The 142,279-nt window shown below is 48.1% G+C and overlaps 2 protein-coding genes across 5 annotated transcripts; both read right to left on the minus strand.

Annotated features, from left to right (window-relative positions):
* Positions 1-2,023: 2,023 nt before the first annotated feature.
* MYT1 (myelin transcription factor 1) lies at positions 2,024-61,232 on the minus strand. 2 transcript variants are annotated; one of them, XM_058036358.1, is made up of 23 exons: positions 61,157-61,232; positions 43,390-43,490; positions 36,279-36,333; positions 34,395-34,425; positions 31,195-31,257; positions 30,267-30,514; positions 28,635-29,507; positions 27,867-28,001; positions 26,436-26,526; positions 25,830-25,943; positions 24,166-24,380; positions 21,441-21,646; positions 20,245-20,514; positions 19,382-19,536; positions 17,418-17,480; positions 17,089-17,157; positions 12,537-12,599; positions 11,868-11,951; positions 7,555-7,776; positions 6,727-6,818; positions 5,754-5,857; positions 5,511-5,654; positions 2,024-3,903 (listed from the first exon to the last, which is right to left on the minus strand). In XM_058036358.1, exons 3-23 carry the CDS (start codon positions 36,331-36,333, stop codon positions 3,763-3,765), a joined length of 3,438 nt encoding a protein of 1,145 aa, XP_057892341.1. In that variant the 5' UTR covers positions 43,390-43,490; positions 61,157-61,232; the 3' UTR covers positions 2,024-3,762. The 2 variants fall into 2 exon arrangements, with proteins under 2 accessions (XP_057892341.1, XP_057892342.1); XM_058036359.1 differs by lacking the exon at positions 61,157-61,232 and adding an exon at positions 60,553-60,618.
* Positions 61,233-129,198: 67,966 nt separating this feature from the next.
* Positions 129,199-135,245, minus strand: LOC131090701 (uncharacterized). Of its 3 annotated transcripts, XM_058036247.1 has the most exons (8): positions 135,003-135,245; positions 134,689-134,869; positions 132,859-133,046; positions 132,700-132,759; positions 132,166-132,516; positions 131,421-131,496; positions 130,908-130,994; positions 129,199-130,194 (listed from the first exon to the last, which is right to left on the minus strand). In XM_058036247.1, the coding sequence occupies exons 3-8, from the start codon at positions 133,031-133,033 to the stop codon at positions 129,747-129,749; spliced, it is 1,197 nt and encodes a 398-aa protein (XP_057892230.1). In that variant the 5' UTR covers positions 133,034-133,046; positions 134,689-134,869; positions 135,003-135,245; the 3' UTR covers positions 129,199-129,746. The 3 variants fall into 3 exon arrangements, with proteins under 3 accessions (XP_057892230.1, XP_057892229.1, XP_057892228.1); XM_058036246.1 differs by having other exon boundaries at positions 132,166-132,513; positions 132,859-134,869; XM_058036245.1 differs by having other exon boundaries at positions 132,859-134,869.
* Between the last annotated feature and the right edge of the window lie 7,034 nt (positions 135,246-142,279).

The following is a 142,279-nucleotide window of genomic DNA, read 5'->3' on the forward strand; positions in this document are numbered from 1 at the left end:
CAAAACTGAATTTTGGCAACTTTAGAAATTATCCAACACAGAGATCCGCGAAAAATTCTCTTCATTGCCACAGCTTCAAAACATAATCTCTTACCAGAGAAAAGGCTCTGTTCTTCCAAGAGGGCAATCTGTGAACATCACAGTTGAGTTGATGCAACTGAGCAAATCTTGTTGACAAAAATCAGTTTTTGAAGTTTTTTTTGAAGTCCAGGAAGGAAAAGTGTCCATCTCTGTGTTGCATCCCAGGGCTGGCATCTCCTGTACTGCTTCCAATGGCATCCCCTCTGCTCACACACCACCTGTGGAAGCACAGAACCACAAGATCATGGAATCCTAGAATGGTTTGGGTCGGAAGGAACCCCAAGGATCATCTCATTCCAAAGCCCTGCCATGGGCAGGGACATCTTCCACAGATCAGGCTGCTCCAAGCCATATCCAACCTGGCCTTGGACACTTCCAGGGATGGGGCAACCTTAGCTTCTCTGGGCACCCTGTGCCAGGGCCTCAGCACCCTCACAGGGTAAGGAATTCCTTCCCAATATCCCATCTAACCCTGCCCTCTGGCAGTGTGAATCCAATCCCCCTTATCTTGTCCCTCCACACCCTTGCCCCAAGTCCCTCTCTATCTCTCTTAGGCATCCTTCAGACACTGGAAGAGGCTCTTCTCTTCTCCAGGCTGAACACCCCCAGGTCTCTCAGCCTGTCTCCACAGCAGAGGTGCTCCTGCACTCCTGGGGGTGCAGGGGGAAAGCCCTGCCCAGAGGAATTCTGCCTCCAGCCTTCCTGGGGCTTAGAATTCCCATCACAGCACTAGCAGGATTTAAGCACCTGCTTGGTTGGATGGTGGCAGCTCCTTCCTCTCCAAAGCCTTCAGATATACCAAACCTAAATTCCCCTGAAATCTCCCGGCTTAGGAGGTGGGAAAAGCCAGGTGGGAGGTGCACAGTCCTGGCTAGAGCTGCAGGGGAGCAGGGACACACTGACCACCCCCAAACCACGGTGCAGGACAAGGACAAAGCCCAGTAGGGACACAGCTTGAAGAAAGACCATAGGAACTAAAGTCACAAACAGAACTGGGTTTTATTATGAAATAACCCTGCCAGTACATAAGGAAGTTCTGTCTGCAAAATACATTTCCTGAGGAAAGTAGATCACAGTATTCGTTTTCACAGAATAACATGTAGCCTGCTATAACTTTCAATGTGACTCTTTATTATTTAAATATTAACAGTATTCCTTCACATAAACAAGTACTCAGTCATCACATAACCAACACACAAACAACAAAATAAATATACAACAAGAGCACAGTTCATTTTTTTCCCGACTTAAATATTAAATAAATAATAAATACAGAATTTTCATTTCCTGTTATCAGTGCCTGAAACAATATGAATGAAAAAAAAAAGAAAAACTGAAAAAGTCTCTCTTGCCCCCAGTGCCCCTGCCCCCACAAAAAAAACAAACCAAAAAATTATCAAAATGTCTCAGTTATAAAATATCTTTTAAAAAATTCCCATCATTAAAAGAATAAATAACAAAATATATAAAAAATAACTTGGTTGCATCAAAATTACAAGTAGGAGTTGTAGATAGGGTTTTTTTCTTTTTTTTTTCTTTTTTTTGGAATATCATTTTTACGGTCAAAAGTTTTAATTTTTAACTTTTTTTTTTGCTTCTTTTATCTTCATTTCTATGGTGCAGTGTCCAGTTTAAAATAAGTATAAAATTAATAAATAAAAAAGTTAAATAAATAGCAAAAAGTTAACATAAGGTGTTGTAAATATAAATTACATACATCTTGCCAAAATTAAATAATTTACAGCATAATTAAACTAACTACTTTTTTTTCTTCTCTTTCTTCCAGTAAGTGCAATTTCTCTACCTTTAAATACTAACTGAATTGCAGTCACAATCAATTTGGACTCTATTTACATGTTAAGAACGTTGTGTTTTTAACACCTCAAATTTCATACTTTTTCCCTCTTTTTTTTTTTTTTTTTTTTGTATTTTTGCACTTGGAATGGGTTCTAAAATAAGTGAACTCATGGAGTCTGATCCTGCAAACACTTAAGTATGGGAGCAAGCCTACCCAGGCCAACTGCCCTATGGAACTCAACACAGGGAACAACTCCAACCAAGCCACTCATGGGCTTCCAGGCCACATCCAGTGGTCATGGTAGCCACTGGGACTTTCCACTGACTTCCCCAAATCGGGAATTATACCCTAAATATCTGCAGGATTTGGCTCGAAACAACACCACACTCTTGCCTTTTGTTGGGGTCAACACGATCCTCCCCAGCTCCGCCTGTCCCACGGCTGGGAGTGATGCAGGATATGGGATGTGGGATATGGGACGCCCCAGGCTGGGGCCCCTCAGGGGGTTCTGCCCCACTGAAGTGTTTGGAGAAGGAAGTGAGCTCCAGGTGGGAGCGAAGGTGGGGAGCAGCCCCGTGGGGTGACAGCTGGCCCTGGCCATGGAGCAGTGCTGCAGAGCAGTGCCCCAAAGATATTCACAGAGTTGTTCTCTAAGTGCACGGAGGGCTGCGTGTACCCAGCTGCTTACAACTGCTTCTTTGGAAGAATTCCCAATACCTGAATCCTCTTTTACTTTTCCTTTTTTCCCCTTTTTCTTTGTTGCAGAATGGCGCTCTCGCTGTGATTTCGCACAAATCCTAGAACACCAAACCAAACCATCTTCATTGCCCTGTGGGTACGTGTAAGGAATCAACTCCTGGTTCACAGTACATAAGCACTTTTCTGGCCATCAATTAACATCTCTCTTTTTGTTGGTTTTTGCTTCTTTTGGATTGGATTTGTTTTGTTTTGTTCATCACAATCTCAACCGTTCTCTGGCATTGATGTATGATCTCTGGACTGGCAGTACTGCGCCACTGTAGGGATGATCACAATAATGAAAAGAACCAGAACTGTCATCAAACAGATTTCCAAAAAATCATATACACCGGACCATGACACATTAAAGAAATTCTTCTGTTTGAAATATCTGGAATTGGCCTATTCATAATAGCTACTCTTATATTTAAGACAGACAAAGGAATACTGTAGTTGCAAACTCCAAAAGCTTCCCTGAGAACCTTTTTTCCATTGCGCTTTCCACTGGAGATCCAGAACTGCTCTTCAGATTTCTTTCAGAAAATAAAAATAAGCTACTTTATAATACTTCAGAGTTCCCATGCCCAGTGGATATCTGAACACTTCGGGGTTGGGAGGCCCAGCACAGGTTCAGATTTACAGGTAGCTTGCAGCTCCAGCACTTGTAGCAACATAGAACATAACTCATGTGTGAGTAGGTGATCTGGACATACGACCATAGACAACATGAGGGTTTAAGCCAGTCATACACTAGTCTTGGATCAGACAAGACCCTGTTCTTGTAACATTTTAACCCTTGGATCTATTCTGCAAGAACAAGCAACTCATGGAAGATGCCTGCTCTTCACCTGCTACCAAGCCCCACAGCCAACTGGAGAATTTAACCTTCCATCCTGATCTACCTCGTAGTCAAGGTGGAAAAAAATCCCACTTTTCTCAAGAAGGTCCAAAGTTAAGTAAACGAGAACATTGAGTTTGATCAGTTCCATGTCTCAGAAATGGCGTCTTGGTTACATTTTGGTCCTTTTTTTTTTTTTTTCTTTTTTTTCATTCATTAAACAAGTTTTCTAACTTGTAAACCTGAATACTTGGAGGGGAAGTTCCATCTTACAGTCTGTTTACTTGCTGCTCTCCATCCCGCAGCGCTACACCTGGATGCCCTTGACAGCTTGCTTGATGCTCTCCAGCAGGTCCTTGTTCTCCGGGTTCTGGTAGCACTCCTGGTTGGTGTACATGTCTGTCAGTGTGTTCACATAGGCATCAAAGTTCTGCTCACTAATTGGATCCTGCAGCCAAAAAAAAAAAAAATCAAATAAAAGCATTAGTAATGGAGCAGGATGAGGATGAGAGTCTTTGCAAATAAATCACCTGCGTATTTTAGTGCCCAGAGAAGTTGTGGATTCCTAAAAGTGCTCAAGGCCAGGCTTGGAGAAACCTGGTCTAGGGGAAGTTGTCCTTACCCATGGCAGAGGGCATGAAAAGTGTGAGTTTTGAAGTCCCTTCTGACCCAAACCATTCCATGTTTCTCTGTATGTACAGACAGCCAAAGGTCTCCACATCAAAGCCTTTTTGTGTGCAGTGCTGCATCTACAGGAATCTCATCATTGCCCTAATCCCACTGGATCTTAACCAGGTCCTTAATTTTATGCGCTGGCCTTGTGGAGCTATTAACAGCATCAGGTAAAGTGTGTGCAGGCAGCCTGACAGGCTGGAGGCTGAATTAAGGCATGGAAATGAAGGGTTGGAGGACAACAGGACTGCTGAAACATCACGGAGGGAACCAAAGGCAAAGTCAGGTCACCTTGGGCTCACAGCTGCCCAGCCCAGCTCTCTGCTGCAGTACAGCTTCTGCTTTCGAGGGGCATTGCAAGCATCTAACTTGGGCTTAATGGGGGAAAAAAGAGAGGGAGAAGGAGGAAAAAGAACAGGAATAAAATGAGCATAAAAGTCTCATGGGCATCATTTAATTAGAATTGCCTGAAACCTTGAAAAAATATTTGCTGAACAGTTTATTTGACCTTTATGTGTCAAATACTTTACAAAAAAGCTCTCAGTGAGTGGTTTCCTGCCAGTTAGGCAGCTGGGTGAATACTGTCCAAAACTGCTCTGCTGGAGGATGGCTTCTCTCCAACCAGTCTGAATTTAAATACAAACCCCAATGAAAAGGATTCTCAGAAAGAAAAAAAAAAAAAAAAAAAGGATGGAAGAAAAAATAAATCAAAAGCTCATTCCTCTGATCATTGCAATGGTCTTTATGAGTTGTAAGAGGACAGCTTCCTCAACAACACGAGCCCCACCTCCACACACCTGGTTTTGACAACAGTAATTACATTCCTGGGAATAGAGAGAAGGTAATTAATAGCCTTTTGTGGTTTTACTATTTTAATGCAGTCTTTTCATTTCTCAGTAACTCTATGGTAACATGCTGTGGGCTGTTAGACCTTGTTAAATTAAACAAAATACACTCTCTTTAAGAATGCTATTCTTTAGCTGCCAGCTATTCAAAACTGAATTGAAACTACCTGCATTGTAATAGGAGCTCTAAGATCTTTCTGACGTTGAAATCCAATCCCTCCTGATCTCGGCTTGTGCTGTCTTAGCCTAAAAGGCACTGGGTGCCCTTGATAAAGTTTCCCATTTTGTGATAGTGCTCCCAGATGTAATGAGACAGAACAATAGATAAAAAGGGAGATCAGCAGAAAATGACAACAAAAGGGAGATACAATACAAGCTTCAGAGATAAGGGAAAAGTACTGATCTTATAAAGGACACATAGGTGTATGGAAAGAAATTCTCCCACTCTTTAATTGTGAAAAAGCCTTATCATGTATTGGGTTTGGCACAGCTCCCTCGATGATGCTGGATTGGGCTGAGCACTGTCAAAGTTTCTTACCATGTGCGGAAGGCGGATGTTGGCAAGACTTTGGATAAGAGCCTGGCTCAACCCTGAGAGCTCCAGGAACAGGGCTTCGTTTTGCTCCTCTATGATTTTGTTTTCCTCCTCAATGTTCTTCAGGTTCTTCTCCATGGTGGAGATCTGTGGAGCAAGGAGCACGGCAGGGTCACCAACCCTCACCAATGGCACCCACCAACACCCATCGCCCCTGGGCTTGAATGCATGGCCAAGGACACATACCTGGGACTGGAGTTTCACCATGGCTGCTTCCATCTCTGAGTTGGACTCGTTCAGCTCACTGATCTCCTTGTTCAGCTGCTTGATCTCCTCATCATTCTCCAGAACTGCAGGAGGGAAGGTCATGGGCAGTCAACAAATGCTCTTGGGAAAAGCAAAATTGTTGGGCTTTCTGCTGAGCCTATCCTGCTGCACCGTCCTTACCTTGTCTTTTACATCCTTGAAACAGGATGTACCTCTCACCTGCCTTTTTCTTTCTATTTTTTTTATAATTAATATTTTTATTATCACAGGTCAATGATACTTGAACAGGTCAATATGTAAATGCAAAAGCAAAGGACAGCAGAGCAGTTGGAGTCCAACACATCCCCACACCCAGCAAGGTTGATTGTCCTGAACAGTCAGGTCACTCTCTCCGATCCTGAGTTTGGAATGATGCCATTTAAAAAACTAATGCATATCTTGATGAGAAATTACGAGGTCCATAAAATAAAGCAATATTTCTAGAGGAGTGCAGGTATTTATAGGTTCCAAACTATCAAGTTCAATGCTTGAACCTTGTCAAATACCACAGAAAGCTCAGTAATAGCACTGGAAATGCAAAGTGCCATCGCTAACAAAATTCCAGGTCCAGAAATATCTCAGTATTAAAAGCCCTGAATAGGTGGAAATCGCTGAGTGACTGCAAGGGATTTGTAAAAATGCCAGTGAATATATGAAAAAAAGATCTGAATTTCAGCATTACTTCTTTTGCCTTTTTTATTGTTGCTCCCTCAAAATGTGTGACTCAATGAGTGAGACTAGTACCATGCCGGCACAGACACCCAGAATACACGAGGAATGTGTTTTCAGAGTACATGATGTCCTTGAAATCTGTGCCCAGATTTCAGGTTAAACCTCCCCAGTCTAAAAAGAAAAAGATCTGTGGGCCAAACACCCTGACACACCTGCAAGGCAAAGGAGTGAAAAATCTTACCATCGCTGGTCTTGAACTTTGTATTGAGAATTTCATCCCCTGAGAGTTTTCCTTTCTTCCCAGCAAAAGTAGCTCTTGGACACCCTGACAAACTGAAAAACAAGTAAAAATGGGTTTCATAAACTCTCAGTATTTATAGGTGCTTATGTTCCCAACATAAGAACATGTGCCATTTGGTGGAATTCAAGCTGCGAGACAGTTCTCTTAAAAGCTTTTTATGGTACAGAGGAAATTGCTTTATGAATAATGCCACAAAATGCCCCATTTATGAAGCGAGAGCGATTTTCTTTAAGCAAAGATTAAAAACACATTGCTTCCTAAAAGAGGAGGTGTGCTAGGTGAGGAGGGTGAGATGAATCTGGTTGTCTTGGGCACCAAGCTCCTATTTGTGGTGCTCAAATTCTTTTCCAGCATGCAAATAAGGATTTGGATTTGAGGTTAGGAATAAATTCTTCCCTGTGAGGGTGGTGAGGCCAGAGCTGCCTAAGATTGCTGTGGAAGATTGCTGGAAGTATCCAGTGCCAGGTTGGACAGGGCTTGGAGCAATCTGGGATAGTGGAAGGTGTCCCTGCCTGTGGCAGGGGGTAGGAATGAGATGATCTTTAAGGTCCCTTCCAACCCAAACCATTCTGTGATTCTCTGACTATCAAAACAACCACACATTTTCTCCATTCAGTAAACTTCAACCGACTCAACTCAGCATCAAAATCGCCAATTCCTGAGCCTGGCATGAGAAGCCGAACGCCGCTCAAGCAGCATCTTGGGGCAGGTACGTTTCTCCACAGGCAAAACCATCACACTCACACTAACACAAACCCCAGCGTTTACCTTCTGTGAGTGAGGAAGCTCCCGTTGGCGTGGCCAGAACCGTCACAGCCTGGGGTGGGACAGGTGGGACCTTCATTCTTCAAGGACTTCCAGGAGAAGGAGGAGCCGTTGAGCGATCCCTCCTTCTGCCTGCGGGCGGCCAGGGGGCAGCCGGAGGCGCTCCGGTGGGACGCGTACTTGCCACTGATGTGTCCCAGCCCGACACAGCCCGGAACGGGACACCTGGGCACGGGGAATCACCCAAAGTCACGGCAAGGGCAAGGAGCAGAAGGAAGGAATAAAGAAAGGGAGGGAATTATTGGTGAGCAGCAATGAGGAAGCCTGGGAAGAGAGTGTTTGTATTTGGGCCTCGTCTGGAGTTTTATAGGGGAGATGTTTGGTTGATGGAAATAGCAGATGGGATATTAAGAGCTATGAGTGCTCCTTCAAAAGAGCCAAAGGGAATCAAGGACAGTTCTGCAGGAGGGAAGTCTGTGGAGGTCACATCACGTGCAGCAAAAGTAGGTCCCAGTGGTGCCAGAAACCAGGTGTTTGGTGCCTCACTGGGGACAAAAATAGCAGGTTGGGCTGCCAGCAGGGGTTCCTGGTGTACCCCAATACTGACATCACACTGAACCATCCCACACGTACTGCTGGCTCTGCCCTGTGTCACTGCTGATGAGCCCAGGCTCATCTCTTATCACCCTGCCCGCAGAGCAGAGGAGCCCTGTCTGTGCTCTTGGGCACACAGCCCTCCCCAGGAGCCCGTCCCTGAGCCAGGAGCTGTTCAGGCTGTGCACAAAGAGCTGCAGCCCCGTTCCTGCCAGGAGGGCATCCGAGGGGTTACTGAGCCTGCACCCCATCAAACAGGACAAATCACTGAACCACCACTCACCCTGCAGCCACAGCCTGGCCTCACTTGCCTCCTCCTCCTCCTCCTCCTGGTTCACATCCTGCCTCTCTGGGGAGATCAACCCACGCTCTCAAGGGGATAAAGTGGGAATTATCATCAGGGCAGCACAGGAACCCTGCCCTTACCAGACTTCTCCCTCTTTTTGGCCAGTTGAAACACACAGGAACTGTGAGAAGCCTTGTGGAAGCACCAACACAACTTGTGCTACTGCCAAGCACACGAGTGGCTCTCTAAAAGGCTCCTCTTTCCTCCCTCCTCACCTAATGGCATTCTCCCTAAATCCTGCCATCCTACAAGCCCAGTGTATCTATCAGGGTTTCTGCTGTGGTTTGAATTTGTTTTAAAAATGCTTGTCAATTATAAATACAGTTAAAAGTTTATTACTCAAGGGAGGTTACTCAAAAATAGAGGAGGTGGAAGGAGGTAAGAAATGACAAAAATAGTCCCCATGTCCTTAGTTTGGAAGCAATTAGGGACTTTGAGGCTCTCCAGCAAAAGCATTCGCAGAGCTGCTCCTGAAAATCACAAGCTGCGTTTCACCGCAGAAATTATTGCCCTGATTGTTTACATTCCACACAAAAGGGAGATGACAGCAAAAGGGGGGGCCCTACACCCAGCCTTTTCCCAAGATAATTTGAAAAATGCTGATCTCGATTTTAATCAGCTGCAAATGCAGCACAATTCACTTATAATATCCCTGCCAGCAGGATCCTCAGTAAATTCATAACATCATTGCTTTTATATGATCACGAGCAAATTACTGAATCCTCAGGAGGAAAAGGAGAAGGGGGAGAGGGGGGAAGAGCAAGAGAGACAGAGACAAACCCCAGCATTTCGTATGCAGCCATTACAGCCCAACCATTACATATTTTACACCGTTAATTTAACTTTTATTACATTTTCATTGTTAAAAAATAAACCAGAGCCTTATTGTGCAAAACAGCTGTCTTGGACATATTTTAAATTTTTTTTTTAACATTATTATTATTTAATGGGAGCACCAGTAGCGTTTAATCAATTAGACACCTGTGGATGCTTCCACTGTATGGGCTGGGCTGAAGGTTGAGGTGATCTGTTCAATCACATCTGCAGCAAATTACTCGAAGGATGAACAGCACAAACAACAGGGACTAAATGACTTTCTCCTCGGTGATGATGTGCAAAACTCGGCCGGGTTCCAAGTGGAGTTCAGTGCAGACAGAGGAAGGATTTAGAGCCAAAGCTCCTTAAGATAAACCCACACCAGGCACACCTTGCCGTGGGTGGTGGGACAAACACAGCCACGGGCTGGGGGGAGGCACCAGCCAGGGATTGTTGTGCCACGTTGTTTTGCACGTCTCAGAGGAGCTTCTGCTCCTCCTGGCTGTACTGGAAGAGGGGGGGTTGCTGTCTGGGCCATGGGATGTTAGGGAATGCCTCCTTCTCCTGCTGCTGCAGAGACCCTCACATTTCACATTTCACATTTCCTGCACCCATATCCATGGTTCCACCAAGACCTGTCTGGGGGAGGATGGCACCAGCTTTGCAGGAGTCAGAAAATCCAGCCCCATTTGGAGCCTGGAACCTAGAGAATCTATGGATGCCCCACCCCTGGAATTGTCCAAGGCCAGACTGGATGGGATTTTGGGAAATCTGGTCTAGTGGAAGGTGTCCCACCCCATGGCAGAGGACTGGAATGAGGTGAGATTTAAATCCCTTCCAACCCAAACAATTAAATGATTTCTTGCAACTTTATCTTCCCAGTTTGCATCTTTAGGGTGGACTAGGAGAAACCAACCCCCTGGTGAGGATGCTGGTGGGGACCCTCACTCTGCTGTGGGTCACCCCATGTTCCCCACAACAGAACAGCCACATAAAAACTCCTTTTTCCTTGCACTGGGAAGTGATTTCTATGCAGAGAAACCACACTGGGGAAACTGCTCTGTCCTGTCCTGAGTGGGGAAGGCACAAATGAGCAAAACCACAGCTTCCCCAGCCCCACAGGTCATATATTCCTGGAGAAACCATGGAGAGGGGTGACCTCCCACCTGGGGTCTCCAACCACGGTGAGAGCAAAGGTACAGCCAGCAGCTGCACATCGCCAATTTGCTGCCTTTTCATTCTCTGTGTCACTGGTTAATGGCACAGCTTTGCAACACCACCAGCAATTCAGTGTATTTGAGCCAAAAGAGGCTTTTTTTCCTGCAGATTCTCTAGTAGGTTGCTTAATTTTTAATAAACTCTGCAAACTCCTGCTAATTATCACACGGCTCATTTAACTGAGAGGCTTTCCTTCCTGTAGACTGAGGAGGAAGAACAGAGCAGATGGCTCAAATATCATCTTTTTCTGAAAGGTCCTTTCCCCCCAGCAGGCACATCCCAGCTTCCCACAGCCCCTGCAGGGTTCCTCCACCCCTGCTGGGTCCTGCTTTGGCTCAGCCTCTGCTCCAGGCCAAAACCTGGGCGCATGGAGATACCCACCTCTGCTCCTCTGGAGGGCAAGACCTGCCCTGGGAGTGAAATATTTTTTTTTTTAAATCTCCATTTGGAGACAGTCTGCTGAGCCAAAGGGGTTTGGACAGATATGCCAGCACTCATGGGCAACTAGAAACCCTTGGAAGTGGTTGATAATTTTTTCCATGTTTCTTTTTGCCCCCTTCCACCTGCACTTGCTGGGTGAGTGTACAAGGCTTCAGAAAGGATGGAGATGCTCTGAGGTAATAAAAAAAAAAAGTAAAAACAAAAACGATCCTGGAGTCAGTGCTGCCTTTCATGTCCTGTAGCTGTGTAAGGAGATACAGATCCCAGACCCCACATGCTGAGCCTGTGATGTTCAGACTTGCTAAAAGTCAGGACAAATGGATTTCACAGCTCATGAAAACTCCTGAGGTGGACTAAGCAATTTCAAATCTCTATTCCCCACAGGAATAAACCCCCTGGGATGTTTCGAAAACTTCAGCCTGAGGCAGCAGAGAGAGCTTTTTTTCCAGTTCACTTAGAATTTTCTGCCCTGGAAAAGAATATTCAGGGTTGCCAGATCCTGACCCAACTCAGTACTGGGTAGTTTCTACTCCATCAGCCCTTGCCTGCCCATTGCTTCCCAAAACCCTGCAATGTCTGACTTGGCTGTGGGGTTTTACCTTCATTTATAGCACCGCTGTGGTTTTCCAGAAATTACATAAAACACAGCTAGCAGAGAAACTGTTTGTGAACCTACCAATCTACCTTTCACATCTGCAAGAAAAAGACGCCACTACCTCCCCACCACTCAATTTTTCCATCAAATATCAAAACTGCAACACCAAAACACAGCGAAGGATGCTCAAAGCAGCGCGAGCAAGGGCGGATGTGGGGTGGGTGCTGAGTGATCCCCCACATAAATCTGTGTGAGGTGAAGTGGAGGGAGTGACAAGCTCTGCTCAGGAGTTATTCCCAGACTTACTTCATCAGCTCTGGGTCTTCTTTATCATCCTTTGTCGGGGTGATCTTGATCCCACTTTTCTTGGCACGAGGGCAGCCTGACAGACTGTGGTTAAAAAGAGAAGAAAGGCCTGTCTCACTGGCAGAATCTCTGCATTTGCTATTCCCCCACTTCAGTCATCTTTCCCTTGAATTTGGCACAGTGTTTTTGATCTCTCTCGTTTTGCAGCTTCACATCACGAGGAGAAGTCAGAAGGAAAAAAAATAGTAAAAAATTGAGGGAGATGGACAGTAATTAATCGTGTCTAGATAAGAAGATATCTGCTAACAGCCTGCAGTGTTTAATGGAATTGTTGAAACAGAAGGCTCAGATCTGTGCTATTAATGTTCTAAAGTGATAATAGAAGTCATAAATAGGTAGCAATATTAACAGGAACATTGCATCAGCTAAAATCTGACCCTTTGTCTTTTATTCTGTTGAAAGGAGCTTCTAATCAGATTCTGAAAACATCAGAAAAAAAAAAAGAAGTCAGATTAAAGAGATGAAAATAGGCTTCAGTTGTCAGTAACATTAATGTTTTATTCAGAACTTTACAACTCTGCCCACTGCAGGAAAAAAAAAAAAAAAAAAAAGAAAGAGCAAGCAACAGAGAAAGAGAGTAGAGAGAAAATAATTTAAGGGAGATCTTACCTTCTATGTGATGCATAATTTCCTGTTATGTGACCAGAGCCATCACAACCAGGAGTAGGGCACCTGCAGAGGCAAGGGAGGCTCAGATTAGCCTGGGGATGTGAGCAGGGGATCAACACTTTGTGACAGCTCTTCTCAAACAGAAATCTGGGCGCTGTCAGCATGAGCAGGTTTTTCCTTCCTGCCCCTTCCCCCTCTGTAAGGACAAGATTTGGTCTGTAATATCCGTGGTACTGATTTCAATGCACCACTGCATGATGCGACATTGGAGAGGAACATCTCTGGGGTGTTGGGAGCACAGTGAGGAGCTGCTCTCCCATGAGAGGATGCGGGTCCCAGCCTGTGTCCCCACCCTCACGAAGGGGACAGTTCAGAAGCTGATAATAATTAAAATGCCCCTCCAGGACAGTGTTTGTCAAGTTTCGGAAGGCATAAGGAGACATCAAGGGCCATCCAGGGCCAGCAGGATGGACCCAGGATGAGAGCAGAAACCAGAAAAACAGTGGACAGCTCTGGACAGCAGGGCCACCACGGCCACCACCAACAGAAGGCTTTGGCTCAGTTCTGGGTGACTCAGGGAGCATAATCTCAGTGAGGGCAAGTGGGCAGCCCGTGGCAGGAGGGTCTGCGGAGTGCAAAAACACTGGCCAATGCTTCTGATGACAAATGATGGAGAAACAGGAGAAAAAAGGTTAGGTTAGCCCTGGGACCCCTCCTTCCACAACACCGTGGCCAGGGGACAGGGAGTCAGCAGGGGACAGCCTGTGAGGCTCCTTGGGCTGGGGACCCCTGGGTCACCACAGACAGTGCCCCTCAGCTGCTGCCTTACAAAACTGGCACGCCACCAGCTTGCTGCCTGCCCTTTCCTTCTCTGTGTCACTGGCTAATGGCACAGCTTTACAATTCAGTGTATTTGAGCCAAGCCAAAAAGAGGCTTTTTTCCTGCAGATTCTCGAGTAGGTGCATCCGCAGCCGTGAGTTTCCAGGTGAGCATCCAGAGGTCTCCATGGGAGGCTGGAGGTCGCTGCTGTGATCACCCAAAGGTGCACAAACGCTGGAGGTCACTGCTGTGATCACCCAGAGGCTGGAGGTCACTGCTGTGATCACCCAAAGCTGGCAGGGAATGGCCTGAGCTCAGCAGCGCATCATTGATGGTGAGGGATGGAAAGGAGCACAAAGATCTGCTCCCTGTGCTGTAGGTGACATAAAAGTTGTCATGGGGACAAGGGAGAGAGGTGAGCAGTGTTTGCAGAGGATGTGCAGGCCAGCCTGCCAATTAGCCAGGGCTTTTTGAGTCAAGTAATTAAGGCCAGGGGAGGGGGTGTGTCACCATGATATTTTCTGAAAAAGCCCTTCGCCGGGATTTCTTCTCCTGGGAAGCTTCAGCTTCTCCCTGTTTTGCTGCTTTGGAATGTGATTTGGAGATTGTTTATCCAGCATGTGAATTGTTTTAATTTAATAACCAATGGTGGTCCAGCTGTGTGGAGACTCTGAGGAGTCACGGGTTTTTCTTTATCATTCTTGTTAGCCTTCTGATGTATCCTTTCTCTCTTTCTTTTAGTATAGTTTTAGTATACCATTTTTTAATATAATATCATAAAATAATAAATCAGCCTTCTGAGAACGTGGAGTCAAATTCTTGTCTCTCACCTCGTCCTGGGGACCCTCACAAACACCGCAGGGGTGTGCAGAGGAAATGCAGGGTGCTGCTGCATGACCAGGGGCAGATGCTCACTGCTCCTTCTGAGCAAAGCTCAGGGAGCTTTGCAGAGCACCCCTTTCTCCTTGTGGATGGGGTTTTTGGTGTCCCCACTTTCTCCAGCCCTGCTTTTAAACCACCAATGCCTGGTGTGGGTGGCTGGGTGGCGCCTGCAGCAGGGCAGGGTTGGTGTCTCCAGGACACGGCAGGGAAATGATGGTGATGCCCGGGCAGCCCCTGAGCTCAGAGCTCTGTGGAAAGGCAGGATGCTTTCCCTAAAGCTGGACAGGGCTCTGAGCAGCCTGATGTAGCTGAAGATGTCCTTGCTCACTGCAGGGGTTTTGGCCTTTAAGGCCCTTTCCAATCCAAACTATTCTGTGATTCTGCTCTGCTGCTCTGCCCCCCGAGAGCCAGTGGAGCAGTGGTTTCCACAGGTGACTTTCATTTGGCAGCTTGGAAAACAGCTGTTTTTAAAAAGTCTTCCCATTTTGTATAGAAAATACCAAAATTCTCCTCTTTGCAGCAGCTCTGAGGGAGATTTTGGTGTTTGCACATCACTGAATAATCTCATTGGCAAAAAAATATTGGTACCTCACGTTGGGTAAGAGAGCAGGGACATGGCCTGGTCCTAGAGGGGCAACAGGGAGGCTCAGAGCCAGGAAAACATAAGTGCACAGGGTCTGGTGCAGTAAGGGCAGGACACATCCAGCAGGACCTCAATGAGGGTGCAAATTCCTCAACTTGTTTAGAAATTACAGGTTTGGGAGATGACTGGGATATTTCCCAGCTCTACACTGTTACAGTGAAAAGCAAAACAATTTCTCTGTTGTTTTAGCTTCAGGGTGGGAGGAAATTATGAAAACACTAACACCAAACTCTTTCTTCCTTTCAGGATTTTTAAAGAGGAGAGAGAAGTAATTTGATTTTTATTTTTAATTATCTGGAGACAAATCATACCAACAGAGACCTTTTATTGCATGTTCCAGCCTGGAGCTATTTTTTTTATATCAGGGATATTAACCCCTAAAATAGAATTTATAATAGAAACACTGACATGGTCTTATCTGGAGTTCTGAAAAGCTGTGACTGTGCAATCTGTAATATCTCAAAATCCCTTCCTCCCTCCTTTGCTCCCATCCTCACCAGGACATAGGGAAAAAAAAGTGTTATTTGAGGAAATAATATTAACAAGCTTTTTTTGGGGGCCAGAAGTATCCTTTTTTACGCAGTATTTTGATAAAAAGCACTGACATTGATGCTAGAGGGGAACACAGCAAGGCTGGACATGATGCTCAGTCCCAGGGATGAGCCTTTTGCTTTTTGTCTGGCCCTTCCTGGGAATGGCCACTGCTCCTGAGAGCTTTTGATATCTTTAACGCTAATTGTCTGATCACTTGGCTGTTCTTTCAAACTGTTGGAGAAACACCAGATCAGCAGAGCTCTTTGAAGAGCTCCTTTCAGAATGTGTATGGTCTATAGTGTGTGATTAAGTGTACTTAGCACTAATCACAGCCGTCCTTGCCATCCACCAGCAAATTCTATTAATATCAGCTAATCCTGCCACTTTGTCCACCTCTGTGATAAGGAGCAGGTGGTTAACTAACACCTTTCCTGGCACCAGCTCCACACTGGTGGTGGGGCACAGAGAAGTCCAGGAGCCACCACAGAGGGATTTGGGACTTTTCCAATGGCCTTAGAGACCAGTGGGAATAGCACTGGCTCAGCTCCAGAAACCCCTGATGGCACACAGGGCACAGCACTCTTGGGTTTTTTCATGATGACCCTGTGCAATGTAAAGTCTTTCATGAGGTTTTACTCTCAGTGGAGGCTCCTCAGTTAGGTCAGGGTCTAAATGGTCCAAAAACTGAATTCAGCAAGGCTGGGAACTCAGAGGAGACTCAGCCTGCAAGGATAGGGTGGGCCCATGAAAGAGATGATGAAAAAATTCTCAATGGACTTTACACCAGAGATGCAGATTGGGTGGAGAGGGTTGGGGTCTCCCCAGTGTTCCCAACCAAACACAATTTCACCTTCCTTTAGGGAAGGCACCCTAAGAGAGCGTTTGGGAAACCCACCTGGGAAGAATAAGCTCCTACTGAAAAGGAGGAGTTTGGAGAAGACAGCAAAGCTGAATATGGGATTCAGAGGAAGATACCTGAATGAAAATGTCAAAACCAGGTTCCTCCCTTCAGAAACATCAATGGGAATGGGAAGTTTGGGTTTCTGTGAGCCCTTGACCACTGGCTCAGGATCTGACCTCACCAAGCATTTGGTTACTCCTTCTTTCATTCCCTCACAAATCATGGAAATGAAGAGGAACCTCTCTCACTACATCCCAAACAGCCCCTAAAATGTAGCATAAAAATAGCATCCCAGGTTCTCCAAAAGAGTTGGCTTTGATTGTGCTGGCAGTGAGCTCCCAGCCATGTCTATACCCAAAAATAAATCCAGGCTCTGCATTATTTGAGATGGACAAAAATATGAAATGAAATGGGTTCTGGCCCAAACTAGGCAACAAGAGCTTGGGAAAAGATGCCAAGTGAAAAGGAAAATAACATGTCTACAATGCCCAGAGGAAACCTGCCAGGCATCCAGGTTATTTCCAATCATTGCCATGAGCCCCCTCCCCAAAATTATCCTTCCTCCATGCCATTGCCTCTTCAGCGCAGCAGCTGGAAGCTGGACTCCACCAGAGATCCTTGCAGGCAGGTTTTGATCAGCTCTTTGAAAGGAGAAGGGAGGGGATGGAAAAGCAAAAGCAGAGCAAGAGGTGTGGGGGCAGGAAGGGAGAAGAGAGAAAAAAAGGGTGGAAATAAAGAAAAAAAAGGAGTTCCAAGTTGAGCGCAAACATACTTGAGGTCAGCAGAGTGGGCAGCCATGAGGTTTCTGAGGCTCTTGTCAGCAAGAGGACAACCAGAAAGGCTGAAAGAGAAGAGATGGAATATCTGGATAAGCAAAAAAAAAAAAAAAAAAAAAAAAAAAAAAAAAAAAAAAAAAAAAGAAATAAGAAATAAGAAAAAGGAAAAAGAAAAAGGGTTGGAAAGGGTTGGGGCATGGGGAGGGAGAGGGGCAACAGAAGGGGGGAGGAAACAGAACCAAACTATCCATATGGTCACAAACTATACCAAAAGAAAATAAAAGTTGTTTTTAAAGTTCAAACCACGTAGAAAATGTCGACCCACCTGCGGTGAGAGGCATAGTTCCCCGTTATGTGTCCACTGCCATCACAGCCTGGGGTTGGGCAACTGGGCAACAACAACAACAAAGAGCATAAGTGTGGGAAAGGAAGGGATTCCCCAGGATCCACGGGTGGGCAGAGCCAGCAGAGCCCCCTCAGGGTCTGTCTGGGGTGTCTCGGTCCAGCCCTGCTGCCAGACCCTGACACCAGCCCCATCCATCAGATCTTGGTGTGTGTTTCTGTGTTTGCATGGATATAAACCAGCTGTTCCCCTTCCAGCTCCCCTTCCTCCCTTTTTCCTTCTAAAAGATCATAAGGATCCTAAAAACAATTAGGAAAAAAAAAAAAGAGAGAAAAATGTGGCAAAGGCAAAGAAAGTGTTTAAAACCCTTAGTTGATGGGAGAGCTTGGTGGCAGTGGGGGACTGGCACAACCTGATGGGTGGCACAGCCTGACAGATGTGGCCACCCCTGGCTGCTGCTGCCAGGTTGGATCATTCCTGCCACGCTGAAGCTCTGGCTGCAGAAATCATCTTGCTCAGATTTCAGATAAGGTGCTTCAGATTGCTGAAATGATCCCTTTTTTTTCTCCCAACCCTTAAAGCTGCAAAGAAAAGCTTGCAATCACTGTTTGCTGCTGAAAGGGAATGACAGTGAGCTCTGGCTGTGCCTGGGGGTGATGGGCAGATACAGGTGAGGGGCACCTGCCCGGAAATGGCACAAGAGCTGCACCCAGACGCAGAGCATCAGACACAGCAGGCCAGTCTGCTCCTGAGTTAACTACAGCTAATTCATTACAGCCCCTGGGCCAGAGAGGAACAAGGATATTAAATGGAGAGGGAAGGCTCAGGGCTGCCCATGACACCATTTATTTATTCCAGGGCTTTTTCCGTTCAGGAAATTTCTCTATCATCACAATAAAATTAAAGCACAGGAGGACTTCAGGGCTCTAGTTCAGAAACTGCAGTTCACATCACTGGTGGGCTTTAAAAAACCCTTTAGAGCTTTGTGTAGGGCAGCTGATCTGAGCTTTGCTCATTTAGGGAAGGTGCTGCTGCTGCTCTGCCCCCACAGATCTCCTCCCTGCCTGGCTGCAGATAACGAGTGGGTTGGATGAGATCAGCAAAATGGTGCCCACCAACTCCCTGTGAGATGTGTGGGAGGGTCAGATGCACAGGAAAGAGGCCAGGAACAGCTGGGATGCCTGGGAGGGGAAATCTCCCCATCACAACCTCCAGGCTGATCCTGACGCGCTGTTAAACCAGAGCCAGGTCCAAGCTGCCACGTTTGGCTCAAACCCTTAAACATTAACCATTCCTGTGGGTGTTGGCGTGGATGCAGAGCCATGCTCCATCCAATAGGGCAGGTCTGGGTCTGTGCTTCCACCCACACTATGGACGGACAGATGTGAGCTGGGTCAAGGTCTCTCTCCAATGCAAAATGCAACACAACAGCAAACGTGCTGCAGCCTCAGGTCACATTTTGTGTTCCTGCAGTTTCACAGTGCTGGGACCCCTTGCACTAAGCCAACAAATCCCGTCTTCTCAATGAGACATCTTGTGTTCAACACCCTCTTCAAGAAGGTGTTGAGTTCCTTTGGGTGCTCCACAACATCAGCCAGTGTCCCAAAACAGGGGATTAGGACATTGGGTAGGTGCCATCACCATGCCAGAAACACTCTAACAGGAAAATAACAGGAAAACCTGAAAAGATTTTCCCATTTTCCCACAACCTGTCCATGAATCCAGAGCACAAAGCTCTCAGGTTCCCTTCATCACTGCAAAGTAATGTAGGAACATATTTCTCCTCATTGATCAGCAGTTGTAGGAGGATGAGTAAGATCAATCACAGTAGGAAAGGGAGCTACAGTTCTTATTTCTATAATGTATTTTCTAATTTTGTTTCCAACCATCCTGGCTAAGCACATATTAATAGATTTTGGAGGAAGAGACAAGAAGGCAGGACTTACGTGAGCAGCTCTTTCTTGATGTCCTTGGAGAGGAATTTCAGCTTGAAGTTGGTTAAAGTAACTTCACCTGGGTATTTTCTCTCTTCAAAGTTCTCCTCTGACACTTCTTGCTCATCAGCTTCCGAGGAGGCAAAAGAGTGAGCAGCAGGCTCTGACTGCAAGGAAAGGGGCAGAGTTGTGCTGTGGTCATTGCTGCTGAGCTGTGGTGGGAAAGGATCCCAAGTTCATCAAAGCTAAGGGTTAGTGCAGCATTGCCAGCACACCTGAGCCCCCTGCAAGTACCTCACAGCACCCAGCCTAAATCCAAGAGCCTGTAATTTCCTGGGGTTTTAGGAGAGTTGTGTAAACCACGTCTGTAAAGGGATTTACACGTGGTTTTCTCAAGGTCTTGGAGGAATGAAGATCAGTACAGCCCCCTCACACTCTTCCTCAGCAGCCTCCCCGTGGGCAGAGTGGCAGGTGATGCTCTCAGAGCAGAACCCCCACCCCATCTGGGGGTCATGGCTGGATTCCCCACCTGCAGGATTAATGTCAGTGCCATGCAGGGCTGTAGCTGCTAATGGCAGATATAAATCATCCTGAAAAACATCACCAGGAGCAGCACTGCTGCAATGGGCTGACATGATTTACAATGAAGAAAACACTGCAGACCCAGGTTCTTCCTTTGCAAGGGCATCCCAACAGATCCAAAAGCAAGATCCTGCCTGGTTGATATCTGATAGCACTGACAAATTCAGGAATATTTCTTTCCTTGGCTCAACGGACAAACTGGGGCTTCTGGGCAAAACAGGACAACTGTGCAGGCAAACAGGGCATTCAGTGTCCCCTGGGCTGTTATTCAAGCATGAAGAGGCACTGCTCACCTCCTCTGGCTCCTCCTCCCGCTGGCGGTTTGGTTTCGTGTAGTCAATGGGCCCATCCCATTCGTCCTGGCGGGAGGCCTGGCTGGACTGGGGGGAGGTCATGGTGCTGCTCGTGGCACTGGTGCTGTTTTGGCGCTGGGACACATCTGGGGACTTCATGCTGGGACTACTGCTGCAGCTGCTGCTGCTGGGGAAGGTGCTCTCCCGCTTGCGGTGCTTGTTCATACTCAAGTCCAGAGTCCCATTTTCATCCACCTCAATGTCCATGGACTGGAAGGTTGGAAACACAACCAATGTTAGCAGCTGACAGAAGCTGAAGATCCCATGGGGATCTTGCCCCTGTTTGTCTTTTGCAGTGCAGTGGGCAGGTATTCATGTCCCATCCTCTCCAGAGTCAGGTAGGAGAAACTGAATAAATATTTCAGGAACATGTCATGCAAAGGCACCCCTCTACTAGAATGGGTTGGAGAGGACCTTAAAGCTCAATTCATTCCAACCTCCCTGCCATGAACAGGAACAACTTCCACTATCCCAGGTTGCTCCAAGTCCCATCCAACCAACCAAACCTTGGCCTTTTGACTCAGCTGATTGAACACAGGCATCTAGTGGTTGAGAGTGCTTTGTGTGTTTTTCTGTAAAACAGCTGGAGATCAGACTGGACACAACTGGGGAACTTCAAATGGCATCAGATACAGATCAGGGAATGACTGAAACCAGCTCTGAGAATCATGGAATTACAGAATTGTTTGGGTAGGAAAAGCTCTTAGAGACCATCAAGTCCAAACATTCACCCAGCACTGCCAAACCCACCACTAAATCATGTCCCCAAGTGCCACATCCACATGTCCTTTAAATCCCTCCAGGGATGGTGACTCCACCACTGCCCTGGACAGCCAGGGCTCGGCCATCATAAATCATAAATATTTCGTAATATCCAGCCTCAGCCCAAGACCCGGAATTGATGCTCATCTCACATGGGAAATTTCAACCACGGGGCACCTCCACATAACTCAAAAAGCCAAGATTCCCTTCTCCAAATGCAAAGTGAGGAGCCAAAAGTGTGATTTTGGGTGAATGCCTGCATTGCCTCTACATTTAAAAAAACAAACTTAAAGGAAGGGTAAACCAAGGTGCCTCTCCCATCCTGAATTCCAAGTTTGGCCCCTGGGCAGTGGCTCCTGGCCACATTCACCCACCTTGCCAGGGGCCTCTTGCTGCTTGGTGCTGAGATTCTCAGGCATCTCCCAGCAGCGGGTGGAGAGGTTGAGGATGGCGGTGGCCGCCATGTGCGCAGCCTCAGCGTCGTGGGAGTAGTCGAAGCCTGTGGAGGAAGATGAAGTGCTCTTCACGTAACTGCTGGAGGGGCTGTGGCTGGGGGAAGAGGCCTTTGGAAAAGGTTTGGCTGGAATAAAAAAGAGAAGGAACAACACAAGGCTAATGTATAAGCGGCACGAGCAGCAGGGGAAGGTTAAGTCAGTGTGACACGGTTAATGTATGCACAGTTCCTGGGGTTATTCCCAATCCAGGGGCTGGTTTGTTGCCTGGGACGTGCAACAGGAGCAGTGCTGGCTGCAGCTCGTGCTTGGTGTGAAAGGTTAATTCATTAACTGACTCTGCCATAAATACCCAAAACACAAGTGCTTTTCTTCATTAGAGCTGCTCCTCGATGGAAGCAGTTAAAGGAGAAAGCTTAGAGAAGCTTCGTGACTCATTTTTTATTGTTCTCTCTCTGTCCATAACTTATCTGCAGGGCTGCCTTGCAGGGAGATTTCTAGTACTGTGTTTGAAAATTTTAAATTTATAAAATTACATTAATAGAAAACACATGGTCATAAAATATGAGCTTCCAAGGATGACACTGGTGAAATATGGATTTTCTGACAGCTGACATATCATTTAAATATGCCAGAGTAACAGGATTTATTGCACAGCTGCACATAGCCACGCTGCTGCTCTGCTCCTGTGTGTCACAGCAGCAGCAACCAGCCTGGAGATGCAATTTCTCTTCATAATCTTTGAAATGAAAATATTTCTCAGGGTGGACTCACAATAAAACTTTCCCTAATAATAACAACTAATAATTCCCTATTAATAAAACTTGAAGCTGATCCTATTTAGGGGCCCTCAGTAGTTTCACTGGGTGCAAACAGGAGATCATCTGATTTAGAACAGCCACAGGACTGTATTCTGAATCAATTATCAAAATCTTCAAATTCTTAATTTATTCCACCTTGCTCTTTTTGGGGGAAACCATCCCCACTTTAGTGGGAGGCTCACCCAGGGAAGACTCAGAAGCTTTGGCCTGATCATGGCAAAACAAAGCCAACCTCAGCTGATGCAGCCACGGAGCAAAGTGATTTCATTATTCCCATTACAAACTTGTAATATAAGACACTATAAAATACTAATCTTCCCCAGCCCTGCTTTCTTCCTCGTTGCGCGCGTATATAATGCATATTGACATTAATGGGAGTTACGCACACACATGCGGGGGAATATAAATCCCTCTGGATGAAGATCTCTTTAAAATAAGTTCTCAGTGAAAGGAGCAGATTTCCCTGCTATGATTGGCAATCATATTCATCCTGTCGCTTTGATTAACTCATTGGAGGCTTGCCCACATGCTTATTCTTGTGTCTGGCTGCTTGTTTTCCTGTCCGGTTTAATCCACGTCTTCGAGGCGGGGTGCGAGTATTTGCCAACCCAACCTGACAATATCCAGGATCGGGAGATGCCAATTTCAATTTCACACCCTAGGCTCAGCGATGCTTTTCCATTTCATAAGTATTTCTAGCACTAATAGACTCGCAATCAGCAAATTAGTGAAATAAGCGATGAGAAAAAATAGAAAGGATTATCCTAGTGGGTCTGCTGGAATTATTTTTGTCAGTACAATTACCCTGAAAATTCTTTGCTAATATTGCAAATAACACAATCTATTCAGCGAGAGAATCACTTGTACTGGGAAACAAATTACTTTTCCATCAGCCCTAACCCAGGATGACAGTGGCAGTTGTGCTCTCTGGCCTCCATCCAATTTCATTGTCTGATCCTGTACAGATTTAGTACTGTAATAAAGAGCGCTCCCATTGTAGTGCAACAACCGGGATGCTTTCAAGTACGAGCACTTTTTAGAGAGCAGCTGCATCAGGATTAAACAGGATTGTGGAAGTGGGATTAGCCAGACAGAAAGCCCTCTTGAGGCCACTGACTTCTACAAAATGGGCTCCTAAATATTTTCTTTTTCCCCTCAAAAAAATGTCTTGAGGTGCACAGTTCATCTCAAGTACCACATTTGCAAGGGCTGTGTCCCCATGCAGTGTCCCTCCTGCCTTTGGCAGCCCTACCCGTCAGGGTTTATTCAGCCATTTAATTTTCACTCAGAGTTATAGCCAGTGCAAAGTCCTCAGAACAGAGCAGAGGTGGGTGGCTACGATAGGAATGAGCTGGAAGATAGAGGTGGGTGATCGATAGGTAGAGCTGGAGAGCAGAGCACGGCAGGGAAGACAAATGGGGGGAGTGGGTCATATATAAGATGGAAGAGAAGAAAACTGTAATCCATTTAGCTAGATGAGGAAAGCCAGATCAATAGATATGAGCTGCAAAGCAATGGGGACCAACTGAGGACAACTGTGCAACTTATCCTACCTCGAGACATCACTCAGATTAATGTTCCCACCACAGTTCTTCCCAAAGCCAAAGAGAGTCTCTTCCAAACAAAGCTTTCCCAGCAGCCATGGACTCCCCTCACCGTCAAGGTGCCCACCTTGGGACCCACCTCACCCTCCCCATCCCAGGAGGGTCCAGCAGCTCAGCCCCCAAGAGTCTCCCATCACCCCAAACCACAATCCCAAGAGCCTCACAATAGGCTGAGAAAGGCAGAAAATGCAAAAACTGAGTCCATCCCTGCTCCCAACTTACATTTAAAGGCTTTAGGTGAGGTTTCGCTAGTCTGAATCTTTGGGGCAAGCATGCGTTTGCCAAAAACCTGAGCATCAAAACTTGCATAATCGAAGGTGACCTTGGAGTACTTCTCCAGCTCCTTGGCCAAGTTGGCCCGGGGCGTTGCTGGGACCATGTTGGGCCTGTAGCTTCCATACTGAGGGATCTCCAGTTGCTTCACAAAGCACATAGGCCTAAGGATGAAACAACAAACAGCAATTATTTCTCTTTACCTTGACAAGGTGACTGTTGACAGGGGACCAGACACAATGGGGGCACAGCTGCACCTTGTTCCTAAAGGCTTCCTGGGGACGAGGAGGCAGTGACAGCCCTTTTGCTCTCCCTCAGCAAATCTACATCTGATTTGGATGTCTCAGACTCCAGTTTCATTTTTTCTATCCTTTGTTACCTTCATTGTTTTTTCCCTCTTTTTAAGCCAAACATCGAATTGTCAACCTCATCCAGCACAATGCTCTTGCAGGCTGTCATGGTGTGGCAGCATATTTTCCAGAAGAGAGCAAACTTGGGCAATAACTCCTTCATGGGAGCCATGACACAGGGTGGCACACAAAGGCACGAGGACCCCAGTTCAGCTCAGGTCCATGCTGCAGGTTCACTGTAGAGGCACCAGGGCCTCTGCCCAGCCTCAGTCCCTCCTGGAGACCCGCTGCTACGGGGCTGCCTATCATGAATCAATTTGTCTTGCATATAAATTGTATATAAATGGCCTATTGTTATTCTCCTTCCCGTGACCTCTTTCCACCAGAGAGTCCTCGGAGCAGGAGCTCCTTGGAGCGTGGACCGTCCTCGTGATGCGCTCAGAGCGCTCTGTGCGGGCTCCGCTGCAAATAAATAAGTAATCGCTCTAAATGGCCTTTCCAAAGTAGCGAGAGCTGGAGCACCAGGGTGCTCAGCAGTCCTGGGGAGCAAATAAATAAATGAATCAGAGCTCGTTGCCTTTGTGGGAGGGCTACTCGGGGCTCGCACCGCGGTTTTTATCCCGCTCTTGTTGCAAAATAACCAACCATATTCTAATCCATCTGTAGCCTCGTGAATCACATCAGCTACGGAAGCCAGCATCTATCAGGGACATCCTTAATGGGAGACAGCCCTTTCTCTTGGGAAGAGAGAGATGGGCAAAGTATCAAAATTAATGTGACTGGTTTGGAAACGAGCAGCAGGTTCCTCTCCTCTGAAAACTGCAGGCTAAGGAAGAAAAGCAGGTGGACTTGAATGCACAACTGCCATGGAGTGATTTGTGTGTAGTCTAAATCTCCTCCTTCTTCTCCTCCCCCCTCCCCAAGCCCACCCTTCTTATAATGCTGATATAATAACCAGCCCTGGCTGGCAGTTTGTGCTGTGGAGCAATCGGCACAAGTGCCTTCTGCTGCACTGCTAAAACCCTTTGGCCTGTAGCCTCAGCATTAATTGATGCTACAGAAGCAATTCATTGTCCTCAATGCTCTCCCTGGGATCATCAATTAAATATCTCCCCACCTTGGCGAGACCTATGATCATAATGACAGAACTCAGCAGTATCAAAATACAGCTGGAGCCATGGCTGCTGTTCCTGGGAGTGTGGCGGGGCAGGGAGAGCTGGGGCAGGGTGGGGACACGGAGCTGAGCCTTCCTGTCCCCCTTACCTGAGTATCCGGTCAGAATTGGAGCTGGTCTTCGCAGGATCACCAGACTGGGTTTGTTGCTTTTCATGTGATTTGGCTAATTTCTCAGCAGCAGCAATGGGGCACCCAGATAAACTGTGGGAGTTGGTTGGGGTTGTTTTTTTTGGTTTGTTTTTTTTTGAAGGAGAAGAAAAAGAGAGAAAGAAACCAAGCATGAAGAATGAGCACAGAAACCTTCATTTCACGGACCCAGAACTATACTAAGCCTGTGAGAAAAGTATTTGCTTCTTCCACACTGAGCAAGTTCAATAAAAAGACAAATTCACCTTGCACCTCATCAACACAGAATCATTAAATGATATAGAATGGTTTGGGATGGAAAGGACCTTAAAGCTCAATTCATTCCAACCCCCTGCCATGGGCAGAGACACCTCCCACTATCCCAGGTTGCTCCAAGCCCCATCCAACCTAGCCCTGAACACTTCCAGGGAAGCAACAACCTGTGCCAGGGCCTCACCACTCTCATAGGGAAGAATTTCTTCAATCTACCCCTGTCCTGTGTCGTTTTGAAGCCATTCCCCCACCCTGTCAGCCCGTGGCTGTGACAGAAGAAGCCAAAGCCGGTACCTCCTGTGCGTGTTGCGGTTGCTGTTGACGTGACCCTGTCCTGTGCACCCGGGCGTGGGGCATTTCAACACGTTCTCGTGCATCGCCAGGACTTGGGAGCAAGAAGGGGAAGGGGAGAAGGGAAGGGAAAGAAAAACAACTTAATAAAAATCAGAGAGGAAGAAAAGAAAAAGAGAAAATCATCAAGCCTTGTACGCTGGTTTCCTAGAAATCAGGGAATGTGAAATGCTGTAATTAGAGTTTGCAGTGGAAAAAAGAAAATATTTGCAAGGCAGCAGAGCCCAGGTCAGCACTAGGTTAGCATCTCTGCAAACAGCCTGGGCTTTCTCCCCATTTTCTGATTGCAATCCAGTTTCCCCCACCCAGCCCCTCCTCCCCACACCCGTTTTGGAACCAAGTCTCCAGTTTCAGGTAGTTTTAAATGATTGAAGTTGTAGCTCTGCTTTTATCCTTAGGACTAGTCTTTGTTTCATTTTTTTTTTTAATTTTTAATCTTCAGGATTATTGCTTCCTGCAGCGCTGACCTTAAAAGTAAAGAAAATAATTTGATCTGCAAGCTTTTGTAAAGCCCACAGCTTGTGTTAGTTATTTATTAATATTTTTGCTTGCATTCCAGCCTATGAAGATAACTGTCCTTTCTCCTTGTTTCTTCCAGTTCTGTGTTTATGTCAGGTCTGCAACCTTTGAAATTACTGATAAGGAAGGGTTCCTCTTTCTTTTGGTCTATTATGCCATTATCATAAACATACAACATTGATTTTTATGTATCTATACAGGGAAAGCTATTTAGGATGCTGGTAGAGAGGTGGAAATACAATCTCTCTCTCTGTGCATATGTATATACAAAAATCTGTTATGAGGATGATAAATATTTTCTGTAGAATAGGTGAATCTTGGTATAGCCCTTAGGAAATTCTTAAGAGATTAGGGCATAGGAGATTCAGCACATCCTGAATCACTCATCACTTCTCTTCTTTCTTGCATGGCAACATATTTGCACATCAAGGTAGAATAATATCCCTTTTTTCCCATCATGATGTCCCAGGTGGGGAAAAATATGCAACTTCCAGTGTAAAGATGGGCACTGCTTAACACACCTCTGGAGATGGGCAAACGTTTTTAAAGCCCCTCTTTGATTTTCAGAGAAGGGATCTCATTCTCCACAGGATGGTGCTAAAAATCCTTTAAGAAGGATGGGACTTCCAAGTAAATCCCCATCATGTTTCCTGTGATTAGCGATAACACTTTGGTGGATAACAGCATCCAGGATCACCTTGGAAAAGCACCATCCCACACCAAAAACTCCTGTTATACTCCAAGGAATAACATCAGACTTGATGTCGTAAAGTTCATATCGTTTGAGAAATTCCCCCAAGAAAATTGGGCTCCAGAGCAATTGAAGCAGCCCCTGGTATGGCACCATGTACTCACTCTCAGGGGGGATCCTGTCTTTGTGCGGACAGCCAGAGAGGCTGCGGTGGTGCGGGTAAAGTCCCGTGACGTGTCCAGTCCCATCGCAGCCAGGGGTTGGACATTTGATTTCTCTCTTCTCAGGTCTTGAAGGATCTAAGGATTGTGGGGAAAGGGCAGAGGGAAGGAGGTTAGTGGATTTGGAGGGGAAGAAGTGGAAAGTGCTGAGGATGCTTCTCACTGCCTTTACAGTCAAGCAGGGGGAAACCTTTGGGTTTGGAGGTTTGTTCCCTGTAGTTGGAAGTATCACACTAGAAGTTTCAAAAATTGAAATCGGCAAAGTGATTTTAGGAGCTGACACAGCTCACAGCATGGAGACACTCACAGTGACTGAGCAGGCAGCCTGGCTCAGAGCTAGGGGATGCTGAAGTCCCTGCTCTCATGTTTCTGTGGCCAGACTCCTACCACTACTTTAAAACCCACTTGGATTTTAAATCAGCCTTCGGCTCAGGCTGAAATTTTCAAGGTTAACTGACAATTTAGCCAAGCAATTCCTCTACTCAGAGGGAGGAACCCTTGTGACAGTGTAGAGGACACCATCATTTTCTGCATTCACTGTTGAACTCAAGGATGTCCCCATCCCTTTGGACATTGAGGATTTGTGGTTGAATTCCCCCTGTGGTCTGTGAACTCCCCCCACATCAGCCTAATGATCCGTGCTGAGCAGACAGCTTCAGCTCTTCCACCAGGGATGGGAAGGAGAGAGATACACAAAGGTGTGTCCCGTACCTTTGCCGTAGTAGCTTTTCCGGATGCTGTCCAGAGGTTTGTTCTGTTTGTCCTCCACCTGGAAGTGCTTCACGTGCTCTCCTGGCAGCCGGCTGGGCTCCCGCACGATTTTCACCTGCTCGGCTTTCAGGGCAATGGCTTGTTCCAGCAGCCCCAGGTTGCCCCTGGTCATCATGTCGTACATCTCCGACTCATCGGTCACGGCTGATTTCTGGGAGCGGGCGTCGTCGTCCTTGTCGTCATCCGAGCGCACCTCCACGATGACCGAGTACTCGGGCTTGGGGCTGAACTGCCCTTCACAGTGGCTTTTCTGGGGGTCCTGAGAAGTGTGAGGAGCTTCCTCGCAGATCACTTCAGGAGCCATCTCCTCCTCCTCTTCCTCCTCCTCTTCTTCCTCTTCCTCCTCCTCCTCATCATCCTCTTCCTCCTCTTCCTCCTCCTCGTCATCCTCCTCATCATCATCCTCCTCATCCTCTTCTTCTGCTTCAGCCTTTTCCAGTTTGCAGGACTCCTCTCTGTTCGTGTCGTCGCGTGGCTCCGGACACAACTCGCTGCTGCGCTCGCTGGTGACCTCGATGACCTCCTCAGCGTCCTCCGTCTGGATGATGATCTCCTTGTCGCACTCCTCCTCCACCAACTCCTCTCCTGCATCCTCATGGACCAAATGCACAACGTTGGATGCTGGCTTGGGGCCCTGCAGCTCCGCTTCAGGCAGCTGCCCTTCGATGGCGAGGGTTTCCTCTGCTATTTGGCCTAAGTTTAGGAGGGAGTTGGCGATTATTTCTTGGTAGCTGCTGTAGTTGGCCTTGCTGGGCCCAGATGTACTTGTTGCTGTGTTTTGTCCGTAGTGGGTTGATTTTGCTGGGCTTCTCTCTGAAGGGGGGAAGGAAGGAATAGAAAGAAGAAGGGGGAAAAGAAAGAAAATATGGAAAAGAACCAAAAAAAGAGTGGGGAAATGAGAAAAGGAGGAAAAGGAGAAAGGAGTAAAGGAGAAAAGGAGGGTGAAGAGAAAAGAAGAGGGAATAAAAAAACTTTGTTTTGCTTAAACTTAATTGAAACCAGAGCCTGGAAGTTCCACCTCTGGAGCATACTAATTTATTGGATTTGGGGATGGCAGGTGGAAAGTGGAATTCCACATGGGACTCTGATGCACCATCTTCCCACTGCCACCCCTGCTGCCTGTGCTCCCCAGGCCAGGACTCCAAACCAGTGAGCAAGGCAGTGTCAACCCCAGCTGAAAATCCACATCCTTCTCCATGTCCTTTTCCTGCCACTCCTCTGCTCTTGGATAGTGGCCAGACCTGTCCAGGGATGATGATCCTGCTGAGCCTCTCATGGCACCTGTGTGGGACCCCCATGACACAGCAAGATCCGCTGTGCTTTCCATGTGTCCTTCCCTCAGGAGCATCCCTGAAGGAAAAGCTCTCATTATTAAAACACTGGAGGCACTGTGCCTTCTCATCTTAACCCAAGCATTGCCATTGTGCTTTTACCCAACAATGGATCCCCCCAGTATAACTGGGGCACCCATCCCGTACATAATCCAGAGGAGCTATAACTCCTGGCTGTTTACCCTTCCTGCCCTTTCTTCATCTGCAGAACACAGCTCTGCCATCAATAATGATGAAGCACCTTCTGCTGCCTCGGGGCTGTGGTTCTCCTCCTGCTCCATGGCCTCTGCCTCGTCCTCCTCCAGCATCCCCTCAGACTCATCGGAGCCAGACTCCTCCTTGGCTTCGGCCTCCTCGCTGCCGTCGCTGTCGACATTGTAGCCTTCATCCAAGGCCAGCTTGAGCGGGTGGGATTTCCTCTTGGACACCAGATGTTCAGCCTCAGCATCCTGAAGTTTCCTCTTCTTGGCTAGAGGGCAGCTTTGTAAACTGCAGATGGGATCAAGGAGCAGAGAGGGGGCATTGCTGAGTGAGAGAGGCCTGGCTACCTCATCCCAACTGGTTAGGATAACATAAGTGGGACAGTTACACAAATACTACCCAAAAAATCATCCAGCACCCCAGATTTTTAGCTGGTTTAACCTCTCTGGCCACATGTGCTCTTAGACCTTGACTTTGTGGAACTACATCAACTTTTTTTCAGGAAATCAGCACACAAAAGCTGGGATGTGGCATCCCAGGACTAATGTTGATGATGAAACCAGGCATAGGGTGCAGAACCAGCCCCAACTGTTCCAATTTCACAATTCATGGGGTGTTGTAAACCCGCAGTTAAGGCTTGCATGACCTCCAATGTAGCAAATGTGTTCTCATGTGCCTTCCCCATCCATAGAGGCACCAGGCAGACCAAAATTTCTGCCCATCAGCAGCTCCCACCAGCCCCACACAGCTGAATCAGGTACTTCTGGCCGATTTTGAGGTCTCTAGGAAGGCTGCTATGAGTCTGGAGGAGCAGATCCCCCCCAGGATCCCCTGGGGACTGATGGAGAGCCAGAAACAAGAAGATATGGGGCAGACAACTTAGATTGCTGCTCTGAACCAGACTTTCTCCTGTCTTTGGCTCTGTTGCTCACATTTTTCCATCCCCTCTACCTTGAACCCCACCTCACCTTCTGTGTCTCGCATACTTCCCACGGATATGTCCTGAGCCATTGCAGCCTGGGGTTGGACAGCTGGGGAGGGAAACAAACCACCATCAGAAACAGCAAGAGAATTAATGAGGATTGTATCACCTACAGTCAGTTAAACAGGTCGTGTGCCTGAGGAACAAGCTCACTGCAAGCAGGAAGTTAATTTCCTTCAAATGGTTCTGTTTGTCCCTTTGAATTCCAAGGGAGGAGGGCAGGAGAGCAGCCTTGCAGTTTGCTAAAAATTAATGAAATTACTCACCCCATTTAATTAGATGAACAGTTTGCTGTAGTTTTATGAGTGTGTTTAATTAAAGATTTGCATGTGTGAGAGCAAGCTTTTAAAGGCAGGCAGATACTGCACTCTGCCTCCCCGCTGCTACTCTCCAGTTTTCTTTTTCTCAGGAGGAAAACATGGGATTTTCCCTTATCTGGTGGCTTGTCAGGGAACTGGGGCCACTTACAGTAAGAAATGTGTGTGTTTTGGGGAAGAGCAGGCTGGGACTTTATCAAGGAGGTTTTAGCCAGACACGTTACATGGAGATCCCCGGGACTAAAATCCTCAAAACCTCACTTTTAGGGGGAATGGATGGGATTTAAGTGATGAGATCTCCCAAATCCCTGTAATTTTTTCTTGCTGCTCTGCAGAAGAAGACGAGTTAAAGGCTTGCAGGGAGCTCTGATTCTGCTCACAGCCACTGCTGCCTTCACTTGAGCATCCCTCACACGGGACCACAAGCCTCCCCTGCAGGGGTAATTAGTCCCAGCTTCAGGAGCTGTAAGGGCTCTAGATAAGGAGCATTAAAGCAAACATTTTCTGGCAAAACCAGATTATGGCATTGATTATAGGATGCCCAAGTGACTTGCCTGATGTCTGAGGAATTCTGGAGTCGTGTAGGATTAATAACCTCATTTAGCACTGTATCACCCTCAGCCTGGGAAGCTGGAAGCACTAATGAAATCTCTTGATGACAGTGCAAAGGGAGAAGGCATCACCAGCCCAGAGGGGATCTGGCCAGCCTATTATTCTCAGAGTAAAAGACATGGGACAATATTAAATAGTACCAAGTGCCAAGTCAGGCTTTGGGGACTCAGAGTTTTGCTCTCAGCAGAGCTCAGCCCTTGCAGAAAGCTGAGGACACAGAGGGTCTGGCTGCACTAATGGGTGCAGCAGCTCTGGGAGCACTGGTGGGTTATTAATGGTTCAACTCCCTAGAATAAAAGTCAGATCTTTGTGTTCAAAAACCACAATTCAACCCAAAACCGGGGCAGGACAGCGCCGCTGAGCTGTCAGGAGAGTAGGAATCCTTCCTTCAGGGAGACTGACTGGCTTTGGGTTAGCAAAGCAAATGCTGAGAGGGTGAATTGGTGGCACCACATCCCCTAAGGGGTCACAGTGCTCTGGGGAGGCGGAAGCTGTCCCTCATGGCTCATCCAGATAAATCCCCACTCCCTGCTGTCCCCTTTGCTTGTGACCTGGCTTGAACCCGTGCTGCTGCACTTCCTCCAGTGCCATCTCCTGTGGCATGGCTCCCAGCTCTTCTGGCATCCACACACAGCCCCAGCCCCACCACACCTGGGTCTGGCCTGCCAGCACGGTGTCCCTTCTCCAGCAGGACACTCGAGGTCATAGAGAAGAAGATCTCATCCCACTAACATGTGCAACTGGGAGAGGGAGCTTCCCTCTTTGCTGCTCATGATCTAAAAGTCTATTTAATTGTAATTGTCCTCAGGCCTGACTGAGGCTGCTCTGTCCCAAGCAGCCCCAGCCACACTTTCAGTGACTGCACACCAAAAGACAGAGCAGTGTTTATGTCACCAGTGACTTGCCTGAAAAAGGCCTTATTCAATGGCAAACAGGAGCAGCTCTGATGAAGATGTTACAGGCTTTTATAAGTTTTCCCGTATCAATTAAAGCAGATTACCCATCACCCCATTTTTGATGTGGTCTAATGAAGCCTGCAATAAAAAGTGTGTAGGAAAGACACAAGCGGTTCAGCATCGGGGTTTGCTGAAGCAGGTGTCGATTTGGGATGTTTCTGGCTTCACTTTATTGATTCAATGCCTTTAAAAAGCACCAGCACAAAGGTGATGCTCTACATGCTCTGGGCAAGGCTTTCCCTCCCCACTCTCCTTTGGGGAGTTTTAGCGTATTTTGGCATGAGTCCCGAAAAGGGGAACGGGCTTGGAGGTCTATTAAAGCTGCTCTCCATCCCTCAAGAGCCACCACACCGAACAGCTCCCCCCTCTCCGCTGCCTTCATCTGCTTGACAAAAGGGCTTCTTATTGTTATGCAGACGATGCCCTGCTTCCAATTAGTCGATTAATCGTCCAGTTATTCAGGCAATTAGGTGACAGCTGCAGAGATGGCTTTGTGGAGCACTCTGTCCTGCCCCTTAGATATGTCACCTGCTCCAATTACCACCTCCACTCAAGTGTTCAGCAATAAAAGTTGGAGAAGGGGCATGCCCAGCGCTGGCTCCTCCCTGCTCTCCAGAGTAATCCCAGAGTGGAGGAGCAAAACGCTCCGAGATTGGGTTGGTTTAGGTGCAATTACTCTTTGACACACGGGGGAGGCTGCAAGGAGAGGCAGCCCCTGTTCGGGTTAAAGGCTTCTACCTCTGGCAAAGCCCCTGCGCAAGGTTTAGGGGGAGTTTGCAGGTGGGGGAGGCTGCTACATCTAATGAGAAGCTCTGGAGGCTGCCCAGGCTCTGCTCCTGCTCCTTTGGCGGCTGCTGCTGGCATCCCAGCACTGCTGAATGAGTGACAACAGGAGTGAGCAGAGGACAGGGGGGTGAAGGAGCATCCAGCACCAGAAGTGGTGTGACAAATATGTGGAAAAAACCTCTGGTTAGTAGGATGGTGTCCCTAATGATGCTGAAACACAAACTGTAGGCATTTGTTTTGGCTGGGGTTTAGAGCTGGGGTAGGACAGAGGATGGCTGCAGGGTCTCCAGTGTAATGTCATTCATCCAGAGCTGCAGTTTATTTCTTTAACTCTTGTAATTCCCCTGATGAGTTGTCCCTGAGGACTTGGACACAACCACCAATAGAAGACCCCATTAGTCCCGTGGGTTTGCTGCCCTCACCCAGGTTTCCCAGCTGAAGGGCTTCTCTCAAGCCAGTCCCACCACGTTCCCCCCTCCATCCCTCCCTTGGCCAAGGAGGAGCAGGGTTCTTACCTCACCTCCTGGCCGATGAGCTCCGTGGGCACTGGGCAAGGGGCAGGATGCAGCAATGGAAACAAACACAAGGTCAGAAACAAACCTGAGGTGCCTGACCCCCCGAGACTGAAGCTCTCCTGCCAGCAGCTGGGTTTCTATTTCCTCCCATTTGGATAAGAAAGGGCCAATTTATCCTGTTGTCCTTTGTTGCATGCCAGCCTGTAGCAAATTATAATCCTGCCTTGTAAATCCTCATGCCTGTGCTGATTTTCAGGCAGGTGAGTGCACACTGGCAGCATCAGGGACTGCCTCTGTTCTTTGATTCAGTGATGACTTTGAAGTCAATGGAACTGTTCTGACATGCATGAATGTAACTCAAACACTTCTAAATAAAGACTGAATTATCTAATGCCTTCATCTCTCTTTTTGCCCTTTAAAGCTGCTCATCAATTTCTTCTTTTACGCTTCACAACTGTTTTCCTGCAATGGCCACATTCACCTCTATAACACCAGCATCTTTCTCCTCTCCCTGTCCCATCAGACTGATGCCAATGCTCAGACGTACGGTGGAGATTTGTTACTTGGGGTATAGGATAAACAAGAGTTTGTAGGATTTTTAGGGATTATTCCCCACTTGTCAATAAGAGGGCTTCTCACAGCTCACAACAAGAACACACAACAACCTCACATCGCAGCTGAAACCTTACATCCAGCCAGGAATCCAAATAATCAAGAGGAAAAAGAAAAAAAAAAAATCCCTCAGCACAAGTCTAAATTTGCCCAGGCTAAAAACCATAACACGTTTGCTCAATTTGTTTGAGCTAATTGGGTTTCCTGGGATCCAGCTCCCAGTGGGATGACTCACAAGCTTCAACAAACTGGAGGCAGTGACGAGTCCCAGGGTGCAGGCAATAAATTACCTTTTCACATCGAGAAACCCAGATTCAAGTGTGGAAAAGGCAGGGTGTGAGAAAATAAATAGAATCAGGGCGGTCTCATTTGCAACCTGAACGAGCACCTTTGCGTGTGTGCAACAAAGCAATGAAATCCAAATATTCGAGCTCAGCTCAACACAGCTGGCAACATCTGGGTTTGGTTTTGTTTTTAAAAGGTGCAGATGCTGTAAAGAGCAAGGAGGAAGGAAGGTAAGGACAAAAGGAAGGTGGCCCAGCCCAGCTGTAGGATGAAGCTGCAGTCCCTGCAGCCATCACACCTTTCCAACCTTGTTGGTTCCTCGCTTCCAGCCACCTTTGTCACTCGTCACATCTACAGCCACAAAAATGAGCCAAAAAATAGAGAGGTTGGTCTGTAACCATCACCCACGGCTATGGGACTACCTGAGGTGACACCCTGGGCTCTGTCAGAGCCTCTTGCCTTCTCCCAGAGAGAAAACATGCACAGAATTTCAGGTTTGTTGTTGTTTTTTTTTTTTTTAATCCAGAAATAAATCACAATCAATCTCAATTAACCAGTTGTTTGTCCTCCCATCCCTGCCGGGGCATGGCCCATTTGCTTCTGCAGCATGAGCTACTTCTGCCAGCCACTCTCAGATGTGTGACTTCAAAGCCGCTGGCAGAATGAGCCTGATGAAAGCCCTGGGAGCTGATCTGAAGCTCCAGTGATTGCCATCCCCTACAGCAAAGCAGGCACGGGGGCTTTTTTCCCTTATTTGCTTGTTGTTTTCCTTCAGCTGAGTGTAGTGGATGAGGGTTAAATATCATAAGGACCTATAAAGTTTTGTGGTTGGGACTTTTGCAGGTTTTTTTTAGACAAATTTCAGTGGGGTTAGAGCAGGGGTAGTGACCAGTTAAGAGTTAAGCCTGGATTTGAAAAACCAAAGCCTTTTTGGAGCAAGGGAAGTGCAGGGAGCTGAGCTCTGCACAGCCCAGTGCTCCCACTCACCTCGGACAGACTTGGATCGCGTGCGTGCTCTCTTATCATCATTTTCTAAACTCATCTGCAACAGAAAGAAAAAAAATCATTACTGAAAGATAGCCAGAAAAACATCATTAAAGGACAAGCTCGTGTGTGGTTGTGGCTTTGTGGATGGCTGGGAAAGCTTTCCCGTGTTTTTGAGATGGAGGCTGCTTACCTTGATGGTGTTGTTCAACCCACAGTGCCCAGATTTGGCAATTTGAAATTAATTTCCACATCCTGGGACACAGGAAGGACTTTGTCTGTTGAGTAGCACAGAGGAACAAACACCCAGATGTGCTGGCTGTGCATGTGATAGCCCTTGTTAAGAGCAGAGCTGATTTCTCTGGATTTACAGCACAGAACTGCTGTGAGCACCTGGGTGGAATGCCAACACAGAATCAGAAATCTCTGAATAAGTGTCTGAGCTGATCTCCTGCCTGAAAAAGGGCAATTTTTCACAAGTGCCCTAAAGAACAACCTCTCCTCTCTGCTTAAATTTGCCACGAAGATGACTGCATCTAAATAACTCACAACATGGACATCAAACACGAGGTCTGCAGGGAACACGGCCATGAATAAGTAACATCGGGGACTTCAAAGTTCTGGATATTAATTAAACATCACCACATGCCACAAGGTAGCAGAAGTCTGAAGTGCAGCCACCTCTGGGGTACAGCACCTTTGAAAGCAGGCAGTGCCTGGAGGTGGGAGCAGGAAAGCAGGGACCTCCATGGCATGGCTGGAATGATATAAATGGGATTTCATTAAAGTTGTCAGAGGAGCTGCTGAAGTGGTCAAAGAGCTGCTTTCTGTCTCACCCTTGACACAGATGCTCTCTCTGCAGGCAGGAGTGTTTGGCTGGAAATGCCAAGGGGGAATGGCAAGATCAGGGTGTGAGCAGGGCAGGGGGTCAGAGCCTGGTAGGCTGGGAAGACAATTTAGGTTTTACTGCAACATTACCATGAGATTACAAGGAGAGAGAAAAAGAGGTGAAAGAACAATTTGCAAGTGGGATTTGACATAATAAAACACAACTCTCTCTGGAATATCCTCTACAGGCCCAGTTAGAGAAGGAACAAACCAGCTCCTGTATTATTCCTAAATGGGGAGGTCCCATGGCTCCAGCACCCCTGACAGGGCAGGGACACCACCTCTGCTCTGTCTGGTCCTGGGGCAGGAAGGGACATGCACGTGGAGCATGTGCTGCTCCACTGGCAGTAGGGATGGTGCAGGTATGGTGTGTGCTGCTGAATCCCCACATGCACCCTAAAAACATCTTGGTGAATGCTGCTCCCAGTTCCCAGGGGCTCCTCATCCTCAAAGGAGACACTGCTTGGGGCTTTCCCTGAGGTTTGGGAGCAGCAAAGAGGGAAGGAGGCTGTTGGGGCAGGCAGGGAAAGGAAGCCAAGGTCTACAGCCCCTGGGGCATCATAGCTAAAAACCCCTGAGAGGAGGGAGGAAGTTTTCCCCAGGCACCTCTCTCCTTCACACTGCCACCTTCCAGAAATTCAATGTGAACATGCAATGATTTGTTAGATGCGGGGGTTGGAGAGGAAAAATGAAAAAAAAAAAAAAAAAAAGAAGGGTGGGGGGTGAGGGGAATCAAAACCTGGAGCAATTTATGCACCCTGTCAGCATTCAGCTCATGGCACGGCAGTGTTGTGCTCCGCGTTTATTACAATCTTCCCAATAACACAGCAGACAATTACTATAATTTGTATTTTTAAAGCCCCAGTTCCCTGTGGACCAATGGCTCTGGTTTAAAGAGTGGAGAGGAGCAGGTGTCACAGGGACTTCATTACATTTATGAGCCTTCCAACACCAGCGTGCGCTGAGCTCGCTCCCCAATGCCGCCGCACGCCGCGGCACCTTGCACTGCTGGGAGCCTCCACCAACAGCAATGCCAGAGAGGGCTTTTTCTCTCCTTTTCCTCTCTCTTTTATTCCTTTTTGGACTATTCTTACAGGGAATTGGTGTGTGTTAGGGCAGTATGGGTTTCCTGCAGATCAAAGGGGCAGAGGAGGTCAAGCTGTGGGAAGGGTGATGGGCAGAGCCTGTGAAGGGCCAGGACCCACAGACAGCATGGAAAAGCAAAGCAAAATTTCATTTTTCTTAGCCAGACAGGTGGGATGGGCTCAAGCTGCTTGTCTATAAATAGGAGAGATCCCATTTCAGGTCACATTTGTCTTTGGGAGTTAAATATCATGTGAGCTGGCATGCAGGCTCCTCACTACACCACAGCACCTCAGAGCAGTTCCTCCCATTGCCTCCCATTCTTCTTTGAAGGCAGGATCAAACACCCTGGGAAGGCAGCAGCAGATTCAGTCACTGCATGGGCAAAGGGGACAGGAGCCACCTAAGGCAGGGACAGACCCACAGGGTCACAGAATTCTCAGGGCTGGAAGGGACATCTGGTGACCCAACCTTGCTTAGGACTAAAAAATGGAAAAGCCAAATAGGCTGCCTTGTTTGGCCTATTCTACAAAAAACAAGCAAACAAACAAACACAAAACAAAATAAAACAAACAAACAAAAAACCAGGAAAAAAACCCACCAACAACAACCCAAAACAACCCAACTCCAAATTTCTAGATTTTTGGGAATTTTCCCCATAGGGAAAAACCCATTGCTTGTTTAGAGACCCTGACACATACACTGCTGTGTTTTTATAATGTTTCATTTATGTCACTGTTGGGATGGGGTGTGCTCTGTGCTCCCAGATTCTCTTTTCTACCATCAAGCTCCTTTTTTCAGCTTAAACCAACATCAGGATCATCCTCAAAAATCCTCATTTACCTCCAAAGCGCAGAAACACCAGGAATAAGATCCTTTATGGAGCTCAGCCCCTGCTCCTCCCAGGCAACCTAAACAAGTGGCAGAGCCCTGACTGTGCTTCTGGAGCCTCTGTGATATCAGGCTCAGATGCAGGAAGGTTACATGAAACCATTGTCCTTTATTGCTGCCTTCTCAGCCAGAAGCCCTCTAGACAGATCGTTTTAATGTGAAATTTCAGGTCACACAGTGCATGTTTGCAGTCCTGGAGACCGACAGGCTATTTTCATTAGCTCTCTCTCTTGTTCACATAACAGCCAGGCTGAGGAGCTGTCTGGATTTCAGTCTTATTGCTTGAACTCTGAATGAAAACAAAGCAGCCCAAAAGGAAACCTGCAAATAAATTATTGCTGCCAGATGCCAGTCACAAGCACATTAGTCTGGCTGGAAAAGACAGAGGTTTATTCCACACCTCCTCACCTTATGCATAGGTTATCTCTAAGATTAAACCTAAATCAGCATCCACCAAGTTTCCTAACCCAACACTACAGGAGAGGACCCTATGCTGGGTCTCAGGGTGCTCCCTTCAGGATTCAGATATGTGGTAGTCAGGGTAACCTTGGGAATGTGGCTGTATCTCTGTGTTCCCCTTTTCCCCCTCTTTTCTCTTAAAAGTAAGAAATGTCCCCTTTCCTGTTTACCCTCACTAACGAGCTCCCTGACATGAGCAGAATACAAGTTTTAATGATAATTTGTCAATGCTGCAGACTTAAATCAATGATGTTCAGACAGCTAAACTTGAGAAAGAGTTTAACCCGAGCACAGTGTGAATAACAACAGTCAGATTCTATAGCCCAGGTCTTGTTCTGCTGCCAAGACAGCAATACAGCACGGATCTGAAGTTTCATTTTATGGAGTACCTACAGGGTTGACATTTTCTTCTTCCTTCTTGTCTTAATACACATTTCCTTTGCATTGGAAGCCCGAGGAACATAACAGAACACAAACCCACTGGGAGCCCAGCACGTGCTGATGCCCAGGTGTGCCTGGGCTTCGACAGCTCTATGCAAATCTGCCATTAAAGGCCCTGCTGAAATTCCCCCCGGTCAGCAGTAATACTTTATATGTATTCAAGAGCACCACGGAGCTCAGAGAAAATAAACATGCTGAAAAACCCTTCAGCTGGACAAAGGGAGGTGAGGATTCAGCAGGAATATTTATTTTACACTGAAAGCAGCAGCAGAGCTTCCATCGGGGCTCATTTGTAGATGTAGCAAAATGCCAATTGCAAGAAGCAGCATCTGAGCTTTAGAGGGACAGACAGACACACAGTGCTTCTATTTTTAGTTTTTAAAACCCCCCCAACTTATGTTTGCCTAGCAGCAGAAGGAAAATGCCAGAAGAAATGACATTTTTTCCTACAGAATTGTTGAAAAGGGGCTTTCTGCTTGGTTCTTCCCCTCTTGAAGATCCAAAGAGTCCCTTCTTTAGCTCCTCAAGGGAAAAGGCAGCAAAACTGCCTCTCAGTGAGAATGGGCTTGAATGGCCTATCTTGATTTCTCCTCCCTTGTTTTTTATGAGGAATTCCTCCTTGGCTGTTGAAGGCTGAACACAGGTGGAGAGACCTGGATCTGGGTCGCTAAATTTCTCATCTTTCCTCACCATAAAGTGCCATGGCATTTTTGTTCATTGCAGAAAATGAGGAGGACTTTGTCCTGCTGGACCTTCTCTAGCTGTGAATTTCTAAAATAAATAAATAAGGGGTGAAGGAAGAAGAAATACTCTTGATCAACAGTGTGCCTCTACTTTTTAAAAACGGCTCAGTAGTAGCTCTCAGCTGCTATTTTATAACCACACTGAGATTAGAGGGATTTTTTTTTCCCCTCTCCTTCCTTTAGGCTCTTCCTAGCTGCTTGATTTAAATCCTCCTGACGTTCCACCTATTGTGAGTCCTGTTCTCAGCTGAATAAGCTCCCGTCTGCCTTTTGCTCTGACTGCTTCCAGGAAAGGACACCCTGCACGGTGTTCCCAGCTCCGAGCCGGGGAGGGGGGAGGATTTTGCCTTGGCATGTCGAGATGCGAACCCACAGCTTGTACCCACCTCGAATGTGACACTCCAGCTGTGTCACAAACATCCTCCTGAAGCCGTGCTGTCACTTTGCATTTGCAGAAAGGGTCCAGCCCCCCCCCCCAGAATCACCCAGTGCTGCGAGTGAAGCGCTTCCCGAGCGCTGCCACGATGGCAGCAGCATCCTCCACACTCGGGGGAAGCAGAGCAGAAAAGCTGCTCCTGAGCATCACATCTGACACAGGCGCAGCTGCACCGCTGCCTCCACGGCTCTGACAGCCCAGCATTAGGCCGGCTGATTGCAGGGGCCGTGGTTGGAGTTGACACACACCTTCCTCTCCACTCCTGGGAAGCGCTGCGGCGTGCAATCCCAGTGCCGGCGAGACCCGAGTGGCTCCGTACGTGCCGATGGCTCTCGTGCCAGAAGAGGAGGGGTAGGGAAGAGGGAGGGGGAAATAATTGTAGTTCCTCAATCTCATTGTTTTCCAGCTCTGTGATAAGCCAGCTGCCTTTTCCATGAGATTATCCTTGGGTGGCACAATGTGGGGGGGATTGATGAGATCTCGGCGAAGGGGACGGTAGGGATGGGCTCTGGTGGCCCCACCACCATCCACCCTACCTGTCCTGACAGCAGTCAGCCCTCACCAACAACCCACCTGCTACTCAGCTGCCTCCCAGCTGGGTCCCAATGGCACAGGAAAATAGAGATTTGGGAGGCAAAAGTTCCTTTTTGCCACCAGACACCATGGTCCAGGATGAGCCCTGGCAGCAGTGTCTGGGCTCAGCTGGCTCCATGCAGAGATCAGCTCTCCCCAGCACTGCAGAGATCTCATTTCAAACCTGTCATGGGAAATTTTATCCCATGCCTGGACTTCTTTAGAGGCAAAAATAAATAAGTAAACGTGCCCCACATCCCATTGTCCTTCACTGCTGTGCATCCTGTGGATTACGAGCTGTGACTGGCATGAAAAACTGCATTTAAATACAATATATATTTATGAGCACACAGAGAAGTGCAAGCATGTGCACACAATGCAGATCCAAAGGTTAGAGAGTGATCAGGACCTCTCCCCCCATGAGGTAAGAGGGCTGCACAATATCCAGGCTCCCTTCAGACTCCCCCTCCCCATTTCCTCCTCTCACCCCTGAGCCAGGCACTCAGATAAAACACAGATAAGCAGAGCTGATGATTGCAAGAAATGGTTAAATATTCGTGATGTGCTTGTTAGAGACAGAGCACCAGATGAGCGCCAGGTACTGGGAATGTTACCTTTTGTAATCATTACTTTATTAACATACGACAATCTTATTAAATCTAACCTAAGTGCTTATTTGGCAGGTTCAATAGAAAAGCCTTAATTGAGCTCATTTTAAATATAGCAACAACTGCTTACTCTGCTTTCTAAGAAGGTGTGAGCTTTCCTGGCGACACCTGCATGCAGCTGACAGCTTGTTAGGGAAGAAGGATGTTTTTAAGTGTGGATTTTTGCTGGTCTGGAATTTTCCCAGGGTTTATTTTATCTAGGGATACAGGAAGAGTTGGTAACATCAGTCACCTAAGGAAGCTTCCTCATCACCCAGGTGGGTCCATCCACTCACTGGAGAGGGTGCCTGACTACTGAGAGGCCAAAATAGGACAGGAAGCACCATTTGTGCAGTGAACAGCCCAGTTCTCTGCTTAATTAAAGCTTCCTAATCTGCTGGCAGTGAATCTGCCAGGAGGTTTGACAGCCTTGGCTGTACCTCTTTCATCAGCCACAGCTGCAGCAGTAAATGAGTGGCTGTGTTGAGCCCCGGGAGCTGTCCAGGGTCCCGGTGGGGGATGAATGACTCGCTTGTCCCCTCCAAAGGCGCCACAGCTTCACCTGGTGTTCGAGGGGCTCCTTCCGACCAGCCGGCGCCTTGGAGAAAGAGCCTCTTTTAACAGGGCTGGGAGTGACCTAAGTACCCAGATCTGAGCCACCCTTGAAGGATGGCACCGGAGAGGAAGGCAAGGATTTCAATATCTGGACTCCAAGCCAAACTTTGACAGCTGGAAGCCCTCCCTGCCCGGATTCACTGCGCAGGAGGCTTGGCTGGAGCGAGGACGCAGAGATTTCCAAGAGCTGCCCATCACTTTGTGGGCACCGGAAAGGCTCCGTTCCCCCAGGAGCAGCTGGTCCAGAAGGAGCTGCAGCACATGTGGCCCTTGTCCCATGGCCAGCTCATGGGGTAGAGGGGTCACTGTCCTAAAATTGTCCTTGGTTGTGCGCCCACCTTGATGCGTGTGCCGTGCAGGCTGGCGGCTCCCTCGCAGCTGCTGATCTTCTCTCCACAGGTCCACCTCTGGCTCAGCAGCTCACCCCGAAACTCATTTTCTGGGCAGGGAAAGAGGAAAACAGGGTCAGGACCCAGAGTCAGTCCAGCCCCCCTCAGCAGCACCCACCAGAGGCAGAAATGCAGTGTTTATTCCGTGCTTGATTTCTTTAATGGCCATACAGATCCTGAGGGTCTCCAAGCCCTGAGCAGGACCCCAGGGTGCTGTGCCAATGCTAAGAGCCCAAACCATAAAGAATTTCCACCCTCAGCCTACCCCAAACACTGCAGCTCTGCTCAGCTTGGTCCTCAGTTGAAAAACACACTGTTAACAGTTGAAAATTAACATTGAAACACTGAGATAATTCAATCTTAGGGTGAGGTACATCAAAAATTGTTCTTAAGATAGGTGGCTGTCAGTCCCCTTTATGTATTTGTCCTAAAACAGCTGTTCTGAAGCCAAGATGGCAGCTGGGGGCACTTCTCTGGGTGTCACAGGAGAATCATTTGTGTTAGAGACTCCAAACCATGTTTGAAGCACTTTTCTCTGGCCTGGACCTTCAGAAAAGGCTCAAGGCTTGCAGAAAAAATCCAAGAGTTGCTGAAATATTATTCTGCTTTGGAGAAGCTCTGAGGAAAGGGAGTGGGGAGGCACAGATGGCCAAGCAGATGACGAAAACTAAAGAAAAAGAGGGAAATAAGCTAGAAATGGACAGAAGAAAGGAGAACAGAGGGGGGAAATATCAAATAAGAAGAAATAAAGATGTTTCAATAGCACATTCATAGGTCAGCACTGCCTGCCTGCTTATCTAAAGGATTTCCCTCAGCATCCTTCATCCATCTGCACCTTTTAAAACAGCAGCATCCTCTATGGGATGCAGTAGGGGCAGGAGCAAAGGGAGGGTTAAACTGTACAAGCAATGGATCCTGGATAACCTGAAAGATAGCTTAGAAGAATTTTGAAAGGATGAGATGTCATGAGACTCGACCACAAGGAGGAAAAATTAGCAGCCCGTGCAGATTCATCCTCTCTGGGCCTGTTTTCTTGGGTGAATCCTGGAAGCTGCTGTGGCTAATCTGGCTCAAAGCGGCACCTTATGCTTGCCAAAGGCCCCATCCCGATGTCCCACGCCTTCATCCCTTTAGGCAAGAGGTAAGAAAGGACTGAGTACTGGGACAAGGAGCCTTGGCCTGGCTGAGGGTGTGCTGGCCACAGCAGCCCAGAGCTTCCATCCTGCTCCAGCCCCTCTGCCCAGCCCAGCTGGAATGGCCAAGGCAGCCCTGTCAACACTGGAGTCAGATTTCCCCCATTCCATGCTGCTTAAATGCATCTGGTCTCCAGGGAGGATCAGCTTGCACTGCTGGCTCTGCCCTTCCCACCTCGCTCTGGATCCTGGCTTCAGCAGAAACGAAGCTCTCTGGTTGTGTGAAGGACATGCCTGTTAACCCCTGCCTGGGCCACCCATGAGCAGCCGTGGGATAATGCTTTAAATATGTTTTTCAGCCCATGGGAAGCAGATCCCAGAGGGAATGGCACATTCTGGGGTCCCCTCCTGGCACTGAGGCTGGACAGTGATAGCTCAGAGCCCGCAGCACGTGCATCCACACCCTCTTGGAAAATTGCTGAGATGCTCAGCTGGTCTGGTGGATCAATCCCAGAGGAAACCAGCAGCTTTCCCCCACCACCTCCCTCCTCAGTGCCATCCACCCAGGCAGGACTGGAGCACACACTGGAGTCTTAGGCTGCTTTTCTCCATCAACATTCATGACAAGCTACCACCATGCTCTGCCAAATTTCTTCCCAAACCTTGAATCTAGCTGTCCCCCTCTGGGATATCTACAGCTGTGAAACAAAGCATTGCAAGTTGTGTGGAATCCTGGTACAAAAGAACAAGTTCCTTGAAATGCTTGAGTCACCACATCCAACCCCAAACCAGATGATGTGGAACCTTGGGAGGGAGACCACAGCAATATGGAGTGTAATCATGTGTGTTTTACTTCACATTTCCAAAGAAAGAAGAAAGCATTAATTTGGCAGGAAAAAAAAATTAACCCTCTAAGGAATCACAGAAAATTCCCCCAAAAATAAACATAACAAACCTCATAGGAAGCTTTGGGGTGAGGATGAATAGAAAATGAGGAGGGGGTGCCTGGTGGCCATCAGCTCTCACACATGAGCTCACAGTGCCAGGAGAGCCCCAGCTGCATCTCCACCCCATCCCCAAATCTCTGCAGAGGTTACACCTGCTATAACAAAGTGATGGGTGAGGGGAAGGTTCTGTACAGAAAACAGGGGGGGTGAAGGCTTCCTTTCCTTGTAAGATGCATCACTGCATATTCAAACTGAAAGGCTAGAGGAAAAACATATCAATCTTCATTTGTTCCTCCAAGAGTAAGAAAAGAAAAAAGAAGGGAGGAAAATTTTTCTTCATTTTTGTTCAGGCACATTTTTTCACGGGAAAGGTGAATCCTGAGTTAAGGAGGCAGCAGCATGCTGAGAGCAGGCTGATCCTTCAGCATCCCACCAGACAGTGTGGGCCCTCTCCTCAGAGCAGACACTGCAGCAGTGTAAGGATCAGAGGGAAAATTTCGTGGCCCCAAATTTTATGTGAATTTTTAAAAAAATCTCAAAACCAAATTTTGCATCTTCTCAAATCTGGAGAAGGCACTCCTGGGCTGCTGCATCCCTCTGCAGTGCTGGCTGCCTGACACCCCTGCATTTTACACAAAACAGGGAGAGCAACTTTTTACATGGGTAAATAGTGATGGGATAAGGAGCAACAGCTTAAAACTAAACCAGAGATTTAGGTTCACTGTTGGGAAATTCTTTATTCAGAGGGTGGGGAGGCCCTGGCACAGGCTGCCCAGAGGAGCTGTGGCTGCCCCTGGATGCCTGGACATTGGTTGGACAGGGCTTGGAACAATCTGCAGTCATGGAACGTGTCCCTGACTGGGGAGAACCGGAACAAGGTGATCTTTAAGGTCCCAACCCAGGCCATTCTGCGTTCCTGTGATTTTGCAGTTTGTCGCCCACGCACACAGCTCTGGAGAACACCAATAAGTGAATTTACTGCCCTGCACGGCCCCAAACCCTTGGTGCAATTAGAGCTTTCCTGCTGGCAGGTAACATGAGCCTTACCTTTGATTTAAGGCCTCAGTCTCAGCTCCAAACTGCAGGACTGAACACCCTCACACAGCCCCAGGACTCAGCACAATTAATTGCCCCACGCTCCTGCCCAGCATTTACCAAGTACAAACCCCTCTGAACCAGCACCCCACGCACCTCAACCTTCCCACTTGCAGGAACAGCAGCTCTGCATCAGGGTGCTTTTTTCCAAAGGAAAGGAATTAAAACCTCTGTAGGAATCAAAATACACTGAACAAGTAGAACCCAGCTCCTCCAGCAATTCTCCTCCATTCATCTCCAATGCCAGGAAGGTTGGTTTAGCCCCCTCTCAGGGCACAGGAATGCTGCCTATTCCAGGCAATTATCTCTGTTTACTGCGGCAGGGCTGTGTTCAGTGTTGCAAATTGAGCTTCCCAAACACACATTTAATTTAAGATCTAATACCGGATGTTAATTGTATATTGCACAGTAAACGACTGATCATTAAAACATATTAATTGAGGTTTAACAGCTGTGTAATAGATATTACATCTCATACTTATCAGCAAATATGATTTAATAATTAGTTAAGATGGGATGTATGGATGGGAGATCTAGCATGGCTGGCTGGATTGTGGATTACTTTGTTCATTTGCTAAACTGGAGATAGTTTTCCTTATCACGTTTAGAGAGGAGCTGGGCAATCACCAGGGAGATCATCAAATGCTTTGGGTTGGAAAGGACAAAGTTCATCTCATTCCAACCCTGTGCCATGGGCAGGGACACCTTCCACTTTCCCAAGTTGCTCCAAGCCCCATCCAACCTAACCTTGGACACTTCCAGGGATGGGGATGTTGAGCTTTGACATTCTCCCCTGCAAGAAGTCCCAATGTGTTTGTAATCTCTATAAAAAGAAAAATTAAGGGGTCATGTGCAGTTTCCTTCTTAAAGCTGGGGCTGAGCTGTGGTGACCCAACCCTGTCACTGTGTTTGCTCATGAACTCTCTGTCCCTCAGCCCTGCATCATTCCCAGCTGTGGCTCCTCTCAGGGCAGCACAGAGCCAGAGGGTGCCTTGCAGCACTACATGAGTGTCCAGAGACCCAACAACTCACTGCACCAGTGAACTGCATTTGTGACTCCACCGCCCCAGCAAACACACAGCGCTGGCTTAGCCTACCCTGCCACCAAACCACATGCTGTGACGTCATGAAATCTGTGATGCACACTCTGACCTTTTATTTATTATAAGGAAGGGTTTGATTTCAGTAGGAACAAGCCTTTCTAGTGCTTTCCCTGCCAAGCAGCCCCCTGCAGCTTGTGCCTTGCTGACACACTGAGCCACTGGCTCAGCACCAGCACAGCTCCGAGGTGTTCAGTGCTGACAGCCAAGAACAGCCTGCTCAGCTCTGCGGGTCCTGGGGCACGGGGCACAGGAGGGGAGCACCAGACTGTGCCAAGGGAAAGAGGACAGGTCACCACCAGCACCCTGCTGCTGCTGCTTCCCCATTTCCAGTCACAAGAACCTGCCACTCTCCTTCCAGCCATTCCTGCAGCCCAGGGAGCATCCCCTGCCTGGCTCACTGAAGCACAAGTGACTCACATCCTCCTTCCCAGCCCCTGCCACCTCACCTCTGGGCTCATTCTGCTTCTGATGCTGGCAGCTGTGTCAGCCCTGTCCTCACCTCAGCCCTACAAGCTCATGCTTTGTCCTGTCATACCTGGCACCTTTGCATGCTCTTGAACTCTTTGTCAGGTCCTTGATGGGAACAGGGAATCAGGGAATCACCCCTTCCCTACAGCTTCAGGACCGGACAGTGAGAAACTAGTTCAATCACAAAATGATTCAGATTTCCCAAACACAAAAACATGTTGCAATGGGAAGAAGCATGGAAAACTGCTCCTTGGAGAGGAGCAAAACCCTCAATGCTGGGGCTCATTAACAAGCTCAAAATCCACCGGGAGCAGGGTACAGACATCACCCTGCCATGGGGCCTGCTGTCCCCAGACCCTGCTGATGGCTGTGCCACCCTTCATCTGGGGTCCTTTTTCAACCTCTGCACAGCAAGTTGTGCTCTAGGGAAGGACCGACATTCCCTCCTGTTCCTCTGTGTCACCCAGGGCTGCAGGAGCTGAAGCCCTGTGCACCTACAATGCAAGGGAAGCAAATGAGGCTGCGGTGTCTCCTCATTAGGAGCAATATTCATGCTCCAGTGTTCATGGCCAGTTAATAAGAGTTTTTTATTAGAGCCTTTTTTCTTTTCCTAGCAAGTGGCAGCAGCACAGCACACAGCAGCAGGACACAGCAGAAGGTATAAAAGGAGGTGTTTTTCACTTTCCATCCTTGAACCACTTGTGTACTCTTCAGAGAGGAACAAAAGCCGCGTGCCCACAGCTCCGCTGCTGTCTGCACCGTGTTCTTAAGTATTGATCAAAAAGATTAAAGAGTGAACATTGTTCAACATCCCATTTTCCCCCAGCTCCGTGGGGGAGCTGTCAGAGCACAAAGCTGCTCAGAGTGTGGCAAGGGAGGCCACCAACAAGAGGGGAAACAAAGCAATGGGGTTCTCCACCAGAGAATCCTTTTGGTGTTTCCAAGGCCCAGGGCAGCAGCAGGGCCTGGAAAATCCCTCAGCCAATGTGGATCCCTTCAAGGCAAGAGCAAGACCTGAGCTGTGGATTTCTCTGCCTCCCACCTTTGCCCTGCCAGCCACAAACTGAATGTTCCTAGAGTAATTGAAGGATACTCATTGAGATGGCTGGTAATTCCTTCCCAGACATACCTGAGCCTGATGAAAATAGAAAATAACAATATTTAAAAAAAAAAAAAAAAAACAACATGCAAACCCCAGCATATCCCTTCCAAATGATGAGCACCATCATTCTCCCTTCTGCCAGGCTTATTCACAGCAGGGCCCCCTCCCCAGCATCCCTCCTTTTGTACAAGCTAAGGGAGCCCCTCTCAGCCACACTCATCCATGCGTGCCCAGCGCGTGTGCAAGCAGGCGTGTGAGGTGTCAGGCATGCAGGAGAGCATCTCTCAGAAACAGGATGTTGCTTCTTTCTTCTTGCACATTTCCCTCATTATTTTGTTCTAATTTGCCTTTCCTGGTACCTTCTCTATTCAACAAAAGCCAAATGCAAACGGCGTCCCTTAATCTCCAGAACAGCAGCTCACTGCTGAGAAAATAATATAGATGTAACTTCCAGCATCACACACTTTCTTTTCCATTTATATGCAAATGCCGACCTTTCACCCAAGCTGTCTCAAAGAAGTATTTCCTTAAAAATGCAAATAGCATGTTGCAGGCAGTTACTCTGGCTGAGTCTTTCTTGTATTATTATTATTATTTCTTTTAACCTTACCAGCACTGTAAAACACAACAGCTAAACTGCACCCTGGCAATAATTACTTTTCATACCAAATTGAAAGCCTCTGTGGAGCCAACGTGTCGAAACACCAGCAGGAGAATTCAGTGGGGATAAATTCTTGGAGATGCTTTTGGACAAGCACGTCTTGGACCAAGTGGGAAGGAAGCAGCCCCAAGGCAGTTTCTGCTGAAGGAAACCACCTGATGGCTCAGGGTGAGGTGACAAGGGTCTTGTAAAACCCTTCCCATGGTGCTGCTGATGAGGAGCCCTCGGGAGTGGGAAAACAACTTGTGTAAGCCAGGGTGAGAACGGGAACAAGGAGTGTGTCACTGGCAGTGCAGGTGTTGGGCAAGGATGTCCAACCTGAGGAGGTCTGGGATGACATTCAGGGCTCTGTGTGCTCTTTGTGCTGTACAGAGGGGCTCCAGGGCAGCACTAGGGCTGTGGGCCTGAAGATGAACAGGGAGATGGGTGGTTGGAGCAGGGGATGGTGAGGAAGGAGCCACAAGGATTCAGAGGAACAAATGAGTCAGGGATTTCAGCTCCAAGACCCCCCTAATTCAGCTCTTTTTCTCCCAGCTGTTGGGACACCTCTGGTGGAAAGCAGCTTCCACCTCCACCACGACAGCAGTCACAGCACCAGCCCCGGTGCATCTCCTCACCTGTGGGCAGGGGACAGGGCTGTCCCCAAACTGGCAACACAAGCCCACCCCACAGGTTGGGGGGGTGAAAGAAGGCATCAGAAACTGCTGAAACCAAAGTTCCCTTCCCACAGCTGCTGTAAGCCTGCACAGGGAAGGACTCCCAGCATGGATGGACGTCAAACAGACTGAGCTGGAGGTGTTGATCCCGCTCGAGTGTCTGACACACTGCAGCCAAACCACTCCATCATCACTTTGGAAACCAAGGGATGGGAGAAGAGAGAGCCCAAGCATGGAGCTTGCACAAGGCTGAGCACTAAGGGGAAGCCAAATGTAAAAAGCCAGCTACAGACAACCTCCCTGGGATGAGGCAGCACAGGCTCAGCACCTGCTTCTGAGCAGCAATTACAAATACAGATTTCCACAGTGTGTAGGGAAAGAGTAGAAGAAAGGGAAAATATGAACTGGTCTTTCCTCTGCCACTTCAGCCATCCACAGATTTATCTGTCAATGATTTTTGGCTTCCTTCTGAGCTCCAAACCTCCTGGGATGCCCCAGTGCTGATTGTCACAGCCCAAGTTATTTTGGATCTTCTGTGACACTTTACCCTCAGCCCTGTAGTTTCTGGACAAAAACGACTGCAAAACCCCAAAAGCTTAAACAAAACCCCCACATTGTTTCTGCCCAAATTTAGCCCAAGCTGGGCACACAGATGTGTTTGTGGAACACAAACTGCCTTTTCCCCAGCATGGGACTGTGCTTGCTCAGGGAGGTGTTTTCCTGACAGGGATTTGTAGCGCATGTGACACCAGGCCGGGCAGAGGAGGGAGAAGCTGCCTGGCAGAGCCAGGGAAGGGGCTGGCAGTGCCTCTGACGCAAAGGTAGATGACTAAATGGGCGACTTCCCAGCTGCCAGCTTGTCTTTACGATATTAAGCCTTTTCTCTCTGCTGCCATATAAGAAGTGAAAAGTTGACACGTAAGCGTGTGTCATATGGAGTCAGGGAGACAGAAGCAATAAGGCATAAAAGGAGGTGAGATCATCGTGCAGCAACAACTCCCCAGGGGTACAAGGCAGCTCTGCTCAGTGCCTGCTGGCTCTCAGCCCCCACCAGCATCCCCCTCCTGGCCTTGGCACACTCAAACCAAACCATTCCCTCAGCAGAACCCCCAGACCAGGGGCAGGCACAGGGTGCCACGCTGCCCACCACGAAATGAGGCAATTAATGCCTTCTGAAGGGTCAGTTCATTAAACAGCAGTCACCACTGCAGCATGAGTGTCACAGCCCCCCAGGATTATTGCTGCTGAATGGGGCGGCTGCTGTGCACCATTTGCCTGAAAAAAAAAAGGAGAATCATCAGATATGTGGAGTTTATAGCCCTGCTGGCACTGCTCTGTGCTCTCCTGCGGGCTCTGTGTAATTGAAATTAAACAGAGGCGAGTGATACCTTTCTGTCCTTCCTGCAGCCTTCACTTGCTTGGGAATGAAACACAGGGACAGCAAGGAGGAGGGTGAGGCTGGAGCAGCTTTCACTCCCACTTCCAGCCTTTTCCACAGGCTGAGCCCTCTGTGCTGCACCAGTTTTGCCCCAAAACTGAGCCAGGAGAAGGGTAACCCACAGTCCCCAGCAAGGCAGTCACTCCCAGGCTCCACAGCCAAGCTCCAGCTCACATCCCACAAGTTGGAAGTTTCTCTCCTCTCCAAATGATTTTGTCCCAGTCCCCCCTTTCTGGCAGGGTGTCCTTGCAGGGTGGGTGAGAGCAGCAGGAGCAGCCAGCCTGCCTCCCTGGGACCAGGAAAGCTGCTCCATGAGGAGAGGGAGATGAAAGTTTCCAGGGAATGTGGGACAGGAGCTGACAACTGTGCTCTGCTGAGACACCACAGGCAGAGTTAACCATTTCAAATGTCATTTTTTCTAAAGCAACAACATTGCTCCCAGGCACTATTTTTTTTCCTTTTTTATTAAATAAAAAATGGAGCAGCTCTCTCCAGAAGGCTATTAATCCTCTCCTGTCACTTGTGTTCTTGGAGAGCGCGTTTCTCTGGGCAAAAGCAGTGAGTTGCTCACTGACTAATTACATCAAAATATTGAGGGCAACAAACAAACCTTTAACTCCACTTGCCAGAAGCTTGCTAGATGCAAAGCTTCAGAATTATGGGAGAGAAATGTATGCAAAAGCAGGAGAAGCTGGGACTCCAGACGTGCTTGTGGCCACATCAGCTTTTAGAGGGGTGAATCCTTTCCTCTCTGCAGAGCCACTCAAGTTGGGCTACCTTCACCCAACCTAACTTCACCCAGAATCTCACCCACCCGAAGATTTTGATTTCTTACAAACAAAGAATATTTTTTCCTTTGCCGGAGAAGTGAATTCATTTATTTTCCTCTCATTCTCACACAGGCATTTGGGAGCAAGGACCAGACACATGTCCCTCAGGAAGGCTCAATTTAGGCTTCAAGCCCCACTAGAATTCAGTTTTAGGCTGAAATCAGACAACTTCTCTCAAAGCCCACCTGACACCTTCACTTATCCCAGCAGCTCACCAGAGCAGCCTTTCTTTGGGACACAGTATTGCAGATTTAACCCTTCCCTGCCATAAAGCTTTTGCCAAACATTCAGCCAGCAGCACTTTGGCACTGATTTAATTCCCATTCCACCACCCTTCATTGCCCACACAGCCACAATGGGAAGAGCCAGTGCTAAAAGGAAAGCCTAATTCTGCATTTAGGTGCTAAACCTGATGCGCTTCCAGAGGGTTTGGATGTCCAAGAGCTGAAATAGGTGACTGTAATGCAAGCTTTGGCTCCAGACCCATGGCTACCAGAGAGCCACTGCCTTCCAACCCCCAGACTGCAGAAACACCAGGAGCAGGGAAAGGCTCCAGCTCTGAAATGTGGGTTAACCAAAGGCAGCTGCTGGGGAGCTTTCTCTGCACTCTGTAGGTGTTCAGGTGCTCACCACAAATCTCAGCCAGACACTCCCAGGGAGCCCAGTGGCAAGCACAAGTTGTTCAATATCAAATTGTTTGTTTCAAGGGATTGTTTAAAAGAAGAGAGATTTTCAAAAGTCCTCAGACTGTCACCTATAGATTTTGCCAGCAATAACTAGCATTTTAAGTACTGTGTGCATGGAAGCTCCCCTGAGCTCTCTTGTACCTTACAATAATATTCACCAAGGGAATCCTCCTAATGCTGGGTTTGAGCCCTTTGCTGCTGAACACACCCAACCCTGGGCTTGCAGAGAGGGCTCAGATAAACGAGCCTGGCAGCTGCTGCTCAGAGAGAAATCACAGCCCCCAGCATTGATCAGAGAGGTTCTGATTGCACCCACAAGGAGCAAGAGGCTTCCCCAAAACTGGCACCAGCCTCGCTTGCAGATGCTGCCCTAGGGAGAGCCACACGCTTGCCAAACAATTTCAAGCAGAGGAACGAAGAAAGGCGAGTCTCTGCTGCAGTTTATATTTAATTAGAGGGAAGGCAGCTTACGCAGCACTTTCAGAAACATATTGTCTTACAGCATATTGGATATTTGTATCTTAACAGCTCAACATCGATTTCTTTTATGTAAAGGAAGAGGGGGGAAGAGCACAGCGTGCCCTAAGTTGTGTAAGCTCCAAAGAGACTCCTGCACCACTTGGACTAATGTTTGGAGTAATCAAAGGCGTGAACTCATGTATTATGGATGGGAACGAGAGTTTTCAGGCTTCTGCAAAAAGGAATCTCCAGCGTTTGGTATTTTGTTAGCAGCCTGGCACCATATGGCTCTCCCCTGCTGATATTCTTTCACACCAGAACTTTATGTTCAGATGCTTTAGTTAATATTTTACCCAGCAAGCATAAACAAGATGCAAAGATTGCAGTCGACAGCAACCTTCTCTTAAACCATACATGCACGTTAATGCTGAAGGCTTCTTTCAGCGAGTGCTTTACCCAACACATGCCTGGCTTTAGTTTTTCCTCAGGGGTCCAAGCCAGGCCATTTACTTTAACTGCCTTCCCATTCAGCAAAAAAAAAGCAGCAAGCCCATGAAGGACATTTTCACTCCCTCTCCACTCTGCTTCCTGTCTAGTCCAAAGCAGCACTGGGTGAGTGCAGGTGACACACACACACGCCAGTTTTCTTTGTGTACAATTTAAGACTGCATCTCTGCTTCTGCACCATTTCAGCCTAAATTTTATCTTGGAAAGGCAGAGTTTCCCCTTCTCCACTCCCTAAACAGGGATGGCAAATCTCCCAGCCCAAAGGGAAGGCTCACACAAGCACCATCAGCCTAAATCAATCACAAACAACAACATAGAGCATCCAAAGTCCAAGATTTGTGTTTCCCTCTGCCCTGCACCAAGTTAGACTCAAAATCACTTTGTAAAACTGCAGATCTGAGATTTGGCTCTAAATATTACACTTAAACTCCCCCACACACACACCCCCACTCTCCAATATTCTTATTAGCCTTTAATATTCTTAAAACAAATAGGACCTAACAGATGTCTTTTCAGCCTGCACTCTTATTAATGAGAATATTGTAAGAATGGAAATCAGGTCACAAATGTTTAATACTTTGTTTAAAAAGTCTGCAGCTTCTTTAAAGAGTTCCACTAATCCCAACATGACAGATGTACAAGGCAGTTTTGCTTGGGGCAGATTAAAATTCTCGCTCTGATTTGCTCTTTCATTTGGTCTGATTAAAATAACATTGCGATTTTTTTTTTCTTTTTAACGTGCTGACTTCAAAATAAAAAAGGAAAGAATAAAAAGTGACCAGTAAAGGCCAGCATGATCACAATAAAAGCAAAGTTATTGTTGTTAAGATTAAAAAAAAAAGCGAGGGAAAAGGAATGGGGGAACAGCCTACTCAAACTCCGGTTAGCATTAAAGCTCTGTGTTAAAGATGAAAGGGGAACCTTTCCAAACTATATTTTTCCATTTGAAAGTGTTTATTAATCTATTCTCTCTGAAGCAAAAAGTTCAATGAAAGACAAAGATCAAAAGTATTTTAATTTAGGTGGAAATTTTTTTTTCCTTTTTTTTCCTAAACCAAACCAAACTGAAAATCAGAGGATTGCGGAGCACAGCACTTCAGTATTCTGCTCTAAGACTGACATTTGCTGGGAACAGCCCAACTGCAGAACAAGGCGATCCCAGCCACTTTTTCCTCAACCAAACTGTGCCTGGGAATTCCTTATTTCCCTTTCCTGACGTCCAGACCAACCTTCCCTGGGCAAACTTTCCCAGGTAATTCATTTCCTTGCTGCTACAAAGCACACCTGGCATCAGCCAGACATCAATGTGTGTGTGGCAACGGGCACCCAGGATGCTCTGATAGGAGCAGCAGAGGAGCAGGGCAGTGGGAGGGAGCCCAAACCCATATCCTGTCCCTAAAATGCCACATCTGCCTTTTCCCTCTTGGGTCTGCCCAAAACCAGCCACAGCTCCCACTGGGTGAATTCAGGGCACTACTGGACCAGTTTCCTACAGGCATTGCCCCCCCAAAGGCTGCTGTGGCATGGAGGGGTGCATGGTTTTAAAAAGCAGCCAGAGCTGTTCAAAATGCAGCTTCTCAAAGGGGAAACTCCTGCTTCAAGAGACCAACATTTCACAGAAAGTGCTTAGCGTGTTTGTCTGGACCTCTCCAGCCCAGAAATCTTCTCTGTCCCCCCACCCAGTCCCACAAACCCACAGCAAGAGTCACGGGAGCATTGCAGGAATGAATAACCTCAACAATAGAAAAGCATTCATTTTGGGATGTGTATTCGCCATCTTTCCTTAAAACTCCAACTTGTGCCTTCTATGAAACAGTCATTAGAAAATCCACAGTGCTTAAAGTTTTTGAGGATCTGCTCCACTCTGGTGATTTTTAATGTTTACAGACTTTAAACACAATTGTTCAATACATGTTTATGCCCCTGAGACCTCCTCACCTCAGTGTCCAACTTCAGCTATTCCCAAATCAGAAATAACCTCCCTTCCAGGCAAGATGCTGTGGGAAAGCAGCTCAGGGAAGCCAAGGGATGCCCTCCTGTGCTGCTGCTCCCAGGGTACCTGCATGGGCAGGAGAAACTGCTCTTCACCTTCTGCGTGTCAGCCCCATCCCAAAGGGCAAAGGCACCTCCCAGCTGCTCCTGAGCTCTGCAAGGGCAAACACTGCACTTCCAGAAATCCCCTTTGACAGGTTAACCTGCCAAGAGGGGAAACTCCAAATATAAACCCACAAAGCCCTTTTCTCCTTGGTGAAAATATTGGTGGGGAGTGGGAGGGGACAGATTTCCCTCCCAGCTCTGAAGGGAGCAGAAGGGATGTCCCAGCCCTGCTCTCTGCCATTACTCAAGAGCTGGGTCCCAGATTCCAGAGAAGAAACTGTCACATAATTTCATTTAATTCTCAGAAAAAAGTCTTTGGGGCCTTTCTCCACTCCAGAAACTTTTCTCTCCACTTCTCTATTCACACCATGATTCTCCTCTCTAAGGCCTGGGCTATGGATCAAACTTCTACTTTGCAAAGCTAAACAACCCCAGAAGTGATAAAAAATATTTTAACATGAGAAGTTTCACACAATCCCACCTTGAGGGTGTCAGAGACACCAGTGCACCACACACCCATGTTCAGCATGGGAGCATGGGTGGAATTATTCTTTGTTGAAACCAATAAAACACAGGCGAGAGAAGGAGAAGGCAGAAAAAAAGGTGGAAAAAAGTTTACTTGACAGCAATTTCCACCTTGCCAGAACTCCAGAAATACCTGGGAACTGTGTGGCAGTTAACCCCAGGCTGATAATCCTTTCATGGCTGCTGCAGGACAGTAAAGTCAAATAAATCTGGGACACCTCACCCTCCCTCCTTGTCCACACAGCCAGGGAGCAAACAGCATCTGCACAATAAATAACCCAAAAGGGATTTGTTGGGGAAAGAGGAGTAACACACAGTGGCACAGTAACACAGCTCTGGAAGCCTGAACTGTGGATCCTCCATGCTCAGCTCCCCTCTATGAGAAAGTGGAACAGCTATAAAGTGAGGAAATGCACTTTATCATTAAGGGAAGGGCTCTAACAACTCAGTTTACAGCTGGAAAAATAAGCTCCTCCATTTACAAACTCACAAAGCAGAGGAAAGAACGGGTCCTGTGCCCCACTTTGCCACTAAAGTTCCACATCTGACTTCCCCGTGGTGAGGCGATGCTTCCCCGCCTCTCCCTCCCCTTCACACGCCTCATTTCGTGTCTTCTGGGAAGCCCAGCCCAGCCCTGCCTCCAGCCTTTACTGTAAATCCTCCCCTTCCCTGCCACGCAGATCTCGGGGGGCAGAGGGTCCCGGTGCCCCCAGCCCTTGATTTGGGGACAGGAGCATCCCTGGCAAAATCAGCCCCCCGAGGCTGCAAATGAGGGCTCTGCTTCTGGCTGGGCACGGAGGGAGAGACCAATTTGCATTACAAAATTGATTTTGAGGGGTTCAGGAGTCTAACCTCCTCAAGCCCTGATGCAAAACTGCGGTGGGATTTCAGGAAGGGGAAAGAGTTTCTGTTTCCTGAGCTCCAAAGCTGTGTCATTCAGCCTATCCTGACAGTGCTGCTGGCTTCGGGCGCGCTGCTGCCCCCAAAGCCCACCAAGAGCAGCGTGTCCCATCCAGAAGCCAAGTTTGGAGGCAGCACCCCAAAGCCGAGCCTTCCGGGGGGGCGGAGGGGGGGTTTAGTACCGTCCGCTAAAATGGCAGCTGCTCTGACGCCGAGCTACGTCTTGCGAAGTCAGCCCTGCCCTCATCATCATCATCCTCCTCATCATCCTCTGACTGCCGGGAACTGCTGCGGCTCCCGGGGCTCTGCGGGACGGGGCGGGGGAGGCGCAGAACGGGGGGGGTTCGGCTGTCCCTGCGCACCCCGGCCCCCCGTTTGTCACTTCGGGCTGCTGGGGACAGTCCGGCCCCGCGGGGCAGCCACAGGACAGAAGGTCCCTGTGCCCCCCTTCTCTCCCAGCCACTCCAAAACATGGAATGGGAAGTGCAGGGGGGGCACCGCCCCGACCCCCGGCTGCTGTCCCCTGCTTGGTGTCTCCCTGCCTCGGGACGAGGATGTTCCTGGGGGCAAAGGGACCGAGGAGATCAGACAGACAGCGAGTGGAGGTGGTGGAGGGACAAGGAGGGAGTTTGGGGGTCTTCAGGGAAGGGGATTCTCGCCCACTTCCAGCCCAGGATTTGCCAAAAGGGAAGGGAGCACCCCGGTCCCAAAGTCACCAAGGCCACCCTTGGCAGTGACCTCAAGTTCCATCCCTCCTGCCGGGCCAAGTCCCGGCACTCCCAGCGGGAGGAATTTCTGTCTCTGACAGCTCGAGGTGCCCCCGCTGCCCCCCGAACCCCGAGAGCTGCCCGGGACAGCGGTGACCCTGCGGGCAAAGGGATGCCTGCTCCTCCTGGGGACCGAGCGGGGGACAAGCGGCGCTGCCAGCCCAGAGCCCTCCCCGACGGGACCCCCGGGACATGACCAGCCCCGAGAGCGGCCAGCCGGCCCGGGGGAGCCGGGACAGCTCGGTGACAGCGCCCGGGACAGAGCCGGACCCGCCGCTCCGGACCCCAACTCCAGCGGGACACAGGACAGCTCCCGTCCGCTTTCTGGGAAGGGAAAATCCCAACTTTCCAGAGTTTTCCCACTCTTTGTGCGGCGGGAATTCCAGAGATTCATAACATCATTTGAAGAAAAAAGAAAAAAAAAACAAGAATCACCAAAAGAAAATAAAAAAGGAAAACAAGCGGAAAAAAAGAAAGAGAGGGGGGGAAAAAAGGAAAACCAAGTTCTCCTTGTTCTTCCCGAAGCAGGTGAAGGAGGGGACAGAAGGGGGGAGGGCAGGCAGGTTTGAAAGAGCCGAAGGGGACAAGTTGTGCCCGGGTTTCCCGGCGGTAGCAGCCGGCGCTGGTTTGTGCTTTGCAACACGCGCCTGCTCCAATCTGCGCCGCTCGGGAACAATAAACAGGATCATACAAAGAAGTGGAAAGGCGGCATCTTTGCTTCTGGTTTCTATGACAGCATCAGAGAGAGACAAACCAACTATAAACTCTAATTCCTAGATTCCTCTCCCCCCACACCCCCCCCCCCTCCCCGCAAACTCCCTTTTGTCTGCCATTAATTAAAGTGGCCATATGGAAAAGGCTGATAATAACAGCAGATGAGCCAACGAGAGAGAGGGAAAGGGGAAGAAAGAAAAAAAAGAATAACTAAAAGTAGCGGCAGGGCGATGGCGAGGGTTTAGCCCGGGCTTTTCGCACTTGTTTTCAGCGGCTGCTCCAAGCCAGGGGGCTCAACAATAGCGGGAGGAGAGCGGATCGAGGAGGGCAACGTGCCCCCTTTGCCCTGCCCAGCTCTGGGGAGCCTGGCGTGCCCCAAGGCTCCTGCTCCGACAGCTCTGATCCCCACGACCTGCCCCTTTGTGCCTCCGAGGGTGCCGAGCCCCCTTTGGGGCCGCCTCCCCCAGGAGGGTCCGTCCTACCCGGACTCCAAAGTCAAACTCAGCCCGAGTGGCCGGGGTGGATGGCAGCGCAAGCACAGCCTCGGACAGCACTCCCCTGCCCCTCGCTCCCTCTGCAAATAACCCACGGAACAAGCACCACAACAAACTTTGCTACAATTGATAAAGAGATTAGCCAAGCAAAGCCTCTTCCTAGCAAGCTAAAAATAAGAACACGCAGATTTCTGTCTTGGTCAACGTATAGAGAGAAATCCACAAACATGGCACACTTCCCTTGCGCCTCGCCGCTATAAATAGAGAGCTCTAAAGTAGGCAATAATCGGAAAGAAGGGGGGGGGGGGGGAAGGGAAAGAAAAAAAAAGGAGAAAAAGAAAAGTGTGGCGGTGGCAGGAGGGAGCAGCCGGCAGCCCTCCCTCCGCACCCGCGTCCCCGGGCGAGGGGCCCGCGGAGCTGCCCAGGAGCGCGGAGCGCGGACTCGGGATGGAGTTGTGGCAGGAAGGGGCCTGGGGCGAGGGGAGCGCGGCGAGGGACGCGCGGGGCCCCGGTCCCGCCCGGATCAGCACCTCCGAGAGCTCCGCGGCCGCGGGGCCGCCGCCGCAAACTCCTCCCGGCGCCCGGGAGCGTCTTCTGCTAACACCTCCCTCCGGATAAACATCCACCGATCCCGCGGTTCACCAACCCGGCAAGCATCCTCTTCCAGAAATATTCAGAAAGTTTCCCGGTTGAATGCGACGTTGTGCCTCTTTTTTTTTTTTTTTTTTTTTTTTTTTAATAAATCTCCTCCTTTCTCATCTTATCCAACCTCTTTCCAGTCAGAAGCATAACATGTCCACTAGCGTCTCGCAGCCGGCGAGAGAGCGAGCGAGCAAAGATGGACCTAGGAGCATGATGATCATCATAAAAATCCCCTCGGTTCTCCAGTGCAATTTTCAAAACAACAACCCAGCCTTCGTGCTGTAAAGGCGAAACGCCTGCGTCTGTTTACATCAACTGTGTGCTCCGAAAGCCTTTCCCCTCTGTCTCAATCCAAGGGAGGGGAGGGGAGGGAGGAAAAAAAAAAAAAAAAAAAAAAAAAAGAAGAGGGAAAAAAAAAAGAAAGAAAAAAAAAAAGAAAAAAAAGCCAGCATTATCTGCCTTTGTCAGCGAAAGAACATAATATTGACTTACCTTTCCCCACAGCTATTGTCTGCCCCTTTACAAAATGACATCACGGAAACCAATCATGAAATTTGCATGGGGGAGGTTGTGGGGGGAGAGTTCTTGGAGGGCAGCCCACTTCCCTACACCAGTAACACGCGTGTAAGACGGGTTGTTGGTTTCAATTAAATATCTGATACTCCTTAGTGTGTGAACTCTTAAGCCTGCTAAAGGCAATGTCTCATTTACTTAATGACCGCTCTCATTAATGGAAATGGCACAGAGGGGGCTTGCTGCGCCTTCCCTTTGTAAATACACTACCCATGAACCCTTGGGGTTGCAATATATCTGTTTACTCTCTGAGGTGAAATAAATTTACAGTATAGCATCAAAGAGAGCGAGCGAGAGAGATGGAGCGGCTGCCTTGAGTGCACCGAGAGTTGGGGCTCTCCCGGCCCCGCCGGCCCCTCTCTCCTGGCGCTCCCCCCTCCCCGAGACCCAGCAGAAGGTGAATGATTTTACCCGAGCTGATTCATAATTAATATGCACGAGGCTCGGGGCTCCTCTGACAGCAGCAGCACAAAAGGACGGCGAGCGCGACGAGCGCCGTTCCGTGTCCCCCCCGCGCATCCCGGCGCGTGGTACGGCCCAATAATTCCTAATAGCAGCAAGCAGCGAGTGACAGATGCCCTGGGTTAGCACAGCTCCAGCGAAAGTACTTTACAATATTTATTGGTGGTTAGGAAGATGACCTATCACCATAAAGAACAGACCGGGAAATTTATCGCCTCTATGAACCTGGAAGTATTGCATATTAGCTGATATACATATTCAAAAGGCGGTGGTTAAAAGGTGTATAAATATTTTAATTTTTTTTTTTTTTTGCCTTCTCTTAAAAGCAAAAAAAAAAAAAAAAAAAAAAAAAAAAAAAAAGCAAAAAAAAGAAAAACAAAAATGAAAAAAAAAAAAAGAAAGACACAATATGTTCCTGGCGGAAAACTTCTCACCCCCGGGAAGGTGGTTTACATTTTACATTATAGATGCTGCAATGGGAAGAACAACATAAGGAAAAGTCCTAAAAGAAAACGGTGACTAAAACGTTTAGGGGTTGTTTTAAGTTATAAAAATGCACGATTTTGCATGATGCATCTTTTCCTCCCAGAAAGAGCCATACTTCCCAGGAGTTAGCATCGCCTTTCCTTGAAAATGCTTGTTTCGTGGCGGTCCGGCCACCCCGGGAGGAGAAGGTCCCGAACTGGAGGGAGGGAGGGAGGGAGGCTCTGGGGAGAGCCCCCGGCACGGAGCGGCAGGAAGGGCATTAGCACATCCCATCCCTGCCGCTGCCAGACGGGAGCATTAGCACTTGCATCGCAACTTTTCGGAAATAGCGAGGGAAAACACAGCCAGGCTGCAGCCCCACGGGCTGGGAGAGGAGAGGGGGAGCAACGCTTTTCTGCCCAGCGCTTTTCCTGCACCCTCGTGCCATCCCCAGCATCGCCGAGACAATTAAGACTTCCCTGTCATCTTAATGAAGATTTCCAAAAAGATGCGGGAGCTCACAAATGGACAGAAACCCCAGGAGTCCTCAGAGAGCTGAGGCAGAGCCTGGCAGGGAAAGCTGAATCCTGCTGAGGATGCACTCTCCTGTGGGAAACTCCAGCTCCAGAGCTGCAGGCCCCCGGGCTCCTCTCCTGCTCACCCCCATCCTGAATGGGTTCTGTGCAGCCAGGAGTGGGAAAAGCCTCTCAGACTGCCCAAAACCTGGCAAAATTAGCTTGGGTGGATACTGCCGGCAGCCCTGTGTCACTCAGGCCATTGCAGGGCACACAGCAGGAAGGATTCGGTTTCCCCATCTCAGGAATTTTATTGATGAGAGGGTGGCAGAAATACTAATTTTAAACTGTTGAGGCCGCTTTGGAGGTTGTTAGGATGCCCATTTCCTTGCCTTGCCAGCCTGGTGTGCTCCTAAACCATTAACATAAAGGAGATATTCAGCAGAGAGTACTCCTGAAAAGCTGTTTTCTATCTCCTTTGGACACACCACGAAGACAGGGATATTTTACATCCTAAACCTTTGGCATTCAGAAATTCTATTAAACTCTTATCTGCAGGCAGCAGGCCTGGTGCTACACTGCATCTCCATTGTTCTGCACCCGCGATAGAATCAAAGGGAGGGCTGGGTGGACTCGGCTCCCCTCCGCTCACAATGCTGCCTGCTCCTCTCCACCGCTGCTTCATTTAGAGCCCTAATGCTAAAACTTGAGAAACAAAAGCACAATAGATTCGGCCGGCAGGCAGCAGGGAAATGTGTTTACTTGCGTGTGCTCCCCCATAAATCGGAGCACACGCTGCCTGCATGGATATGAGCGCACACACACACACATGTGCCTCCCCGAGCGTTAAGAGAGGGATTTTATTACTGCTGCTGTTGCATTTATTAACACGCGACGCACCTACGAGCCCTAAGGCAGCTGACAGCTCTGATAGCATCCGGCTGAGCTCTGGGCTGCCAGAGGGTGTTTGGCTTTTCTTTGTTCCCAAACTCGCCAGACTTTCCCTCTGCTCTCCTCCCAAAACGCTGCAGAGGAGCGGCGCCTCTCCCGGAGTTTCTCACTGCTACCAACTTTGGCAGCGGCAGGAATTCCCATCTCGCAGCCCCAAAATCCCTTCCTACCCCCAGAAAATCTCCGGCTTGGGCCAAAAGCCCCACAGCCCACGCTGGAGGAGCCCGCGGGGGAAGGCGAAGGCCACGCGTGGGCTGCAGGCGGCGGCGGGTCAGCACCACGGACAGCTCCGCCCGCTCCCTCCCGCCCCTTTCCACCTTTTAAAGTATTTTTCAGCCGTTTTTTAAAATAATGTTTCTCCCCCGTGCACTCCCTAAACCTCTCCAGAGTCACTCCACAGCTGTTTTCAGGGAGGTGATAATCATCGCGCGTTTCCAGGTCTCAAAGAGCAGGCGCTTCCCTAAAGGAAGACGTGCAGCAAAGAGGTCTAAAACAGATGTTCGTGTATTTTCATCTTCAGGGGGTTTAAGACGGGGCCTCCGAGAGTCCCTGCCTGCAGGGTGCCTGCAGAGCCGAACCCAGAGAGGATTTTTAAAAGCAGATTCCCTCCACGCCCCTCCCCTGCTCTCCATGCCATTTTTTCCCCCTCGTGTTTTCAGATCAAGCTCTTCAAGTTCGAAATTATTTAAAATAAAACTCCATTTGCTTGTGTAAACACAGCCATAAACCCACCGCACTGTGTTCCATTGGCTTCTTTGAGTCTGCTTCAAAGAAAATTAGATCTCAAACTTTACGCATTTGTAATTGGCACCAACTTCTCCGGTTACCAGCTGGGGGTGAAAGATTTTTTTTTCCTTGTTTCTTTCTGAAAGCTTCTATGCAGATGGGCTGGCTGCCTTAATGCCTCAGACTACAATTAGTGCTGTTGTATGCCGAATAGAAATGGCCAGCATTAATATTGTATATGGAACAGCTGAAGGGTTGCGAAGAAACCTGCCCACTACAGGCCCCTGGCAGATGGAACAACATGCACAGGCACAAAAAAAACTTTTAATAACCCTTTGCTCGCTCTCCAGCGCTCCCCTTCGCTCCGATTTGGGCGGGTCCTTCCCGAAGAGGCAATGCCTTTGTCTAAGCCAAATCTAGAGCTCTTTTCTCCCTGAAGAACAATAATTGGAGCAATCACCATCTTTTGCAAAAGGCACCTCGCATTATCCCTAAACTTCCTCCTTTGTGCCTCGGGTAATGCAGGCGCTGAAACACACACTCAGCTGAACGGGCACGAACTAACTTTTTATTTAATAACATCGCCCTCACCCCTTTATTATCCAGCAATGTGCAAGAGGAGTGGGGAAAAGCGCATAAAGCCAAACCAACCCAACCACCACCCCCTCGCCCAGCAGAAGTGCCACCAGAAGCTGCAGAAAACAGGATTTTCGCCTCGTCCCCCTCCCCTGCGCTCCTCGTGCTTTGCAATGAGGTGAAGCCCGCGGCAGAGGGGACAAAGCCCCGGCGGTGCCCCGGAGCAGCAGCACCAGGGGCCGCGCACCCCCCGCACCTGGAGCCCCTTCGCAGCTGAGCCCGGAGCACTGCGGGGAGGGGCGGGGGTGACATCGGCACCCCAATCGGGAAAGGCAAACCCGGGAGCCCTGAGCCCCGAAATGTACTCGGGAACCTCTTTCTACCGCCTAACAGAGGGGAAATACTATAAAACAAGGAAAATGCTATAAAGCAAACTATCCAGCGGGATAATTTGCGGGTCCGTATTCCTCCACCCTCGGCCACCGAGCCCCTTTGCCAAGGCGTGACTCCGGCAGAATTGCGAAACTCAAGAGTTTTAGAGGAGAAACGAGGGAGACACACTAAGGACTACCCTCCCTACACTCCCACCGCGCCCCCCGCATCCGCCGGCGAACGGCTACGAACCGAGGAAAGTCCCGCAGAGCTTCATCCTTGCCGGGTGGCGGTGGCTGCCGGGCCCGGGGTGGCGGGGGCAGCGGCCGCGGAGCCGCCCGGGGTTACTCCATCATCCCTGGCAAAAGTTCCCGTCCGGAGCAAAAACTTATGGGCGGCGGCGGCCAATGGGGCCGCGCGGCAAAATCCTCGCAGCGCACTCGGCGGCCAATCCGCTCCCCCCGGGCCGGGGATGCGCGCCCCCCTCCCGGCCCCTCCCGACCCCTCCCGGTTCTCCCGGCCCTTCCCGGCCCCTCCCGGCTCTCCCGGGCTGGCGGCGGGGGGAGCAGGGCAAGGGGACTCGTCCTCCCGCGGGCGGGGGCTCCGCGCATCCCTCCTGCCCGTAATTAGGGGACAGCAGTGACAGCGGGCACAGCCCAGCGCAGGGGGGTGGTGGGGCAGGCGCACAACCCCGGGAGAAGCATCCCCAGGGAACCCAGCCGCGGAATGGTTTGGGTTGGAAGGGAGATTAAAGATAATCTCATTCCAACCCCGTGCCACGGGCAGGGACACCTTCCATAGACCAGGTTGCTCCAAGCCCCATCCAACCTGGCCTTGGACACTTCCAGGGGTCCAGAGACAGCCAACAGCTTCTCTGGGCACCCTGGGCACACCTGAGCCCAAAGCTGGACAGGGACAGAGGTCACAGCCCTGGGGGCAACCCACAGGGCTCTGCACAGCCAACAGCCATTGGACTCTCACATACCCAAGTCAATTTTGAAATGCACAAGTCTAATGATGGTCACACAGAGCTTGTCGGACGCTTTGGTCGAGTCCAGGGTGTACTGGGGAAGGGAAAGGGGGGATTGGTTCTGGGAGAGATCCAGAATGGAAGAGGATGTCCCCCTGCCTCAAAGGACAGATGGCAACATTGGACTGAACTGATCCCAGCTGGAGAAAACTGGATACAGGCCAGCAAGCAATACTCTGATTGGCCTCCCAGATGGAAAAGCAGGGAAATAGTTACCAGGAAATAATAATAATAATAATAATAATAATAATAATAATAATAATAATAATAGTAGTAGTAGTAGTAGTAGTAGTAGTAGTAGTAGTAGCCAGGGACAGCACTGAACTTTGATATCCCATTGCCTTAGAGGGCAAAGTGCTGTCTCTAGGTTTTCGCCCCCTGCTCCCAGCTCATCACCTGAGGTTAAAACAAAGCCAGCTCTTTCCATGGATCAGCCCTGGCCTGAAGAGAAGGAAAAGTGTCATTTCTGGAAATGAGAGAGAGAAGGGATTTCCTGGTGAAAATTGATTGTCAGTGTAAAAACTCAGCACCTTCACCTGGATGGACAAATAAGTGCATTTACAAAAAGAGAAAATACTTGGCATGGTCTCAGCTCTAGTAATTTGGGAAAGGGGAAAAACCTGAGCTTGGAGGGACAGTTGGCAGCAGTAATAAGGAAGATGGGACAGAGCTGATGTTAACTGAGGGAGATTTGAAAGCAATTCATCTCAGCAGGACATGCCTGCATATTTGGATTTTTTTTATCAGGATAGTGGGGGATGCAGTTGGAATAATGGTTGATAAAGTGTGCAGAAAAAGATGAGAATTCACTCTTTGAGGCAAGACCCTGGGCCGAACCCTTTGTTGAATACATCTGACTCCTTAATTCTGATTTCTTTGCAAGCAGAGGGCTGGAAGAGAGAACAGGCAGGGACAACTTTGATGGGGGCTGTGAATATCAAAGTGCACCTTTTCTTCTATGCATCCATCATGGTCTTCTGCTGGTCTCAGGGAGGGCTGAGAAAAATAAGGATCACAATAATCATTATCATTGCCATTGGATTGAAAGTCAGGAGTTTGAATCAAATTAAAAATCTAACTGTTGAATAGGGAGAGGTCCTCATTTTTAACAGGGCCTGCGTGAGGCAGCTGGGTCCTGCATCAGGCTGGAAATGGTTTGGGAAAGGAGCTGGAGCTGGGCCCCTTGTACAGCTCCATCTGACTGCAGAAAGGGTGTGACACAGCCCGTTTGGGGACTGGCACCTCTTCCCTCTTTGAATTAGCAGCTCTGCCTTTGCAGAATATTCTGTGCTTTATTGTCCCTTCAATCCCCACCTTGGAAGATGAGAGGTGACATTGCGGAGAGCTCTGCGCTTGGAAAATGACTTTCAGAATTACGTTCTGGCAATTTGAAACTTCCGCTCTCTCATCTTCAGCCTCTTGGGGCTTTAATGGGAGACAGCAAAGTGCCTCTTCCTCCTCCCCTCTTTTCTTTTCCTCCCCTGTTCTCCAGCAGCGGCAGCGGCCGGGATTCAGCAAGGTCACTCAACTCCATTGCTTCCTGCATGCAGGAGTTCTCAAATTAAGGGGTGTTGGGAGCAGCCTGTTGAGATGAAACAGCCTTCACTCAGCTCCAGCAAGCAAGGAAACAAAACCCCTTCACAGTGGCTCCAGACTGGCTCACCTTCCCTGAGCATTAGCTGGGGGAAAAGGTAAAGGCATGGAGGAGCAAAAGGCAGGATAAAAAGAGTCTGCAAAGCTCTGTCTTTTGTCTAGCAGAGCAAGCCCCAAAATTTTATTTTTTATAGAGGCCATGTGGCTGCAGCTGCCTCATCCACTCCTGGGTGTTTTCATCAGCATCTCACCCTGGTTCCTTTTTTTTCCCCAAAATTCCTGTTGCTGCCTGTCCTTTCCCCAGTTCAGCAGCAGGGCAGAGTTGGCCCCATCCATCCCCCAGTCTTGGAGCACAGTGCAGAGATGGGAGCTCATCCCTGTGAGCTGTGAGCTTGCCAGCAGTGTGATTCTCTTCCCAGGTGCCACTGGTCTCAGTCCTGTGCAGGCATTAAGGGGAGCAGAGGAGAACACAAATGGGAATGGAGAAGAATCACAGAAACTCCACTCATATCTGGGTGGTTCCCTGATGAGGGGCCTGGGAAGCCATGTGGCTCACACAGAAAAAGACCAAAGGAAATTCCGTCCCTTTGTAGTCTGATTTCTGTTGATGCACTGCCAGACTGGGAGGGGGTTATTGTTCCATGTGTGCAGTTTTGCATCTGAAATAAATAAAATCACCAAGATATTTCTCTATGTACCCCAGCGCCATCTCACCAACAGCCCAAATATCTCCCCTGGCCAATGGCAACCCCGGCTTTTCCACAAAGGAGGGGATAGCTCCAATTATCTGTTGACTGTTTTATTCTGCCTTAAATCCCTTTCATGGCTGCGTGAGGGAAAGCTGGAGAAGCCGTATGCAGATATTGTCAAGCTCAACTTGATAGGTACTGTCAAAACTGCCAGAGTGTGGTGACAATAAACATTTTAGCTGGCTAACAATTTGCTGCAAAAAGGGTTGACCCTGAAATCAAGTTCTGCTGTAATGAACACTTTGTCTCTAAATATTTGCATTTTTGCTGACAAGGTTCACTCTCCAGGAGATTTCCTCCGCCCGTGAACAATCTGCCTTCACACGAGATGCAGGATGGATGCAGTTTCCTGAGCCAGTTCCTTATCTGGCATGAAGGAAGGATGAGCACACTCCCAAAATCAGCAGAGCCACCGTGGATGGGGGATGCCCAACCAGGGGCATTGCTCAGTTCCAGGGTGCTGATCCCCCTCTCTTTTCTGTCAATCTCTGCATGGCAGTGCAGCACTGACAGCCCAAGGCTGGAATCAAGGCTTGTCCCTGCTTAACAGATGGGGAAATTGAGGCACGTGGTGATCCTGGATCGTATTTGGAATCTCTTTGCTGAGCTGGAGATAGAGCAGCCAAAAAAGAGGCAGCCAAAGCAGACTGCCTGTTATCCATGGCTGCCCCAAAGCAGCCATGAAGGAGGAGGAGGAGAAGGAGGAGGAGGAGGATGAAGCCATACTGGAACTCTCAGCAGCTCCATTTTGGTGCCCACCTGCTCCATTCCTTCAAGCACGTGGAAAGCTGGGGCTGCCCACCCTCAGGAGCTGTTGCACTGAACCTTCCTCCATCCTCCTCAGGGTGATCTGACCAAAGTTACACAGAGGGCTCAGGCAGAGCTCAGTGCCAAGAATCTTCCTTAGCCCCAAAGCCAAAAAGCTAAGGAATCTAAGGAAAGGATAAGGAATCATCTTCCTCAGCCCCAAGGCCAATAGCCAGGCTGGCTCCACTGTGTCAGAGATGAGGCTCAGAGCACCCTTGCTGCAAAAGTTTGTATGTTTGAGGGTTAAATTTCCCAGGTTTATGTGTTGGAGGGTTAAATATCCCAGGATAACTCTGTCTTGACAGCCAAGGGCTGATAACCACCTTGGTGTTTTTGTCTGTTCCCATTGATGATGGGCTAACCACTCTGCCTAATTCCCCAGGGACAAGGTGAGGTGGGGATTTACCTGCTCAGGGCATCTCCATGGGATGAATGTCCTCCAGGGAGTCAAGAACCTCCTGTTCTCTGCACCTGTATAGGGAAAAGCTGCAGAGTTTGGTCCCACAACATCCAAGAAGCAGCATGTGAGAATGTTGTTGGCAGTGAACAAGTGGGTCAGCATGGCATGGCCTCATGCCTCCCATGTGACATTTGTCCCAAAGTCGAGCATGGGACAGAGAAATAGTCAGGAGAAGTTGCTGGTTTCTTGCTCAGGACTTCAGTATCCCAGCTCCACTGCTGCAATTAGTCCATAATATTGGGGGGGAAGCCCCCCACTGCACAGGTTTTCCCACAGAGGGAGATGTGAATTTAATTTCTACTCCTTGCACTGATTTTTGGGGAGGTGGCTTTGGGAAAAGGGTCTTCATCCATTTTCCCTCCAACACCTGGGTTCTCTATTTCAAATCAAAGGTGCTCAGGGCACATCCTGCCTCTTACTACAACTATTAGCTGTGCTTACCAGGCTGGGGCTGTGATTTGCTTGAGACCCCTAAATTACTACACAAGTGCCCAGTAAATTGTAATAAATTGTATTAAAACTTCTCACTTTTGCAGGAAACTGTGGTGGGGGGGAAACACAGAAAGAATCCTTATAGGTTTGCAAAAAAAGACATAAAGGGGAGGAAAGCACAGCTTATTTTGTTTTTATCTCCCTTTCCCCTCCCTGCTGCAAGGAAAGGCAATTTTCACTAACACAGTGTTGTCATTTTGCCGAAGAAAAATTCACAGTTTTGGCCAGAGAGGAGTATTTTCTTTGATATTTTTCCACTCTGTTGGTGTCAGAGAGCTGTTGCATTTCTGGCAGTGGCAGTGGCTCTGTGCCTTGGAAGGCAGCCGGGCTCCTGCCTCGATGCTCTCTGGCTCTGCCATCCCACATGGTGCCTCCTCCCTGGGCTCAGCACGGCCTTCACCTCCCAGAGCAGCTCCCTTTGGCCAGGGCAGCACTGGAATGAGGAACATTTCAGAGCATCAGCCCTAGCTGGGTAATTTTGGCACCAAAACACAGCAAAGTGTAACAGAATTACTGTGCTGGCGTGAGGTGGCAGAGTTAAACACGGAGTTTTTCATTTAAAATGGTCAGTGAAATGCAAGGTCCTAAATGAGTAAACCAGGCATGAGCAGGGTAATTAACACCAGAGAGAGAACCAATGCCTGCTCTGCCCATGTGAGCCCTGTGAGGAAACATGAGTGATCCCCCAAAAAACAAAACTTGCTGCAGTTGCCCATATAAACACTCGCAGAGGAAGAGGTGTACCCAAATCCTTGAAATCTTCTCCTTCTGGCCCCTCTAAAGAGCTTTATTGCGATTTTTTTTTTTTTTCTCATGCTTCTTGTTACAAGGGAGTAGCTCTGCACTGGCAAATATCATCATCATCCTCACAGCCTTCCTGGGTTTCTCCCTCTCCTGGTGGACAGTGTGAAGTTATTCCTATTTTTCTCCTCTGATATAAACTCTGGGAGCCACTGGGAAGAAAGTACCCTGCTTAAAGGCTGCAGGCTGTGTTCTTCCATTCTCCATTGAGTACAGGACACAATTTTCTCCTTTTCCTCTTCCTGCTGGTCTCATTCCCTGCTCTCAGGCACAGGAAAATTCCCACAGCTCTGAGACACACACCCTGAGCCCCTTTGCCAGCTGAGCTGTTTCACCCTGTCCTGGTCACCAGCCGTGCTGGGAAGCCCAGGAAGCACAAGGGAAGGGTAATTACCAGTCCCAGCACTGCCAGGATAATTAATACCCTGTTAAAAGGAGCATTTGTCAGGTCAGGGAGCAGAGGGAGGGGCGGGAAAACAAACAGGTAAAAATCAAACCTGAGCAAAGGTTTGCTCTGAGGAAGGGGCTGGGACAGGGGCAGGAGGAGCTGTGGGTGCAGAGGGAGGGGTGGTTACTGGGGATGGGGCCTGCGGAGCAGAGAAGGTGTTCCACCCCATCAGTGACTGTCAGGGAGATCTCCCATGTCACATCCCATCCTCCCTTCATCACCAATGGGCTGAGAGCCAGGAAAATCCTGCAGCCAGCAGCACTCCATGCCATCCTGGAGCACAGCATCCTCACCCCACTGTAGGAAAGTGAGGAGGCTTGTGGGGAAATTCCACCAATTTTTGCTGGTTCAGTCCCACAGGAAGGCTGAGCCTCCAGTCTTGGGGCTCCCTGCCAGCTCCTGGTGCAGTTCTCTGAATTTAAGACTGATTTCACCATTTGGGGATGTCAGAGTCCACCTTTTAACTGAGGTTGTAGAAGGAAATACCAAAGAAATATAAATAACTCCGTGGAAGCAATGGGAGATGTTGAAACCTAAACTTCATAAATCTAAACTCGATAAATCTCAATAAGCCAAAGGGAAGCATAAGAGAAATGAGGATGCCAGCCAGAGAAATGTGAGCTTGGAGATCTCCTGGAGGAGAGACTTCTGGACAGCTTTGGGCAAACAGGTTTGTTCTTTATTCCCTCGGTCCCATCACCTGAATGATCAGTAAAATTCCTCTGTACATGCAGAGTTCTGGCCCTTTTGAAACTGAGCTAAAGCAAAAGGCAACCCAGAACCATGGCAAGGGGTGAGAGAAACAGAGGAGCGCTGGCAAGGGAGAACAATATGTTTCCAGACTAGATTTAAAAAGAAATGTTATGTTAATACGAGTTTGGCGTCACACTGTCACAACACCATCAAAATGACATGCTGCCACCACTAATACGGCTGTTTGGGGAATATGCAACATGAACAAAAAAGCAATTTGCTCAGAAACAAACTGGGATGAGTCTATACTGTAAGAAAACAGAGAAATGCTGCAATCCAAGGGAGGACCAGACAAATGCTCTGTGATTTCTGGTGACTGTGGCACAGGCAGGGACAGAATCTCTGAGCAGAACTTGCTCCTTGTTTTCCACAGCCTCTCAGCCTTTGCTGGGATAATCTGTTCATAAGAGAGAAACAGTTTAGGGACAGCTGTTCTGGCATTAATTAAAGGGCCCTACAGTTCTTTCCTAATAAAATCACTTCTCTTCTAAGGTCTTCTTGCCCAATTTGTTTTAATACCTGTCCCTAATTAAGTCCAGTGAGAGGAATTCACCACTTCAAATGAGTTAAAAACGGATGTTCTCAAGGCACCTGTATCTGAAGAAACTTATTTTTGAAGTTCATGAATTAAATTAAGAGGGGACATTTTCAAGCTGATCACTCTCTTTTGATTAGCACAAACGAGCTGCTCCACCAGCGCTGTGTTAAAAATTGTCTCACTTGCTTTTCCGGCTAATTTGGAAAGAGTTCAGCTGTTAGGGTGCTAAATAGTCCCATTAAGCACTACAGACTTGCAGTGCATTTAGGCTGAGTCCTTTAAAAAGGAGATTGAGGATCCCATCACCTGAGGATGCCCCTCTCCACGGATAGCTATGGAAACACGCTGCCCACGGCGCTGACAGTGACTTGTTGACCAACAAAACGCTGGCACAAGCCCCGTGCATCAGCCATGGCAACGGGGCTGGGAGCGTGGCAATGGCAGCTGCTATGCACAGAACAGCGCTCTTAAAAATATCACGGCTGAAACCCATTAAAGAAAACAAAAATAGAAAATACGCAAGAAAGCGAGGCTGTGTGTGAACAGATACCAGCAAGGAGGCTCGCTGCATTTATAGCTACAGCCTGCCCCAAATTTTCCTGGACTTTTAACCCAATGCTTCTTCACTGTGAGCAACCCAAATGTTATTTTTTTTTTTTAATCAGAAAATGTCAAACTTTCTGCTGTTTATTTTTCTTTTTTTTTCATTCTTGCTAATGTCATCAAATTTGAGAGCTGACCTGTATCAGGCTAAAAGCAGAACACTGGTATCTGCTCACCTCCCAGACCTGGTTCACAGCACAGCTTCCCCTCTGTGTCATCCCTTTAACCCCATGGGCTGCACAGGACAGGGTGTGAAGGGAGAAGCTCACTGCCTCCCTCCTCCCAACAGAGTGTAAATCTGACAGAAAACGGCTCAGAGCCTTTCTGAGGGGCATCTTTAATGATAATTTCCTACCTCTTGTCAGAGTCTGCAATAAAAGTGATCAATCAGTGTGGGGTGATATGCTGGGACAGAGCCCAAGCCCTTTGAAAGCCACCCCAGCTCCAGCTGAGCCTCAGGAGAGCCAAATTCATTGGTGGTGTCAGCCCAGCCAAGCACAGAGCTCTGCAGGGAAGGTTTGGGCTCTGCTGGCCCCTTACGTCAGGGAGCTGGAGAGATTGCAACCAAGAATTTCCTCACGGAAGAATGAAAAACTGCCCTGTTCCATCTCTCCCTTCCCACCTGCTGGGCTTCAGCTCTTAAAACCTGAAAAAACAAGGCGGAAAGATTGGCTCTGAGAGCTTTGACCCATGAGCTGGTTTTCTCATAATTCTAAAAGTTGAGCATTCAAAAATAAAAAAAAGCAAAAAGAGACCAGCCCAGCCTTTGCAATCCAGGATGAATTCCCTGTGTTCCAGCAGATCTGCACAGTGGTAGCTGGTTCCTGCTGGAGCTGGGTGTTTGCCATGCTTTCCTAGAAAAGCTCTCTGCCACTCTCCCTGCAACATTAATTCTGAACAACAGAGATGGAATGAAATGTAGAATTGAAAGCAATCCACGAGGCAGGGAGCAATATTTAGCTTTCCTCTCCCAGAGGTCTCACCTGTGTTGGCAGTGGTTTAAAGATGTTGGTGCGGGATTAAGGGGCTAAATCAGATATTTTATTAGTTACAGGAGCCCATTTTCCTTGCTAAATAATTGAATGCATGTGCTCAAGGCAAAGGTCTGGGCTGGCTGGTGACTCCAGGCCAAGCTCTCACAGAGCATCAGCTGGAGTTGGCAGCACCAGGCTCTCTCTGAAGATACCTGCATTTCCTTTTGTCTGGAGTAGACACTGAGTGTTGCTCTGAACATCAATTCCTGGAACATTTCTGAAAAGGATTTACATGAGGAGATACAAAGGTTCAAAATTCCTTTAAATGAAATAATGTTTCTTCTAAATAAGAGCTAAACAAGAGCTGAAGTTGTGTCCTCTTAAAGGTTTTTGTTTGTTTTCCAAATCTTTGCCCAGGATGAAAACTCAAAGGCCTGATTAGGTTCAGGCCTTTATAAGGCATTGGCCAGTCCAGGAAAAGAAAAAGCTGAGAAATTTGCAGCAAAACCATTTTGATTAATTTTTCAACTGTTCTGCAGATTGAATAAATTAAAATACCTCTGCACATGCTTTGAAGCTTTTTCATCTCTGATAACATTTGGTTCCTTATCATTTCTAACTGTGCTACAGAGAAAAACACATTATTATGGATTTTGTGGTAGATCCTCCAATTTATCAACCTAAAAAGATTTCCAAGCAATAGAGGCTTTCTGTGTAAGTTAATATGCCACAGGCCATCTATCACCCAGGGTCTGCTGAGTCTGCATTCCTAATCAATGACTTGACACCTTGAGTTAGTGAACACTTAAAGGTTATATCCGTGCCAAGTGATGTGACCAGAGCATTCCAGCCTCCAGCAGGGGACATGGGCACCTTGATCCTTCTGGGTGTGCACCACAGCTTCCTCACCTGAGCAACCCTGAGCAACAGAAGGGGACACTGAAAGACCCCAGGACTCAATGGATGGGGGAAAACCTCAAATTTCCAGGCTACATAACTTCATCCTGCCTCCTTGCCCTCTCTCTGGGGCTGAGGTGGAGGTGCCTGTCCTTGCAGGCATCCATCACATCCCACCCCAGCAGGGCTGTGCTGGCTTCCTGGCCATCTGCCACGCTCTGGGTGAATGATGGTGGCAGATACGGGGTGCTGTGGGCTCTGGGAGGCTTCACATCGCTAAATAAATGTAATGAATATATATTATTTCATTTCCCCCCTCGCTAGACGCATTTCTGCACTTTGGTCTTGTTGATGTACTGAGGCTTCACTCTGCATAATCCACACGAGCTCCACATGGAGCTGGGAGATCTGTGAGGTCAGAGCTTCAGGTGAGAGAGACCTTGGCACCACACAGGCATGGATATGAGCTGGAAATGTCGTATATCTCACTGTATTCCTGGCCTGAGAGTTACAGGGGATGCAGCTTCCATCCCATCCCATCCCATCCCATCCCATCCCATCCCATCCCATCCCATCCCATCCCATCCCATCCCATCCCATCCCACCCATCCCATCCCATCCCATCCCATCCCATCCCATCCCATCCCATCCCATCCCATCCCATCCCATCCCATCCCATCCCATCCCATCCATCACCTGAGCATCCCAGAGCACGTGAGTTCACACTGGTGTACGTTTCCTGCAGACCTGGAAATGTGAGAGCAGGGCAGGCTTTGCAGACACAGGGCAGACTCTGGGGAGGGTCAGGGGTGCCAGTGGGCAGGCGCTGCCTCTGCCTCAGTGGAGGAAATGTGTCTTTCAGCCCGTGACAGATTTACTCCTGTGACCCAGCGAGCAGAGGTCAGAAGGCCTTGACAGCAAGCAAACGAGAAATGGCATCTTCCAGAAATTCCTGCAGTAGTTTCTTTCCCCTCTGCCCGCTGCATTTCTCCCACCATGCACATCCATGGGGGACAGGCCAGGCAGAGAGACCCTTTCCAGCCTGGTTGCCAACCAAGACGTCTCCTCAGGGCCTTTCAGTTCTTGTTTTTAGTAATATCCTCCCTGCTACAGCCTGGAGTGCTCCAGAAACTTTACACACTGTTGAGACAATGATTTGCAGAACCACCTGCCAGCATCCCCCATTGCTCCTGCTTTGCTTCCTTACAGCTCCTGCCTGTGTCTGAAATAAACAAGATCCATTCAGAAAAACTTTGTCCAGAAGCAGAGACATGGTGAAACTTTGCACACTCTTCTTCATCTCCCTCTGTCAAAGCCCCTGTCCCTTGAGGCCACCAGTCTCAGTGAGTTGTTACACATCCTTGTACCAAAGTTTGACTTGGGAACCCTTAGCATGAGACAGCACATGCATGGGTACAAATCCTTGCCACAGGGAAAGCACTGAATCCTTTTCCCCCTAACCCCTCCTATTTTTTTTCTAAAGTGTCACCAGTTACGAGGGGTGAACACATTTAAGTAATTTATTTTATCCACTTATGACAAAGACGGTAAACCGTCAGTCAGAAAACACAGAAAGAGATGAATTAACTGAGTGAATTTCTTCACTGCTTAATTGTTCCAGAGAGGCAGAGTTCTGGGGAAGATGATGAATCATTGTTTAGGAAATATTTCTTCCAAGAAGACAATTTGAAAAAATACATTTATAATTTATTGCAACCTCTTGCTTTGTCAGGGAACAGCAGCCAAAGGCAGAAAGTTCCTCCCTCCCCCGTCCTCCTTCCCGCAGTTCATTATCACTATAATCTTATCTCCTGCACCCTCTCCTCACCCTTTGAATATTACATCTCCTCCCGCCTGCGTGCGGAGGTGTAGCCATGTGCGGGGAGAGGGAGGGGAAGCCGTCAGGGAGGGAGGGGGAGACTGGGAAAAATCGTCACATATTTCAGGCTGGCTCTATTTAAATGAGTTTGGGATTGTGCTTCTCTGGAGCAGATGGCCCTGGAGATAATGATGCCTGAGCAGCGGAGGCTGGAGCCCCTCTCTCCTGTTGCCATGGTAGGCCACGGGGCTGAAATGGATTCTGCTTATTAAATTTGCGAGCTCTTGTGTACTCAGGATGAATGGCGTTCAGTCATAAAGAGGCCCATCCTCCTAATGTGGCTGGATAGTTTTATCTTGGAAAGCCAGGCACTCTAACTCCCAGACGAGGGGCTCATTAACCTATTAACAGCACCATGGAGGAGCTCAGCCCACAGGGGCTCCGAGAGGGCTTTTCCAGGAACGTGCCCAACGCCGGCGCCCTCGTGGCGTCAAACCCGGCTCAGGGCACCCCGCCATCGGCTCAGGAACAGGAGAGTTTCACTCAGCACAGTTTGTGTGGATCCAACGCCACAGAGCCCATCAGAGCTGATCTTGGCTCCTATAGGAATAGCAATGAGAGGTTGGGATTGTCCAGGTCAGAGAGGAGTTACTGCCCGGCCTCTGATTTACAGCACAACCTCTGCTTTTCAAATCAAGATTACACAGAAATATGTGCAATGCACCTTGGAGCCACAGCAAGCACTTGGTAGGACAGAGATCACGCTTTGTGATAGAAACTGAAGGAGAAAATGGAAAGATGTGAGGTTTAGAGGACAAGTTTCTTTAAAAAGATAAAGAAACAAAATAATCAAAGAAAGGATTGGTGCTTTCTTCTCTGACTTTCCTGTAGGACCAACCTTGGCTAATGCTCAAAGTGATAATGCTCCTCTGAGAGACTCAAAACACTGCAGATTAAATAGAGCAAGCTGAAAGGCTTTACCTGAAAACATTCTTTCTTTCTACAGAAAACTGTGGGTTTGATTCAAGTAAATATTTGTATGTCTGTTCCAGCCACACAGACAAACCTGGCTATTTCCAGACCACTGGAAACAGGTGTGTCCTTCCAGTAACACAATCCTTTCCCCCAGGTTTGCCTCAGATCATGTGGTGAGACTGAAAGAATTACAACTTTTTTTTAATCATGTAAAAGCAAGTTTAGTCATGATTTGAAGTGTAGTATCACTGGGACTTTGTCTTTATATAGAGCCATGTCAATGGTTTGGAGGAACGGAAATTTGATATGCAGTGAGACAACGTCTGTTACATTATAATGCTGTTAACTTTGATTAACCAGAGATTGGTAAAATAGCACTGCACTATATTTAGTTTCATGGCACATTTTTTTACATGTTATTATGCAAATTTTCACATGAGCTTTATTTCAAATGCATCCCAGCTCTGTTTTCTTCCCCTGCAATCCTGCATGGCCAACCAGAGCCACCTGCCTGAGCTGTGCTGAGTGGTTTCATTGCCCTGGCAGCATCCACCAACCTTGTGATATGAAATAATCACAGCAAAAATTGTCAGCACTGGGCTTTTTTTCCCCAGGACTTACACAGAGGTGAGGACTGTGTGCTTTGGTGCAAGTCTTCCCACTCCAAGAGAAGGGGTCAGAGACCAAACACTGTCATACTTACCAACGTGATTGTGAGTGTAGAAGCAAAAGTTGTAAAAAAAGTATTTAGATACACAATAATATTTTAAATTTTTTTCAAAGATGGGTATTTGGTAATATTTGTTAGTTACAGTTGTAAACTTTGTAATTTTTGAGGGTTTATAATGATATTTCCCTGACCTAGTGATGAGCTTGGTGTGGAGCTGTGAAGCTGCTGGAAGAATTTCTAAACATTGTACATTTTACTTCCCAGAAACATTTTACCTCCCAGAACTGGATAATGTAGGCTGGAAAAGGGAGAATTCATGGAATAGAAATTGGTGTGGTAGCTTTTCCTTCTTCCACAAAAGGTAAGCAGGCAGCTTGCCCTCTGTGAATCTAAGAGCAACTTGGCAGGTAACTCCAGAGTCACGCAGAAGGAGCTGGAAATGGTTCAAAAAATCCTCCTCAGCTTCCAAATCCCTCATCCCAACTGTGTAAAAGTGTCCACAGTGCACATGGCTGGGGCAAATAATCACCCACAGTGTGGGAAGATCATTGTGGCCTCTGTAAATGAGGCACAGAAGTCAAACCCAGCCAAATTTCTTGGCATTCAATCCTTCTACTTTCAGGACAGACCTCGAGGTTAATTCTCCTAATGAAATAGCAGCAAAAGGGATGTTCCCAAGAGTTGTGCTTGCTTGGCAAAGCCAGCTGAGCATTTAGCTTGAACACTCAATTTCTGGGAGAGCTGAGACTCTGCATCCTGCAGCTGACTTTGAACATCGTGTCTCATCCAGGGGCCCTGGACATTCCCCCGTCAGCTGCTGGCTACAGCAGCTCCTGCAGCACGTGCATCATCCAGCCGAGAGGACATGAAACTCAATCCTCACTCAATATCAGCTCTTTGGAAAGCTCTGCAGACCAGAGGAGCACAAACCTGCCCAGATTTCCACAGAGCTTTCAAAACAACCCCGGCAATAGCGAGCAGAGGCAATTCGAGTTGTAACAGGCTGCTTGGAAGGGCTGCTAAGGTGTTTATGTATTTATTCCTGTCCAGCAGTGTCCCCCAGCAGGTCTCCTGGCCTGGGCTGGCCACCAGAGCCAGGGCTGGGCTGGGGGCCAGGCTCATGGGTGGATCGGGTGTCCGCATGCGTAAGCCTGCCCTGGTGCCCGGTGGGTGCAGCCTGCAGGACTTATCCAGGGTCACCTTGAGTGGCTGTGTGCGAGCAGAGACTGCAGCCAGGTCCCTGCATGCCAGGTCTGCGCTCCCAGCCCTGACCCACGGCCCTCTCTTTGTTCTGAAATCCCCTCCAACAGCGAGGGTGGATGGAGGAGAGGACGGGCAAACGCTCCCGGGGCAGCTGCCTACGAGTGCAGGCCATAGAAAAGGGATTAGCTCTGTCTTCAAAATGCAAATCCCCTCGACACACGCCAGGCTCACGGCACTCCTGAGCCGTTTGGCCAGTCCTGACTCACAGTTTTTACACAGACACGAGCTTGCCAACTTAATGTCGGAGGTACGGACACCGGTGAATGAAAATGGAGCCACAAATGAAAAGCTGATTAGCAGATATTAGAAGGATATTGAGATGGAGGGGCCACAGAGGTGGGGAAAGGCTCCCGGCCCTCACTTTGGTTTGTAGTACAATCTCCTTCCTGACTTCTGCAGCTCCTTTGCCATGTCTTAATCCCCTTGCACAGGGATTAAATGATCTCAGAGGAAAGAGGGGCTTCTATTGACTCTCCGTGTCAAAATCCAGCCCCCAAATTATGCAGAACAAGAAGGAATGAGCACCAGCAGGCTCCTTGCTCCCCAGTCACCACCCCTTAGGCAAGGTGACAGGAACCAGGTGATCTTTAAGGTCCCTTGCAACTTAAACTATTCTATGATTCCATAACAAGGTGACTGTGCAGCAAAGTGGTTCCCTATTGCCATTAGGGAAAAAATCCAAGCTTTTATGGAGAACTGTGACTGAGAGGATTTCACGTGTGCTGGACATGCAGAAGCTGTCAAGCAGAGCACCTGGAAAGTTTGTCCAAGCAGTCAGAAAAGCTACATTTTAGCCCTGGCCTTCATATTTCTATTCTGCAATCAGCATTTACCCACATTTTCCCTAAACTGGACACTCATTAAACTGCAACACTTGGGCTTCCAAACCATTGTTTGTCAGGACCTCACTACTCCAAACAGAGTAAGCTGCTGCAAAGGGTGGTCTTGGCCCAAGCTGGCAAGAGTCAGGGTCACTAAAGAGCTCCCCAAAAACCACAGCTGTCCCAGCAGTGGACACAAAGACAAACAAGAGAAGAAAATCCCTTTTTCTGCTCCAACAGAACTTCAAATGGACCAAAAGACATCTGTGGGGTTTGGGAAGGGAAAGACTTGGTTTATTCCAGTTCTTTCTCCATCCTATCTTGATGGCACACTGCTCAGGGGAGGCTGCCACAAGCTGGGCACAGGAATCCTCATCCACATGGGCTGGTGTCAGCACAGGAGCAGCAGGAACGAGCAGGAGATGCTGAAAGAGGTGATCGAAGATCCCTGTGAATATCCTGACAGTCAGTTTTACACCTTAGGATTTTTCCAGTAAACAGGGAAAAGACACTTTAGAAACGCTGGCAAAGGCAAGTTGAGAACACGGGATGAAGATTCGTCTTTTCCCTTCATTACCAAACACCCACTTTGGAACCTGAGATTCTCTTGCTTGTGAATGCTTCTTGTGTCTTCCCAAACTGGGACATACCCACAAGCAATTTTATAAATTGAAGACAAACACTTCAGTCACGAAGCCAGCTTAACTTCACAGGCAAAACAAGAACAGCATTAACCCAGCATTCTTGAAGTAACATTTTAGATTTTCTGTTAAAAAATAAATTACTGACTGCAGGAGGAAGAAAGGAATCATTTTGCTGAGATAATTGCAAAGCACACAAAAAAGGTAATTTTTTGCCTGACTTACATTCAGAAATGTCTCAGCTTTTACCAAACAGTCTTGGTTACTAACAGAAAGAAAGCACTGAAATATGCAAATATTTAAAAACTAGCAAGCAAATCCCTGGAGAAGAAGGAACAAAAAAGAAGTGGGGGAAGGGGTGCCTGTGAATATAGAGATGTCACAGGCTGGGAGCTGCTTTTCTGAAGCCTCTTGGAAGTTCTCACCAGGGACAGCCCAGGGAAGCAATGTCATGAGGACATCCTCGAGGTCCAGCTCTCAAGCACACTTGAACCTGAAAAGCAAATCATGTCTGTGCAGGCTGTGATGCTTGCAGCAGCCTCAGCCTGCCCTCGCACACACTCAGAGCAGGATATTTAAATGTTATTTAGGCGCCTTTAGTGGCACTACAAAGCAGGGACAGCTCTTTCCCAGCCTGGATGAAGACCAGATATTCCAGCTCGATTTTACACCCAGATATTGAAGATAATGTTGCAAATCGTGATACCTAGAGATTTCACCTTCTTAATCAAATCAAGACCTCTATTCCAGATCTTTCACCCCAGTAACTTTGCCCTTGGTCTGTGACAAGTGACTAGTCACCCTCAGCCCAAGGAAGGACCATCTGTGACATGGCCTTGCTCAGGCCAAGCAGTTGGGTGGGGTTTTCCCCACTTTCCTTGCAATTGCCAGTAGTTTCAATAAACACGTGCTGACAGTTCCACCAAAGTGTTCCCATTTCTACCGTGCTTTATTGGCACTTCAGGTTTTATTCTGCTGGGTAGTGACTTGCATTGGAAATGGGCATGGAACGGGACATGTTTGGGCTTAAAAAGTAGCAAGCCCGGGCAGGCTGCAAGTTCAAAAGCGGCAGAAGGAAAGAAGATTCCTTTGTGAATTATTTGTAGGGCTGGGACAGAATCCAGAAAATAACTACAGAAAACACCCCTCCAAACCAACTTTGAGCACATGCAGGATTTCCTGGAGCCCCAAACCACCGTGCTCGGGTGAAGGAATGATTCCCTGCGCTGCTCTGGGCTGCACAGCCGGTCCCTGCAGGAGCAGCTGGAGGTTCTGCAATGCCGGGAGCATCTCCCGCAGCCCGTCCAAGGTGTCCCCTCGGTGCCGGTGACACCGGGGAGCCCTTGCTGCGGTCGGTGGGTGGCAGAGGCGGGTCCCTGCGAGCCCCAGTCGCTGGGTACATTTTCTTCCCTGCGCGCTGACACGGCTCCGCTTTTGTTTCCTGAGTAAATAGAAAAGCCACGGTGGCAGGAAGGAGAAAGGCAAGGCAGGGCTCGGCAAGCAGCGCCTGTTTACAATGACAAAGGGCTCTGCCACACTTAGGGGAGGAAATTTTCCTTCCAGACTTCAGGGCTCATTAAGTGAGTGGGCATAGCTAATAGGCTTTGTGTGCGAACGGCCCCAGCCTTGCAAGGTCCAGCTGTCACTGGGGCGAATGTCAAAAATAACAGCGGGCTCAGCCATTCTCCACCCCGCTCGGGCTTTAAAATTTATCTTTAAAAGGGGGAGGAGCAGGCAATGAAAAGTAGCAAGCAATTAATGGTAGACAAAAGCAAATGGACCCGCCGGGGCTGATTGAGGGAGGAGGGGGAAAAGTCCCCCGGAGCTGGGCTGGAGGCTTGGTGGGGAAGGAATAGAAAAGCCCAGGAACCCTCCTGTCGAGCAGAAACTCGTCGCGGTGATAAAGGCGCGGGGCAGGGCTGGGCTGGGAGGATGCTCAGGAATTGAGGTCCCTGTTCATCCCGGGCAGATGCAGCCGTGTCCCTGCCACGCGTCTCCGCTGCCCGGCATCTCCCTCGCAGATGGTGACTCCCGAGCAGCGAGCACATGTCTTCCCTCGGATAATCCCGGGGTCAGGCTCCTCCGAAGTTTAGTCTCTCGCTGCCGGCAGAAAGCTGACAAAATTATGCAGAAATAAATATGCTTCCATGTTTAACTTTTCTCTTTCACCCCATCCAATCTCAGCCTGCCCTGAGATAATATTTGCATGCGTTTGGTTTATCCCCCTGTCAGCTCCGTCTGGAGGGAGACGCACAAATGGCTCGTTTGAGGGTATTTGTGATTCATGTGATGCATCAATGGGGAAAAAAAAAAAGGATTTAAAATCTCCAGAACTTTTAATAGCTCACAGAGTCTTGGCACCCACAGTCCCACAGAACGTGCCTACTGTATTTTTAGCTAACCTCGAGCTGACTTTGATTTCAGGCAGCAACATCCCACACTCCAGAGATTTTCTTTGTTTTAAAGAATGCACCCTTTCTGCACACCAAGTCACCCACGTTTTTAAAACACAAGGGTACACCCCTTCACTTTTCCTGCTGAAAACTCTTTTTCCATGAATCTTGCAGCTGCTGGGTCCCTGCACCAATGTGAGATTGTGCTTGATCAGTCTGAACTCATGACATTTACCCAGTGCTTCTGGGTAGAAGATACGAGCTATAAGTGGGTTCTGTATATCAGATGATTTAAGGGTCAAACCATGGTTTTCAGACCAAAATGTTCTGTAGTTGTGAGACTCCTCTTGATCCCACGTCTGGAAAATGAGCTTCCCGAAACAAAGGCACCTGCAAGCGTTGGCCGTAGCACAAGTGTTTAACCAAATGGTTTAACATCAGTTTTGGCAATGAGAAGCTCAACCCACAGCACTCCCAGCACTGCACAAGTACAGGTGGGGCCTTCCCTACCTCCAAGGCCAGGCAGAGCTCCAGGCTGCTGGCAAGGGCTGGGATGACCTCACAGTGCTGTGAGGCCAAGGCAAAGATGCCTGTGAGGAAGCATTCCCATAGGAATTCAAGCCAGACAGCCTCGCAGAGGAGATGCTGGCACATCTGATGACATTCTGCCTTAAACAACAGCAGCACATCTTTTCCATTCCCCATTGTATTCCCTGTTTTCTCATGTGCAGATTCACTGCCATAAAAGACAAAACCCTTAGGAAGTTTTGGGTTGGTTTGATCCTCAAAATGTGGCCACAGAAGAGGTGAATCATGCCTGGAAATCCTTGAGGGTGCCTGAGAACAGCACAGAAATGTTGCCTGAATGAGTCACGCCCGGGAGAGTTTGAGCTCTCAAAAGACACAACAATACACCTTGATGGGAAGGAAGCGGAGAGAGGGAGCCTACTCCAAACACATCTGCTCAGATCCAGGGTTCAGCTTGTTGCACTTGTATGGGGAAATCTGTGCAAACAAACAGTTATTGAATGGGTCAACTGAGCAGAGCGGCTGAAGGAGCAGAACAATGGGGTGGTTTATTCACTTAATGTATGCCAAGGCCATTCACCAGGCAAGCACCTCTCAAGGAGCCACGTGACAAACAGACTCAATTTGCTGTTTGCCGAGGTCATGCGTTTGGGGTGACACGGACGGTATTTGTTAATGGGAGTGACAAGGACAGCGAGGGAGTGGCCTCGTCTCCAGCACCTCCACGGTGGTGGGGTTTTGTTCTCTTTAATTGCATGTGTGGAGGAGAGGGGTTTTCTGAGCTCCTCCTCACTACGATGTGATGCTTGTATCTACTTTTTTTTTTAACCTCTCTGAGACCTTTGGAAAGCTTGGGAAGGCAATCCCTGCTGCTGCACCATTGTGTCCCTCTGTCACCAATCCCTCCATCACCAGCGTCATGTCAGGTGGGATCTGGAGGCCAGCAGCAAAGGCAACTTGGAGCCATTGGCATCTGGGGAAGAGAACACAAAAAACAGGGAATGAATTCAGAGTTTCATTCATAGCCAGCCTCGGCCTTCTGGATGCTGCAAAACACTCAGAGATTCAGCTGTACAAACAGTGGGTTAGACAAATTCATCCTCCGCTTCTGCCCAAGGACCCTTCATGGCCACTCACAGCTTCCCTGCATTTATTTGCTGTTCAAACAGATTTGATGGATAACTTTTCTTTAAAGTAAAGCGAGTTGATGGACCATGGCAGTCTCCAGTTGGAGTCTCTCTGCTCAGTAGAGGTGAAGGGATCATAGTCTGCAGTTGGTGGAGGGTTTGTTCAACTCTCCTTAACTTGCAAAATCCACTGCTGGTGGTCACCTTTGATATAGGATGGGACTCGAGGAGTAAGGGTGGTGGGACAGGGTTTGAGACCATTTGCACAGTCATGTGGGGGGCAAGAGAGCAGAGCAGTCAGACAGCTGGTGAGCAGGATCTAAACATCTCTTTGAGCCATTACCCGAGAATTTCAGCATAAGACAGCAGGGGGATACAGGAGAACAGGCTGATGGAGATGGGAAGAGGAGGAATGAGAGAAGTGGCAGGAAAGAGAGAGAGGATGAACAGACAGGACAGGATGTGCTGCACCGGGGGGAACACCCGCACCCCAGGCTTGCAGGGCTGGAGGCTGGGCCAGCCTGGCTGATGAGCCCCATTCTGCCCGAAGGAGGTGGAGGTTTGGGGGGCACACACTGTGCAGCCTCACCTCCCTTCCCCTTCCCCCTCGGGCCGGGACTGACAGGATTCCCGGCGCATCTGTATGCAAATGGCACCGGGAGAGGAGGCACTTTGTTCCGAGCATCCCCGGCACAGCTGCTCCGCTTCCCGGGGCCGGGCCGGGCCCCTCGGGCCAGACACACCGCGGGGCAGGGACACGGGCACACCCACTAAAGCATGGCACAAACTCGGGCAAAAATTCCGTGCGCCATGAAGTGCTGAAGGGTCTTGGATAGGGCCAGGGAAAAATCAAGCTGCCTTTATAAAGTATCAGGGTCTTTGGGAAAGCAGAAGGTGATGATGCCTTGTTAGACGACCGAACCAGAGTATTTTTTGTATTAATGTGGTTTCTCTTGTCCAGCCCAGTGCCTGGCTGGGAAGCTCCTGAGCTGGAAGACAATTTCTTGCAGCTGAGGCTTGGTGGCAGTGCTTCAGTTCCCTCCAGCCCAAAACACAAAGCACAGCCCCCCCAGATAGATACCTTTGGATTTCTTCAGTGTCTCAGCCAAACAACTCCTCCTTCTGCCTTCTCTTTAGATTGTTGGGGTTTTTTTCAGTTAGAAACCCATCACATTCTGGGGGGGGAAAAACCCCAACAGTGTCTATTGTCTCAAAAACCTGTTTATTTTCAGCAAGAAGTGTTTACAGGGCCCTGGTGAGTTCCCAGCCATCTCTGCAAACAGAGAAACCTGAGACACTCTGGGAGGTGATTTTTCAATCGACCAAGACAGGAGCACTAGAAATCCCTGCTGATGCTGAAACGAGCCATTGCTCCCCAAAACAGAGACCAAGGTTTGAGCTGCTGGTCCTGAGCAGCTGTGTGTGACTGATGGGATGGGCAAACCTGGGCAGCCACCACCTCCCTTCCTCACTACTGGAAATTACAGCAAATTTTGGGGAGGGGGGTCAATGGGAAAAAACCCCGATTAAGGTGTGTGGTGCTTATGGGATACACAAAAAAAATCCCCAAAGGTGGCTTTTTACCAGGGTCTGGTTTATGGTTTGGCTCCATCTGTGGCCAGGGTGACCAACCTGTGTGCAAAGCCCTCGTGCCTCTCTGGTGCATCTTCCACCCCAGTTGTCATTTGCAGCTCAAACAGCCGGTGCCTCGGGGGATCTGTTTATTTTCCTCTTTCTGCTGGACGAGATTCTCTGGCTCAACACTTTATAAAAGCAGATTTTATTTTTCCCTTCATCCCATGCGACACAGATGCAAATGGGGAACAGTAGGATGCCAGCTTATCTTTTATTTGTGCTTTTAGGTTATAATTGCAGTCTGAATCACTGACTTTTAAGTTACGCTACATTCTGCCTCAGCAGAGAAAGGGAGAGGAGCGGAAACAGGGAACGATCCCTTGAAGTTCAGCAACACCAAGCAGCTTTGCTTTCAGACAAAAAGGCATTTGCAAGTGTTCCTCCCATTCGTTAAAGGCACAAACTATTGCCATGGTGGAATAATAAAGAGAGTTAATTGAGATGGGGGGGCCGGGGTGGGGGACTGAACAAGAAAGGCTGTTTCTGCTCCTATGTGACCATCGTGGTATCCATTTTCTAGCTCTGATTTCGGGGAGTTCAGACTGTTTTACCTCACCCCAAAAATCAGCGTTTCGGTGCAAAGCTGAGCTCTCCGGCCACACGAACCGCATCTCCTGGTGCAGGTGAGGGAATGTCACTGCCGCCTGTGTGCTGTCCCCACATCCCAGCCGGGCCCTGACCTGCATTAACACCTCCCGCAGGAGCCGCAGACAGCGGAGGCAATAAAGCCATCCCAGCCCTGCTCCGGCAGCGTGCGAGACACCTGGAGAGCCCGGCCATCCGCTCCCTCCTCCCTCCCCTCCGCTGGGATGGAGAGTGTGGAGGTATAAATCCCCGAACAACACGGGCTTAGCCACGGAAAGGGTATTTGCACTCAATGCCGAGTCCTAATTTCCCTTTGAAGGCTCTACATGTTTGATTAGCCAACTTCAGCAGACCCGTAGCATCAGGTCAGGGTAATTAGAGACCTCGTGTTAATGAGTAAACAATGACTCAAAAGCCTAATTGACACTTCCAAGCCCGTGCCTGTTGCTAATTGCCAGAGCCAGACCCAGGGCCCCGGTGCTAACCCGTGTAAAACCCTCCCCATGAATAAGAGTTATCCCTTCCATTGGCGGCGCTGGGAAATCTCGGCAGCGGGGCAGGGAAGGGATGGGCGCTGCCGCACGGCGAGTGCTGGAATGGGCTCGCTGTGCCTTTCTCCCTGTCCCGAGGCTCCCGAGCACACAAAGCCGCCTTGCCCTGCCCTGCTGCCCCCGGCAATGACCCCCAGGACCACCGTGCTCGGAGGGCAAGGGCCGGCGGCCGCCCCGCTCCGCAGCCTCTCCATCTTCCCGGCACAAAGCCTGTCCTGCCCGGGGCGGCAGGGGCAGCAGCGCTGTCTGGTGGGAAGTGTCAAGGCTGGGTCGCTCTGCAGAGCCCCGCAGGAGCGGGGGTGAAAGGGCAGCGCTGCCCTCCCACCAGCCGCCCTCGCCGCCGCCCCTCCTGCCCTTTGCTCCCCCAGGCTGGCCTCGGAACGAGGGAAATCCCAGCACAATTCAGGGAGTGTTTATCGCCCGGATAATTTACGGACACAGCATCTGCCAGACATGGGGTGGACGCTGGACTTAAACTCAGCTTTCACACCCTCTAGCCTTGCTCACAGTCAGTTTGGGTGTTATTCAGGCAGTTGGACTAGATGATCATTGCAGGTCCATTTCAACTGAAATATTCTATTCCATTCTATTCCATTCTATTCTATTCTATTCTATTCTATTCTATTCTATTCTATTCTATTCTATTCTATTCCATTCCATTCCATTCCATTCCATTCCATTCCATTCTATACCATTCTATTCTATTCTATTCTATTCTATTCTATTCTATCCCATCCCATCCCATCCCATCCCATCCCATCCTACTCCATTCCGTTCTATTCCATTCCATTCCATCATATTCTATTCTATCCCATTCCATTCCATTCTGTCTTTTTTTTTTTTTTTTTTTTTTGCCGAAAAATAACCCCCAAAATAACTAAAAGTGCCTCTTTGTCTGATCCCAGTTGCAGTTCTAGCACAGCTCATCCAGGCAAGCTGCACTGACAAACTCAGCCCAAGGATCATGCCTCATCTCATGGGAGCTCAGCCTCGGCTAGGGTATGATGGAAACACCAAATCAACCTTCATTTCTTTCCTCTGCACACAGCAGGGGCTGAAACCTGTCTCATCAAGTAAAGCCTTCCTTAAATTAGGTTGATATTATGGACTTAAGAAGCTCCTGGTGACAGGATCGACACAGACAGGCTAAAACAAACACCTGAGCTGAAAGCAGAGGTGCAGGCGAAAGACAGCAAGTCATGAGAGCTTTGAAATGCCCCCCAGCTCACAGCTTGGGTGTCCTGGTGAGAGACATCCCTGTGGCTCTGCCTTTGCACAAAGGAGAATCAGAGATCGCACATGGGAAATGGGTGTTTCCTTCCTGTCAAAAAGAGACAAAACCCCCCTCACCAGAAACCACCACCCCCCACAACAAATTTAGCAGACAAAATTTGCCCCGCCCCACTGATTTCCCATCCACACATCCATCTCTAATAATGAAAATTAATAGTGAACAATAATTTTGAGGCATGCTGGTATTGACATAGCCTGGGTGAGGGCAGCAGCACTTTGGGCTGTCCCTGCAGGCAGAGCTGTCCCCAGCCTCCCATGTCCCCATACCAGAGTCCCCAGGCACAGTCCGGGGCTTAGGGAGCATCGGGCACAGACCAGATGCATACTTCTGTATGAGACTCACTAATGGCCTTTCAGGTACAACATTATTATTTTCCTCTAATGGCTGCTTTTCTCTTTCTTCCTCGCTGGCTCATAAAAGGCACATCATAACTACAGAGGGAGGGGGGAAAAAAAAAAAAAAAAGGCGAAAGCTTTGCAAATTACAGCAATCAGAGCGCCTGGACCATTAGCAGCATCTGGGACTGCATTTTACATAACAGTGGACACTTTCTTTGAAACAATTACAGCTAATAATGAATTAGGATTGACTGGGCTGTAAACGTTTCAAATTGCAATTCAGAGACTGTCACTCCTCACCATCCCCTTCTCGCTGGAAAAAGCCCTCTTAGTACTCCATGAGGATCTTGGCAGGAGATGAGGCTCTCCGTGGCCACGAGTGCAAAGTCCTGTGCTGCGGCCTCACCCTGAGCTCTGACGGATTTGGGATCTTGCCTCCAAATGCAGATGTTTCAGGGAAGAGTTTCCAGTGTAAATTGATGTATCGGGGTGGATTGCCCCGGTCTTTTTTAACTAATCCCGATTTAAGGATGGATCAGCAGGCTGCCCTGCCCTTCCAAGGAACAGCTTTCCAAGGGGATGGGGGGATAGCTCCTCCCTAGGCCACACTGAGGAGCTGTTGTGGCCCGTGGGGTGTCCTGTCTGCAGCTGCCCCAGCCCCCGTGAGCCCAGCGCCTCCCTGACTCTGCAGCTCAGTGCATTCCCAGATTTGTGTCCCATACTGTGGGGTCTGGGCTCAATCCTCACATGTACCACAGCTGAGACTGTATCCTGGAGAAACTCAAAATCCATCACAGGCTGGGGCTTTTTCTGCCTCATCTGGGGCAATGAGACCCTCCAGTTGCTGCGAATTTAAAAAGTGTGTGAGTTTAATATAAACCATAAAAGTAATTTGAGAATATGAGCTCTTCTCACCTCGTTTCTGGGGGTTGCACCGGCTCTGGAACACTTGGGAGCACACCACACCCACCGGGACAGGAGCCAAGAAGTCCCTGTGTCCCCCATGAGCTCCAGCCCCCCCAGATAGAGCAAGGACAGAGCTGGGGGGTCACTGGGGCTCAGTCCCCCACCATGGCCAGCACAAGCCCCTCCAGCTGGGCTGAGTGTCTGCACGCTCAACCTCTCCCTGCAGCTGCCTCAACAACACAGGTACCTGAAGAGAAAATGAAGAAAAAGGCATCAATCCCTTCCCTTTTGCTGGAATAAAACCCTTCCTTTAAAAGACAGCAAATACAGAGGGGGAGATTGAGAGGAGGAACACTGGGGCCGCTCTGTGGGAGCGCAGATGTGCAGTAAATGGGGGGCTCTCTGCCTGCTCAAAGCCCCCTCTCTCCCGAGCTGGCAGGTCCTCAAAGGCCACTTGTTCTGCCAGTTGGCTGCTGTCTCACCCCTCGTGTCACCTCAGGTCTCGAAGATCATTCACACAGGCTGGTGCTCATCCCTGTTCCCAGGAGGGTCACCAGGCACACACTGAAGCAGAGGGTACATGGAGAGACAGTGAGGACCCCGAATTTCCCCAAACCCCAGCCCACCACAGGGGAAAAGCAGCAGATTCAAAGATGAAAGGAGGCAAACTCAACCTGAAGCAAAAGAAACCCCATCCTCCTGTGTCTGATACACCCTGAGGAACAGTTTTGTGTCTATTCCAAGATGACATTTGAGTTTTGAAATGCTCAGCAAGATGCCAGCGAGCCAGGGATCATGGCTGCCACTTCTTGCACCCCAGGCTCACCTTTCCATCCACCCAAACCTGCCAGCTTTCATTACCAGCATCTCTTTCCCATCTTTGGGAAACCTGAAGCCTGGCACTAAGCGTGCCTGGCAAATGGCTGCCTATTTTACAGAGATGGCTCACACCAGCCTTAAAACTCTAATTATAGAAGAATAACAAGGCTCTAAAGCTCAGAAGCACTTAGATATTATTTCAAGCCAGCCAACGAGGAAGTTACAGCTGCTGTAATTAAACATGACACGGAGAAGTCAAGCATTAAACGCAGGTTCATTAAGAAAGCGCAGGGACTCGGTGATCCATAAAGGCAGGACCTTGTAGTTGTGGGCCAGCTGGGGAGAAATTCAGAGAGGGGAGCTCTCACTCATCCACCTCCAAAAGGCAGCAGCAAAGTTGCTAATTGTGTTTGCACGATGATAACGAGCCGCTGGCAGGACTTTCTGGAGTTCAGCTCAGTTGCTGGCTGTGGTTGGGTGGCCAGGCCACCACCCCGTGCTGGGACACCAGCCAGGCACTGGGCAGGGTCAGTCCCCACCCCAGAGCACCCAGAGCTTCCTTCACACCTCTGTGAATGGGAAGAGTGGAGAAGGTGAGATCCTGCCTTCTCCTTCCTGGTTCCCTTCCATGCTCCATGTACCCAGCCCAGAGCCCCCAGTCTATCTCAGGAGCCTGCAAATGAACATGCACTAATTAAACAGCTCTCTGGGCTGATTCCTCAAGAACCAGCAGAAACTGAAGTGAAGCATCCCAGGCAGGGACCCTCTTGGGGAGCTTCAGAGATGGGAAATTCTGTGATTCCAACTGCAGGATGCTACATTTGGTGGTTTTCAATTTGCAGATCCAGCAGCCATCTGTGTTTATTACACGAAAAGATCCTAAACCCAAGAAAGTGCTCTCATTATTTAGGTGCTGCTCCACCTGCAGATCCCTCGTGCTCCCCAGGCATCTCTCACTGGGTGCAGGACAGGATAGGGCTGAGCCTGGTGGTCTGTAGGTGATGGCATGGGGCTGTTCACTCCAAATTTAGCTAAACCCAAGGCTCTTCCCACATGGGAATGGCAGTGGGGTGGGGAGGCATCCAGACACACTGGAACCCCACAATTCCCCATGCAGCATCTTGGGGAGAGGATCCGCAACCACTGAAACAGAGCCATAACCTCCCACCCTACTGAGACCCCCAAGGGCAGAAAAACCCACTGGGGAGAGGTGGAAACACACCCCAAAAAACAGACACCAATACTCAACCACCCCTAGAACTGAAAAACATTAAACCAAACCCCATCAGGACGCAGGAGAGGGGAGGAAGAATAGAAGAAAGGAGGATGAACAGCGCGACCCCCCCTGACCCGGAGCGTGCAGCCCCGGCTTTGTGCGAGCCCCTGCCCCCCTGAGCCCGCCCTACAATCAGGGCAGCTGCCTGGAACGGGGCCTGCTGCCGTGCAGGAGAGGGCAAGGGGGCAGAGAGTAATTTATTTACTCCTCACAATGTGCTGTTTGAACAGACTCCCAAAGAAAACGGAGGAGGAAGCAACACTCTGCCAGGCGGGAGGAGGAGGGGGATGTGGGGCTGGGGGAGATGGTCCTAAATGGATTAAAAATTTACCCTGCAACTGTGGGGCTTTAATTGATACAGAGGGAGGGGGGGGGAGCGGTAAAATTTCCCTCTAATTGTATTAAAGATACACTAATTAGGTTGATTAAAAACAGAGAGGCTGTTTCTTTCTTTCCCCAGAAGGCCTAAGGGATGGTGATGGGGAGGGGGGAGAAGTGCAAACAGATTGGAGTTTAAAAAAAAAGAATACAAGAGAGAGAAAAGTGCTCAGCCCCTGTGAGAGGTGCAGACCCATCAGCTGCCCGGGGCACCATGAGAGGAGGAGCAGTCTCCCAGGAATGGTAGAATGGCCAAAGCTTCACCTTCCCCCCAAAAATGAGGTGCCAAGGCGGCAGAGTCACTCTCAGCAGCTCCAGTACCCCAAAATCCAGGGTTTTGTTCAGCTGCAATGCCCTAAAATTGGGGTTTGCATTAATTTTAGCCCTGTTTTGTGAACTTTGGATCATCCTTATCTACATCCTTATCTACACAAATGTCCATAAATGCTGTGGGTAAATAGATGTGCACATATATAAACTTTAAAATACAAGCTGTACTTTTGCCCCAAAAAGAATGCACCTAACACAGTGGTTTAACTGCTGAGTCCCTAACCAGGTGATCCCCAGCATTAGAGAATGAACATACTGAAAGGGAGAGGATGAGCAGATTCACTAAATGCTCCCATTGCAGGTGCTTTCCTCATTTTTTCACTTTATGATTTCATTTCTTGCTCACTGATGCCAACCCTCAGCCCAGAGCCCACAGAGCAGGGTGTGACAGCCCCTCTGAAACACTCTGTGAACTTCTTACCTGAGAATTCCTGGTTTGAGGAGCCACCTGACCTTTCCTCTTTCTTCAGAAGGACAGAAAAGTACTTTTCAGCCTGGGGAAAAGTTTCCCTCTGGAAGGTTTTATTGCTCCTGTGCAAGGCAGTTGCTAATTGATCTGTCAAATGGCCAAGCTGTAAAACGGGAATGGCAAATAAAGAGCTGTGACTTTAAGGGAGATAAACAATATTGTGTTGGGTTTTTTTTTTCCTTCCTTCCTCTTCCAAATGACCATTTTATCCTTAGTCTGAAACCACGGGATGAAGGGCAAACTCAAATTGAGGAAGGAAGCTTGATGATTTCTGATGCTTCCATTACTGCATAATCAAGGACTAAAACTGCAATCAACAGAACCGCCTTTGCAACCCAGCAGCTTTCAAAAAACTCAAGTGAAAGGGAGATAATTTTCTTTGTGGGACTTTATGTTCCTGAACCACCACCTCCCTTCCGCCTTATTTTCTTAATGTTTGTTTAGGAAAGAGAAGTGGAGGGCTCCAAGGAGACTAGCGGGCTTGGATGAGCACAGTAAAGCGTGGCTTAGGCTGGAAGGGACCTTTGAAGGTCATTTCTGCAGAGGTCGAGTGCACAGTGATGCAGGACAAAGGCATTGCAGCCCTGAGAAGGCAGCCAGTCACCAAAGAAATGCTGGAATGGTTTGGCTTGGAAGGGGCTTTGAGGATCCAAGCCCTCACCAGGAGCAGGGACACTTTGCACTGTGGTATTTTCAGGGACCCCCATTGAAGGGAGGAAATGATGAATCTGACTCCATGTTCTTAGAAGGCGAATTTATTATTTGATTCTATTCTATTCTATTCTATTCTATTCTATTCTATTCTATTCTATTCTATTCTATTCTATTCTATTCTATTCTATTCTATTCTGCCATACTAAAATTATACTAAAGAATAGAAAAAGGACACAGACAGAAGGCTAAAAGATACTAATGAAAAACTCACGACTCTCTCCAGAGCCCAAACACAGCTTGGCCATGATTGTTCATTGAGTAAAAACAATTCACATGAAACCAATGAAACATGCACCTGTTGGTAAACAACGTCCAGACCACATTCCGAAGCAGCAAAACACAGGAGAAGCAAATGAGGTAATATTGTTTTCCTTTTTTTTTCTGAGGCTTCTCAGCTTCCCAGGAGATGAATCCTGGGTGAGGGGATTTTTTCAGTTGTGTTTGAGCAGCAAAAGTGACAAATTCTATCCCACCGACCTAGAGCTTGGTGTGAGCCTCTCCTGTGGCAGGAGCTGCTGGTGGGACTCTGGTTTGACAAGAGAATCAGGGGTGAGCTGACTTGATTTCGCCTCCTCCAGCAACACCACACATTTTCTTCCATTTTCCTCTTTAATTGAGGCAGTGTTGAGGCTCTGGCAGGGAAAGGGTGTGCAATTGCTGGGGCTGCAGCAACAAGCAATGCAGCAGAGCCTGGATCCTTTCAATCCTTTCATCTCCGAGTGACGGGGTGCGCACGGCGCGCTCTCCTCTTGAAAGCATCTCTTGGCTTCAGAGGCTTCCCCAGCCCCTTTGACAAACACCTTGAGCCTTTGTAGGTGACTATCACACTCTGCCACAAGTGACACGTCCCACCAGCCCTTCCCTCCCCGGCACAGAAAGCATCACTTGAAAGGCAGCTTTTGATGGCGTTTGACTCGGCCCATTTTTGAACAGCCTCAGAGCAGCAGCGGTTGGCTCTGGCCCCGTGCATGCCCAGGGTGTGCCAGGGGGTTGGAAGGGTGGTGGTGGCTGCTGTCAGGTGGGAAACACCATGAAACAACCCACTCTGTTGTACTGAAGGGCTGTTTTCCCCCCTCCATCCCCACACACTCCCCTGCATGAAGCACCAGGACAATTCCCTGCAGTCATTTTGGTGTCCCAAGGCAGCCACTGCTTGAACCCGTGGTGCCACAAGGGAGAAGGAGGAAGGGAAAGGGACATCAGCATGATCACCCAGCTCCCAACCTGCTCCAGCTCCATTCCCCACCTTTTGCACGTCAGGTATTCCTACCAGTCTGACTTTCAAGGATTCAAAAGGGAATAAAGCTCTCACTGCACAGTCCCATGGTTACACCATCCTTTTGCACCACAGAAAGGACAGCCCAGGCTGAAGACACTGGCAGCCTCAGCTCGGCTGCCCAGGTTGCCCATTGCTCACAGCTTCCAGTATACACAAAGCTGCAATTCATTTTTTCAGTGCTACTATGTTTGCTGGGAAATCAAGTTTTTAGAAGGACTAAAAATATTAACAAATTTAGGCTGAGAAAATGGGAGGAGGAGGAGGAGAGTGAATTTTAAAAATGTCAAAACACTCAGATGCAGCATTTTTAATGAAATGTTTCACTTCAGAAATGCCAAAACATTTTGTTTTGACATTTTCAAAGTGAAACTTAATGATTTTTTTTTTTACTTAGTAACATCATGGATTGCTTTGTAATAACCTGAGTTAAAGAAAAAGGAACGAGGAGAAAAATTTTCACCATCTTTCCAGCAACACATTGACATGGAAAGAGCATTTTATTCCCTCTTCCTGTCATTTTGCCAACAAATTTAGGCATTTTCTGTTTCACTTCACATTGCACTAATGAGTTTCCCTCCTTTCCTGCACTGAAAACAGGCTCTTGCCTTCCGGAGGATCTCCTGCCCACTGCTGCTCTTCTGGCCCAAAGAGGTTTCAACACCAGCAGCTCCCCTGGAAGATGAGCTGCCTCCCCTCTTGTTCAGGGGCTGAGCATCCTGCAGAATGAAACTTCTCTCTGTGCTATCCCCAAGCCAGAAATCACCTTTTTCCATTGGCTGCAGCCACACTTTGGATCTTCCTGGATCCCAGGCTGGAGGAACCGGTGCATGATCCAAATGAGTCCATGACTTACCTGGGGTGCTGTGCCCAGCTTGGGAACCCCCAGCATAAGGGTGTGGATCTGTAGGAGTGCAGGGAGGGCATGAGGATGCTACAGGAGCTGGAGCCAGGCTGGGAGAGCTAGGAGTGCTCAGTCTGGACAAGAGAAGGATCTGGGGTGACCTTAGAGCCCCTTCCAGTGCCTAAGCAGGCTCCAAGAGAGATCAAGAGGGGCTTTGGACAAGGGCATGTCCAGGACAAGGAAGAAGGGCTTCACACTGACAGAGATCAGCATTAGATTGGATAATAGGAAGAAATTCTTCCCTCTGAGGGTGGTGAGGCTCTGGCACAGTTTGCCCAGAGAAGCTGTGGCTGCTCCATCCCTGGAGATGTCCAAGGCCAGGCTGGATGGGGCTTGGAGCAACCTGGGATAGTGGAAGGTGTCCCTGCCCATGGCAGAGGGAATGAATAATGAGATAATGAGACGGTCTTTCCAACCCAAACCATTTTGGGATTCATGACCTGGTATCCCATCCAAATCTTGCAGGACAGAGTGGAGAGGGTTGGTCCACAGCCAGCAGCATCCTGAGCCCTCCTTCTCTGCACACTCAGCAATAAAATGGACCATGAAAGTTTATCAGCCATGAACCAAATGTCTGTTTACATCTGTTTATTATGCATTTATTTGTGGTCCGAAACCCTCCTCCTAATGCCTTGGTCTTGACAGTCACTGTCTGTGCTGAGACCCTGCACTGACCAGTGCAGGCCTGGGGATTGGGGAGGTGTTTTTGGAATCAGCCTGAAGGGAAAGGACATAAAGGACCAGCTGAGTAACGCTCAAGTCCATGGTACCATGAGGTACCAGGCATCGTCCATCTGATTTGAGGCACTGGGTGAGGACTCCTCAGCCTGGCAAGAGGAGCCCCTCACATGGCACAAATCCAGGCCAAAGGGCCCCTCTGGATAAAAAAAAACCCTGGAAAAGGGGGAAACATAAACAGAAGGAAATGCAAGCTGTGAGAAGAGTAAATAGAATCTCAAATGCCCAAAATGAAGGGAATTGGGTACCTTTGCAGCCCCTTTGGGTGAGATCCCAGCCCAGGGATGAGCAGCTGCAGCTGAGGAGCTCCACAGCTGGAGCAGTTCTGGCTCCTAAGAAAGGAAGATGGATGTTTCCTCCCCATAGATAAAGAGATGATTCCTTACAGGGTGTGGCAAAAGCTGATGCAGTTTTGGGCAAATACCTAAATCCAAAATATGTCAAAAAGGAGTAAACCTGTATGAGCAAACAAAGGCAGATTTTTGTCACTTCTTGCTGGAAAACACACACCCAAAGAGGCAGTGAGGACAGCTGGAGGCATCACTCCCTGGGAAGCCAAACCCAGCAAACCCTGGCAAATTGTCCCTGGGGGAAGGAGTTAAAGACCCAGACAAGCCTGGCCTGCTGCTGAGCTGTGCTGGGCCAGGCTGGAGCAGGGTCAGAGCTCAGCAGAAGGAGATCCAAGCCCTGAGCAGCCTTTTCCTTCCCAGGCTCAGACACATGCTCCACTGTGGGACACTTCTCTTTGCTCAGTGCAGAAGAGATCAAAAATAATGAACTGCTTGCACACTCCCTGCATATGCAGACCTGTATTTACATATGGAAATTAAATCCTTGGGTAGGCAAAGCCAAGCACAGCCAGTGGATTTACACCAGGCTCCTCACTGAAGTGTCTCCACAGTGCCAAGGCTCGTGGGCTGAGCCACAGCATGTCCTCGAGCGGCTGATGGCAGGGAAGTGTTTGAGGATGCTCTTGACCACGGTGTCACTGTGGTTACCCCTGCAGCAAGGCCAGCTCTGTGCTCCTCAGAGTGGGGATTGGACCCAAAACCCTTCATATGTAACGAGAGTTCTGCGTCCTGTTTAAAGGACAGCGCTGCCTATTAAGCAATTTACTCATTTCTAATTAAAATTATTCAGTATAGCAGGTTTTGCTCTTGCAGCTGAGTGCTCACAACTGGCCACAGGCTCAGCAGGAGGAAAAGAGCTTCAAACACCCATCCTCTGCAAGGATGGCAGTAAAAAACTACAGGGAGAAAGAGACAGACCCCAAAATGTGAACTGTCCCTTTAATTTCTGTCAAGGCTAAAGCCCACAGACTACAAAAACAACATTTTAATTTAAATTCCGATTCCACATTCATTCATGGGAGCTGGCTCCAAGCGGGGATTTCATTAAAGGCTTTAATAGATTTTATAGGACTTGTCAGATCCGGAAAGGTTATGGAGCAAATGCATTTTCTCTGCTTCCAGAATTTCAACAACGGCTCGGTAAACAAATTTACCATGAAAATGCAAAGAGTCCAACCTTGTACAGACAAGGAGAAATGAACTTCATCTGAGTGACTTAAATGCATCAAGATTCACTCTCTGTCCCTTCCCAACTTGCTTCCCTCTGCTCTTTTCCCTTGGCATGCTGTGCAGCCTAAAACTGATTTCTTTCTTTTTTGGTGAAAAACCAGAAAAGGAAAAACATCTTTTTCCGTGGATCACACTTGGATTCAGAGCTATTAATAAATAATGGCAGTTTCAGCAGCAGTGCAGGGATGAGGGGCTTAGAGGTCTCATACTCAAGATCAGCTCAGACCTTGAACAAGTGATTGACTCAGGACAGGGGTTATGCAATGAGACACAGTTTTTCCAGAAATCCCACGGTGCTGGAGGACAGATGTGCTTCAGGGGGTGAAGGTGGTGTGGCTGGGAGAGTGAGCAGACAGGAGAGTTTACAACAGCTTTGCTCCTGACCCATCAAGAGCTTCATGAACCTCAGGATCTTCTCAACCAGCCCTTCCATTCAGCCAGAGAATTAACCTGATTTTGGCTGAACAGCCATAAATGCACAAGTTCTTGCAAAATATTTTTTTCCAGAGTCTTTTCCACCTGCATTTTAGCTTCTAACAAATCAGGCTTGAAGGCAGCTCCTGATGTCAGGAAAGACACCCCAAGGGCAGATGTCCCACCCTGGGGATACGGTGCCATCGGCCGCAGGGCCCATGCTGGGGTGGCTGCACTCACCAGTCAGTGATGGGATGTGTGGGGCATCACTGGTGAGAGCCAAACTGCAGGAATCAAAGGCTGATGCCTTGGCAACCGAGCCGTGGCAATGCTGAATAAAGTGAAGAAAAGGCCTCTTGTTTTTGGATGAGCTCTGTAAACAGAGATGAATGTCAGAGGAGATTTCGCCTGAGCATCGTTCAGAGGCTGTATAGTGGCATCACAGAGAGAAATCAGCTTGGAGAAAATTATAGCTAATGCAAACCTCCAACCAAAACCTTTTTTCCCTTAGACGGTAAGACAAGTTGATGACTTTATTATTATTATTATTACGATGATTATTTTCCCTCCTTATGACTTTGCAATTTGAGATTGACAGGTCCTAACACAGCTGCTCTGGATGCTTTCCCAGCTCCACAAAGAGAGAGGCAGAGTGAAAAGCAGCCGGGCGGTTCAAGAGGCGCTGGCGGGGCGGGAGTGGGACCCAGCAGCTCCAGCACAGAGACCCCATGGATGTGGGACCCTGTGCTGAGAGGTGCTGAACATCTGGGAGTCCCTTTCACTGGGAACAGGCACTGCAGGTGGCTGGGATGTGGCTGGTAGCTATGCTGTAATTATAGGAAGCCGGGGAGAGAAGCAGATTTAAATCAAATGACTAGTGAGTTAAAGCAGGAGAATTCCTGTGTAATTTATGGTGCATTAAATAGCCTAAATATTCTCTCCTCATGAGTTACTCTAATAGCTAATAGCTCTCATTTCAAGGCAGCGTTTTCTGTGATTCACCTTAATCTAGATTTTTCTTCCTAGCTGGCAAGTGCCACAGTGACATTTCCTCCTCCAATGAGGGGTATTTTCTTCAAATGATCCAAATTCCTTAGGACACCAGCTTGCTAAACTCCAGTTGCATTGATCAAGAGTGAAACTTTAAAAAAATTCACCAAATTAAGTCTCAAAAGCACCTCAGGAAGGTTTATGGCTGTACTTGGGAGACGTGTAGGGATGGATGGATGGATGGATGGATGGATGGATGGATGGATGGATGGATGGATGGATGTGGCCTCAGGGTCCTACAGACACACCTGGGACACACTGTTATTTGTCACTGACTGTTATTTGTGAGGTGTCAAACAGCCTGGATGGAGTTTCTGAAGCCTCATCTATCCCAGCTCAAGAAGGGGTCACAAATGATGCAGTCACATACAAGGCAGTGAAAACCATGGTACATCAGCCCAGCAGAGCAGAAAGTCTGAGAGGAGACTGACAAGAAAACCTCTGGATATCCAATCTCCTTTCTGACCAGGGTTCAAAGTTAACTCAGGATGTTGGAGCCTTGCCCAGCCAAGCTTTGAAAACCTCCAAGGATGGAAATGACAAAATCTCTCTTCCCACACAACTCTTGCTAAAACCCTGTCTCCTTTACCAGGAGCCACTTTGCCCTCTTGGCAGTGAGGCACCAGTTTGTACCACAATTTTTGGACTGCTGTGATGTGTGATTTGCTGGGAGCTTCCCCCCTTCACATCCCCATGCACACTTGCAGGAGTTTCCCATGCAGATAGCTGGAAGCAGGAGCATGCACAGAAAATTCTCTCAACCCATTCATCAAAGCCTTCAAAGTGACCTGAGTCCAGCCAGGGCTCTGAGCTGACCCAAAAACCCAGAGCCAGCAGGCTCCAAGAGCCAGGAAAATCCTACCCAGAAATCACAAAGAAATAGGAAAATCTTTTCCCTGCTGCCATCTACAGTTGGGAGTGCGGCAGGAGGCTGGGCCGGGAGCCAGGGGAAGGCAGGGAACGGAAAGGCTGAACCCCAGCGTCTATCCCAGCTCTTCCAGCCAAGGCTCCTCCACCAGCTCCCGGGAAGCTGCTGCCATCTACTGATGTGAGGGCACAGTGATCAACAGGCAGGACGGAAATAACTCCGTGGCACACGAGCGACACGCACCCCAGAGACTGGAACGGGAGAGTGAGTCTCCACCCTAAAAATCTTCCCCATCAGAAGAGATCCAAAGCCAGCCTCAAGCCTGATGTCCTGCTCAGCGGTTTCTCCCTGCCTGAAGTGAGAGAACAAAGGCTGGGAACCCCTCAGGCACCTCCATGGGGCTTCTTTGAGCTGGGTTTTCCAGCACTAATTTGTCGCTGCTAAAAGTCCTTCCCTGCTGTGAGGAGCCCCCTGAACCCCAGTGACCCTGGAGCCCATCACCACACTGCGCCACTCCAACGTGATTTTAGTGTCCACAGGGATTTTCTCCAAAGTCCTGGTGGAATGGAGCTCGGCCATGCCAAAACACTGGGAACGAGACATGCACATAGAGGGCTGGGTGTCCAGGAAGATGCCTGCCCTTCCCCTTTCCTCCCAAAAACTCACCCAGAACTGAAAGCCCTTACACGGTGTTTTTGAAGCAGGTTGGTCTTCACCTCCCTGCCCTGGTCTCCTGGTCAGATGTGATGAAATGAAGGAACAAGGTGCTCTCAGTGCCATCCCCTCAACTCTGAACACTGCTCTGCAAGCTCCAGATGGGATTTCAGTGCTGCTCCTCCTCCAGGAGTGCTGACATTTTTAGTCTCCTGCATATCCTCTTCCAGAAGCAGCTGATGGCAAAAGGAAGCATCCCTGCATCTGTGCCTCCCTGGGCACCACGCAGAGCCTTTGCAGGAGGAAAGGAGACAGGAGCAGAATGGCTGAGTAACTTCCTGGCTTAGAGCCAAAAAATCCCATTCTGTATCATCTTGGGCTTCCTCTGCATGATTGAGCTGCACATTCATCCTCGCCAGGCAGCTTTTGGATCTGCTGCTTCTCCTTCCCTGTGCAGCTTGGGTGGTGGGTTGGATGGAGAGGGTGCCTTCTCCATTCAAGAGAGGGGAGAGAGGAAATCAAACCACACCAAAGAGGCCAGGGCAGAGCTGCTCCAGCCAAGGGGGACACACAGACCTCAGGTGACCAAGGATTTGCAGGAGCCAGAGGATTTGCATCTGCAGGAGCAGGAGCCAGAGCAAGCAGTGGCTTCCCAAAGGAGCTGCCCCTCAGGTCAGAATTGTCCTAAAACTGGCAGCAGGGCTCATGCTGGAGAGCTCAAAGGGATCCAACCTAATGCAAGAGGGGTTTAAAAGAATAAATAAATAATAAATAGTATATTCAATAATATACTATTATATATTAATAAATTACTCTGTAATCTATTCATATATAAATTAACATATTAATTTATATTAATAAATTAATAAATTAATTTATATTAATAATGAATTACTCTGAAGTTAGTTTTGAGGTGGTTTGGCTTGGGGATGCACAAGGAAAGAGAGCAGGACAGGCCCCACCCAGGAAAGAAGTGTGGGGATTCAAACAAACAGGGTAGTTATAGATCTTGTGGGTTAATAAAGCAGGGGGAATACACAGGGGTCTGTGCTCCAGGGGAAATGAGGTCAGGCTCTGTCAATGCATCCCTCAGCAAGCAAAGGCAACTCCAAAGTGCCTCACACTCACTCAGGAAGGTTTCCAAGGACTAAAAGGACCCTCTCAGTTCATTCCTCTCCTTCAATGCAGGCTTTGTAGTGCTGCCACTTCCAGGACAGGCAATATTCCTTCCTGCTCTGCCTTCCTGCAGCCTCAGGGCTGCAACAGAGCCAGGTTTGTTGGAAGGCACAAAGGGACCACAGAGCATCTCCCCCAGGTGCTGGGCTGAGCACATCCCTCCTCCAGCTGCCCCCTCCCCAGCCCTGCTCTGCCACACTCAGCATAAAACACCAATTTCACAGTACCAGCCTAAACATCAGCTCAATTTAGCCTGTCAGACAGTAGCACCCAGATCTGTGCTCTGCCCACACTCCTGAGCCCACCCTGGGCTACACAGGGACTCTGCCACCCCAGGGTCACCCCAGTGCTGCTCCCACCAGGGGACAGACAGGGAATGAGGGAGCAGAGGGGTGTGAACACCCATTTCCAGCAGTGCCAGAAGGATTTTGCCAAGTGAAACCACTTCCCTCCATGAAACAGCTGTGTTGCAGACAACTTTTATGAAACATCCTTTCCTTAGGATTTTTCCTCCTGAGAAGCTGAGAGGCCTCAGGAACAAAATATAAACAGTGGTTATCTGCTGCTGTGGAATGCAACAGGTGGATCTTTGATTAGCTCATTTTAGATGTTTGTAATTAATGGCCAATCACAGTCCATCTTGCTGAGACAGAGAGCCAAGACACAAACCTTTGTTATCATTCTTTGCTATTCTATTCTTAGTTAACCTTCTGATGAAATCCTTTCTTCTATTCTTTTAGTATAGTTTTAATGTAATATATATCATAAAATAATAAATCAAGCCTTCTGAAACATGGAGTCAGATCCTCATCTCTTCTCTCATCCTTGGACTCCTGTGAACACGGTCACACAGCTGAGAAGGCACCAGGACAGCATGGCTTTCCCAAGAAGTAAAAATTCCAAAAGCCAATATATTGAGAGGAAACTCAATGTGGTGCAGAGCCTCAGCAGGTAGTGAGGCTTTCCCAGCATCATCCCAGCAGCAAACTAAATTATCATGTCTGACATTTCCCCTGCCCCCCCAAAGGCCAAAATAATTCCTTTGCTCTGGATACAGATCAGTTGGCAAACAAGCTTTCAGACACAATTATTTTGCCCTGAGAGGATTCTGCAGCTGCTCCTCTTTTTCTTGAGATCAATACCTAAAGGATAATCCTGCAGATTATCCTACAGTTTGGTGCTGTTAGCTCAAGCTCCCTTGTTTGCTTTATTTCCTTTAAGAATTACAACTCCTTCTGGTTGGGGGAGGGAAGTGTTTTTATATTCTCTATTTCCACAAATGAGACATGACATCATAAATAGTCTATAGTTGCTTGGAGATGAATTTTGTTGACTTTTTAGTTAAATTGAAACCTTTTCTGAGCACACGCTGATTTCAGGTGATGAGTCATTCCTTCCCAAAAGAGCAGAGCAAACAATAGCAACTACTTAAACAAAAACAGAGCAGATTTACTTCCAAATCTAGCACCTATATTCTTTTAAAGCAAATCAAATCTGTGGGAGTTTATTCCCCTGCAAGGTCCCACAGGCCCAAGGCAGCAGAGATCAGAAATCTGTTCAGTGCTTTGGAGGGTTATTTTTATTTGTTTTGAACAGTTCTGAACATCCAGAATAGCAACTCTTGACTATTTGTGGCTGAAAAATTCCCCAGGTGTAAACTTGAAGAGATGGGAGAATTTCTCTGCTACTCCTAGGACAAATACAATGTTCCTAAAATAAAGTTTTACCTCAGAATAACTGCTTTAGAGTATTTGTTTTCTGTCCAGTAGATCAGATTAATTAAGCTCCACAGTATATCATCATCCCAGCTGTGGGATGAAGGAATCTTTAAAACCTGAGTGACTTCTGAGGGATTGCTGGAGCTCCCATAGTGATGGGACAAGGAGCAACAGCTTCAAACCATGAGAGAGTTGATTTAAATTAGATGTAAGGAAGGAATTTTTCCTTGTGAGGGTTCTGGGGTGCTGGCACAGGGCGCCCAGAGAAGCTGTGGCTGCCCCTGGATCCCTGGCAGTGTCCAAGGCCAGGTTATACAGAGCTTGGAGCAGCCTGATCTATGGAAGGTGTCCCTGCCCATAGAAGGGGTTTGGAATGAGATGATCCTTGGGGTTTCTTCCAACCCAAACCATTCTAGGATTCCATGATCTTGTGGTTCTGTGCTTCCACAGGTGGTGTGTGAGCAGAGGGGATGCCATGGGAAGCAGTACAGGAGATGCCAGCCCTGGGATGCGACACAGAGATGGACACTTTTCCTTCCTGGGTTTCCAGAAAAACTTCAAAACCTGATTTTTGTCAACAAAATTTGCTCAGTTGCATCCGCCCAACTATGATGTTCACTCTTGGAAGAACGGAGCCTTTTCTCTGGTAAGAATTTATGTTTTGAAGCTGCGGCAATGAAGAGAATTTTTCACTGATCTCTGTGTTGGATAATTTCTAAAGTTGCATCAGGTCTGACCCTTGAGGGATCCTTGTCCCACCAAGCATTTCCAGCCATGTTCTGCAATGTCTCACAAATTTGTTTTTGGAGCTCCCTGCAAGGCACAAAGAAATAAAAGGGATCTTTGGGTATGAAAGCTGCCAGGCAGAGGAGGCGACAGCCCCACAAGGTGGCAGAGCTCCATCGCTCATCTGAGGCACCAAACGCTGATGCTTGAGCCTTCCCACCTCCCTACAACGGGAATAAATCAGGATTAAATCTGCTCGGAAAACAGGAGCAACAGCTCTCGGGGGTTTGGGCACAGGTGAACAGAACAGAAAAAAACTCCTATTTTTTAAATTTTTATTTTTTTATTATTATTATTATTTTTGTCTGCACTGAGTGCACTGAGGTTTCTGAGAGGTTTGCTGGGAGGTATTAGGAAGTTCTTAACCTGCTCGAGGGAATTGCGAACTGGGAAAGAAAATGGAAAGTCTCAAGCAGGGAAATGTTGTTTTTGTAAATTTTAACAGTGCTACAGAAGTGAATAGGGGGAATAACTGGGATTTCAGGTTTTCAGATTTCTTTCCAAGCTGTTAGAAATGGGAAATTTCTTCCTGTCTTGTCTGTACCCACCCCACTCCAGCTCAGTTAAACAACTGGCAATAAACTGGTTATGAATACATTTCAGCAGGAGACTAACAGTTAGTTTCTAAGCTTTGGAAAAATTATATTTTTATATATATATATATATGTTTGTATTTGTACTTATATGTATATTTTAATATATATTTGTATTTATATTATATTATATTTTTATATTTTTATATTGTATTATATTTTATAACAATTATAATATATTTTAATTTTTTTTTTAAGAAAAAATAAAGAAAGGAGAAAGAACCAGCAAGAAAAAAATAAACAGCTTTATCTTGTCGTAGATCTTGATCAGTTGAGGAAAAAGGATAAAATAACAACACAAAATTCAACTTTCAGCCCTGCTGTCAGCATTGTTCCAGGCCGGGCAGAGACAAATTCGGTTTAGTTTGGGTGGAGCAGCACCTTCCTGTGCTTTCCAGTGATGCCCTTGGGCTCAGAGCAGACTCTGCTTTTCCTCCCTGCAATCCATTTACTCTCCTCAGGGCTTGAGTTTCCCTCCCCACAGCTGGGCTTGGAGCCGACTGGCTGCAAATCAGGACACAAACCCTGGGATGGGTCTGCAGAGAAGAGGGGTGAACCTCAGCCAGACCAGCAGAGGGACAAATGGGAGATCTGGTGCTCCCTGTGGAAATCAGAGAGATGTGATCCTCAAACAGAATTCTCTCTGAAGTGAGGGGAAGCTTTTTCACCAGAGGAAATTGCTCTCAAAGAAAAGGCATAATTTGCTAAAGCAAAATTAAACCTCCTGTCACACAAATACCCAAATCAGCAGCCTGACAAAACAGTTACTGTAGCAACAGGTGGGAAAAAACACCACAGAAAATTCAGATATCCCCCTACCCTCCAAAACTTTTTGAGGAAAAAACAGTTTCTAATTGCACAGAGCATCACACAGATGTGCTCAGCCACTGTGGGCTGGGGTTTGTGCTGGGATGCTGCAGAGCCCGGGCAGAGCTCACAGTTGGTTACTGCAAACCCTTCCTCTTCATCAGCCTGAGAAAGCTGGGAAACCCTGGCTGGTGTGCGAGGAACTTCCTTTGCTTTCTAGGAGGAGGAGGAGGCCTTTGAGCAGTGTGAGTTCTCCAGGAAAGGGAAGGAAAAGTTTCCAAAAAATCTAATTTCTAACAGACAGATTTGGCCCATGGGGCCAAAGAGACTTAAGTGCATTTGCCCACAGCCTTGTGCAGCGAATTTCCAAGGAGTTTTCAATAAAATGGTGTTTCCAGGAGGATTAATGAGACCTTGAGCAGCGCAGTCAGGTCCAAAGCTGCCAAAACCAAATGTACTCCATGACCCATGAACCTCAGTTCCCTGGGCTGCCAGAGCCCCAGGGCTCCTCTCAGATCAGCCCACAGCTACATGGTGAGAGAACAGACACAAAAATCACAATTTTTTACAGCCAGAGTGGCCTCTACAATCCACCTGATGCCTGCCTTTCCCTTAATTCTTCAATTATTGGCCATAACTGTATTTCTGCTGGAGAAGAACCACCAGCCTGGGGGTGCCTGGTGGCTGAGGAGGCTGCTGCTGTCAGGACAAGCACGAGGGGCTCTGCAGACCCCAAACTCTGCAGGTCCCCCCAGCAGCACCAGGACTTTGCTCCTGCACCTCTGCAACCTGCCCATCCTCCATGCTGAGCATCACCCTCAGCTCCAAACCCCAAAGGATGGGCTGCAATAAGGGCATGTTTGCTGCTGGCCAGTGAAACTAAAACAGAACAACCTCTGCAAACATCACACCTCTCCACAGAGACCCAGACAAACCAAACAGAGCTCTGCCTTTTCATAACAGCAGCCTTTGCCTGGTCAGGAGGCAATTACTGCCTCCACAGATGCCTCTGCCCCCCATTTGTGGGTATTTTTATCTTGACAAGAGCCAGAACTTTCCTGTGAGCCCCATCCTGTGCTGTCTGCTCTGGAGGGCTCATCCATCCTGCCTTATTTCATATTTTGCTTTTATGCCTTGTCCTTAACAAAGCAGCTTTTAATTCTGATTCTGGTGCTTCCAGTTCTCAGTAACAGCACAAAACGGACATTACAGTCCCCTCCGGTTTATTTAAATGTGTTCTTTTTATTAACCTTCATCATGACTGTCTGAGCTGAAATGCTAACATTTGGCAGAAAAAAAGCAGTGGAAATGGTTTGGGCAGCTCTCTTAGGTAGGGCAGTAGAGAGGTGCTTAATTAAGGGAAGAGTTATTTCATGGCTGAAAATATTCTCTTTGCTGATTTGTTTTGTTCTTCCAGGTCTTTCTGCTGGCTCCAACAACCCCTCTATAATCCTATAGACTGGCAAAGCCCCATCAGCACCCATTAAATAGTATTTCATTAGTGTTTCACTTCTCCCCCTCTCTGCACCACTTCATGGAGTCATCAAAAAATTTTTAAAAATCCCTCCAAACAATTTTTTAATTTTCTCTTTTTTCCAAAACTGCCACTTCCAGCCTGTGATTCTGGCTAATTTATAACACATCATTGCAGAACAACACTGAATTATAGGGAAAGACCACGGGAAGCTTTGACACCATCAGTGTTTGGAGGAATTAATGGGAGCAGACTGTTAAATGTGATTATTTTCCTCTGTCTTTCCTTAGGGTGCTGATCACTAGAGCACAAGTGCCACGTGCATTAATTAATTGAAACAACACATTTACATGATTAGGGATTAACTCCTGTGCTTCTCCATTGACTAATTAGTGTATCTATAGATCTATTTAGAAAGAAAATACCTTGGGGAAGGCAGGAGCCTTCAGAGTTTATTTCATATAAACTGGCTGTCAAATTCAGGGATTAGAAAAATGCTCGCTTCTCCCTTCCCTCCCCTGACACCTCATATTTGCTTCTTTCATTTCTCTTGACTCTCATGTGGCATCTGCCACAAGTTTTACCAAGAAAACACTGCTGAGGCTTTCTTCCCTCATTCTGGTCCCAAGTTTCCTGTTGGTTGTCATCCTGGGCTGCTCATGGGCTCCAACTGTCAACACACTCTGCTGGAAAAGAATATTCAACACTGGGGCTTTCAGCCTGATGGATTCATTAACTTTCCCTTCTCCTTCAGCTCTCTGTGCTCAGGGATTCTCCATTCCACCCCCACATTTCATCACTGGGTGACCAGTCCCCATTTAATTTTCTTTTTCCTGTTGTAGGACACAGGACAAGAAAAGAAGGGGGGAAGCTGCCCACCTCAGGAAGCAGCACAGGGCTTTGTAAAATTCTGTAGCTACGGGCTCTAAAATGCTCCATCCCTGGCAGAAAACTGCACAGAATATTGACTTTTAACACCAACTAATCCTGATTGCACAATAACTTCCCACCACTGCTCAGAGAAGAGTCTTTGCTTTCCCCATTCTCCCAGAGAGGCTTTTAGGGACCTTCCTGATGGCTGAAAGGCAGCACTTCAAGGTACAAGAAGCTGTAAAAAAAACACCAAAAAAACACCCTTCTGTCCCTACAGCCTCACTTGTATTCATTTAAGTGAATCTTGGCCAAAATCTTGACAAAATAATCACTTTTACCATCACCTCAACCCAGAAGCAGCTCCGCTCCCTTCCAGGGCTGCCTGGGTAGAGGCTGAGGAGGGGCAGGGAGAGTGAATTCATTAATTACCTGTTCCTCATCAGAGCTCATTTCTTTCCCCAGCTCCAATAGTGGAGCTCCCTCTGCCCAGGGCAGGATGAGGAAGAGGAGGCTGAGTTCTCTCCCCCTGCTGAGCTGAACACAGCAAACTTTGGGATTAAATCTCCTCTCCTTTACCCCTCTATGGGGCTTTTGGTTTGAAGTGGAGGGAAATCCTTGCTGGGGTTTTTCTGTGGCATAAATATACAATATATTCATGTTATCCCTGCAGATCTTCATTCTCCATATCCTCATTAACACACTCACAAGAAGACCACTACATCCACATACTTTATTGATGTTGCATTGCCATAAATCCTGCTTTAATACACAGATGCAGATTTTACACCTTTCTGCATCCTTTTAGATGCAGAAAGGACCAGGACTGGTTTTCTGTGTCTGATTCCAGGATCCCACCCCAGGTGGTGTGGGGATCAAAACCACCTCCCACTGCTGAAATGTGTCCTCAATGGGAAATTTAAACAGAAACAGAAACAGCAGCCCTGTCTTTGGTCAAGATGAGGTTGTGGGAAAACCTCCTGGAGGGGCTTCCATGGGAATATTGTGATGCTACAGAACTGACACTGCAGCCACTGTCCCTCCAGCTCCCCCCCAGCACCAGGCAAATGTCATTTCAGCACCAGGGAAAGTAATTTCAGCACCAGGGAAAGTCATTTCAGCACCAGGGAAAGTCATTTCAGCACCAGGGAAAGTCATTTCAGCACCAGGGAGAATGCCATTTCAGCACCAGGGAAAGTCATTTCAGCACCAGGGAAAGCCATTTCAGCACCAGGGAAAGCCATTTCAGCACCAGGGAATGCCATTTCAGCACCAGGGAATGCCATTTCAGCACCAGCACCTGCCAGGGTGTGACAGATCTCCCAAACCAATTCAAGATGCTGTCTCCCAGGACCTCGTTCCACCTGTGCAAGCAGCAGCAGGGCCAGCAGCAGGGCTGAGCCTCATTATCTCTGTTCTTGGCCCCAGCCTTGGGGGGAGTGTGGTTCTGGGGTGTCACTGCCCCTCAGAGCCCGAGAATGAGCTTTGCCCCGGAGGCTCAGCAGCACACATTGTATTTTAGTGGTTCACACGGCTTCCCTCATTGAAGGCTCATGAACTCGGTTTGGAAACCCGGGAAAAGCACAGGGCTCGCTGCTGGGAGAAATGCTTTATTCTAACCAGAAAGGAATTCCACAATTATCACAAAATGAAATCCCAAAGGAGCTTTAACAGTCACTCCTGCTCAGTGCCCCCTGCTCATCACCTTTAGATGTCTGAGTGTACAGCAGGTACCAACAATACCAGTTTACAACCCAAGGCACAGACCAAAGCTCCCACTGCAAATTGCCTTCAAGAGAAGCAATATCTGCCTCCACAACTCTAGAGCTGCTATAAAGCAAGATATTTCTCCTTTTGTGTAATTTCTGTAATGTCTTGGGTTCCTTAAGTATCTGAAATAAAAAATTCCTGAAAAAAAATATGCTGTGCCTCCATAAGTACGTGCTGGTTTTTTAGGCTCAAATTCCAGTTTTCTGCTCTCCAGCACCAAATGTATTATTCTATTTTATTCACACTAACGCCCACAAAGACAACAGGAATTAAAACAAGCCAAATGCTTCTTTATCTTTCCTTAAACTCATTTTGAATTTTAATCTCTGCTAAATAAGCTTTTGATGGATGAAATAATTTAAAACAATGCTTTGACTCAAAGCGACAAAGAAATCATGCAATTGAACATCAAAATTACAATTCTTCCCTCTTGATTTTGACAGGTTTTTGAGCGAGTAACACATTAGCTTACAATTAGGAGGTTCAAGAAGCTCACTCTATTTTTTTTTTTTATTATTATTCCCTGTGTACAGAAAGGAAAAGGAGGATAAAAAAAGCCACTTGGCACTCCATTAGCAGCCAGTCCTTGACTTTGTTTTAATGAGCAGAGCTGGTGGCTGCGGTGACGCACGCTGCTCCAAGTCTGTCCCCGCAAGCCCAGAGCTGCTCGTGTGTTTACAGTGACACCACTGATGGAGCTGCCGGTCCTTGGGGTGTGTGCAGAGGGCTCCCACACCGGGAAATAAATATTTCCCAGCCAAAAAATTAGCGCTGACTCATGGGACTAAATTTAGGCGAGTGCCGCATCTGGCTGGAGGGCAGAGGTGGCCAAACAAAGCAGAGTTAAAAGGGGATTCACAGCAAGAAACACAGCACTGGGATTTATTCTGGTGAGGCTGGACACGGTTGGAAGGTGGGCAAGTCGCAGACGAAGTTGGAACTGAATTATCTTTGTGTCCCTTCCAAGGCAAACCCTTCCAGGGCTGTATCAGTAAGGGAGGAGCTCTGCTGGAATGCAGCAGCCAAGGAGGTCCAGGCTGCTCTCTCAGCTCTGTGTGGCTGCTGTGAGAAAACACTGAGCTGGAAAGATGAAGATGGATGAGCAAGAGCAGCAAAACAGGAGGTGATGGGAGGAGGAGCTGTGAGTAGGCTGTGGTCCCCCTGCTGCTATCCCCTGATGCTGTGTCCTTCCCTGTGCCAGGAGTGCTGCAGGTTCTGAGCTGGGAGCCCATTTGGCCCATCTGCCCCTTTTTGTTAGCAACAGGCTCTGTATAATTCACTAACTGCAGTCATTTGGGAGTTGTCTTCAAACTGAGGCTATAGAGAAACACTTCTGTCAGGTTTCTTTGAGGCTTTTTTCTTTTTTGAAAACTAAAAGAAAAGTGCAGCCACTTCAAGATTAAAAGAGACTCCATAATCCACAGTAAATGCTGGAGAGTCTCACAAAATTAGCCCACACATTTCTTAACCTAATCTAAAAGCACAGCTCCCACTTGACAGACTTTGAAATATTTCATAACATTTGCAATGTTCTCAGCTTCAGCTTTGAAGCTCTCCCCAAAGACTGGGTTTTCCCATCTCTGCATGGATTTATCATCACCTGCCAACATCTGTGCAGATCCTGAACTATGTGGGGAGTTTGGTGCTTTGAAGTGACAATGCATCAAAGCCACAACACAATCAATGCCACCCCCACATCTCCCCCAGCCAAATATTGACGTGCCAGGAGGTCCCACTTCCAGCTTGCTCTGGTTGCACCTTTGTGCTGCACAGAGAAAGTTTTGTCTGCTCCCATTCCTTCCTGGGACTGGGTGGGAATTAAGGATACTTCAGCAGTTATAAAATGCCATCTGCCCTTCTTGCTGGGTGCGATGCCCCCATGGATTCTCCTGCCTGAGTTTGTCTGATACAGAAAATGTTCTCTCATGCAAAGCAAAGCTGGCACTGCTGGTAATTAAGTTTCCTGAACTAGGACAGTGAGACTCCCTTGGGAATCACCATCTTCCTCACCTGCTTCCCAGGCACCAGCAGGTTTCCAGCACTGCCAGATTTTGGAAGATAAAGCCTGAGCTGTGGTTTGCTGTCACCTTTCCTCCCATAGGGAAAGCCCAGCCTGGGCTTTGCTTGTTTTACCCACCCAAGCCCAGGGAACAGATCACCTCACCCCACTGCACCCACAGGGACCCTAAATCCCCCTTCCCAGCACAGCCCTAAGGCAGAACATTCCCAGAACAGCCAAGGAGAGAGGCAGGAAATAACCCAAAGGGAAGCACTTGCATTTCTGCAGGACAGGTTCCCCAGCTGTTTGCACCTGGATGCTTTCATGCACACAGAGCAGCCAGGCAGTTGGAGAAAAGCACATCACAGCCAGGCTGGCACATGGAAACAGCAATTTTCCCAAGTGGAGCAGCTCTGAGTAGCCAGCAAATAATGAAGAGCAAAATTGGAGGCTGGAGCTAAATAGCCTGGGCTGTGTTAGTGGGGAGAGGAAGCAGGTGGCTCTGAGCAGTGGCAGGGCTGCAATTTAGAGGATTTCAAAACAAAGATTAAAGTGCTTCACTTCTCTGGTCAGTTCATGTTATCCTTGTGGTTTTCAGCAAGGACTTTGTGTCTGTGGGGAGAGCATTGTATTTTATAGGAGCTTAGTTTGATTTACTGGGCACACAGGTGCAGCAGTGTTTGCTTCTGCAGCTGTAATTCATGATGACTTACAAAGAAAAATGATGTTTCTGTACTTCACAATGAAAGGCTTAGTGTTGTTTTCACTCTTATTTGTACAAAAAGTTTAAAGTGGTGCTGGGTTTGAACAGTTGAAAGTAGAAGCTGGTGTGAAGATCTAAGCACAGAGCCACACTCTCCCCTTGGCTCTCCCCAGGCAGTGAAATGGGCTCATATTAACTCTCAAATAAAGCACCATCATTACATTTTCTCCTACCTAGCAAGTGCCATTTTACAAATGTACATAACATTTCCTGATGGATTTTTATGTCCCAATCCCTGCATTAGTTGAACTGTCAGGACCATCCACTCCCCTCATATTTTAACCAGGCTTTTGGGCTTCCCTTGTGTGGCAAGACGAGCTGTGGACATGATGCTGAACACTTTCTAGCCCCAGCAGCTCAGCTGCAGAACAGATCTGATAGAGGGGAAAGCTCTCAGGATTCTGGGGTGCGTTTGGGGCCAGCTTGGGGTGAGCTGAGTCCACGTCACAGCCTGAAAGTGCCTGTTCCTCTTACACACCCATGGGATAACATCCAACAGCATCTTGGCCCGGGAATGAGCTTGGGCTGAACCATCCAGGAGCAAAGGTGAGGTGGTGATGTACTGGTGATGTTCTCCATGCCAGTTTCCAGGTGTCAGACCGAGAGATGTGCAGTAAAATCAGTCCCTGCTATCCCTGCTCTGATCCCAGATATCACCATGCAAGACCAGGCAGTGTCAGTGCATCACCAGTGCCCCTTGCAGGGGATGCCAGCTCATTTACTGACTGCTAATTAGCAATGCAGGGCCTGTGCCAGCATTTATCTCCTTGGAAGCTCAGCAAAGGCAAAGCTCAGCAGAGACCTTCTTGAGAGCAGCAGCTGGAGAGGGGCAGGAGGCCTGAGGAGGATGGGTGTCAGGTTTGTTGTTGCTGAAATGGCTCCCAAGGTATTAAAAGTCTTTTTTCCCAGCCTTGTGCTTGAAGAAGAAGTCGAGATCCCTCAGCTCTGCTTTTCAAGATTGTTTATTTTCTCTTACCTATTACATTCTTTCTCTGACCTGCTGAGATCTGTCCAGCAGGTCGGGTTGTGGCACACTGACTGCCCTCAGGGCAGAGTTAACTTTTTATACTAAAAACTACAAGTGCTTTATTTACAATAATTTTCCAATACCTATCACCTATGTTAGACAGTGTGTTTCTACTCGAAACCAACCCAAAAGTGCCACCATCACAGCAGAAGATGGAGGACAAGAAGAAGAAGAAGAAAGACAGGACACACTCAGATCCCTCCATCTTGCCTCTTGAACCTCCATTCTAAACACCCAAAATTCTACTTTTTCACCCTGTGATAAATTCACTAACATTCTATTCAAACCCTCGTGGCTTGTAACCCCTCACATAAAGTTAGTAATTGTTTCCATGGGTTAAAATGGAAGGCACGGGTGTTTTTGACTCTGTGCCAAGGCCTCTGAGCCCCCTGCCAAGGTCTCGAGTCTCCAGGGCAGCCAGAGGAATGTCCTGGGTTCCAACAGATGGGCATGGGGGAGCACATCCCATCCTTCTGCAGGAGGGATGGAGCATGGCTGGGATTTCCAGGGCCACCAGGAGCTCTCCTCTGATGGACACCTTAGATGGAAAGCCCAGCCCTGAGCTCGAGCACACAAACCAGGGAAGTCACCAGCAATGGATGTTCCTAATTCACCTTCACCTCGAGAGTCTCCTCCTCAGACAAAAAAAGTCTGAAATGAAATAATGATCATCCAGATGATGTTTTTGCCTCCTTTTTGCAGTGGCACTGCTGGTCTGCAGAGAGCTCCACGCTGGGCACAGCCCAAGAGCAGCTGTTTGCCCTGGCAGAGGAAAGGGAGAGAAAAAATTAATGAGCTTCTTTTCAGTTCAAACAATTGCTCTGACCAATTTTTACAAAGTATGGCTATAAATAACCAGTTCCCTTCCAAAAAGTCCATTCAAAATTATATTTTGCTCCCTAACGCCACAATTAGATGTGATAGTAGAGAAATCTTTTCTTCTTTACAAAAATAATTTTGTTTGAGACAATCCTGCCTTGCAAAATAGTTGAATGGTGATAGAAAAGGCATTTTCATTAACAAGTTCAGCTGTTCCACCCCACTATGCTGACAAGCTCTTATCAAATGGCATTCACAAGCATTCCCTGGTAGGAGTTGTTTGTAGAATCCTCTCCCTGCGTTTTCAAAGTCCTTGCAGCTGGATTTTTATCCTGGTTTCTAAAGGAGAAGAGGTTTCTGCAACTGTGCTGGTTGATCTGGCTGTTTCTCATGTTCATGGCTGTTTCCCATGTTCATTCTCATGGTAATGTTTAAACATTACCAATGTTTCAAACCACTCAGTTATGAGGGGAAGGGTGGGTGGGAGGAAGGCAGGAAGGGTCTGAAACTGAAATTTAGTGAAAAGTATGGCTTGAGTAAAGTAAATGAAACAACTAAAAATTGTGTTTTCTGGTGGCAGTGTGCTGCTGGCCAGGTGGGCCATGCTGGTGGGCCAGTCTGCATCCCTGCAGCTGGAAAACATCCTTCCCTCTGCCCTGTCTCATCTGAACAGGATGGCCAAGGGGCAGGATGCAGGATCAGGGTTACTGAGATCAAAGAGAGCAGATATGAGATAAAGGACACAAACCCATGGGAGATAAAAACTCATTAGCCCTGCTGCTGCGTGAGATGGTAGAGAACAAACCCCCAGAAAGCAGAGCTGGGTAATGGGAGCAGGATGCTGTAAAACATGAATCACAGCCTCCAAATGAGAGAGGGGAAGGCAGGACCACACTCCTCTAATATTCTTTCCTGACAGCAGCAGGAATACTTAGGGGAAAGATTCGAGGAGCTCTCGTACTTGGAGCTCTGCAAAACACTACAAAGCTCTTCAGGGGCAATGTTAAACAAAATTGCAGTCATAAAAAACCCCAGAACACAAGTACAGGAGCTCTGATTGGAACCAGGTCTGATTGCAGAGCATGTGATTGGGGAACAAGGAGGGAGGGCACAGTGGGTCCAGAGGTGCATTTCCCTCCTCCTGAACAGTCCTCCAAGAGCAGCTCTGCTTAAGCAGTGCTGTGCCACAGGTGAAAACAGGGGGGTTTAAAAATTTGGGGCTGATACATAAAAAGCCATCAGCTTGCCCAACAGTGTGTCTTATGAAACAAAAATATTGCACTTGATCACTTCTCAAAAGACAGGCAAGGTTATCTGTACCCTGAACTCACCACTGGAACTTCCCCAACCCTCGCTATGTGGGAGTCAGGCTTTGGGAAGGGTTCCCCAGAGCCAGTTGTGTGGGGAAAGTTGAGTCTCTCCAAGTCTTGAGATTTCTGTAAACAGGAATGGAAATGATAGATCAGATAAAGGTGGATGGAGGAGCAGATTTCTGTGACATCCTGATGCCCCCTCCCACCCCCATTTTCCATCACTGGGGCTGTTTTAATATCTGAGAGCAATAGGGGGATTTCAGGATAAAATCCTGGCCCTGGTAAGTTCAGGGTGTTACGTGATTAATCCAAGTGGCTTCATTTCGGTGACATTTTGCCAAGCTGTGCTTAGATTTGTCAAGTGGGCTTCCATTTCAGGAGAACCCTTGATGGCCAACATCCCCAGGGAGAGCTGGGCTGGGTTAGGAAGCAAAGGGAAGCGGGCTCTGATCCCACAGATTGGGGTCTTCACCCAAGCAGTGCTCAGAGACTCTGCAATCTGGGTATTCCTTCTTTCATTGCCTCCTTAGGTTTGCTCCTGTAGTCCCACAGAGTCCCTTTTGTCTCGAATTCCCTGCACTGCAGGAAACAAAGGGTAGAGCTGCTGCTCTCACTGCTTGGAGTCTCTCCTCCACTGCAGCCTCAGTGTCAGCATCAGATAGAAGACAAAGGCAGAAGAATTTATGGCAGCATTATCAGCTACCTTTGAAAATAAATCAAAAGCTGGGACTGTGGAAATTGCATCTTTGATGACATGAAATTTTGGGAAAGGAGTTTTTTCAAGCCCAGTTGTTTGAATCCTCCATGAAATCTGCTAATGCATTGCTGTGCCTCAGCAATTGGTGGTAATTTAATTCCACTTACTCTTTCCCTCTCCTGCTCTGTCATCTCCTCAGATCCATTTCTTCCCTCTCAGTCCACTGCTCTGTTTCCAGGGCTCATTGGGACATATAGCCAAGGCTCTGAGGCTGAACAAACAAAGCCTAAAATAGGACAGTGATTTAACAAAACCAAACACCTAAAGGCCACGTCAAGGCCCTGCTGGCTTCAACGCACTGCAAACAGCTGGCTAATGACAGGCACAGAGCCCAGGAACTCACACTTAGGAACTCACACTTTAGGAACTCACACTTTAGGAAGAAAGGCCCTGGTTTCCTCAAGAATCTGCTCAGCTCTAGGTATTGCAGGTGGCACTAAATTCCTCAAGTTATTCATGTCCAAGAACAGCATCCAGAGCTCCACCTTAAACCCCCTGCTCTTAGCAAAGGCAAACAGGAACTGGTGGGGCTCCAACAGAGTGAGCAACTCAAGTTTGCAGATTAATTCACATGGAGACAAGGATTAGCCACGGGGTCCCCTGACTACTGAACAAAAGGCATTTGCTAACTGAGACCTGCCAGCTTTACCAGGCCAGCACTGAAATTCAAGATTTGTTTTGTCATCTTCAGCTCTGAAGGGTCCTTTCAGGCTCACACACAAGCAGCCCTGCACTGACAGCCAGCCAGAGTCTGTTTTAGAGCCATCAGCCTCTGGACCTGCCCCTCCAAATGCATCCCTGTTTCTCAAGGAGAAGAGCCCCCTAAGCCCTGCTGTGGGCTGTGTTCTGAAAGGAACCTCTGCAAGAAGCTGGGAGGGCTGGCTGCACACCAGCTGCGCCTCAGCAGTGTTTGTTCAGGGGTATTTCCAGTGAGGATGCTCTGGAGATTTTCCTCCAAGGAGCGCAGCACCCTCTCCCCTTCTGTGGTTTCCTCAGCAGGAATGCACAACAACAACATTTACCCTTTGCTTGCTCCAGAGAAATTTCATTTACTGAATTCACCCTCCCTATTTTGTTCATTAAATTGTCTTTTCTTATTTCCAGTGATGAGGCTGCTAGGATGGCACTCATGGATGTGTGCAGAGATTTGAAATGTACCCACTTCAAACCCTGCTCATGAGAGGAGTGGGTAGTTAGGCTCAGACACAGTATGAAAAATAATATGCCAGGCCCAAATGTCAAATATAATCATGGGTGATATTAACCTCCCCAGTGAAAGGAATACATCCCTTTATGAAACAACTTGGCTTTAATGTTCAAGATTGCTACAACAGATTAAAAGGCAGCCCCTGATAAGTTGCCTACACTAAAAGCATCATGGAAATTTATACCCCACTTAAGTGATTCACACTATTAATATATAGAGTTTTCTAAGCTACAGTTTTATCAAAGTTGAGCGATAAGAATAAGTGAGGGGATTGTTTCATTTCTTTTCCAAATAAGAAAATAAAACAGATGCATTTATGTCCAGCAAAAAAAGAGGTAAAATTCTTTCTGAAAAATAGAAGTTGACACTTGAGCAAAATTCATTCTGCACTGAGTAGATGGAAAGGGAAAGCATTGCTGTTGTGCTGCCCTTTTCCTGAAGAAACCCTAAACCTGGGTGACAGTATTTTAATATTCAGAAGCTGAACTGAACCTGTGGTGGTGCTTCCAGTCATTACTGGTAGGTGGTGACTGAGGGGAGACACTTCAGAGTCCCACTTCTGCAAGTGTGGGCTGTAAAACGTGGTCAGCTGTAGGCTGTAAAGACTCCTCGCATGAGATAAAAAAAAAATTGTGATCAAAACCCCAAATCAGACACACACTCATCCTTCTCCAAACAGACAGAAGGGCAAAGGAAAGTAGATGTAACAAATAATTAATAATCTTACTCTAGGTTTTGAAGCCAGCAAGTGCTAATTCCTAATGAAATGGTAACCAAGATGATCTGTGGATGTTTACAAGAGAAGTCAAGTGGTTCACTGGGATGGAGCTGCACCCACCCACACCTGCACACCATCACCCACAGCTTCCAAACCCTCTGAGATTCAGAAATATCAGACTTCCTTTCAATTACAGCCTCTCATAACCAATTTCAGCAGCAAGCCAGAGGCTGGCTCTCAGAGCTAAACCATCCTGTTTAATCTGTTTGCTGACGTTCCAGATTCAGTGCTGCCCGAGCTGCACCTTCGGTCTACAAAAACATCGCGCAGCTGCTCCCGTTCCCTCAGAGGCTCTTTAACATCCAGGGCTGTTATCCCTTCAGAAATGGTACAGTGTGAGCCCAGAAATCCCTTGTCAGTGCCTCTGCAAGCTGGGAATGCAGCTGCCTCAAAGCACCTTTGCAAATGGACCCGGGCAGTGAGGATATTGCGCCTCGCCCACACTTGGATGGCTCTCGAGTCGTGCTCACAGCTCTGTCAAACACCTGCTTCCCACCCCTCTGGGGGCAGGAGAGGCCAAAAGCATTTTCTCTGTGCCAAAATGAGAAGCAAAAAAGGCAGCACTCTGTGCCACTGTCAGGTTTCTCACTGCTTTGACAGGGCACAGCTTGTGAGGTGGGTTTGAGTCTGGCTGTGGAGCATCACTTCTGCAGCCATTCCTGTTTCCAGTCTCCCATGGTACCGCAAAAACTGGGGAAGAAGTGAAAGAGCACAAAGGTTCTGGGAAGGAAATCCCAGCATCCATACCTACATATGCACAAGCAGGTGCAACCATGGAATTTTAGAAGGGACATTAAAATCAATGAGAGTATGCATGGAGGACTTGCTGGTTTTGTACTGACAGACAAGAGGGTTTCAGAAATTATCTCACCTCATCCCCTTGCCCAGGTTCCATCCAGCAGCTCCCTGCCACATGTGATGGGGTTCATACCACTGCTTGCAAGGCTTTATTAGAGCCTTGGGGAGAGGGGCTTGCTCTGTCACAGACTGAGAAAAATATTTGTTACATCAGGGAGTCCTTCCCCTTTCTCATGACTGCATTAATGCCTCAGCTACCACCACTCCCAAAGAAATCTTGGTTACCCAAACCCCAGTGATCCCTCCCCTACTGGGAGCCCAACACATTCACTGTGACAATGAGGAGGTTGCAGGGATGGAGCCACAGAGCTGCCCCAGCTTCTCTTCACAACTAATTCCACCCCAGGCAATAAGCTCATCAGTCTTATATTTCATAGATTTAACCAGGAAAAGAAAAATCTTCATCCAGTTCCCAACAACTCCTCAGTGTGAATGGAAATTATTGCCTTTTGGAAGCGTGAGTTATGGAGGAGAGGGACAAAGCAGTGCTGTGCATCCCCATTGTGCCTGGTGAGGGACCCACTCTTTAAAACTTGATTCTGAGAGAAACAAAGGTCAAGCCATTAAGGGATTTGTAGCCACAACACTCCATTTGTCTTTATTCCTATGCTTTGCAGAAAGCTCTTGATATACTCAGAAAATAAGAGTCCCAGTGAAACAAAGTGATTTTGAGCAGCAATAGCCTGTGAAAAACCCTCATGAAGCATTATCACTCATTAACATCACAGGACAGAAAAGGCTGGGCTGGGGGAAAGAGCTGGAACTTCTTTGATTCTTCTTTCCCTGAACTGGGTGGTTAAACCAGAAGCACTCAGGGTGAATCCACAGATAAGCCACACAAAAAAAAAAAAAAAAAAATCCTGTATTTGAATTTAAGTAGATAAACATAAAGGTCTGAGAGAGGCTGCTCCAAGCTGAAGATTTACTGGTCTCATCTTTCTGCCTGTAAATTCACCCAGCACAATTCAAGCTGAATTTCACCATTTCAGTTTCTGCAGGAAAGGCTTTAAAGTGATCAAACAACACAAGAGCTCTCAGCACCGTCTCTCCTTCCTGTCCACAGCAAAAGTCATATTTGCATTTTTTTCTATAGACTGTTGTTGTCAAATTGAAAAGCAGGGATGGAAAATTGGATCCTGCTGAGTTCTGATGACTTTTTTCCCCTTGTATCTGAATTTCTGATGGTCAAAGGTATTGAGAAAAACTCACACTTCAGCAATGAAAATTGGACCCTGCATTGGCATCCTGGGAAAGGGATAGGAAGAGCTACCAGTTCAACAGCTTACCAAAACATTACCCCACTTTTCAGCCTGGAAAATGAAAAAATAAAAACAACTCCTGTGTACAGGTATGTTTCTGCCTGTCACTTTGGGATCCATCCACTTTTCCATGCTTTTATTTATGAAAAACATGCTGAAGCTTAACATGTACTATATAGGAGCCACATGTGGCTTTTTGACTGTTCAATACCATTAATAACCAGACATTACAAATTCAAAATGATCCGTATGGAGGCCTCCTCTTCTCTGTTTTCATTCTCTTTAAAAGTCTCTGGCATGTCTGCCCTGGGGACCACAAAACACAATAAAACATATTCATAGCTAATTCACACTAACTGTCATCATTAGGCATTTAACAGGCAATGTCAAGACAATGTCCATGCAGCTGGAAGTGTCTCCACTTGCTGTCTTTCCTAATCAAGAATTAACTCATCTTTATTCTTACAAAAGAGCACAAGCTCTCTCCTTTCCACTTTCCAGGCCATTTGTCACCAAAGATTAGCCCAGATTTATGACACAGTTTTGCCAGGGCAGGCAGGGTTAGTGGGTTATTTTTCCCAAAGATCAGTGCTGCTGGGTCCCAGCCCTCTCTCAGTTCTTTGGAAATGCCAACATTTCCCTGGTTTGTATTGGTGGCTCTCAAGTGACCTGGTACACACAGCCCTCCAAGCTGTGCAAGCACAAAGACGTGGGTCAGAGTCTGCAGCATTTATAGGAAAAAAAAGGGGATCACAGTTCCAGCTTTCAAATTATTCTCCAGAAAGTAGCTCTGCTCCTGGCTTTCCCTCCCACAAATAAGCATTCCTAGCCCACTCCTCAGAGCACTGGCTAAACCAGCACTGGTTATTATATAAATAGGAATTATTTAATTAATGACTAGACTACAGTTAGGTGCAAAATTCCTCTACCAAGATAACCCATTGAAGTGACTGATTCCATTTTTCACCCTAAAGATCTCATGGGGGAAGGGTCATGAATACGTTCATATTTGCTCCTTCCATTCTGAGCCAAGAAATACAGAAACATCTCCATATGGGAAGGCAGCACTTCTGCAGAAAGCAAACCCAACTTCTTCCTGGTTCAGCTCTAGAGACTTGGAAATACACTGATCACAGAGCCAAAAGGCAGAGAGCAGTTTGCACCTCCCTTTTGGCATGCACAAATGACAACAGATATTTTTTGTGGGTGGTTTTTGTCTTTCACTTTTTAGTTTCTAGGAAAGGAAGGAGTCCTCTTGCTCAGGAATGTGCTGGAGTCATTTGGGGAGTGTGAAGAAGAGGAGGGTTCTCAGATCATGATGGTATTTTACTCTTGATCCAAAATACCTTAAGGAACAACATGAAACCCCTGTCTTGGGTCCATCCCTCATGGTTGGAGGGATCTTCCTATGGCTTTCCTTGACTTTTGGCAATTTATTCTGAGTTCAGGGTAAGTAAGACCTCATGGTTAGCATGGAGGAGAAATCCTAATATAACTGAATGTGTGAACGCTGATGGTGTTTCCTGCTTCCCTCCTCCCTCTTGGAAACTGAGGGCAAACCAACTCCTGACTTTAGGATGTCCAGAAGAGGGATTTGACCCTTCTCCAGCACCATCTCAGTGAGCTTGTTGAACACATAAAAGCAATGATGTTGCTCCTCAGAAGTCAGTGATTTTATCAGTCCTCTCACTTAAGAAATGATCGATTTTCTCATATTACCAGGATAAAATCTACTCTGTAATATGTAGGTCATGAACTCATCTTTCTCCACCTTCCTTGTCTCCAGGCACAGTACAACCAGAATTAATGGCAATAATAATAAACTCCTTTGGAGTTTAACGATTATTCATTAGCAGGAGTACATCAGTTCTGCAGTCTCCTCTCTCCTCAGATGCCTGACACTGGGCTGCTCTGCTTATATTTGAGAGAAACAATCAATGAGCACCGTGCAGGCCTGGTTTTCTGGGCTGTTAATCTCTCCATTACTCAGTTAGGCACAGTCCCCTTGGCTTCAGCTCAATCTGTGTGCCAAAAGAAAAGCCAACACCATCAGATGTATCCTTAAAGGTGAGCACGTCACCAGACTGCATCTCCTGGGAGCAGCAGTGTCCTGGGACAGCAGGAATGTGCTGTGACAAGAGACACCTGGGGCATGTCCCTCACCACCTCCATCTTCCAGCACACAGATGAAGCTCAGAAGCCATGTCCATATCCTAAAAACCTTCCTGGGACCATGGGAGATCAGAGTAGGGCAAGAACAGGGCTGAGAAGTCACCACAGCTCTGCAGGATCCTTCCTCCACCATCCAGCGATTCGGGCAAGAACCTAAGGGAGGGCTGAGACCTCAGGAGGCAGCAGGAAGAGCTCCAGCAATTTCAGCAGCACTAATATTTCACTGGGAGGGACTTGAACAGCCTGTGGCCCTCAAGTGCTTCATCCAGGCCTGAAGCTCATCCTCTGAGCAGAACATCTCACCTGATCCCAAAGCTCTCCTGGCATTTCCATAGGGCTGCACACCAAGGAAGGGAGAGCGTCCTGCTGGTGCAGGGCTCCAAGCTCTCCCTCTTCTCTCTTTTTGGCCTCTGAATATAATTCATCCAAGCTTTTATGAGGCAATTCACATCCAGATTTTATTAGAAGTGGAAGGCCCTTTTATTTCCTCAGTGTATTCAGCACAAAGAGAACTGGTGCTCTGGTTAATTTTATTTCTTTGCTTTCTGTGTTTTAATAATGATCTTCCCAGTTCCATTCAGCTCTGAAAAGGTGGGGGAGATTGGAGAGATATGGAGAGTTGGAATAATGCAATCACGTACTGCAGAGAGACAAATACTGGTTAAAGTGAAGTGTAATGAATATATGACTGAGGCAGACAAATAAAAGACTGCTTTAAATACAAAATCTGATGTATTTGCTCACCTCTCAGGCATGGGAATGCACTCTCAAAAAAAAATAAAAAATCCAAAAACCCCCCAAAAAACCAAAAACCAAAACCAGATATGATTTCAAGAACAAAGTAAAATTATATAAAAACTTACTTCTATTAAAAAATAGCCCAGATATAGCTCTGGGACCACACTCTATGCGGGTTGTTTTATTTTTACTGGCTTTTTGAAACAAAACAAGACAAAGACTTACCAGAACAAAAAAAATCTTCCTGTGACACAAAGTATTTGTGTGTGGGTGACAGTAGGAAATGACACACAGCTCCAAGCTCACACAGGCCAAGGCTTGTCCTTCTGGTATTTCTTTCATCCCCCAGCTGAGATCTCCCTGTTCCTGCAGCTGCCTGATGGGAGGATATCAAACCAAAGGCACTTCCACCACCCACTGCACCACTCCTCCTGTGCAGAGGATTTTTCCAAGTGCATCCAACCAGATTGGAGCACCAGGCAGGCTCAGGGATGGCTGTCTGGGGCTCATGGAAAGGCAGCCAGGCTTTGTAAGCCTAGATTAAAACCCGGGGAGGGATTCAGCTCCATTTTAACATCATTCCTTTATCTGATACTCACAGTCTGCATGTCATTAAGTGAATGTGTTTTGGTTTCTGGGGGATGCACACAGTGCAGGCATTGAGAGACTCAGCAGTGAGTGCTTCCTACAGACCACGTAATGGGAAAATTAAAATCTGCCTGTGCTGAACATGGAACCCCCCTGGCAGGGTCAAGGAAATTAATTTTAAATAAAATGGGTTAAACACCAAAGAATCTCCCTCTTGTTTGGGCTGGGGATTTTTTCCCACAAAAAATCATGCTGCCAGCAGCACCTCTACAACTGGATTTCTTTTTTTTAAACACTGGCACGGGTTGTCCAGAGAAGCTGTCGATGAACCATCCCTGGAAACAGCCACAGTCAGGTTGGATGGGGCTTTGAACAATCTGATGTCCCTGCTCCTTGTAGGGGGGTGAAACTAGAAGACCTTTAGTGGTCCCTTCCAACTCAAACAATTCTATGATTTCTCTGAAATTTCAGAAGCCTCACATTGGCCCAGCTGAAAATGTAAAGGTTGATACAGATCAGGCTGGAAAGGTTCCCACCTTTCCCCGAAAACCTGTGTATTGCTGCCAGTGAGCAACTTCCAGCTGGTTCCTAAGGAAACAGCAGAGGTGTACCCAGGTGTGGGGGGTGTGGCAGGGCCCCACTGCAGTTTTGGGGTGCTGGGGACCAAGAGCCCTCAGAGAGCCCCACAGCCCACTGAGACATCCCAATTGAACCTAACCTGAGGTCAGCCCTGCTGCTCCAGCTCCTCCAGGAGGGAGAGAGCTCTGGATGTTCCATTCCAGTCCTGCTTCTGCAAATGTTGACAGGCACCATTTCTCCTGCTTTTGAACCAAATGCAAAACCTCCTTGGAGACCTCCTCTGAGTTTTGACCCTCATTTTTCGCTGTCCACACCCTCCTGCACCCACCTCACCCAGAAGCTGAGCAGGAGCACCATTTTTAACAAGATGCTGCAGATTTAGCAGAGTAATTAATCCCAACAGCAAGTGCTGTCCACTTTTTCCAGGTAATTCATTTAAAATGGGAAGATAATTCCATTCAATGGAGCTGCCCTTCATTGCTTAGAGAGAGACACAGCTTTGAACATCCCTGAGTGAAGCAATTCTGGCACAAACCTTCCTCCTCCTCCTCCTCTATCTGCCCTGACCCCTGCATCCCTGGGGAATGCCACATGCCAGGGCTGTGTGATCCTCTCCCTCTGGAGGCTGATTAGCCAGAGCTGGAGAGTTCAGGGAGGTGAGAGCACCGGCGTCCTGGCGCTGACGTTTGATCCAGCGGCTGCCCGTGCTCCCAATTAGCCTGCAAACGCTGCCTCTGGCTCACAAACACTTTCAAAAATGAAATTTGACAAAAAGCCGCCTGCATTGCCATTTTTCAAGCCTCTCTGCCATATCAAAGCCTTTGAGAGTATCTGAGGACAACTTTTACAGCCGAGAAGGGGCCATTTGAGCACTGGCTCATTAGTGCTGCGGCTGTGCTGCCCACAGAGATGCTGAGCATCCATCAGCCCACTTACCAGGAGCACTCCTGAACACCAGCAAGTGTGTTAGGCTGGGAAGTCACCTCTGAGGGAGCCACCGAAGGGTTTTTCAAGCAGGGTTTTTCAAGCAGAAAGGTCACCCAGCTCATCTGCTTCTAGGGGAGCTGATAAGAGCCGCGTGTTTCGGGAGCCGTGGCACCCCGCAGCAGGTCCATGCCTGGCTCTTTTTTCTCCCTTTGCTCACAGTAATGATCTGAAGCTCCTCAGAGGGGGCTCAGCAGGGGAGGACAGCAGCAGCAGTTATTTTAATAAATAACTTTCATGAGCTGGCTTTCCAGGCTGCAGCTTGGTGAGGGATGTGATGAACATCAGGGAGGAAAGACTGAGAGAGGCCCTGGCACAGGGTGCCCAGAGAAGCTGTGGCTGCCCCATCCCTGGAAGTGTCCAAGGCCAGGTTGGGCAGGGCTTGGAGCAGCCTGGAATAGTGGAAGGTGTCCCTACCCATGGCAGGGGCTGGAACAAGGTGAGCTTTGAGGTTCTGCAGGATAAGTCTGATTGTGCCTCCTTGATCTTCTCTTTGGTAAGTTAACATTAAAAACATCACCTGGGGCATTTCCCTGAGCAGTGATTGCAGCCTGAGGTGCCAGGTTTCTGGCAGGGCTGGTGTATTTCAAGGTGTGTTTCTGCACTGAGGAGGTTTTGGGGCAGTTCTGCTCAGTTCCAGTGGATTTTCCAGGACTGGCTGCACTCTGGGCTCTAAGTGACCACAGCAGATCTGCTCCAGGTGCTGCTCAGACCAAGGTCCCTACAAAGGAGAAATCACCACCAATGTGTTTGCACCATAGTTAGGAAAAGTATTTGCACTGGGAAACCAGAAGGAATATCTTTAGTTGTTACTTCTGCAATTTAACATGACTGTTAGAAACATCTGATGAAAATAGTACCAGAAACATTGGCAAGCCTATCTCCCTTCAAAACCAAAATACATCACAGCATCAACCCCACTTTAATGGATGAGCTCAAAAAAAGGCTGAAGGGGGAGGAAAATTCTGAGAATAACACCTTTTTTTTTCTTTCAAAACAGCTCCTCGTTTCTCCAATACATTTATTTTGCATTATTATTTCTCATGTAACTGTGAAGAAATTAAATACTTGAAAACACAACAAAACATATAAATTAAACCAAATGTTTCGATTAATGCAAACCCCCTGGCATTTCTTTTCCTGAATAATTTAAAAATTAAGCTGAGAAAACCAATTCCCTGTCTGAGAAGCCTCTGTAAAAGGGAATGTTTGGTATTTTGCAGCACTTCTGTTAAGTGCTGGACTGGTGTCAGCATCTCATTCTTTTAACGCTTAGAACAATTTTAACCCACCCACACTCCAGCTCTGAATTATTTAGGAAAAGATTTCTCTTTCTAGACCTTCTCTGTAGTCCCTCAGCAAAGGGACTGATTGTACTTGGCATTTTTTATCTACGAAAAAAATACTGTATTTAAATAATAGTGACAGTGTCCACAAGATATATACCTTCAAAGCAAAGTTGGGCCATATTTTGTCCTCCATCCCTCACTCTTGTGTCATAAAAATGTTAGGGATTTCTCCTGTATGGAAATAATCTGATCTTGAAAGGAAAATTAATGGAACTTCCATGGGTTCCCTTGGAAGTTCCATTAATTGACCCCTTCTCTTGTTCAGCAAACTTTTGTTAGGGAAGACAACTCCTCTATATAGCTACATTAAAATAAACAGAAAAAAAAAAACAAGTTCTCTTTTTCTGAATGTTTTAAGACATTATTTTAATGAGTCTGCCTTTTTGTTAGTGCTGGAAATAAAACATTCACTGTGAGGAAAGAGTAAATATTGTCCCACAGGCAGAATGAGGCAACCAGAGGCAGACAGAGAGAAGCTGCATTGGGTGACACAGCCTGTCTGCAGCTGGATTCCCTATCCTAAAGACAACATATCTGCAGTGTGGAACAGGGCGACCTTCCTGAGCCATTCTTGGACCCAAATGGAGCCCTGAAGCCTTTGAGCACATCATCAGAGTCACAGAGGTGATTCCATGCACCCACAGTGAGGTTTGCACACAGGTTGGATGGGAAGGAACTTGTAGAGTGCAAAAACTGAGCCAAGTTGGGCCCAGTTCCTGCTTGGTTAATGGAAGCAGAAGTTTGGCAGTGTTTGAGCTGTGCTTAGCACATGGTTTACTTGGGCTGGCTCCCTGGGGGAAATCTACTGAGCAGCAGCTGCTCGGCTCATCTCTCCTGGGAAAGCTGCTCAGGGACACACACAGGAATGGCAGGAGGAGACATCAAATCCCCTACACCTCAGAGACACTCTGTCTTAAACTTCTGCCTCAGGGCTTTCTGCACGTTCTGGATCTTCTCTGTGATCACAGTGTCACTGAGGTGATCCCCAAACTTCTGCTTCAGCAGCACCCTGATGATTTTGATGCAGCGTTCGTCCATCATGGGCTTCGCCTCGCGGAAGGTGTTGCCCCTGCGCCCCGTGATGGAGTGGCTCTGGATGTAGTCAGAGGTGAAGAGCTTGTAGAGCAGAGTCTTGCAGGCTGTGCTGATTTTCTGGTCAAACCTGATGGTCTCTTTCAGCTGCTCCTTGGTGTAGCCGTTGAAGAGCTCCACCACCTCACACGGCTGTCGGTGGGGCTCCTCCTGGAAGGACAGGGATTCCAGCCTCTGCACCTTCTTCTTCAGAGAGAGGATGTCCTGCTGGAGGTCCAGCACCATCCTTTCCAGCTGCTCCATCTTCTCCACCCTGAAAAATTAAAGTTGTTTGTGTAAAGGCAAGAAGACACAGTGTCCTCACTGTGGATGTCACTCCTCCACCCAAGCAGTGATTAGATGCCTCCTGCCAGCAGGACAGGACAGCTCCTCTGGCAGAGTATCAACCCCTCCAACTACTCCTGGGTGAGGAATAAGGCAGGAGGAAAAATTACATGGTCTGGACTTTTCAGTGCTCAGGAACGTTCAGTTTAACCCTCAACTCCCCCTGGGCATGCATACATGGAGACTTTGATGCTCAATTTTCTTCTCAGTTGTAAGGAAAGACATAAAGCCTGTCTTGCAAGTCCCAGGACACACATATTTGTGGTATTAAACAACAGACTTGTGGGAAATGACAATACAAGAACCATAACTTGAATTTTTTGGTACCCATTTCTTTGCAAGAAAACTGTCCCTAGCATCACTTTATCACTGGATACTGGCCATCAAAGTAATGAGCAATAAAACAAGGAACACACAACCATGTTTTGATTGTTATAGGCAAGAGCTTTGTAGTTTCTGCACTGTTTTAGAGCCTTCTTGCATCTCTAAATCCAAGCGCTACAATCAGAAACACCTGGCTCAATTGTAAAGAGACTCAGCAACTTTGGAGTTTAAAATCGTCCCACTTTGTCACCCATCTGTGATCTCACTGCTCACTTTTGTAGTGAGGAGGAGAACACAGAGCCTTCTTTTGCTAATTACCTTTCTACCTCAGCAGGACTGAAATTTTTGTGAGCCCTCTCAAAGCCATCCATCTCTTGCAAAGCATCAATCTTTCGCTCCTCACGGCTGGAAGAAACAAGCAAGTTAAATAGCACTGCCACAAACAGCTTTGTGCTCGTCTTCAAATTCATTCCTGAGGAGAATTATCTGGAATGCAAAGCAAAGTCATTTGTGGTTTCATTTGCAACAAGAATAAAATGGGCTGAGAGGGAACATGAGGGGTTCTTGATGTGAACAAACTCCTGTGCATCCCCCTGGCATACAGATATGGGGCACCTCCCACTGACCAGTCGTGGAATCAGGACTTCAGAGCAGGCTCATTTTTTTGCTGTATGTGCCCACACAAACTCCTATTACCTTCTGTGCTTTGGGTTTAACCTCCCTGAGCATCTACTCAAAGCAAGCACTGGCAGAGAATGGAGACAGAGTGGACAGAAATCAATATGTGTGGTGTGAAACATTCAGGCTCCTTACTGTGCTTTCAGGTGTTACCTGCTCAGGCAGATCTGCTGCTGGCACGGGGACAAGATGCCATCTGACTTCCTCTTCATTGGAAGGGCAACATAATCTGCAGCAGGGGTGGGAGACAAGCTGAAGAATCAGTTGCTGAAAAGGTGCAGATTATCTAAGCACCCCTGCTAGATTGCATGGCAAGACATTATTCCATTTGCACAACAGTGATCCAGACGGGCTCTCCAGGACTCATCAATGGGGATTTTTTTGTTAGAAAAAGGTGGCATCTCAAGGGCTTCTGTTCCCAGTGCAAATGATATGGTGGGGGAAAGGCAAGCAAAGCCAACTTGTCTCTGGATGCTGCTGTTAGTCAGCAGGTAAATAAGACACTAGCACATTTTCATAAGTGCATTTAATGGGTGGAGAAGTGGGTGGAAAAATGGGGAAATAGGCAAATCTAGAAGGTTTGACTAATGGAGACACAGGGCTTTTGGGAATTTCAGTTATTCAGGCAGGCATTCATTCAGATTGACTTCTGGCTTGGGGGAAGAGAACTGCTAGCCCAGAAGACAGAGAACATACACTGCATCTCCCTTTAGACACCCCTCCTGGAACAGATCTCCCAGGTGGAAAGGAGCAGGAAATGCCATCTCTAACCTCTGTAGCCCTGAGACAAAGCCCATACACCCCTAGAGCAAAGCAGAGATTTTCTGGCTGCCCTGCAAGTCCCCATCCCACCCTGTCACCCTCAGGACCAGGCAGCAGAACCAGAACCCAAGGTTACCTCTGGCAGCTGGACCAGCCCTGTCCTCTTCACTCTGGGAAGTGCCTGGCCCTGGCATGGCCATGGTGATGAAGGAGGAGGGAGGTGTGAAGGCACTGGCTGGGTGGGGGGGAGCTGCCAGCGAGCGGGGGCTCCCTGCCACGCTTCCCAGGACACGCCTGTCCTTGAGGATGGAGGAGCTGCTGGCATCGTGGGGCAGGCTGGCCTCAGCCACCCTCAGCAGTGGCTTTGCAGGACAGGTCCTGTCACTGGGGTGTTTCCTGGATGCATTCCCTGGGGTCCATTTTGGAAAGGTCTTCCTGGATTTTTTTGGTGGGGATGGCACCATGCTGTGGACAGCTGGTTCTTCTTCTGAAAGGAAGGGAGAGGCTCAGGATGTGCAATGGGGCAGCAATGTGTGTACCTTCCACTCCCACTCAGTACACTGATTGCAGTGATGTGAAATTTACAATGCCACTACAACATGCTCACCATCCTCCCACCTGAAAAGCCCCATGAAGTAGAAAGGTGCAATGTTCAAAAGCCCTTACTCACTTAGCTTCTCCAGGAGCTGTCGATCTTCCAGCAGCTTCTTCTCCAAAACACCTTTATTCTCTGTAGCAAGAGAAGATTTTTCAGCACTAAACTCCTTCTTGGAAGGTTGCTTCTGAGCAGCCCCAAATTGCAAACCCAGGCCAGGGGGGTGTCACTTACCACTGATGCCTTCCACCACACCCCAGTAGAGCCCACTGAAGCCAGGGCAGCGGGCCAGGACCTGCTCCCCCACGCTGTAGAGGTGGAAGGGCTTGCGGGGCTCCTTGATGTTCTCCATGCTGATGACCCGGCTGCCGTCGGGCCAGCTGATGAGCACGTACAGCCTGCCTGACATCAGGGCTGCCCACCTGGAGCAGGGGGACAGCATGGGAATGTCACCACAGGGGTCTGGGCTCTCCTGTGGGTGGGAGTGTTCACAAGCTGTGCTTTACCCAGGGCAGCACAACGTGCAGATATAAAATGCTTGGCACTGCCTTTTCTCTGCCAGTTATTTCTCTGTTCCCATTCTCAGCCCTCTGAGCTTGCCTCATCCTAAAGCCCTTTGCTGGGAGGCTGTCTGGGGTCTGGCTGGGCTCAGCACCACATGCCTCCAGTGCATCCAAGTGTCCTCTGCAGTGACAGCCATGCCAGGTCTCACCTGGGATCAGGCAGCCCTCACAGCTGACACCTTGAGCAGATGCTGAACAAGGCTCTGAGCAGACACAGGCTGGTTCCTCTCCTCAAAGGACTTCAGTGGATCTACTGCAGTTTGCTCCAGTGCAGGGCTGTGTCTGTGTGGTATCAAGGCAGTGCAGAGAAGAAACTCAAAAAGACCCAGGGGTATTCCAGGAGATGAAATTCCTTTGCCGCACAATTATTTCCCCCAGTGAACATCAAAATGCTTTGATAAGGAGAACAGAAAATTCCCTCCGTTTCACCCATGGGGAAACTGAGGCACAGACCAGTGTTGGATATGTCTAAGGCAGTCAAGCAACAAAGCTGAAAGGAGCTGGATCCTAAGTCCTGGCCCACTGCTCTGCCCACTGAGATTTCTCTTTCTGCCCCTGGAGCTGCAGACTTCAATCACTGGAGAAACTGGAGAGCCAGGCTGGTGGGGATTTCCAAAACCTCCCGTGCCAGAGGAGCAGCTGAGGGCTGCTGAGGTCAGGAGCAGTTTCCTTCCAGCTCCTAAGGGCCCTGGCAGCATCACCCCAGTCCTGCCTGCTCTGCTTGGCAGCAGGATTTGGCAGAAGGGTTCTGGGGACAGGGCTGAGCCCATGTGCTGGCACCAGTTGGGGAATGGCTACAGAGTCCAAAGAAGATGGGAGGGAGCTGGGGCAGGCAGAGAGTTGGAGCTGAAAAGGCAGCTAGGACCCAAATTATTCCAGTTTTTTGTTTTATCTCCACACCTCCATTCAAGTCTTGCCTGGATCTGACTCCTCTCACTTAGAAGGTCCAAGTTCACCCTGGAGAACTTTCTCCATCCCTATCTCAGCCACCATCAGCTGCAGCAAAGCTCCCTGCAGGAATCATAACTCTCCCCAAACCTGCCAGTCTGCCCTGCTGGCACAGTCTCACACCTGCTTCTCTCCAAGCCTTTTCTCCTGACTGATACACACCCTGGCATTGATTTTTCATCAGGAAGCACCATACACAAAATCTCTGTGTGCCTGTCTCCCCACATCCCCTTCCCTGCAGCAGGCAGCTGCCCCCAGCCCTCTCCCAAACACAGGGAATGCTACAGAGCAGAAACTGGGATAAATGCATAGCTGAGCCCTCTCCCTCCCAGAAACAGAGCTCCACATTCCAGACAGCAAACAACCCCAGCCCAAACAGCTCTCTGGAGGGGTTTTCCTTTAACGTTTAAAGAAAACACACTCATCTTCCTTCCCCAAACCAGTTGTTCATTTACCCTTATGAATACAGCAAAATTACACAAAATCACAAACAGAGAGAGAGAGAAAAAAAGAGAGAGATCACAATCCTGATAGCAGCAGAGCTGCTCCTTGCCTGGTTAGCACTGCTCCAGGTGTTGAGTCGTGCAAGATGTCTCCTGTCTGTCCAGATCTCTGCTGCCTGATCCAGGAGAGGAGGTGACCGGACACTTCCTTGCCTTGGGCTTGTCCCTTCACCACAGGTCCTTGTCAGGTCTCCTTTGTCTGGCTTGGAAAGCTCCCACCTGCTGTCCCCACTGCAAAGAAAAAAATAAAAGAGCTTTTGCTTTCTTTTTTCCTGGTTGTTTTGTTTCAGCATTATTATTCCTGTTCTTTTCCCATATACATATATTATTTTTTTCCTTAGCTTGTTTCAGGTCTGTTTCTTACAGGGAGAGAGAGCAGAAGAGAAGAGAAAAAGCCTTGGGTTTTTTGGAGCATGAATAAACCTTGCATTTCCATGAGTTATTCATGAATAATTCATGAAAATGCATGATTAATTCAGGTTCATGAATTATTCAGGAATAATTCTCGAACATTCCTGGTTAATTCATGCTCACACAGCGAGTGAGTCAGGCTCTAGGGCTTGGAGAATTCCTTTCTCCCTGAGACAGGAGAAGAGAGGCTTAGAGAAGCTGCATTGTGCACTTGCTGTTTACTGCCTCTGAGAAGAGAACATATTTTGGGCCCTTTTTGAAACAAGGACTTGAAGAAAATTGAAATGCCTGCAGCCTCCTGCCCACGGAGGAATAACACAGCACTAAAAGGAAAAAAAAAAAGAGAGAGAGAGAAAGAAATTGGACTTGCTCACAGAGGAAAGCCTGGCAGCAAGTTTTATCCCCTTTCAAAGCATCTTTCTACCCTCACCTCCCTAGTTAGGATACATCTCACTGCTTCAGTTTTCACCTGCTGTGCAAAAAGAAGGATCATCCACATGATTTTCTGCTTGAGGAGTCCAAGGGAATTCCCATTCCCCTGCTCATCTGTCCCTCTGTGTGAGTGTGCACAGTGTCTTCTCCCGGGTACAGCACAAGAGGAAACGGCCCCAAGTTGCACCAATGGATACTTAGAGTGGATATTAGGAAAATTTCCTCACCAAAAGGATTGTCCAGCACTTGCACAGGCTGCCCAGGGCACTGGAGTCACCATCTCTGGGGATATTTAAAAGAAGCATGGATGGGGCAGCTGGGGACATGGTTTAGTGGTGAGCTTGGCAGTGCTGGGGGAATGGTTGGACTCCGTGAACTTTGAGAGCTTTTCCAAGCTGAACAATTCTTGCAAAGCTCCTTGACTCAGTGTCCCAGCCAGTGTGAGCACTGGGCTCAGCACATCAGGCCTGGTGCTCACACCAGTGCAGACATCAAGCTGGCCATGCAAAGCTCTGTGTTTCTCCCAAAAATATCACTGCTGCAGCACCTGGGCTTCCCCAATGCTGGGCTTTTTATCCCTACTGCATGGAGAATCACATGGCATGGCAAAGGATGGATCCCATGGATCCAACATGCCATGATCCAGGCTGGGCACCAGCAGGGGAAGGTGCAGTTGTCTGTACAACCCAACCAACCATCCTACCCCAGCCACTGGGTGAGATGGAAAAACAGATGGGGAGTGACTCCAAACAGCACTGTGTGGTTTATCTTAGCCAAAAACAGCACTGCAGGTTGTTGGGAGAAAGGGAGAATTCATTGTTCAATGACACATTGGAAAAGGACCTTGATGAGATTCACAGAGTAAGAAAAATTCTACACCCCTGATTTGCAATATTTGCAGCTAAAAAATACACCTGTCAGCCCAGGTAAAAGCAGATGTTCAACAGAGAGCTGGTTGGGATTAGGGAACAAGAAGATATGAATAGAAATGCACCAGTATGTGACTTCTGTGTAATTCTGAATGATGTTGCTCAAGACTGAGAGCTGCATAGTAATAAGAAATGGAAAAGCAATGATGAGAAAAATAATAGAGGTACACAACAATGGAGAAGAGACTGGATTCTGGTTTGAGGCAGGACTTGGTTCCAATAAAATGTGCCTGGGAAGAGAGATGGCTTAAACTGGCATTGTTTGCTTTCCTTTGAAGAACAACAATATCCAAAGCACAACAGATGAATATTCCTGGGGTAGAGGTTGGTAATTCAACTGCAAACCACAGGAGAGGAAGGATTGCAGGAACCACAAGAGGAAGACAAATTGTAGTCTCATCAAACAACAGAAAAGTCAAGTGCCTGTGTATAAATATACAACGTTTGTATTGAATTATTCCAGGAAAATGCGAGTCTGAAGTGAATCCCAGGTGTTTGACTTCATGAAAATTAGCAAGCCCTGATTAGATTTCCCTCTCAGTCGGTGAATATGAAATCCCTGGGCAGATGCCTCACTTCTGGGTGTAGGTAGAGTTACTGTATTCAGGAACCCCTCCTCTGCATCTCCCAGTTTTCTGAAAACAAGTCCCACACAGTGGCCCCAGTGCCAGCACATGTCACCCTCTGAGCTGCACTGCTGAGATTTAAATTTCAGCCACGACTGAAGAACAACAAAGGCTCCTTTGTGATCCTACCCAGAGATACAGCTGGGAACAGCTTCAGCAGCTGTTTGAGCACTGCCCGGGTCTTTATCAGAACAATCTTAATTGATGTTGGAAGGGATTGAATGTGCAAACACAGGTGGTTTTAATCCCCTTCTTCACTTAACCTCGGCAATGTAGCTCTTCTTTTGGTTGGGTTCAGCAGCCCAGTCATAGAATTCTAGAATGGTTTGGGTTAGTAAGGAACTGAATGACCATCTCATTCCATCCCCCCTGCCTTCCACTGTCCCAGGTTCATCCAAGCACTGTGCAACTGGCCTGGAACACCTCCAGGGATGGGGCAGCCACAGCTTTTCTTGGCAGCCTGTACCAGGGCCTTACTGCCCTCACAGAAAATAATTTCCTCCCAGTATCCATCTAAACCTGTCCTCTGTCAGGCTGAACCCACTCCGTCTTGTTCTGTCACTTTAGACCCTTGTCCAAAGTCCCTCTCCAGGTCTCCTCAAGCACCTTCAGGCATTGGAAGGAGCTCAAAGATCTCCCTGGAGCTTTCTCTTCTCCAAGCTGAACAGTCCCAGCTGCTCCAGCCCTTTGAGCATCTTCATGGCCTCCTTTGGACTGACTCCAGCAGCTCCACATCCTTCACTAATTCCAGCAAGCAGCCAGAGTTCAATAATTGAGAGACAAGAGCTACATGGGTCAATAATTTTTATCAACACAATGCCAGGACACAGGAACCCTCAAGCCCTCTGGTACCCTGAGACCCGCTCTGCATCCCCTCCCACGCTGCCAGGAGAAGGGGAGGGCATCACCAGGAGGGATCAGCACTGCCAGGGCCAAGGGTGGGCAGGGACCTGCCCTGTCTGGGGTGGCTGATGGAGTCATTGGGATGGACCTGGGGGAGGGTTTCTCATTGCACGAGGACAAACGCTGGAGTGTAAGGCACTATCTGTTCCCGAGAGCGACCACCCGGTGGCATTTTGCATTTGTAATGAAGCAAGCACAAGTCCCACCTCTGCCTGCGTTCCAGGGAACAGTGAAATACGATCCGGGCTAATGAGGCTGGAGTAACTGAGTTTTCATTAAAGATTGGCTCTTTTCTAGCAGGCCAGAAAGAAGCTCAGTTACACAGACATGGCGAGCAAAGCCACCAGGAGGGTCAGCAGCCAGCTGGACCCTGCAAGTCCTACCTACCACAGTTTGTTAAATGCTTTCTGGGTCAGAGATCTTCCCTGTCATTCCTCATGTGAAAGAGACCAAAAAACAATGAGAAAATCAGAGCCTAAATGCACCAGGCACAGCTTTGCAATGGGCTCTGAACAGAGTCCACTGGCTCTAAGGGTTTCCCATTTACCTAATGCAAATTCTTATTCCTTCTCTATAATTGCCCTGAATTGATTAAAATATTTTTAGAGCACAAGGTATTTTATTTCTCTTCAGAAAAGGGTTTCCCCTTTGTAATCCCATCCCAAATCCCCTTTCTTTTAACCTTAGCAGCCTCCCACCATTTTGCAAATCCTTTTTTTTTCTAAGCTCTCTGTATTTATTAAACCTTTGTGCTCTACAATATCTGATTTCTTATCTGCTTGGCTGGCTGATTTCTTGGGGTTCCTTTGTGAGCTTGGCAGTGAGCAGCAGCACAGTTAGAAAAAAAAGAAAAAAGAGAAAAGGAAAAAATAAAAGAGGGGGGAAAGATCACCTCCCAAAAAAATAAAATAAAAAGGAAGGAACCTTAATTAAGGGAGGACAGCAATACATGATGGTTTTCAAATATCCCCAAACCTTTTTCTGATTCTGTCAAGTATTTAGTATTAGCCTCTTTTTAGTATTCAAGGGAACATGAAGGGGACTAGCAGGAATTAACCAAACTAAGGAGGTACCAGAAATCAAAGAATAGATAATTTCCCTGAGACTGAAAAGGAAGAAAGTATTTTACATTGCAATGCGGAAAATTCATCTCATCACATCCCATGGGCTCAGCCCCCTTTTCCACACCATTCCTGGGTGGAAAGCTGCTGCAGGGACCTTGGGAGCAGCAAAATCCAAGTGCTGGGCTGGCAGGGTGCCAGCAGCTGCTCCTCCTCTGAGTCACTGCCCCGTTACCTTGGCGAGCACAGCCACGAGTACCTGAGAGCAGCTCCAGCACCCAGAGAACGTCTTGTTTCCTGTTACTCCAGCAGCACAGCCCTGATTACACATTCTCAACACCCCCCCCCGCTGCTAATTAATTAAATAAAATCAGGAGCACGTTAGCAGTTGCAGGAGGGACTCTCCAGTTGGCACACGCTGACTCCAGCCCCCTCCACAGCATCCCTGTGGAACAGAGCTCTTTTTTCTCAGCATTTCAGGGCTGGTGGACCCCTCTCTCAATTTTTTCCCTGTTTCTGGAAGAAGGCACCAAAAAGAAGTTCTTTGCATTAGGAGGGAAGGTGGTTTAGGCTGATTTTGGACAAAAAGCCACGTGGAACCTCATCCCCTCTGCTTGATGCCTTGGGCTGCCACACTCTGGGTGGGAGTTTGTACAGCAGCACCTGATCCTCTGCCAAAAAGCATTAAACCCTCTAATTTCACCTCACAGCACTAATTACTTCTCACAGGGCCTTTGATGCTGCTGAGTAACTCATTAAATTCCCTCTAACCTGTCACAGTTCTGGCTGAGGGCACAGGGGCCTTGCAGGCCCAGGGGCCTGGTGCAAAGCCACCCCGGTGCCACCGGGCAGGCAGCGTGTGGCAGGATGGTCCCACCCAGGACACCACACACAGGGCTGCAAAGGGAACGGAAAGCTCTGTCAAACATGCTGTAAAATCAGGCAGAGACATTGCCCTTGACCAGCTGTCTCTCCAGGCCCTGCTTCCAGGGCTCTTGTGTGAACAGATCTGTCAAAGCCCATGGGAGCAATTCCCAGCCCTGCCTACTCCAAGTGGCATCATTTTGGTACCTGACTGCTTCAAAGGTGAAAGCATATTCTCTGTAATTTGCTAAATTGACAAATTGACTCCTCTCAGGAGACAGTCTCATTTAAATCTTCTACCTCTTTAGCTTTCTACACTCAGCCCATTACATTGAAAGATTTTACCTTAATTTCTTCTCCAGGAAAGAAGTAATTGATCTTTTATTTGTGGCCCTTTAAATTGGCATGTTGACTACAAAAATCCACTGCTCATCACATCAAAGGTTGATCCAATAGTGCCAATTACTCCAGTAATGGAGATCTTTAGAGGGATGGGTGGAAAGGAACAGGATCAAAATGGATGGGTCTTCTCAGAGGAAGAAGCAGAATCTGGGAAGACAGCACAGCTTTAAATTAGGATATCTGCCGTGCATGGCAAGACAAAACACCACCCATTCCTCATTCTGGTTCTGGATGTGATTCAACCCACTCGTCCCCAGCTCTGGAGGTGTGGTGCAGAGTCTGATCCTCACTCCCCTGGCAAATGACAGAACTGAGCTGATCTCAGCCTGGAATCCCTGAGGGTTGACAGCAAGGACTCCTACCAGATGTAACTCACATGTTTGCAACAAGCACAGCATCCACTGGCAGGGAATGATTTGCTCTTCATCCTTCCCACTCTCCAGGTATTTCTCTGGGAAAATCCACTCTCTAGTGGGGACAAAGCAGTAGAGATGGAAGGTTCTGTGTGCCCCAAAAAGCCACCAGCCTGTTCACCCCACAGCTCCGCCACTCACAGCCACCAGCTCTGCACAGAGCAGGCAGCAAACTGGTCACTGCCAGCACTGCCTGTGGTCTGAACTGGGAACTGTGGATCAAGATGCAAGTGTTTTCTAGTGGGAAGTATTTTACCCAGTTCCCTACAGATTCTGGTACTGGGTCGGTCCCACAGCAGGTCTGGGGAGTGTTTAGATCAACAGGGTCTCCCCAGGCTAAGCTGGAGCTCAGGGCCTCCTTCCAAACTACAGCACAATAAAAAATATGTACTAAGGTCACAATGAAAAATCCTCTGCTGAGCCTTCTTTAGTGTCTCTCAACTCCTAATTCTGATTGTAAAATGCTATTTAGGGAGATCAGACTGATCATAATCGGGACATTTTTGTGGATTTTTGTAAAAATGCTTTTTGAAGCTTTAAGATGGAGGGATTTTCACCGAAGTCATTATTCCTCTTATAAGTTTTTCAGCATCCTGTTGTTTTGACTTTCCACTCTTATCTCTTGCCAACTTTTACCTGCCCAGTTGTTTTGCTGACAGCTGCCATGCCCATGTGCCATTTTCTGAGCATCACCTGCATGAAGCCTCAGGGGCTCACTAAGGAAAACTCACTCCTTCATATTCTTTGCAGAACAAGGAAAGATACTTGCTTGGAAGATCTCTTGCCCAATAGAAAATAGAGTTTTCTATTCAAACCTACTCTGTGTGGCATCACTGATGTATTTTTGACTCAGAGAAATCTGTTTATTTTCTCTTCTTAAATCAGGAGTGAGCAGCTCCACGAGCAGCACCACAGCAGAGGAAACACAAACAGGCTGTTACTCAAACACCATCTCTGAAGGGATTGTGCTCTGCTTTTCAGATGAGATTAAGAGCTCAATTACAGAAGAGAAAAGGGCTTTCATTAAATCACACATAGAACATAATAAGGACAAATTACAAAGCTCTTCAGAAGCAAATCTGTGTCAGACTGCTGGGTAAGGAGGCCCTTTAGGGGAGGCCTTCAGAGGTTTCTCCTGCCCTTCTGAAGAAATGAGTCCTGCACACCTCATCTCACCATGTTTTTGAGGAAAGCTCACAACCAGAATCCTATGGGGCATCCAGTGTGCAAATCCCACAGACAGAAATACCCACTGGCCTCTGGATTTGCAGATGTGAACCTGGAGCTGAGGGACTGGATGCTTTTCCCTCCCCAGAAACCCAAGGCACTGCATGGCAGAGCTCAAAGTGGCCAGCAAAGGGTTACAGGGCTGCCCAGAATCCTGCACCTGGGAAAGGGGAAGGCCAGGTTCAGTCACAGAGTTGTCACCACTTGATTTTGTTCCCTTGTTATTTTGCTCTCCTGGAATATATTATGGTTAATTAAAGGCAGTTAGCTAATTGGATGGTAAGCAGGTGCTGGTTAAAAAAAAACCCAAACCACTGCTCCCCTTTGAAATGCCAGACAGGAGATTAATTGAAATTCCCTTTGAAAAGGTATC

The sequence above is a fragment of the Melospiza georgiana genome, chromosome 17 (assembly GCF_028018845.1).
Source record: "Melospiza georgiana isolate bMelGeo1 chromosome 17, bMelGeo1.pri, whole genome shotgun sequence".
NCBI classification, from domain to species: Eukaryota; Metazoa; Chordata; class Aves; order Passeriformes; family Passerellidae; genus Melospiza; species Melospiza georgiana.

What these genes read in the sequence shown, in the direction of transcription:
- MYT1 (XM_058036358.1), bottom strand. Translation starts at nt 36,333, where the DNA reads ATGAGTTTAGAAAATGATGATAAGAGAGCACGCACGCGATCCAAGTCT. An exon ending in AGACAGGATCCCCCCTGAGA is followed by an intron (nt 26,527 to 27,866) that starts GTGAGTACATGG and finishes CTTGCTCCCAAG; the next exon opens with TCCTGGCGATGCACGAGAAC. An exon ending in CTCACCTAAAGCCTTTAAAT is followed by an intron (nt 21,647 to 24,165) that starts GTAAGTTGGGAG and finishes TTTTTATTCCAG; the next exon opens with CCAAACCTTTTCCAAAGGCC.
- LOC131090701 (XM_058036245.1), bottom strand. Translation starts at nt 133,066, where the DNA reads ATGCTGTCCCCCTGCTCCAGGTGGGCAGCCCTGATGTCAGGCAGGCTG. An exon ending in TGTGGTGGAAGGCATCAGTG is followed by an intron (nt 132,760 to 132,858) that starts GTAAGTGACACC and finishes CTCTTGCTACAG; the next exon opens with AGAATAAAGGTGTTTTGGAG. An exon ending in CAGCAGATCTGCCTGAGCAG is followed by an intron (nt 130,995 to 131,420) that starts GTAACACCTGAA and finishes TGTTTCTTCCAG; the next exon opens with CCGTGAGGAGCGAAAGATTG.